At 48.0% G+C, this 144,179-nt stretch overlaps 1 protein-coding gene across 1 annotated transcript; it reads left to right on the forward strand.

Annotated features, from left to right (window-relative positions):
• The first annotated feature begins 5,252 nt into the window (after window positions 1-5,252).
• On the forward strand, window positions 5,253-103,280 carry LOC119089367 (putative G-protein coupled receptor CG31760). The gene is made up of 10 exons (XM_037212038.1): window positions 5,253-5,453; window positions 37,884-38,024; window positions 43,985-44,185; window positions 54,971-55,039; window positions 68,707-68,816; window positions 73,345-73,563; window positions 75,061-75,195; window positions 82,344-82,449; window positions 84,287-84,469; window positions 102,906-103,280. The coding sequence occupies exons 1-10, from the start codon at window positions 5,253-5,255 to the stop codon at window positions 103,245-103,247; spliced, it is 1,707 nt and encodes a 568-aa protein (XP_037067933.1). The 3' UTR covers window positions 103,248-103,280.
• Window positions 103,281-144,179: the final 40,899 nt, after the last annotated feature.

The raw sequence follows: 144,179 nt of genomic DNA on the forward strand, positions 1-144,179 counted from the left end.
TAGTTAACCAGCTTTGTTTTTTTGGTATCATGCGAGTGTGATACCACTTTATTCTTCATTCCTTTTCGATTGCCTTTAGAGGTACCATCTTGCCTAAAATGTTGACCAATTTCTCTGCAAGGTGCTCCAACTGCAAACTTCTACGTATTTCATACATAAATTGGATAAATTCATCAGTCGCCCAAACATGTTTATATGCACCCAAGAGTGAACAATTCACGGGGAATGAAAGGGACAATTTGAAGCACGGGATTATTTTTACCGCCATTTTTGCCCTGTAAAATCCTCAGTAAACCGTTCTCTTAGTTCACGGCGGAGCTCAATAATGATAAATCTAAGCCTTTCGAGTGTCTATTTCGCCAGGCTACCTGACAAGGCTATCCTAATCCCGCCATACAGAGCTTTGAGACAGACCTGACGCACCTAATACAGAAGTGTTTGATGGCGAAATTCTGCCCTCTGGAGGTGCTTATCATGCACATCTCTTACTTTCTTCGCATTTTAATCTCGTAGGTTGGTGGGCATGATTGATATATATATATATATATATATATATATATATATATATATATATTGGGGGGGGGGGGGTGAGTGGGATGATTCTGCCTGCCAGCAGACCATGCAAAAGGTACTGAATTTTTGTTTTCGGGGGGAGCAGGAAGCCAGAAGCAGTAAGCCTCCTATGGACCAGGTAATGCTTACCTTACCTGCTTTCAACACATGATTGGTAACCAGGGTTAGCCATTTTCTGATTTTATCCATCGAGTTTCGTCCTAAGACAAACTGAGATGCCACAAGGCATGCATTAGGCTTATTTTACTCTATTATTCTTGGTTATTTGCCCCAAATTTCTTGAAATGGTCCCTCATGGCTGCTTCAACCAGATGTTTCTATAGTTATCATGATTTGCTGACTGGCAAATGACTGTACTGTAAATATGCACCATATTTTTAACACGGGATACTCTAAGTTGCATGGCAATTATAATATGACTCCAATATTAGTATACAACAGATAGCCAGACCATCCCATTTAAAATGTGAAGCATCTCAAACTTTGCTATTAAATATGAATAAACAAGCCTTAATAAATGCCTTTGCTTCAGCTGAAAAGGCAAGCAGCAATACTGGCATGGTCATCTAATAATTATATTACTTTTGGAGAAGAGAGATTGTTTTGTGGAGCATACCCATTATTACCGTTGACATAGGTAAACCATGGCAATCAAAATAGGTTGTTCAAAGTGATTTGAAGTGTTTTGATTCGTGTGTTGTCAACTTTGTCTGATGTCAACAAGGATACACAAATGAACTGAATAAAAATGCAAGTTGAAACCATCCAAAAATTAGCTTTATCATGTTTTTATCACAAGTGCTGATGTCAACAGATAAGTGACTTGAGATGATTTTCAACATATGGGCTACTCTAAGTTAGGTTAAGCTGGTGAAGCGCATGGCAAGTGGCAATAGGAATTGTGCAGGAAGCAGTAACTCACAACTGCGATCGCTGGCATTTGGGCTTCGTTGTGAGCGTTTGCACACGTGAAGAGGCAAAAAAATCGTCCACATGCCCACGAGCGTGGGAAAGTCATATCAACGCTTGCCTATCATAAAACAGACTGAAACGCTCCCGTCGTTCAAAGTTCTGTTAAACACATATTTCCACATCACGCTGAGTGCGGCGAATTTACGCGCATTACAACACTGAAAGCGAAAATATGTTTTAGTGGCCTGAACCTTTTAAGCGATGACGTGTGGGGAGACAGTTTGTGGGCAATTTGTGGGCACACTTCAATGTCTCCCAACTTTTTTAACGGTCATGTTAGTTTGGTTTTTGATATGCACCTCGTCTTGACTGCGTAAATTCCTCCGCCTAAAAAAAATAACCGCTCACTGAAGGCGTGAATTCGCCATATGAACCCCATATGGCGTCATAGTATCGTCAATCTGAGTTTGTGCACCAGCTCTTTTTATGAAAGGAATAGGACAAGCAATTTAACTCATAAATACCACTTCAAACATCTTTGTTATTAACAAAAATAAGCGTGCTGCAGATATGTGGATTTAAAACTAATGAAGTCATTATCATCTTTGCACAAAAGCTATCTAGACGTTGACATATCTAGACTCTGACAATTAGGAAATGCTGCTATCATAAATCTAGAGCTGTTTCAAATCACATTGCCTTCTAATGTCTGTTTGGTGCTATGAAATGTGCATATATGAAAATTATCTTCATAAATTCCCTCACAAGTTAGTTGAGAACGCTAGTTTAGGAGTGATTTTATGCTTAGGCTTAAGTAAACGTTCTGGTATATGCCAGGGGGTCTCAATTTGGTGATAAAGCATATGTTAGAGCTTGCTAAGTAAAACAGAACCATAACTTGAGCATAGGACTAAATCCATTCAGTGCAAGATTTAGGCTGCTTTCGGGCTTACATCTTTCTTACATCTTTATAATAGCTTGCATGCTGGTTGATCGCTTCATAAGGCAATTTCCACTAGGTAGATTGAATTGGTGTCCCATGAGAAGAAAACCACCTCATGTGTGGCTGCTTGGCGTGTTGATTCATACAAGTTTAGATGACGTCATTGAACCATTTGAATCAATCAAAAGTCATTATTTGGCTGTTTTTGTACAATATGGGCAACTAGAACACTCAATATCAATCTAGTATTGGAGTATTGTGTATGTAAGGTAAGGAAGAGGCCTGCCTCACTCACTTTTTGGCATGAATGAAAGGAATCCTTTGAAACCATTCATCTTTTTGATGGGCATTATTGCAGTCTCATTCACTGAAAGGAAGGAAGTACAATCGATTCCCCGAAAAAATTATGGTGTGTAAAATGCACTTGAATATAAAATTCAACAGTCAGCATCTTTGAGACCTGCCTTTTTTCTGGCTGTAAATCATGTTAAGGAGACAGTTCAAACCATTTATTTTGTATGATACAGGTGAAGGCTTTTTTACCTCTGCGCACGTGTGTGCGTGCGTGTGTGTTGGAATAGTATAATACATGACGATATCTTTGTGTGTTTTGGCGCGCAATGATATGAACCAGAAAATACAACAGAATGTTAGTTCTAGCTTACACGTGAAAATTTTTGTTTAGCTACGGCCTGTGCTCCCGGACCAAAGACGCTTGCCCAAGGGTGGAATGTGAGGCATTTATGCCACTGTCATCAATTAGACTGCAACCAAAAGTTCATCCGTTAATCTTAATCTAAGGTCCTCATTCGCGCAGTTTCCGGCCGAAGAGCCTATTTGTACGAACAAAGACACTACCTCGCCAAACTCCCGCTGATCCCAAATGAAGACTGCTGTCATGCGTTTCCGGCGGCTTAGCGCAAGTTCTATTTTGAGCTGACTCACGTCATCGAATCGCTCTGCGTCGCATTAGCCGCAGAAAGATGGCAGCCCGGGGCGCTCTGCGTTGGCCGCCGCCAGGGTGGGAGACGCTGAGGCAAGGCGGCCATCGGGCTCAACGTTCAGCGAGCAGGCCGACCCCCGTCCATCAGCTCAAAATCTGCCCACCCTAATGCAGTTGCAGCGGGTGACAAGATCACGCGCGCCACCGCGCTGACTCAGTGCCGGTGTGGCCGGGAGAAGCGATGTTAGGTCTGGGTCCCTGAGGCGATGCCTCCTGCTTCACAAGCAGCTGTGATATGCCTCGGCCACGCTGTACAAGAGAGGCCAGCGCGGGCCTCGGGTGACGCGGCAACATTGCACGTCATTTTTGCTGGGGTGCGTGTGCGAAAGTATAGGGACTTTCGACATCTGAGGAGGCTAAGGGCACGACCATCCGCACTGGGCCGGTTCCAGGACGCGTGGCCGCTGCTTCGCCAGGCGAGCCGGCAAATGAAAAGAGCTGAGCAAGCCAGATCAGGAAATAACCGCAGAACGACAAAATGCCCAGCACGATTTTGTCTATCTGTGTTGGTCTAGGGAGCACATGCGTTGGGAAATATGCACAGGCGGAGAGTGCCCAACCATCAAAATGCTTAGTCTGCTGCATCCCTGATTCCAAACATTCCTAACCACAGAAAGTCGACAAATTGCAAGGATGTACAAGTCGGCAAGGACAACTCCGCATTCATTGCGTCTGGCGTAAGCAAATTATCGTGATGACTTCAGTCGTGTGAGCCATGGCGTTGTTAATGCGTCTACCCAACGCCTGTGGCTGTGTCTCTCTTGCTGTTCTTTGGCGACGTTTCGAACATTTCACAACACATTCGGTATGTAATTAAAGTTTACAAGCACGCATGCTATTTTCTGTACGTAAGTAGGCTGCCATGGCTAGACCAGATCTATTACCAACGATCGCTATACTTGATCTTAGGCTGGTTCTTAGGCTCGATTTTGCACTGAACCTGAGTCAAGTCATGACTGTGCGCAGACTTGCCCAAAAAGGTGATATTCCACCTCTCACAAGCAGAAAATTCCGAATTTGAATTCCGTCTTTGATCCCCAGTTTAGTTAACTCGGGTGAGAATCACGCGTCACATTTGACGGCACGTGGCGTCACTTGCTTTTTGATGCGTGTACGACGCGCTTAAAAAAAATGTTTGTTTGAGTAAACGCCCATAACACAGCGCCGAACCGCGCTACACTTCCCCCCACGAAATAGTGCGTACGTTTCTTGCATACATTCGCGCCACGTCCATCCAATGCGAGCTTAACTTGTATTTTAAGTTGGTAAACGCAACTCAATCAGCTTGTGAGTTTCCACATAGCCCAAATACTGCATGATCACACAGTGACTTTGCGGAGCTGTTGTGCAATGCACTACGTGTTTGCGACCATGAAAATTCACGGATTTCATGTAAACAGGAAAGCAAGCAAAGTGGACTCGGATTTGGCCTCGCCTGCATGACTGCGTTCGTTCGCTCCATTCAGTCATTCATTCACTACGTCTGAGCTAGCTGTGGATGCCACCAGCCCTCTTCACAAGATTTTTCGTTACTGACGCTCCCATCAAACATCAATCAGTTTGTGACCGCTGATAATTGCATAGCGTCGGCCAGCAATCTGCTGCACGCGCACTCAAATTACGTGTAAACAAACACCGACGCGCTCCGTGATAGCAGCTAAAAGCCCCGGCCCCTGTTTCCGCGCTCGACCACTGCATTATGCAACGGCATCCTCGTAACCTCATCTCAGTCTCAAGTAATTGGTTTGCGAGCAAAGTGCTGCGTCCAGCCCGTGGTGTGTAGTTATCCGTGTCATAGATCAGCCAGCGCCCACCCCGACGATGGCGCCCCTGAGACGAGCTCCGAGGAGGCACTGCTTCTCGCAGAACGGTCGTCGAGCTCTGTACGTGCTTCGCAGGGGCACGAGTGGAATCGACATTGACCTGCGGCGCGTCGACATCGACCAGTGCCCGCAGAGGCGGAACAGCACCGACGTCAATATCTTCGCCGGTTCCGACAAATGCAAGGAGAGAACGACAAAGGTGGGTGCCATCGGCATGATGTACCGCAGGCCTGACGCTGGGACGCCGACTTCCTCTCCGCGATGCGTGAGCTGGGGTGAAAGAATGGATTCGTGGTAGTTGTGCAGCGACCGCGCCGGAATCCTTGACCAGTAACGAGGCTCCGGCACACGCTGCTGCAGGGAGCGTTAGTGTGATTTTAGACGTCGTATTTGAAGTTTCTACCTTTCCTCGGTGATCTATTTGGGCGCGTCACAAAACATTACACATTATTTGGTTGCATCTGATTATCGATATATCACCATCTGCTTAGATTTCATGATTCGCCACACCTCGTCAAAATATCGACAATGCGTCGAGCATAAAGCATCTAAATCGGCACTAAAATACTGTATCAAATACTATCCAGATGAGTTGGCGTGGAAAGGTCGGCACCTCAAAATGAACATATACCGGTCATGAGGCGGGCGGGTTTCCGGGAGAGGAGCTCGCCGCCGCAGCGCGCCCCCGCATCAGACGTCGCCCCCCGAGCCATTGACTGATCAGTTCCGGTATTGTCGACGGGAACGACACAGCGCGGTCCCGGTCGCCGCCGGCGGGAGGGTGGGACGAGCTTGGATGAGTGCCAGGCGGGGCGGGCACGCCGCTGGCAACCTATCAAAGGCTTCATTCAATTTACTGCGAGACATCAATAGGTAGCCAACGTAGCTTCAATGGCTTGTGTAATGATGAGGACAACATTGCTCGTATATTGTTGTGCTGCGGGAGAGGGATTGGCAGCCTCAAACAGGCCATTAACCGAGACGAGGCTTCATTTAGCGGGCGTTGGAGGCATGTTGGACACTGATAGCTCGTTGAGGGGGGGGGGGGGGGGGGAAGCTGTGATATGCTGCGACTCGTCGTCATATGATATGCCATGGCTTGTCGCCATACGATACGCCGAGAGTTGCTGCCATGGCGATTACGAGCTTAAAGACATGCTTTTGGACGAGAACAGTTAAATGCACCGGAAGATCAGTCCCGAACCGTGCGTGCTCCACCAAAAAATGTTTTGGACGAGAACAGGTGTGTGCGCCAAAGGATCAGTCCCGGGCCGTGCGTGCCTCACCGTGCTCCGCGCTCATCCCGGCTGGTGCCCCACCGTGCTCCGCGCTCATCCCGGCTGGTGCCCCACCGTGCTCCGCGCTCGTCCCGGCTGATGCCCCACCGTGCTCCGCGCTCATCCCGGCTGGTGCCCCACCGTGCTCCGCGCTCATCCCGGCTGGTGCCCGCCGTGCTCTGCGCTCGTCCCGGCTGATCCTAGCCAACAACCTAACCATTGACGGAACACTGTTCGAACACAGTCTGTCTTGTATCCCATTACAATGGCGAGATATCGCAGTGACAAGTGCCATTTGGCACTCATTATTAATTTCGCCACTGCTCGATAAAAAGGAGAAGGAAATCGGAAAGGTCTAATCACAAATTCATAATGGACGATGATACATCATTTGAATTTTAGTCGCGCGCTGGTGCCAGTTCTCACCAGCATCGGGAGGAAGTTTTACGAGAGACAAAGATGTATTCTGGATTGAAGGACACTAATCAATGACTATACACGTTGGAGTGTACGCACCATTCAGTTCTGTACTAAACTGGTTTTGCGCGCCAATATTCCATAGCATCTCGCTATGCAACTATATTGCACAATTGCAGGCATGCGGGGTTTTCGCATATTGAATGATATACGTCTTTCGGCAGAAAATAAAAATTCGGACACTACAAAAATGGAGAGCACTCGAGGTCGTACCTAGATGTGCGTGTTTAAAGGGTGGTGCGTACCTTTCCGTCTTGCTCTACCCTGTACTGGGACTTATATCCTAATTCACAATCACATTTTAGTCGTGCCGTGTCGTCTGGCAGTGTCCTGGCATATGGTGAGGAGTGGTGCTAGTGATGTGTTTGGATGTATAGATCGGGGATGACCATATAACACGGGTGACAAAAAGTGCATTGTTCCTCTCGAAATGACAAGGGAACCATCGCCAGGGGTTTGACCAAACGCATGATTACCCGGCACATCTTGTATCTCTTGCCATAGCGGCATAGGCTCATTACTGCTCAACGCGTCGAGCCACCTTGTAGCCAAATGCCATTACGTGGGGGCAATGGCTTAAGCCTGCTCGTGGGCGTAATTGGCAATTGGTTTAGAGTCGCCGGGACCATATTTCGGGACCAAGTGAGGTCGTAAAGTGAAATGGACCTCGACGCCACCAATGCTTCAAAACGAATTACCGTTTTCCCCGGCATGCTCGTAAAAACTTACAAGCGTCACAATAACGAAGAGACGCTGGCGCCGACACGACGTCCTTCGACGTCCTTCGGCGCTCATTCAAGGAAACGGACCGGTGGCCGGCTCTTGGCACCGAGCACCGAGCCCAACCCAACGGTGTGCACGGACCGTGTCCAACGCTCCTCCCAATCCATCAGTCCTCCAGACACTTTCCGGGACGGTGGACTGGACTGTGTCCAACGCTCCTCCCCAATCCATCAGTCGCTCCAGACACTCTCCGGACGGTGCACTGGACTGTGTGCAACGCTCCTCCCAATCCATCAGTCGTTCCAGACACTCTCCGGACGGTGCACTGGACCGTGTCCAACGCCTCCCAATCCATCAGTCGCTCCAGACACTCTCCGGTTGGCCAAGACATGCTTGCTCAGAGCTGCCTGTGCCCCCAAGTCGGTCAGGTCAGGTCGAATTACATCCAGTCAGTGTGTCTCGGCGCAGCCCTGTCCGGTCTCGGAGCCGGTCCACACCTGGCCCTCGCCCAGCCCCTATTCTGGGCGTCTCTAATGCACCTCGTGGTTTAATTCCCAGCCTGATCCCTCGATGGGCCCTATCCTGATCCCCCCCCCCCCCTCCTGCCTTGACTGCAGCCCCGTCTGCCACCAGTCGCAGCAGAGAGGAGCCTCCGCTGGGGCTCAGGGCGGGAACCGCCGCCAGGCCTCCTCCGGGCTGTCAGCCGTAATCTTCGACCCTCGTCGGCCGCCTCGCAATTAGCTGGCGGGCGGCGGCCAGGGCGGGAAGACGGCCGGCCGCCTGCGGCTCTCCCCCGGCGACCATCACTCAGCCGCGCTCGGCCGGCCCCCATTGATTATGCAGATAGCCGGGAGAGTTGCCATCGCTGCCTGTCCGAACGCGGCCGACCCCCCTCCGGTAATCCCCGTTGGCGCCTGCCGGCAATAAGCCCGGCCAGGGCGGCCCGGTCGGCCGCCTCCCCCCGCCGACCGGCCGACTGGACAATATCGCCGGAGTGCCGGCCGCGCGCCGCCGCCCCACGTGCGCCACCCGCCGCTCCAGCGAGACGAGGTGGTCCCAACGGCCTGTTGTCGGGGACCGCCGGTGGGCACGAGTGCAAGCTGGGGTGTACCGGCCCGGGCCGCCGGCGGGCGTCGGTTCCGTCCGGGCTGGGCTGCAGGTGTTGCGGGATGGTCCGCAGGTTTGTATGTTCTTGGTCAGCTGTAAGGGTAGTAGTATCTACGTGGCTGAGAAGACGTTGAGTTCATGAAGACCTGTGGATAGCTTACTTGAAGATGGGATAATGGCCGGCAGTTTTATTGGCGAATGGGAAGATATGACCATTCATGTCCGACTTGCCAGGCAAATTTTGTTCCGCAAAATTCCTAGATAATAGGAGATCAGCTAATTAATGAACGCCATCATAACGTTTTAACAATTTTGAAAATATTAAATATTGTATTACGTGATGCACGTCCTGGACGTCTACATTACGTAACAATGTTAATTTGAAGAACGCTGCACAATCGGCACCATGCTCATTTATGAACGAAGAGCAGTAACAATAATTCAAAAGCAGTGCGCTCACATACCCCAACCGAGTAAAACACGAACGGGCACAACTAATGCAGAATAATTATGTCTACACAGGTGTCTGGCCTCGGGGCAAATGCACGGTCACCGTGTGATGGCCTCCTGAGCCGCACTTATCCCACGGACTTGACAGAGGGCCGGCAGCTGAGCCTTATTTTCATCGCCGGCTTCAAGTTTCTTATTTGGACTGACTTAAGTTTCTTATTTGGACTGACTCATCAATTTCGACCTTGTGACACGCCAATCAGTGCTAAGAAGCTCAACCGCAAAGCTGGTGTTTGATTCTAAATTGGGTCATCGAAATGACATTTGAAATGTTCGTCCAGCAGTACACTCAATGTTCCCAGGTCTCCCTTTGAGAGATGGGTCTCTGAGAATGGTTGAGACCCGGCAGCCCATGCTTGCCCACATATGACTACGCCCAGTGCATCACGAAGATGCAGGCGATTCTCAATGCGTCTCTCCTTGGGATCACTGGTGAAGGCTCAAAGCTATCTGCGCTCGTCTGTTTTTACATGGGTCAGTTGTTCATGGCTCGCTTGTTCTCTTTTTCGGCTTATTTGTGAAAACTTCGGCAGTTGGTTATGGTCATTTTTGCAATGCGATATGAATTCTGACTGCAATTTCCCAAATCGTGAGTAATTCGTACAAATTGTCAATGTCAAGGCATGACGAACTTTCTCTCATGCAACCAAAGGCCTCACTCACATCGGAACCGCCGACTTCTTTGTTGACTGTAGAGACATAACGTTCTTTTTTCTTCCATTATGAGCGGGCGGTATCTGGTAATGAAAAAGATCGGTGAATATAGCTTTGAGAATGCCTGGAAGTATTCAAGTTACCAATGGCTTTTCATTGGGAACCCAGATACAACTGTTGTAAGACATGGCGAGACCCATTTGAAATATAAAAGGACATCCCCTCTAGTGGAAAACCTTCGTGCTGACCGTGAAGAAATGATGGATCACACCGTCATGAATTTAGCCTTGAAAACACATACCAGCATTTACGTTTTCACTTCACAACTGTGTCACGTAGGCTATAGAGTTATGTAAGCATATCAAGAAAGTGTTTTGTATCGACGCAGAGAATGCCGTTTCACACACGAAAAGTTAAAAGTTGCACGCTCATCACAAAAAGGGGCGGCCCGCCCTCAACGCACGCCCACGAGTGAACACGCAGCTCCTTCGGTATCCCGTGGGATCTATCTCGCGAAACGACAGGTCGACCTAATGGAATCAATATAGGCGTCGTAGTGCAATATATATATATATATATATATATATATATATATATCTAACAGATAAAAAAGCGTCGTGACGCTCCTAGAAAAGAACTGGAGTTTGCGCCCACATGGAGAACTATGCCAAGCCCACGTGGGGCATGGAAGGTGAGTTTAAGAAAGGCAGCGCTTGGCTCCTAAGGAATGCTACACATTTAAGAGAAGAAGGTAAGCTCTCCTCCATTACCCGGCTAACGTGCCCGAACCTGGCTCAGCCGCTGTCTACAGCAGCCACGTCTACGCTGGGTGTGAATCTAACGATATCTGAGACATACCACGGCTGTATTTCCCACGGGAGTGGCTCCCAACCGCCAGACATACCCAGGAACGACGAAAATAATTTTGAAATTGTAAAACATGACACTCTGGTTCAGATCAAACGACGCAGACTCAAAGAGCTAGATCGAAGAGCCTCCGAACACGGTATCCAGTCAGGGCATACCCTGGACTCTTTGAAAAAGACGTGAACACCATGATGACCCCAGTCGGAAAGACGGGACATGTTTGTTCTGATAGACAAGACCTGAACAGGTGCAAAAGCCAAACAGCATCAGGAAGATTTGAGGAAAGGTAATCAAAAAGCATAAAAAGGGCCAATTGGAGAAAAACAAGTGCTCAGGGGACGTTTGAAGAACAAACAGCGGAGTATTGTCCGTGGACTGCTACAGGACACCCAAACTACCGACGGTTCGGGAGACTCTTGGAGCGAAGTTTTGTCCGTGGACTGCCACAGCATACCTAAACGACCGGCAGTTCGGGAGACTCTTGGAGCGGAGTATTGTCCGTGGACTGTCACAGCATACCTAAACGACCGGCAGTTCGGGAGACTCTTGGAGCGAAGTTTTGTCCGTGGACTGCCACAGCATACCTAAACGACCGGCAGTTCGGGAGACTCTTAGAGCGGAGTTTTGTCCGTGGACTTCCACAGCATACCTAAACGACCGGCAGTTCGGGAGACTCTTGGAGCGGAGTATTGTCCGTGGACTGTCACAGCACACCCAAACGACTGACAGTTCGGGAGGCTCTTGGAGTCTCCTGCAGTGATTACCAAGCGGGGACATAATTGGCAGACATCTGGTTTTCGCAAAACATCTTAACCGAACTCCTGGCATTTGTACCCGCGCACCTCACTGATTCTGACGACTTTGTCTTGCGTGACAGACAACCTTCATGTTAAGCTTCCCCAGGCAGCATTTTCCCTTTTTGCGCGAGCGGTTTTTTATGGAAGCATCTCGGGCAACTTAACGTTTCTACATACGAAAAAAAGCTGTCTCTTGCGACTGGTGAATGACGTCCTCAGCAGTTTGGCCGGCCTTCCAGCCACCTCTGTCATAGGGCGAGTCCGCGGGGGATTCTTCCGAGCTCTTAGGTCTCTGAGGCTCATCTGCGCACGTCTGCCATGGTAAACGATATGGTAGCTAGCCTTGTTAACAGGATCGTCGGGGGTATGAAGAGCCTGATTCACGCAGCGCGGACGAGTGTGCCTACCTTGCCAAGCTGGTAAGGTCATGAAGAGGCTGATTCACGTAGCGTGGACGAGTGTGCCTGCCCTGCCAAGCTGGTAAGGTCATGAAGAGCTTGATTCACGTGGCGTGGACGAGTGTGCCTACCCTGCCAAGCTGGTAAGGTCATGATGAGCCTGATCATTCGTCATGAGGTCATGGTGTCGTGAGGTCATTCGTGTCACACCTGCTGTTGCGGCTTTCGTGACAATGCATGACGAGAAAAGTTATTGACAGTCACCTGCACTTTGTGCCAGGCACAAGGACATTCTCAGTTCTGCATGGGCAAGGGTAAGAGTCCAATTCACTACGGGCTTAATAGGCATCTCGGAGACGCTGGCTCCCGAAGACTCCACACGTCGCACGGTGGATTCGTTCTCAAACAGCAGTTCGACGTTCTTAGTGTAAAATTAAACACCGACGTCCTTCTCTAGCTTCTAAGCATGTCGTATGGATTTCGCGCAGGCCAAACGGATGGGTCAATCTAGATGACAAGTTTAAGATCAGTATCGGTTTTTGCTTTTTTAGTTACGGGACCATTTTGATATTCGTGGGACAACCTTGGCTCGGGTCTGACTCGGTGACGCTGCATTGCCCACATGTATTGTGTGTTTGTGTTTGGTAATATTGAGCTCAATGTCCCCAAAACGCTAAAGCGTGTTGATTGTGTAGAGTTAAAAGTTTTTTTTTTCATATCAAGTTTTGCAAAAATAGGATTGTTTGTTCGGAGTTCCGCAACAACGCAAAACTAGGATTGCTTGTGCAGATTAATGGTTATTGTTTGCAGCGTAACTTTTGGTAGCTCGCGACTAGATACCATTGTGGTAGCTCTCACGTTTTTGACTCGCTACGTTCGCACGTGGGACTATGTGAGTCGTTTCTGTTTGTGTTAATGTGTACGAGAGAAAGAAGATGCGATGTCATCTAGGGATCGACGGAGGAGATTACCGGGTCATGGCTTCCACCCCTAAGCAATGAGAAAACGTTGATATCTTTATGCTTAATATTCGGGCGTTTGTCAGACACTGGGTACGATAATTTTAATTTGCCGCCCCCCCACTCCTGTATGGTCCATGCTTGGTCCCCTGATGTTTCGCACATTCTCGTGAACAAATACAATGCGAACAAATATTGATGGTTTCGTAGGAGCTTCTAATCGAGGGTAGTTTTATTCACTGTATAAAACTTACTTCCAGCCCTTTTTCCATAAAATAAAACACTCATCTGACCAGGAAATGTCGATGCATTAGTCAACGCACCTTTATCATATTTAGTACGGCTCTGCTTAGGCTGCCATTGCATATATTTATAATTCCCGTTTGCTGTTGCCGCGGTGAGTTGCTGGTTGCCAACCAGATGTGATCTCCACTCCACCCCTACAGGCACACCACACACACACACGCATGCGTGAGCCCAGCAAGCGCGCTCAACACTGCATCTAGGGAAAACGGTTTTTCCTTCCATATGGTGATTTTACGCTTCTGAGCAGTCTGTTTGGTGTTTGCAAGAGTTGGTAATTTGCATTGCTGGCGATTTTCACCAGCCTTTCCCGGACCGGGAGCCGGTTCCTGCAGTCAGACTACTCAGGCTGGGGTGCTGCACCATCCAAGAGCCAAATTTATGGGCGATTGCTGCGCACTGCGACTTGCGCTTGCCGTCCGTAGAAAAGCGCACAACGTGCCCCCTCGTCGCACTGTTTGGGATATGCACAATGACTCCCCGTCTCCCAATTCAGTTGTTTTACGTTGGCATCTCGAGTAGCTCGCTCGTTTTTCAAAACAAATGAAACAAGCATACATTTGCATGCATTTTGAAGTCAGACAGGGCAGGGAGCAGAAAAACATTGTAAACAATGTCTGGATTCCCAGCGGCTGCGGAGCTATGGCAGTCTCCTGCTGGGAGAAGAAGTGACGCGTGTTAGATACATCTGGTGGGCCAGGGCGAACTGCTAACGTCTGGTGGGCCAGGGCGAACTGCCGACGTCTGGTGGGCCAAGGCGAACTGCTGACGTCTGGTGGGCCAAGGCGAACTGCTAACGTCTGGTGGGCCAAGGCGAACTCCCAACCGCATGCAGTCATCACAACTCACAAAATACGCCTCCATTCCGCTCAGTGGCTTCGTTCCCAAATGGCCTGCAAGTTGATGTCCTGTTATAAACGTCCACTGGCTCAACCTTACCATGGATTTTCTGGGCTTAATTAGGACTGAAAAGAAACGTTTCATAGGCACCCACGCAGTGGGAGGATCAAACATCCTACAGTTTCAGCAAGGTATACAACATGGAAATCCGAACTCCTCCGAAATTTTGTGCGTGCTTCACAACGCTGCCAGAAGGAGCTCTATCTCTTGTCTCTGATATGAACCAGCCTTTTATAATGGGTCGACATATGTTCGATAATGCACCGTGACCAGTCGCCTAATCCGTTTTGATGGCTCAGCGCCGGTTTCATCAAGACGCTGCCATGACGTACATAGAATAAATGTGCACCTTTCCAAGTAAAGATCACCCTTTCTTAACGGCCACTAAACAAATGTTATAACCAAAGAACTCTTTTTACGGAAAATAGTCTTCACTCACAGAAAGCATTCGTTTGGTTCACTTTGGTCCCGTAGCAGTAAGTACTCGCTGTGAGCCCTATTACACAGCTTGCATTACACTACGTGCATTGAAATTCTGCTTTCAAATCCTGCTGGTGGGGGCCGACCTTGAATTGACGTAAGATTCGCCCCATGCGTAGCGTCGAAGCCGTGCCTCCTCACAGGGCTGATGGAGCTTATCTCGGGCGTTGGTGCCTCGTTTAGCACTGTTACACTGCCTGCTACGCTGTAAATGTATACTTCTAGCGAAGTATAATACGTAAATTGTCATGCAGAGATGAGCGAGGAACTTTGATTAGGCATACTTAATTTGATATATGCTATGGCTGTCATAGGACCCATGAAGAGTTGCTTTTTTATTCATCATTGCGGTTTTTGAGAATGGTGAGCAAAAAGCCCGATGACAAATTCCGGCAAGTTGACATTTTAATCGTAACTCTTAGTTGTTCAAGATGGATTTGACAACTGTCGTCCCAGTCAGGATCGGACATGTCTAATCGAATTGCGTGCATTCACGGATAAACGTTGAGCCTAAAAGGTGTGACCATCCTTTTAATAGCTTTTTGTTGTTGTTGCAAATTTTGCCATACCAGCAAGCCGTTGGGTCTTAGCTTGTCATGCCAGTATCTATCGTAAGGTAAGAGGTGATGTATAGGATATCGATAACCAAATCCTGGCAGGTATTTCCGACAACGCGACATCATCCCGACTTAAACTAATTGTGTCTCTGCACATTTGCGCTAGTTCCTCCACGCACGTGTTCGATAATCTGTGACAAGGTCATTTTGATACCTGTATGCTCCCCGCAATACGACGCCATTTTGTGAGCGCCCGTTTTCTATTGTGAGACGGCCGGACACTGCCCAGCCCTCGCCTGCGGCCAGCCCGCTCAAGATGCTGTCGCCGCCCACCGGGGCCGCCTGTCGCGACGGCACCTGTCACAGCCACCTGTCACAGCCGGCCCGTCACACCGCCGCCGGCCCGGCGCAAACATGTTGACGCCCTGTCGGCGCGCACGGAGCGCATCCGTGGACGGCTTGTCCGTCTGAGTCGCTAGGCCGACCGTGCCGACGCTGGCTGCGAGCAGTCCGCCCGTACCGGGGGTGGCCGACGTGGTCCGCCCGCCCGGTGGGCCGGCTCGATCCGTTATTGACGGCTCTGTTGTGGCGACGTCCCCCGGGGAGCCCGGAGAAACGGCTGTGGGAGCACCGGACGGCACTGCCAGCGCCGCCACCGTGCAGGTGCTCGTCATTGTGGCAGTAGATTGAAGGCTAGCTTTATTTTTTGCGACGCATATGCAGGATGCTTCATGCCAAATGCATAGGTCTCCACAAACGTCGTGGCAGATGCTGTGGTATACCCATAATGTGTGCCCATGTGATGCTGTGTGCCCAATGCACCGGCGTGTATTGCGTTGACTGTCTAAAACCGTGTGTGGTACCCCACATGATATAGTGTTATCCATTCAGGATGCATTCTTTTGATTTTCGGTGTCCTTTAGAACTAAAAAACGAGAAATACACGCAAAAGTTCACATCAGCAGAACAATAGGACGATTGTTTGGCGTCGCCCCCGCTCCGAACCCCGCTCACACAAAAGTTCTCATCACTAAGGCAACTGTACGATTTTCTTGGCATCGTCACTGTTCCTACCCCCGCCCACAAAAAAGTTCGGATCAGCAAGGCGATATGATGATTTTCTTGGCGTCGCCACCGTCCCGACCCCCGCCCAAGCAATGTCCAACTGCGCCCATCGGAGTGATGGCCATTGGTAGACGTACGGCATGCGGCACGGATGGTACCACGTTTAGAGGCTAACTAAAGGTGGTGATGCTTCTTGGGATCGATATTTCCTGAGAGGCTGTGTGGTCCTGACAGGGCTCGCCGACGCTGGCCGGGGACCTGCTCTGAACGCGAACAGGCCCCGATCTCACCGACACTGACGGGGGACCTGCTCTGAACGCGAACAGGTCCCGATCTCACCGACGCTGGTGGGGACCTGTTCTGAACGCGAACAGGCTCCGATCTCACCGACGCTGGCGGGGGACCTGCTCTGAACGTGAACAGGCTCCGACAGAGGGGGTTTATGCTCTGCGAACGGCAGGGGATGACGCGTCCCTGCCTTTTTTCGTGAAGGTCGATTGAAGCAGGGCATGGCGTAAGGCAGCAGCATCTGATTTTGTTGCAACCGATGCATTTCTTTTGAAACCTATCGTGAAACACGCCTAGTACTTACATTGCATCAGATGCAGTACAAACTTTTCAACATTCCTTATGCATTTGTTTCGGCCTTTTGGCTGTCAGACAAATAAAAGGCCCGCGCACATCACAACCTGCGTAATTAAAAACATCTTGACCAATAATTAAATACGGCGGTTTCCATGTGCATTTATCAGACGGCATGATTTTTTTCCCAGTTCTGTTTGGCATGCGCCATGAATAGCCGCAATGCATCCGACCATCAGGGTTATGCATGGCGAAAGACCCGTCCCACTACGCTCTGAAAATTGTCTTATTTTGTTTTGGCCTGTATAACTATCCGGGACAATTTCATGTGCTGGCAGCGCCGTTTACACTCAATTCATTTTGATAGTATCTGCGAGTTCATTAAAAAATAGAAACCTAATTACTTCTTCAGTACATTGCATGCCATGATACCTTCATCAAACATGCACTGTGTAAACAATAAACGTTGCGCGACTGTAGCATCGTTAACACGCGCTCGGGTGGAGGGTCAAAGTGACTCCCCGAAATGGTTTCCGATCGGTACGGCGTAGCCGCGCCAAATTTTGCATAGCCATAGACATTTGAATAGCGGATGGCTTGGTATCAAAAATTTAGATCTACCTTGTAAGGTCGCTGAACCATGACAGGGCAAAATTATGCCATGGTTTCAGCGAAGGCAACTTCTAGAGAATCGTTAAATCTGATGCAACAACGGAGTGTTGGGCAAATCCATACGTCTGTAAGATGTTTTCTTAGGCGACACAAATATTGAATGAGCAAATTATGTTGACTTAAGGTCAGGCATGAAGGTCAGACCAAGGTCAAAACCAACCTGTTTTACTGCTCTAGGGTTTGTTGTATGGAACAGTTTCTGGTGCTCATTTCGAATTTATTGGTAGCAGGAATCGCATTATAATCTTCCATGGACTTATTCAAGGTCAGAATAGGCCATTGGCCTAAAGCGACCCACGTCAACATTATGTTTTTAGAGACATACTGCAAAGCGTAAACTTTTCGCTTATTCAAATGTAAAACTTAGGGCAGTCTTGTGTAATTTTGGTCACTTTTCCCTTCAAAAGGCCAAAAAAGGTCCCCTGACCTTAGATGAGCATATGACCTTTTGCCCAGAAACCGTTATCCAGGTTGTGGGGACTCTTAAGAGACCAATGTGAAATTTGACCTTGTTTGACATTATTTGACTCGAAGTCATAACCTAGGAACCTCAGATTTTGGTCTAAGTGAGTTCACGTACAGGTCAACACACCCTGTAAATTTGGTGTATCTAGCTTTCTTAGCTCCCGAGATATCAGTGGGGTCAAATTACCCCTTCCCCCACCTGAGCGAAGGGTATTTAGTCGGTCACCCGGGCGTGTGTTAATATACATTGCGTGCTCGCTTGCACGTGTAGAAGAGAAGCATTTAATTCGAGACAAGCTGAATGCGCAATGTTTGTGGCATTCCGGGAAGTGGCGGTGCACAGCAGAAATATCTCAGAAGTCGTAATATTCTAAGTCGCATACCTCAGGCGGAGACAAGACAAAAAACGGAGGCTCGGAAGCGACGGATGGCATTGTTTGAGTGTGGTTTAGTTACGGCTCTAACTTGGATGAATTACAAGGTGGGAACTGCAGGATTTTTAAAGTAGAGCGCGAACCCTGGGAAGCTGAGATCCATTCTACTTCCAAGCGACTTACAAGGGACTTCCACGTACATGCATCTTAGATGCGGCGACGCCTCTGCTCTAGGCAGCTCGGCGCGTTACGCGCTGTTTTGGGATCCCTTGCGCCGTAAATCTGATAAACTCTTCGGACTAACGCGCTAGATCTGGATTAACTTTAAGTGGCAGTCCGAGGGGGCTTATTGCTGAAATGGAGCGGTGGTGTATTTTCATTTAAAGGGAAAAGTGAGAAGTTGGGGTGAACTTGCGGCTCGAAATATATCTGTATCTTGTCAAATTATTCTAAAACATGACTAGCATAGTTCAAGCATTATACTTCAATAAGGATTACCTTGTAAGGGAATGCTTGAGGTTGCTGGAGTGCGTCGACGTAAATAATCTAACTAGACCTATCACACTGCCACTCATTCTGAACAAGCTTTGCTAAACAACGACGGAGAAAGAAAATGTGTGATCAACACGCGCTTCACTTCTAAAGCTTCAGATTCCGGCTGTAGGCGCGTGCAGTTAAATGCACTGAGGAATCACTTCGCATCAGAGACACTGCGTGTCACCTGCAATATGATTTTACTAGACAATCATAGACAGTTTGTATCCTTTCGAGGCCTTTATCTCATCCATGCATACGTATTAGAACACTTATCCGGTAAAACGCGCAGAAGGCGCGATAAGAGAGTACCGATCTCTCTTTTTCTGTTTGCTTTTTGTGAATATCTTTGGAGTAGATGGGCAGATGCGCGCATTTTCCCACCAACCGCGACCAAAACACTGGCGTGTCATTTAGTATAAGGAAAAGGGCATCAACCAAACTAAGGTGAAACTGCAGAACGCGAAAGTCAACAATGTGGTCCAAGGAACTGACTGTTAATTCTGTCGTTCGTTTCGTGTAATGTGTTATGCCGTTTCCTATCACGTTAATGCTAGGTCACCGAGGTGAATGCGCGTTAATGTCATAATATGCAATGCTAAGACCAGTAGTCAGCTCCTGCTCGCAGCATTTTTGAAGACGCTTGCGGTTTTCTGGTCGGAAAGCGTGCTGCATGCATAATAAAGGAATCGTTACACTTAATTGAGGTATATTTTGAATCCCTTGGAAACCAATCGTGACGTCAGGAAATGGCTACTCTGGAAGAAAGAATAACAAAAGGTGTTGGTAAAATAGTTGTTTACTCCTTTCAAAACTCGTGGATGGAAACTACCCTGCACCCACAAAGTTACGTGTAGCCTCGTGGCCGTGACTGAGGACTGCACCAGACATCTGGACGTGTGACTGAGGACTGAACCAGACATCTGGACGTGTGACTGAGGACTGCACCAGACATCTGGTCGTGTGACTGAGGACTGAACCAGACATATGGACGTGTGATTGAGGACTGAACCAGACATCTGGACGTTTGATTGAGGACTGAACCAGACATCTGAACGTATGACTGAGGACTGAACCAGACATCTGGACGTGTGACTGAGGACCGAACCAGACATCTGGACGTACCGTACTCTGAGAACTGCTCAGCACAGTCATACCACGCCTTTTTGTGCGATCTTTGGCATACCACGCCTTTTTGTGCGATCTTTGACATACCACGCCTTTTTGTGCGATCTTTGACATACCACGCCTTTTTGTGGGATCTTTTACATACCACGCCTTTCTGTGCGATCTTTTACATACCACGCCTTTCTGTGCGATCTTTTACAATTTACTGGCGATGTTTTTGCATGTGGTAAGCGCATTTTTCCTGCGGTCGTGCGAAATGAAGAGAGGACAGGGAAGATAAGGACTGATTAGTAAATTTTTTCATAATACGCAAAGCAGAAGTATCTAGTCAAGTTCGAATGAATGCGTTGATCATGAGTTCCGGAGACGTGAGAATGGGATAAAGCGTGACTTAAATTGAATGCGTGACGCCATAACTGAAGGCGTTGGGATAATGCGGGTGTTCTCCACTGACCTGTACCAAGGCCAAGGTCAATCAAGGGGCTTGATTCATGTCGCTTTGCGCATTTATCGTACGTATATTAGGATCTAGGCTGTGTTTGACCAATTGTGACCTTACCATGACATTGTTACGGAAAAAGCTATAGACTGATCAGTAGTTTTGAGATCAGGAGCCATAAGTCATATTGGAACCGCATTGGTCCGACTACTGGTTCCCGCGGTATCGGAAGGAGAGATAAGTGGGTCAGGTTGGACCTGTTTCAACTGTTCTGTGACGTCGCATGCGACCAAATTAGGATCAGTCGGGTTGTTTTGAGGTGGGACGAGCCAGGACCTTCCAACGGTGACCTTAGAACGGAACGACATTTCCTATCTGATCATTGATTCCGGGGGCAATACGCAAGCGACCTGCCTAGTGAAATCTCTCCCGCTATTGACAATGACCTCTCTCCTCTCACGACATTGGCATTTTTGATGGAGTGTACGTACCGAAATGGATTTAGTTTTAAATGACAGCATTCATAGCTAGATAAGACGTTGCCACTGTCTATTCAGCGCAGGGATGAGAAAAATGGGTCTTGAAGTCAACACAATAAATAGAAGGTGATCCTGCACAGCATGTCTTGCGGCTGAGATTTAGTTCCTGTAAAACGTGGCGCGAAGTGCATTGCATGTATAAAGAATAGCCCGTCAATGGATTGCGAATTTCCTGGCCTCCAGGTGCAGACGCGGCTTTGTGGAGCCATCTGCGCGATAATGGCAATCGTCTGAAAGAAGTGGTTAAAGCTGCCATGCGATGCTTGTGTGTCTTATTTGTGCAGCATTCAAAAAGCCATTATCAAGGAATCACAAAATATCATTTGGCATTTCTCGGGCAGTCGCTGGAAAACTATACGGTAGTTTATATGAAGATGGTTTAAAGGCCAAGTGACTGCCCTACTATCTCTTACCGGTGACTGGCGTCTTGTTGGTCGAGTAAGAAACGTGTTGATCACAATACGCAAAAATGAAAAATGTTTCAAAAGCTAACTTTAAATCTCGGTCTTTTTCGCGATGTCATGTGCATAACGTTACCAACACGCGCCTTAATTTACATACCAATGCTCAGCTGTATACATACCTTCTTCAATATAGTAGGTCGAATGAGACGAAGGGAGGGGACCACAAATGTTTTGCATTCGATAAAATGGGTTGGTAGGATAACGAGGGAAGAAAGAGTCTCGAAATGAAGGTGCACCGACAATTGAGGAACGTTGTTTCATCACTGTGACCTTCGGCTCATTGCTGAAAAAAAAACAGCTTGAACTCAGAACATCAGATTACTCCGTAAGCTCAAAATATACTGACTCGTTCCTCGTATGAAAACGCACTTCTGTCTTCCAGAAAGTCCTGTCAGCCCTGTCCCGAGGTATGCTCTATGCATAGGCTTCAGTCCTTCCTCTCACCGCAATTCCTTGTTCTACCTGCGGTCGTGCCATATTCTCCTCATCCTTATACTACTAGCTAGATAAATCTACTTTACTGCTTTGCACCACCAGCCACGACTTATCTATTACAAGGCATGAGTTGATGTGATTGCGCGCAAACATGTCACGCAGTGCAAACTCCGATGTAACGGCTTTGTTGAGTGCCATACGCCGGACAGGGGTTCGCAGGTTGATGGGATGCGGAAGTCTTTCTGCAGCCATAAGCCATCAGAAAACCTTACTTTCCTTGTGGTTTGAGAGCTTCTCGACTCAGAAAGCTGCAGGCAATATCTCGTATCCATGCATCTTTCTGACGGATTATTAAAACTCGAAACAATGCGTGAAGGTATGGTTTTGTAAACCGTTCCTCAGGCACACGCCGGACAGCAATGGAAGCCTATTAAGCTCCCGCAGAGGGATATATCGAACAGATCTTCACCCCGCCCTCTGCCGATCGCGCGCTTCCCTGGAATGCATGGTGGTGCTCTTGCGCCGTCCAAGAGCATGCACAGACGCCTCCTACAATGCAGCACGCGAGACAAGAGACTGGCAAGAAGGAATGTGTTAATTTGGGGTCAGAATTTTCGTTGCTACTTGAGGACGACTGAAATCTGTCAGTTTCCAAGGAATTACCACAGTTACGCAGGCCCTGGTATTCAACACGATGAAATTCCTACGAAGCTGGTCCCAAAATAGAACGTTGCAATGTTTTACTCGGCGCTGGCGAAATACTTCACTCAAATCTTCATGATGAAATGGCGTAAAGGCTCTTGCAGTGTACTAATGAGTGCAAGCAGCCGCGCCACTCATCAATCGTTTGGTATTTGTTATGGAAAGGCCATGCATTCAATTGCTAATGATTTCCCTACTTTAATTTATGCGATTTGGCAATACCTATGTCGGTCCCGCGCCTGTTTGCATCAGGCAAACATCAGTTTTGCATAATTTTAATGCTCAAGTACTGGTTGCCACTTGTGTATCTGACTCCCCTCCCCTTCAGCTCCATTTAGTGTTAGCCGATGGCTGTGCATGGAAAGAAAGGAAGCAAAGTCATGCTTGCCACCCCACCTGACCCCACCCCCACCCCCATCGCTTCCTCCATCTCCACAAGAGTCACATTACAGTGCACTCGCTTATATTGTAGTGTACTCACGGACGTCTTTTACGCACATTAGGCACGCAGACGCCCAGGCAATACGCACGTTAGACACGCAGATGCCCAGACAATATACAGACGCAAACAGACGCATAGGCAATACGCACGTTAGACGCGCAGACGCCCAGTTAATACGCACTTTAGACACGCAGACGCTCAAGCGACACGCGTGTTAGACGCGCAGACGCTCAGGCGACACGCACGTTAGACGCGCAATGCCCAGGCAATGCGCACGTTAGATACAAAGACGCCCAGGCATTACGCACGTTAGACACGCAGACGTCCAGGCAATAATCCCAGGATGCGGACACCCAGGCTACAGACGGCGCATCTGCCGCGTTATATTCTCCTGATTGACGCATACTTTTCGACATCCATCGCCGCTGCGCACGTTGCTTCCTCGTGTGATGCCACATCTGGGCATGCTGGGTATTCTGTTAAGGAGCTAGGAGTGCAACGAGTTTGGGTTGCATCCTTGAATTCCTAGCACATTGCTTATTATATTTGTAGACGGTGAGCAGTGGTTTTTCGGTTGCAGCTTTCTGACATGCCTCGACGATTCAGATTATATAGGGGATTGTTTGGGCCTTAGGCATAACGTATGTTGTAATGCGCAAGCTGTCTTAAATCCCCGTTTGAGATCCCCCGGATGTATTACGCGTCATACTTTTCTCTTAACGTCACCTGCATGTGACATGCGTCCGACGCACGGAACATGCCGTATGAGCAGACAATTGCATGTCATGTACGTACAACATATAAATACCTTCAGTTTGTCGTGAGAGTTATTGGCCTATGTGTCGTATAGGGTAGTAAGTATCTCTAATAAGAATCCTTATAATCACTCATAGCACTGAAGGGGCTCGTAGTCGAGCAACTTTCACCTAGTGCAGCATACATGTGAAGAACCATCAAGAATACCGTTAACAATGCCGTATGCCATCATCCAATGGGTTCTCTGAGAACCCCATCGTTGGAATTCTTTCAGATTTCAGGGTCACGTTTCGGTGACTTTAAAGGCACGTATGCAAGTCGTTTTTAGAGTGAGAATGGATGCAGAACCACGAAATGGCCAGCAAATAGAACTATATTTCATGTCGTGCGGAACCTTATATCGGAAAACTTATCTTCTCCATATTTCTTACACCAACGTGACTGATTCTGGTTCATCACAACCTCCATACGTCCCATACCTCCGTCTAAAGCACGAAATCCAATCTGCAATATGCCTGGCACACAATCATCCACCCATGGCATACCTGATGGGGTGACGACATCAGCTTTGAGTATTGCTGCATCTGTGAGATCTGTGACAGTTGTTAATCCGTGAATACCTCCAGCTGTGGCGGCCGTCCGCCATCAACGTCAGTCGTGACGGTCCGTCCGCCATCAACGTCAGTCGTGACGGTCCGTGCCGCCATTATCTGACCGCGCTAGCACAAGCTGCGGTGGCCGGTGTGTTTGTGATGGCTGGTGACTGATTTCCTCCTCGTGCTAAAGGGAGTTGGTCATCTCAGTTTTCCGAATTAATGCAGACGTACGTATTTTGAAATGGAAACGTCAAACATGACATTGGTGTGGACGGAAAAGGCGGTACTCGCGGAGAAATGAACAACTCAAAATTAGTCCAAAGTTATCCTTGCGTGGAAAAGAAATACCTAAAATAGTACAACTGTACATGAGGAGATATGACGTCAAGTTTGGAAGCAAAATGTGGTAGCTAACTTTTGATGCAGTATTGACGGCTTTATGACATGTAATGCGTAAAATTCTCAAGGATAAAGACGAAACACCCGACAACACGGCCTTCGCAGGCTAATGTGGCTTTTGACTGTACCATTACAGACATTACCTGCATTAAACTTAGTGAAGATGTTCGTTGGCACCCAATGGTGACAATTAACAACTATTAACTGTTGTGTTCTCTTGGGATCCATTTCTGTCGTATGTATAAACTGAAGTTCACTGGTTTCTCGTCTTGACGTTTTTCTGTTTATGTGAAACATCTACTTATGGAATACACTGTTTTCATCAGCAATGCATGTTCGTAAAAACTCGTCATTTTTGGATTATAGGAATGGTAATGTAGAGTAAACACCTGCGGAGTTCTGTACACTTGCCGCGGGATATCACTCGAGAATACCGGATATGAAGCATCTGTTAGGAATCAAACGCGATAGCTGTTACAGAGTGCGTCAGCTACTCGACCATGCTGCTGGAATTAGAGATAGCTGGGTCTTGCCTAGAGCCTATCTATTTTGCATATGCGCACATTCTGGCCCTGAATCAAAGCCTCGATGCTTGTCTAGGGTTGTGTACTGTATTGCCAGGTTCCTAGTTCATCGTGCTACTGGCATGCCAGCTGACCGCCTGAAGCAGGTGGGTGGTGCAGGTGGTAAACACCTCAGAGCTGCTTGCGAAGTCGGCAACACATGAATCGAGTGCGATATTGTCTTGAAAAAGGAACAATGCATTGCCGCTCCCTGGTGATTGATGAATCTCTCTGCTTATCTGCATATCGATTCATTTTTTGTTGATGGATGCCCGTTTTGATTATTTACCTACTTACCTGCTTATTTGGCTGCACACTTAATGCTGTCTTAATTGGGGGTTAATGTTTTTCGTCCAGGCTAGGAATCTGAAGCCAAAGTAGCGTGTACTTGCAGTTTCACATGTGCGTGTACATGAATACTGAGTCCTAAGTTTAAAACCTCCTTTATCGAAACTTTTGACTGGAATAACTTTATGCCAAGTGTAAATCAAACAGATCAAATGAACTGACGTTGGCAACGTGTCCCCCCCCCCCCTTCCTTCCCATCATGCTTCATAAACCAGTGCGTAGCTTTACATTCGTCTGTGCCGCAGTGAGTAAGGGAAATACTTTCAGTGCTCGAAGGGAACGCTTTCTTACATGTGTATAGTAAACAAGCGGCATCCACATGCACCATGGCTAGTTACCCACACCGGGTATGTGGATTGCTGTGGGATCTGTGCCGCTCTAACACATTGTCCTGGGATATTATCACAAGCAGAGTACAAATTTTGTGCTCGGCAACGCAAAGAAGCCTGCCTCTAACCACTGCACATTCCTGCTCACGATGCTGGCTTCTTAATGGGCCTTTGCGACCATGCCCGGAAGGAAGTCGTCCGTCTCACAGGTGCTGTTGGAAGTGGGAGCGTGAGGCGTGCCACTCAGCATGCTCTTAGCCGCCGCTAGGGGAGCCAACACTTCACTCTGGCCAGGGCTGAGTACTTGGAGCGTTTGGCGTCGCTGTCAGCAGCTTCTGCTAAAATGGCTGTGTTCACCCAAGCTGCAGTTCTGAAGGACATGTATCGATGATATATCATTGCTAGAGAATGCTTGCGTTGGCGAGGGGGTACGCCTGATATAAACCGGTAACTCTCAAGCAACGTTAGCATATGCATATGTCGGGGTGTGTTGACACGACATTGAAGCCCGCATTTTATCCATTGCAGTTAAGCGGACCTATTAAGCTACTTATATGTGCACACACACACACACACACACACACACACACACACACACACACCACACACACACACACACACCACACACACACACACACACACACACACACACACACACACACACACACCACACACACACACACACACACACACACACACACACACACACACACACACACACACACACACACACACACACACACACACACACACACACACACACACACACACACACACACACACACACACACACACACACACCACACACACACACACACACACACACACACACACACACACACCACACACACACCACACACACACACACACACACATATATATATATATATATATATATATATATATATATATATATATATATATATATATATATATATATATGAGCATATGGCAACAGTTAACCTCTGCCTTGTGTACTTTTAAGCCAAATTCATTCAACAGTGTTAATTTCTCTCAAAAGTTTATGTTGAATGACTTGGGGGCATACATGTCATTATCAGTGTTTTGGGTTCATAAATTAAGACAGGTCTGCAGGATCTGCATAACATCCGAGTGCTGCTATTTTATCAATTTTGTTATGTGTGTCCACTTTTGTTTTTAAAGTTCTCAGTTTATGACACCAGTACAAAACCACCAGTCAATCCCGAGCCCTCTCCTTTCCGAAATTTGATGTCGTGTCAGTTTGCCCTGTCCCATCCCCATCTAGCGTCAGATACATTAGGAATGACCCCTTAGCTCCTGGCCCTGAACTAGTGATTGCTGTTTTACTGACAATATAAATCGCAGACATCAGTCTGGCAAAGACTATTGTTTTCCTATCGTGATATGATAATGCCAAGAATTGTCTTCAAAACCTGCGATTGTGCACCACAAAACCATTTCTGAACAGCTAAAGCATGCGATGGTTGATCAGAACCACAGTGGTAAGAACAGTGGCCTGTGACATGTCGGAAGGTGGGTAGATGAGTCGAGAGGATATGCATATTATGCCATCTTTTCCTTGCATACCCTTATGCATATGTGTTCTTCAACTGAATAAGGCGCTGGCAAAATTGGCCCTCCTTGAACAAAATTGAGGGGCAGATGTTTCATCTGTTTATGCTGGTCAGGAGCCATAAATATCTTAAAAACTGAGCTGGGAGTTTAAAAAAACACATGCAACTCGATAGCCTTTCTAACATTACGTTCACACAAGTTTCGAGAGAGAGGAAAAAAGAAGTGTGGAGTTTTACCATTTTTTCGGAATTTCACCAGCCTCTAATAAAATCACCACGCGTTGTCACCAACTTATTTGTATGTTACTTACTTATTTTTGATCTGGTTCTGTACTTGGTAAAAAAACATCGTCCAATATGCCCAAAGGCACTTATAAACTCAAACCAACCCGCTGGCGGATACTTCCATCCTCTAGTTTGCAGACCACAACAAACCCGTCAAGAAGTCAGTCTGAAAACCGAGGCAAACATGCTAAGCAGATATTTCAGGCGGACAAAATCCTGCCCAAAACATGACAGTAGACTGTCTGATTTGGGGTAGATTTCGTTGACTCTGGTTGCCCCCAAAATATTTACAACCAAGTTCGGTCATTTTCTGTGATCTTACCATCTTTGGGCATTATAGAACGTATTTTGATGCCCTCGATAGTCCATTTCAATTACTTGTGCCTCAATATTTTGATAAGTTCCCCAATTTTGAAGCCGTGTTTCACCAATGCTCCAACAAGCTCTCGTTAAAATCTGTCATGGTTTACGGGCCGTCCGGGCCCGTGCAACATTTACGGGCACAACATTGATTGCGAGTCAATCAACTGTTACTGTATCTGGAAATCGCGCTCACGAACGGCAGATATGAATGCATCGACAGCTATATTTTTATTTGCCTTGATGACGGCATCAAGATGTTTGGCACTGAGAGAATCCTGCCTGAAATAAGATAGTAAGCCTTCCCATTTGGGTAAGATTTTGCCAATATTACTTCTCCCAAACAAAACAAAAAACTCTGATCAGCTAATTATCATGATCACTCTTCATCACTTAAAAAACGTACTTACCTGAAGACTGACGCGACTCAGATTTAACTGGCAATCCTCACCAACGACTGCAGGAAAGCCCTTTCTTAGCACCTCGGCATTATGGCCCTGGGCACCATCACTTCAATCTGCTGAAAATCAAACAATTTTCAGGAGCGCAACAGGCGAGGGGCTGGGTGGACCGGACCTTCTCCTTAGACCCAAAATATCTCAGTATCACAGTAGGTGGCCCTCGAGTTAGAGATGAAGACCTGCCTGATACCTTTATCATCAAGCTCCATGCCCCTCTCTGAAGCAAATGCCGGCTGCACCGCTGCCCACTCCCACGGGACTCAGTACAGCAGCCGAGGCGCCTGGTTGGTCTCCTGTCCACTCATTTGACACAGCTTTGTCGTCAGCAGCAATGACGTCATACCACTAGCCAATCACGGCGCGAATTTGTACCCAACTATTATCTTAAGAAGCTACTAAATTGAATCGTCGAGTTTTATTTCCGTGTTAATAATACTGAGCCCAAAGAGGTATTTCTTTCACCGTACTTAATATTTCAACCTTGACTTCAATCCAGCGAGCTCAGTTCAATTCCCATTGTAAAAGTGAACAACTCTCGCAAAGGAAATGTTCACATTTGCATTGGGATTTGAACTGAAATAGCCATGTTAAAGAGTATTCGGTGCAGTTCACAGCCTTGCCCTCCTCAAGACGTAAGACCCTCTATTTTCTGAGCTACATGCCCGTGAAGATGCGCAGACTATTTCGTAAAGACCATTCAGGTATGCATGACGCCATTGAAACGTTGTTCAAGTCCTGTCACCTCATAAGCCATGCGGCGTTCAAGGCCAAGAATAACATAGTTGTCGAGTCGTTCACACCTGGCTTCGTGAGCACGATTTCCAGATATAGCGTACGTCAGCTGGCCTTCAGTCAATGTTGTACAGGTTGTGCCAGACTCAAACCCGAGTTACGTGCTGTGCTAAATAATACAACGAATTGGCCATGGCTGCTGGTTTTACAGGAACAACAATTGTAGCCGAGTAACTTAAGAATAGTGCCATGTCCAAGCATTATTGTAGCTTTAGAGCAGTACCATAACCAGATAAATGTGCAATAACACCATCTCAAGGCGCCAAAACACGACTACATGGTAATATTTGGTTCAACAAACACATTCAGCACCACCATGGAGCCATGGCTACCTCTCGGGAGATTAGAGTACTACAAGTAAGTGCTAGGGTGACATTTTCATGTAGCTAGTTTGGTAGCACCTTCGTTTGGTAGCTAGAACGTTATGCAAACGTTCCATGGCGCAACCAAACAATGACATATTGGGGAGCATCTTTACTAAATATAGAAACATTATTGCCTAGAGCAGTCTTTTCATTTAAAAGTGTACCAACAGTTATGGGTGAGCTTCCTTCATCAGATTTGATGTTTGTTTCAATATCTCCTATAAATGCGGAGCATTTACTCTGAAGGGAATGTTCCATATTTGAAAACATTAAAGCCAGTATGAGATGTGATCAAATAAACCACTTATAACTATTGTTATATCTCTAAGTGGAAAAGACTGCTCGTGACTACACAATTTACTGTTGAGTAAACAGACTGCTTAAAAGTGTCATTGTTTGATTACATTATCGTAACTTGCACAACATTGATTGCGAGCCAATCAACTGTCACTGTACCTGGAAACCGCACTCACGAACGGCAGATATGAATGCATCGACAGCTATATTTTTCTTAACCTTGATCGCTGCGTGACTTATAGAATAGCCGGATTAAAATGAAGTTATTATGGGGTCATGGATGCCTAGGTGCCCTTCAAATAGTCTCCCAGAAATAGCCTCAACACCTTCGCGGGTGTATAGCTAAAAAACTAGAGCGGTTTAGATATTCAGAACTGCAGGGCCGTGAACTGCGTGGAATGATGTTCAAGACGGCTATCCCAGTTCAAAGCTCCATACAAATGAGGAACACTCTCTTTAAAAGGCGCTGAGCGAGCCGCTCTGCCGCGCACTATGATCCAGTTGGTACGGTATACTGCACCGCGATACGTTAAGGGCTGCGGCGCAGCCTCCGTATCCGGGCGTCTGCCATAGTGACGATCACAAATGGGCTCGGGCATACCGCGATCGCTTTTCCACAGCGTGTGTGTTGTCTTGCAAACGCAAGAATTCTGGAGATTACCAGTGAGTGTTGTTAACGATGGCACTGCAGGGCCCCTCAAGGTCATCTTGAAAGCAAAGAAGAGTAACACCTTTGCTGTCATCAGCGCCCCAGCTCAGAGGTTCGAGACGCGATGTCCATACACCGCGCTTGATGTTGAAATAGCATGATGCAGGGAGGCAGTGCACCGTGCAGATCTGTCAGTGATTGCCGGTGGCATGTATGCTGATGACCTTATCGAAGTCAACAAGGAGCTGCGGCTATGGCATTGTGGCCAATTACCTGAGACATGCTCTGAGGATTAACGGCTACAGCATTGTGACCACTTGCCTAAGACGTGTTCTGAGGATTAACGGCTATAGCATTGTGACCACTTACCTAAGACATGTTCTGAGGATTAACAGCTATGGCATTGTGGCCACTTACCTAAGACGTGTTCTGAGGATTAACGGCTATAACATTGTGACCACTTACCTGAGACGTGCTCTGAGGATTAACGGCTATAACATTGTGACCACTTACCTGAGACGAGTTCTGAGGATTAACGGCTATAGCATTATGGCCACTTACCTAAGACGTGTTCTGAGGATTAACGGCTATAGCATTGTGGCCACTTACATGAGACGTGTTCTGAGAATTAACGGCCATAGCATTGTGGCCACTTACCTAAGACGTGTTCTGAGGATTAACGGCTATGGCACTGTGGCCACTTACCTGAGACGTGTTCTGAGGATTAACGGCTATGGCATTGTGACCACTTACCTAAGACGTGTTCTGAGGATTAACGGCTATAACATTGTGACCACTTACCTGAGACGTGTTCTGAGGATTAACGGCTATGGCATTGTGGCCACTTACCTGAGACGTGTTCTGAGGATTAACGGCTGTAGCATTGTGGCCACTTACCTGAGACGAGTTCTGAGGATTAACGGCTATAGCATTGTGACCACTTACCTAAGACGTGTTCTGAGGATTAACGGCTATAGCACTGTGGCCGCTTACCTGAGACGTGTTCTGAGGATTAACGGCTATGGCACTGTGGCCATTTACCTGAGACGTGTTCTGAGGATTAACGGCTATGGCATTGTGGCCACTTACCTGAGACGAGTCCTGAGGATTAACGGCTATAGCATTGTGACCACTTACCTAAGACGTGTTCTGCCTGAACTGTCTCACTTTCGTTGACTTAGCGCATGATTTAGTGTCATTTATTGCACCATCCATCCTCTTGGGAATTTGTCTCGAAACGTGAAGCGAGGAGGCCATACGGTTGACCAACGAATGCATGACACATGGCGCGGGGCATGTAGTGGGGGTAAGATAACTTGGCATGTATTCGGCTGGTTTGAATGAAATGAAGGGGCACCTTGAGTGTTGCCTTTGTGAACCAAGCTGGTTTTTTTTAGTGGTGACCATAGTTCAAATGTTGGGAAAGTGGACCCCTTCCCATGATTTGTTGGTGAAGGTACCTACTTTCTGACAGAGTTCAGAATGCGACCATTATGCTCGGCTGCAGCTTTGCAGTGATTAAAACCTTTTCTGGAAACATGAAAATGTGTCGCATGCAGCTAATACGCTGCGCTATTTCTAGCTACCATGCCTTCCACCCGTTTTTGTTCATTGGAGAGCCGCTCGCACTGGTAATCTTACCGCATAGACGCTGAGGCATGAGCAGCCACAAGTCATATATGATCTGGTAAGCCAACATGATCTGGCCAGCAGCTGATCAAACATACGCCGGGCTGAAACAGCGCTCTGCATCGGTCAGTCTACGTGCCGTTCATGTGCAGTGCACTAGATCGGTCACTGTACGTGCCGTTCATGTGCAGTGCACTAGATCGGTCTCTGCACGTGCCGTTCATGTGCAGCGCACTAGATCGGTCTCTGCACGTGCCGTTCATGTGCAGCGCACTAGGTCGGTCACTGCACGTGCCGTTCATGTGCAGCGCACTAGATCGGTCACTGCACGTGCCGTTCATGTACAGTGCACTAGATCGGGCACTGTGCGTGCCGTTCATGTGACACGCACTAGATCGGTCACTGCACGTGCCGTTCATGTGTAGTGCACTAGATCGGTCATTCTACGTGCCGTTCATGTGCAGTGCACTAGATTGGTCACTCTGCGTGCCGTTCATGTGCAATCAAAAGTTACTCGATGACGGAAGGAAAAACGCACGAGCCCCTCCCTCTCTCTCTCCAAGTTTGGGAGTTCATTAAAATGCATGTGAAAAAATGTAAACCAAGGAAAATTACGATAGTTGTGCACAAATCAGTGAAATGAGAACGTGCTAATTTGTACTTACTTGTTTAAACGTGCTTGTTTTCGCTGACGCATGTGACCTGTCAAGATCGTTGTTTGTGCCAATTTTGAGCTGTGCTCCCTCCTCCTTACGTGAAATTATACGTACGCGCCTAAGGACAGAGAGTTTTGCTTTTCCCACATTCGTACTGTACAGCTGTGCAACAGCCCGAATGCTTTAACGCATTTTTACATTCGTACAAAAAACAACATGAAATTCGTGCTGAACCGTAGCGTAATAAATAGCGTCTTTCGATGCGATGAGCGATGTCAGGACCGGTTTTATCGCACTCTGGTTGAGCGTCATAAACTACCCTTCGAGAGCAGCTTGGAGCACCCCGAGCAGCCTACAGAATGAACATGATCAGTCAACGATATTGTCGGCCACGGCCTGCGTTGGTGCCCATTAGCGACCTCGGCGACTCAAAGGTATTGGGTTGCGCCGAGGGGTTTCCCTCTTGCTGAGCGCAGGCGCCCTCCAGTTGGCTGTTCTCCCACGCAAGTATTATGCTGCTCAGCGGACTAAGTCCTCATCGAACGACCGCTCTCTGCGGCGTGAGACGAGGCAGCTTGTAACGCGACTGGTGGCCAAGCTCTTCGCGAGATGATGCAATTATTAGTGGATACCGCTGCAAGTTGGAGTAAATTGAGCTCGGCAAACGGCATGGCAATAACTTCAGGACAAGCTGGCCCACCCAACCAAGGCAGTAGTGTTTGGTGTTAATTCACATCCATCGCATAGACTGTATACGATGTCCGGTGCTTCATCCTCCTCCCAGGAGATGTCGCACTCCTCCAGGAATCAGAAACTAAGCGCCCATTAACCAGATAACTTGTGCAATGGCCTGGGATTCTTCGGCACCTCAGATGAGCATGAATAATGTATTCATCTGCCGCTCGGTTTTTGTCCTTGGGATCAAAGGTTAACTTGGAAACGGGGACGGGGAGGGGGATGGGAATTATCGACGCCATCAGCACTGAGCGTTACCGTTCTAATGAATCTCGAATTCACGATCTAGCCGTTGTATCTATTTCCTCGAATGCAACTGTCAGGGCTGTCATCCGTTCCGTGATTACAGTTGTCATCAGTGCTTCGTTGCTTTCGGGAATATGTGCGCGATATCTGGAGAAATATACTTTTTCCTCGGCAGCAAGGGCATTATTTTTATTAGCAGCGAGGAAAGTCCTGCGATCATGTCCGCTAAAGACCTCCCCTGCCTTCGGCAGCACAAGAAGCGAAGGGGACATTAATGTGGTCTATTTTTCCAAAATTAACACATTGTGTGGCGATGAAGCGTCAAAGAAAACTTTCTGGATCTTTTAGGGCGTGTTACTGTCTGCCAGTGTGGCATAATTCACTGTTACGTTAACTTTTGCAGTGGACCCAACGTGGTGCCAGCTGTTAATACTGTAATCTGTCGGACAGCGAATCTCATTTCCTTGCACACATCCGGTGATATACGCCAGTGCATGCTGCTTTCACGTTTGAAGGAAGGAGTGGTGCTTTCTCTGCCCTGCCCCGCTTGCGCATAAGCATTTATTCACGTTGCATTGCCTTTTTACTACATGCCCATTTTTCAGAAGCTATTAAATCATCTGAGCATGGTCTCATAATATGCCCCATATTACAGACTATTTACCGTCCGCTACCACGACTTTACGTATAGGCTGAAACACCTATAATATCATACGAGGCATGCTTCTTATTGTGACTTATGACCGAAGGCACCGGACTAGACAATGTGCAAAAATCCAACAAGACACCGACACCTATCGCTTGCGGAGATAGCGATGCAGCACAATATACTATCTTTCAGCGCTCGGTATCTACTGTCAGAAGGAGCCGCGTCCAGCGTGACGACTTTATCACCGTGTACATTATATCGTAGGCAATATTGCCAGAAGCAGCAGTAATAAACAACAAGGCTTTGCCTTCACTACACGGGCATGCTTTGACCAGTGATTCTCTTCTAGCATGAGAGGAGAGACCGAGGCTTGAGTGCCACTGGAATGTTGCAGGTATCGTGAGCACTGGGACTTTAACTGCCCTATAAGTGCCGTCTAAGGCACAGGAGGGAATCCGAGCCTCAAGGTCGTGACATGTAGGTGGTGTGGCGGGATGCTTGCTCTAATGAAAACCGAAGGGAGATTCCTGATCCACGCATCTCCACGATGTTCGTTAAAAATTTATCGAACGGCTCGCCTGCTCCAATATAAAGTCCCGGCCCTCTGGATAAAGCGCGCAGTCAATCCTGCCTGCGATGTTCTCTGTGTAGCACTTACTGTGAAGCCCAGCATGGCGTGTGGTGCAGCGTCTACCTTCACCTGGACAGCAAGCTTCCGACAATGAACATCGACGCCAGCGTCCACCACCCTGGAAGTTGTCTTCTCCAAAACAACTACACGAAAACATGCCATCATGTAATTACAACAAGGTTTAGCCAGTAAAAAAGCGTGCATATCTCCGCGGGCGTGTGGCTCAGAAGCTACAGGGTTTTGGTTCTGAAAAGGACAGGGCTGTTTAATGCATCGAATGAGATTCAAAATGAGTATTTCAATTCAAATCCACGTACAAATGTAGAACAGTCCTTTCAATAGTGCAATTATGTAGTCTAGGGCAGTCCTTTGCACCAAAAAGTATACTTATAGTCACAAGCTAGCTTATTTCGTCATATCTAATGAATGTCTCGATACATTTAACTGTGGAACACCCCTCTTTCACCTTTGTGGTAGGTACTTACCGATTTGACTGCAAAGGGAAGTGTTCCACATTGGAAGTTATTGACGCAGGTGGCATCATGCAAAATCGCGTTGTTGAAGAGAAAGTTTCGCATTTCAAGACATCAAATAGAGTGTTCCACATTTATGTGAGGTTTTAAACTGCAACTGCCATCTTGAAGACCGTTTGGTGTTTTTCACAATCATGTCCTTCTTAAGACCAAAGTCCCTGTAGATTTCAGCTAGGCGCCCTCCGAAATGGGGAAAGGTTTATCGGGGAGAGTATTTCAAAGTCACCTTGACATCCATGACGTCATAATAACGTCATTTAAATCATGCCATTCTATAAGCCATACGGCGGTCAGCGCCAAGAAAAATACAACTGTCGAAACGTTCATATCTAGCGCACGTCAGAGCCATTTTCAGATATAACGGCCGTTAATTGGCTCTCAATATATGTGGTGCAAGGTAAGATGACATAAGCAAACTATGGCGCCTTGAGAGCCATTTTTACTCAACAGATAATTGTGTTGTCTAGGACAGTCTCTTCCACCTTAAAAGTATGCCAATGGCTAGAAGTGAGCTTGTTTCATCATATCTCATGCTTGTTTCAATATCTTCAAATGCGAAGCATCCCCTTTACAGGAAACATCAGATATGATGAAACAAGCTCACTTAGAACTATTGATGTACTTTTAGGTGGAAAAAGGCTCTAGACAATGCAATTTCTTTGTTTAGGAAATATGCTTTTCGACATGGCATTGTTTGATTACGTCGTCGCACCTTGCACAACATTTTTTGAGAACCCATTGACGGCTGTTTTGTTCGGAAACTCAGCTCACAAATGCCGGATATGAGCGAATCTACCATTATATTTTTATTATCCTTGATCGCCGCGTGGCTTATGAAATGACAGGATTTGAATGCCCTTATTATAAAGTCATGAATCCCAAGGTGACCTTGAAATGTTCTCCCCGAAATAGTCTCACCATGTTCGTGGGCCTGTAACTCGGAAACTAGCCGAGTTAAAGTTTAAAATGAGCAGGCCTGTGAATCAAATGATCTTCAAAATGGCTATTTTAGTTTAAATCCCATGTAAATGTGAAACACTCCCGTTAAGGCTTCACTTGAGCCATCCATTGGTGAGAAAAAAAGTTTCCAAGCAGTCCTGACGGCCTCCGGTCATCGCACATGGAACTAGCTCTACCCCTTTGTCAAGCTGGTATCGTTGGTTTACAGGGGGATTGCCATGTGTCCTTCACACCGCAGGGTGATATGAGGTTTCACCGCCTCCGTGTGACGTCAACACCTGTCCCAAAGCCAACGTGACTCTTCGTGTGACGTCACGCGAAGATTCCGCAAACAGTGCCGGCGCCGTGTCGGACCACACCGACATGTCGCGATGCCACAGCGTGATCACACGTCGGCGTCGCGTGATCGCATCGTCATCGCCCCCCCCCCCCGCCATGGCCATCTCGTCATCGCGTCACCACGTCATCGGACCATCCATCACGTCACCGTGCCATGACGTCATCGCGTCATCGTCATTGCGTCATTGTCATGTCAAAGTGCCATCGTTCCATCGAGTCATTACGCCATAGCGTTATCGCCGCCGCGCCATCGTAATTATGCCCACCAGCCGAGTTGTTTGCATTGACCTCACTCAGGAGCCGTCCGTACATGATGTCACAGCTGTTTCCTGCAGTGACGTCACAATGCTCCCAACGGTGACGCCACTGCTGTGCTCGGCAGGGTGTGCCAGGCCTGTGTATATGGTGGTCATACACAAGACACATTGTGTCTTCGCATCATCATGGCGTCGTTTGCCGCCGCCTGGATCAGGCGCGGGCACGGCCCGTGTGTGACGTTGCAGCTGCGCTCGGCGCGGTGATGTGTGTGTGTGTGTGTGTGTGTGTGTGTGTGTGTGTGTGTGTGTGTGTGTGTGTGTGTGTGTGTGTGTGTGTGTGTGTGTGTGTGTGTTTGTGCGTGTGTGACGTCACTCTCGCTTCCTGCAGTGCGTGTCGGTGCCTGGCCTGGGTTTCCGGCGCGGCAGCTACAAGTGCGCGTGTCTGGACGGCTTCTACTTCCCGGAGCCGGGCCCGCTGCGTTTCTACAACGGCTCCGTCATCGAGGACGAGTACGAAAAGAAGCTGCAGGTGGGCATGACGTCACCGGACCTGAGCTACTGTCTGACGCGGAGGGCTCGTTAGCTCGGGCGTCTCCAGCCAGCGCCAGCTCACGGCATGCGTAAATGATCGGGTTCATGCGCGGATAATCCAGCATATTTGGTGCAAGATGCAGTACTATCTATGACAATAAATATGGTTTCTTATTAATTATGTCGCTCCTCATGTACCGAGGCTGTTCTACGTCAAACTAATGGATCCCATGGCGCTGTGCCACATTGTCTCATCAACAACATGACTAACGCGATTTGTCAGAGCTTCTCTCAAGTTCTAAATCACTTTGGTCTTCCGAAAAACTGCGTTAAATCCTTAAAACGGTCCACTTTCTCCTGCCATTGAACCCTATGGGAGGATGATGATTACTGGAATGTAGCACGGCATATGCTGACCACCTAAAACATGGCAGCACTCTCGGCCAGGAGGCTATGGTGAGGTCAGCTGAAAGAAAGCAAAATTGGTCATGTTCTTGTTGTTTCAGGTATGCTCGAGATGATAATTCTAGGGAACTTATCGTGAAGGAACATTGTTGGCAAGGTCCAATATTGATAATGTGTGTAACACTCTGGGCCAGTGCCCTGACTAGCTAGGGACTGAGCTGTATTGCGCACACGTATAAATGGTGCCGATTCCGCTGCTACACACGCGCTTTATTTTTCATCGACAACAGTTATAAATGCTTGATGGGACAGTGACAAATGACACCATTCATGAACAAACCAATGGCAAAGGTAGGAAAGCTGTCTACTGGATGGTTTTAATGTTTTTTGTGTTGTTTTTTATTCCCCGTTCTCCTTTGTTTCTTATTACTCTTATGTTGGGGGATCATCCACTTATATGGACTATCAAATCTTTATTTAAACGGGATCTGACTCTCACGAACATGGTCCGCAACAGCCGCCAGCGCAAAACTAAACAATGCACATAGCTGAGCAACAGGGTCACGGCTTAAGCTATACTCGGGAATGCAAATGGTGGAAAAGGAGTCCTTTGCAAGCATACGAATAAAGGGGTAGGTATTTTATTACCAGGGGTATACACCAGCAGCAACATGAAACAGTAGCGCATGGTGTTCATCGTTTGTTTTCCCTTACGAGGCTTGCGTTCATGTAGGTAGTAAGCATGCGGCTGGCAAGGTAGTCAAAATCAGCAATTGAAAATCAATGAAATAAGACCAAATTAATTGATATTAAAACAGCTATTGCCAATTAGCCATTCACTGCAAAAACGTCAGGCTTTAGAGGGATTTTTCACGTTTGAAGATGTTGAAGTATATTAGATATGATTAGATAAGGTCACTGATAATCATTGGTATGCTTTTGAGTGGGAAAGACTGCTCTAAACAACACAATGTCTCTGTTCAATAAGTATCTCCTCAATTTGTCATCATTTGATTACGTCATCGTACCTTGCACGACAGTGATGAAGAGCCAATTGACGGCTGTTTTATCTGGAAATCGTGCTCACGAACGCCAGATATGAACGACTACACATTATAGGTGTATTTGTTTTGACCACTGCTTGCCTTATGTAATGGTAGAATTTGAAAGAGGTTATCATGGCGTCATGGATGCCTAAGTAAAGTTGAAAAAGTCTACCCGAAATGGGCCCCACATTTTCGCGGGTGTGTGGCTCAAACATTATAGCGGCTTAGGTCTTACGAAGGTCAGGACTGTGAACTAAACTTTATGATCTTCAAGACGGCTATTTCAGTTCGAAACCCCAAACAGATGTGAAATACTCACTCTAACGCGCGTTCGGGTGGGGAGGGGAGGGGTCAAATTGACCTCTCGAAGGGTTTTCCGGAATGGTTTCCGAACGGCGCGGCGTACCCGCGCCAAATTTTGCATAGCTGTAGGCAATTGAACAACGGATCGTCCGGCATGAAAAATTTGGATGCGCTTTGTAAGGTCTCTGACTTAAGGCAGGTTAAAACCAGGCCAATGGTTTCAGGGAAGGCAATTTCTAGGCAATTGTTCAATGTGATCCAACAATGGAGTGTTAAACGAAGCCATACATGTCTGAGATACGTTCGTGGGCAACACAGCAATTGAACAAACAAATTACATTGACCTAAGGTCAGGTATAAAGGTCAGACCAAGGTTAAAACCAACCTGTTTTATTACTTTAGTGCTTGCTGTATGGGGTAGCTCCTGGTGCTCATTTCGAATATATTGATAACAGGGACCACATTATACACCTTCCATAGAGTTCTTAAAGGTCACAACAGGTCATTGATCTAGAATGACCCAGGTCAACATTTTGTTTTTAGGAACAGATTGCCTAGCGTAATCTTTGTCGCTTATCCAAATGCAAAACTCAAAGCGATCTTGCATAATTCTGGTCACCATGACCTTCAAAAGGTCAAGCAAGGCCACTGACTTTCGATGAGCGTGTGATGTTTTGCTGAGAACAGTTATTTAGGTGCTAGGAGCCTTTTGGAGACCAACCTGGAATTTGGCTTTGACCTTATTTGACCCAAAGGTCATCATGACCTATGAATCTCAAACTTTGCCCTAAGTGATTTCACCCACAGGTCAACATACTCTCTGAATTTGATGTTTCTAGCTCTCTTAGTTCCTGAGATCTCAGGGGGGTCAAATTGAGTCCCCCACCCGAGCGGCGGGTACCCAACCGGCCACCCGTTCGCGTGTTAACGCTCGCTCTGATACTGGAAGTGTCGATTAACGCTCGACAACGCGTCGTGTTAACGCTCGCTCTGGAAGTGTCGATGCGACCCTTCCTTGTAGTTTTCTCAGGATGCCTGTCCTGAAAGTCGTGCAATCACGTCCAACTTTCATTAGATTACGGACCATTTAGTACACGTGCTTTGACACCAAAAGCGTGTCCCTAGCATTTCTCGTCTCGGAGCAGAGTTGGTATTTGGAGAACACTGCACGGCGATGTACGGCCCGAGCGGGCGGCGGACGACAACCGATGACTCCGTGGACCTCCCGCGGCGGGTCAGCATTGTTACATTAACGAAGTCATACACCATACAGATATACTAAAAACACATAATTAATTGCAATCAAACAAAAAAACACCTCTAGGTGTTGTGTCCCCACGAAACATTATCTGGCTTGTATTAGCATGTGAAGGTGAGAGCAAACATTTTGTGGATGTATGACACTTTATCCGGCATGATGGGGTCAATGATTGACAGAGCAGCACGAAACTAACGTTTTCAAGTTGTGAGATCTCGTTGATACCAAACCACTGGTGTTTTCGGCTAGGCTCTGTCCTTCTTAGTTTGGAACGGCAGCGGGTGGTTCGTATCGACCTCACCTATCAGACCGAGTTATGAAAAATAGCGAATCAGGGCAAGGGTTACTTAAGCTGTGAGTTGGCGACCAACAAATATCGCTACAAATGGTTGCACACAGAGCTCTGGTACGCAACTTTGTTTGCTTGAGCGCTTTTGTTTAAGGTTGAAGTGGAAAAAACGCCATCTCCTTACGAAAACTTCGAACCCCTGTGCACAGCGCCAGTGAATGGTTATGCGCTCGGCAAACGTATTTACGAGTTGCTGATGAAAGTAAAAAGTTCATTTGCATTTCATAAAAGCTGCGCGAACGGACATTTCTCCTGGGGTTTATTGGCAATAGAGAGATTAATGAAGCTGAGCGCGACTTCCTCAGGCATTGGACGCTGTTCGAAGCTGTGAATGTTTTAGACGGTAACGCGCGGAAGTGTCTTTGGTAGTTTGTGGTCATTGGTACAGCGTAATTACTTCGTTAACTATTTAAGACAAGCAGTCAGTTCCAGTGGGGAACGTCAGTTGGTTATCTGTTGGTCTCGCAAGCAAATTAACTGTCAGCACAAATGAATGGGCGAACCCTGGGTGGGCTTCCGCGATGTTGTACACACAGAAGACTTTTCAGTAATTCGTAGGCTATAATCTAGACATGTACTAAAATTGATGAGAGAGTAAAATACAAGACATTGGACGGAGTCTGACTGAATCCGTTTGTTAAAAAGTAGTCCATTATTTCGCGCGTACTTTTGTACTGCGCGGCTCTGTTGTGCATCAAATATTCTCGTCCATTGGTCTCTAATATACTTCCAGTCCAGATGTTTTAAGGGAGTGCCCCGCCTTTGGGGCATGTTTCCAAAACCAAGCTCAGCTGAAGCGTCAGGTATAGCTAGGTACACTAATAGCACTAAGTAGTGCCACGACAGCTTGATTCAGATGCAATTAAGACATATTAATTTTAGATATTCGATTAGGCATTCCACATATCTATTTTTAATACGCTTTGGGCCGCCGTCAGCTGTTACGGTCTGAGGTACCACTTTTAAGTTGCTTAAACCCTTGCATTTTGGGCCTACAGGCTTAAAAGGGGTATCTCTACTGGTATGTATGACGTCAGCATATACGCATGTTTATGACTGGCACAGCCGGCAGCAAAGGCCGTTTATCGAAAGGGGCATTGTAAAAGTTTGAAACAGTGCGTCGTTATAGGACCGTGTGATACGTCTACTTCCCAAGTCGAATTCCGCTGCGAAAAGAATCGCTATGCTAAGACACATAACTTAGAAATCAAAGCTATATTATGACGTTTCGTTGGACTCGCTTGAAAATGACCTCATATTTGGGTATCTTTTTTCCTACATAGAATGTTTCTTGCTTCCGTTGCATATATTGCAAATGACCTTTGATCATGTAGGGCTTTGTAAGCATTGCAGAGCACACGCGTGTGTGAAAAACACATCAGATATACAGAATCACTTTCGTAATTGATGAGCAGGGTATCCAGCGAGATTAAACCGTTAGACAGCCTTGTATTGAACCAACCGTAGCGGCTGCTCCATATTAAAATTCCGAGCTATTCAGAAGGATTCCAAGAAAATGGCATTACTGATCAAATGGGGCGCGGCTGATCCAACAGTAACCGAAAAGTACAAAAAGGCGGCCTACTCCCTTTAATACGCCAATAACAGGGCTTTCACTCAGCATCGGCCGCCTGGCGGACGGTGCCAGTGCTCCTGTTATCTCGGGATCTACGGGATGGAAACATTGAACAGATAGTCGGTTGCCCTGATCGCTATCATTCTTGAACATTAATTTGTCTTTCGTCATGCTGCTGATAACCTCAAATGTTCCCAAAAAATAAATCATACACCCTCGAGATCATTTGACATCTCCGAAATCCAGGGTCATTGCAAATTGTCGTATGCATATAAAACTAGCACAAAAACGGCCATTTTCTTTAGCGTCGGAGACATGTTATAGCACAAACAGAGGTCGGGTTTAAATAATGCGAGATTATTGGTGTGCTCTTTTTGTTACGGGTTGTTTTATCCGTCGTGAACTGGTCGCTGCTTATTTTGGGGGGAAATGTGTTAGGTGTGCTGACCCAGTCAGAGATCGAGACAAAAAAGCGGGTTGTCGTTATAAGTTGACATGCCTGATGCATGTGGGTCTGCTGACCCAGTCAGAGTGAGCAGAAAAAAAATTATTTCGGGTTTCCGTTATGAGTTGACCTGCCTGGTGTATGATGAGATCAGATAGTAATTTACAACGCGTGTTTTTGTTGTTCATTGGTGTTTTCGGGCGCGTCGACTGCAATGGTCATTTGCGCCCATTACAACGTGTGTTTGCTGGTTATTGGTACGAAGTTGAACAAAGTGCTGCATTACGTCAAAATTGTCCAACTTAAGGAAGGTGGTTTAAGACTACTGCCTCTAGAAGCTGCAACAGATATACACAGGCGTGCAGACAGTTCACAACGATGTCTTATCTCCACGACCTGACCTAGCATTACATTTTGACACAGTGTGTCAACTCATCACTCGGCACATAGTGACACTGCGCCATCCACCACAGCTTCCTGATGTAGCGGTGTCACTACAGGCCTCAGTGGCCGAGTCTTGCCACGGCGGCAAAGCTGACCTGCTGACCTGAGCTGACCTTCGACTGGTGCCTCTAGGGCCTGCCCTCGCGGTACGATGAGCTCGACATGTTCGAGTGCCTGCCGTGCGCCGAGGGGTGCGCCACATGCGAGGACGGCCGGCCCTGCCTGCTCACGCTCAACTGGGCCATGCGCACCAGCATCCTCAGTCTAGCGGCCGTCATCATCGGCATCCTGCCGTTCTTCGTCTTCTTCACCGTCAAGTACGGCGAGATCAAGGTGAGGTCTGGGGTCATGGTGCCCTGCGGTAGGTGAGTCCGATCACGACGGGACCCCAGCCAGCGCTGAAGGCTCGTCAGTACCGCGTTGTCGTGAGCTTTTTGTCCAGGCGGGGTAGGCGTGCTGCACGCACGCCTAGACACGCGGGTGGTAATTCCGAATGTTCCCACGATCCTGTTTTGTACAGACATCTTTTACTGCAGAGAGCTGGTTGGCTGCCCCCCCCCCCCCCCTCCCTACCAGCGTTTCCACTTGGGTGTTGCAACAAGCGGATGTCCGTTCGTCTATAGACCTCGTGGTGCTACCGGGATGAAAACACGAATTAAACTCAATGCTTTCCACTTCTTGAGCTCGACAGTAATCAAACCGGCCGTGACATTCTGAAGAACTATGAAAAGGGTTGTGCATAGGATCTGTATATTCTGTATTCCAAACCTACAAGATTGTCGAATGCGATCTCGGCTTTTTGGATTTGTGAGCTTTCTGCCAAGATTGCTCGCGAATATTTCACGAGTATTGCACGAGCCCCTCGCCACTGCATCGCAACGTGGGTACGCTCTTCCTAGCCTAGATGGGACCCGGCTTCGTTGCACTCATCCCACGAATCCGCGTTCCTTTCGGCCTCCAGCGCGGCCGATAAGGAGCGGGGGGGAGGGGAGGAGGCGCAAGGGCGCGCGCGCTGACGTGGCCGACGACGGACCAATCAGCGGCCATCAGGCTGCGTCGCGGCCGTGCGCCGAAGCATGTATCGCGCAACCTCCAATGTCCCCAATCAATAATGTATCATCACTGTGGGCTCACAGCGAGACCACGGCCGGAGGGTCAAACTGTGTGTGTCAGATAGCACCCGAGGTTGGCACGCAAGTCGTGTGGGACTCTTGCCACAGTCGCCAAAGGGACACACCCGCCGTGCGGGACAATATGCACCAGACACACTCGCCGTGCGAGACAATATGCGCCAGACACATCCTCATTGCGGGACAATATGCGCCAGACACACCCGCCGTGCGGGACAATATGCGCCAGACACATCCGCCGTGCGGGACAATATGCACCAGACACACTCGTCGTGCGGGACAATATGCGCCAGACACATCCGCCGTGCGGGACAATATGCACCAGACACATCCGCATTGCGGGACAATATGCGTGTAAACCTCAAGATCTGACATCTACACACAGCTTGAACGCGTTATCATGATCAGGTCCACAGATGCAAAGCTGTTTTATCACCTCATTTTAGCTATATTTGACCTGACTGGGAATTTCCTATGTTTGGAGTTAAAAGTTTTCGGCCGTGGTTACCGGTCAGGTAATTTTGCATAGCTCATTCCCCAGCGAGAAGCATGCCTCTATCTGCCTGTTGATTTTTTCATAGAATTACATGTGATATATAGTTATACATATACTACATACATATAAATATACATACATATCAATATATATATATATATATATATATATATATATAGAAATGATCCCAAAAAATAAATAAGTAAAGAATGCTCATAGAAAGAAATATGCCTTGCCATATACCCAAAAGAAACAAAAACCCATTTGATCGGTCCATGAGACACTAACGAAATATGTCATATGATCAGTGCATAGAAAAGCATAGAAATATTCCTTGCGATCGGTTCATGGACTAAAAGTACAAAGCTTCCGACAAGTAAACGTGTTAAACTGGCAACCTTTTTGGCAACTGATAACTGGCAAAGTCGTAAAAACCACTTAATTTGAACTCACTAGTTATTTCGTCGGTCACCAAAACGTGCACATTCGGGTTCTTCAACTTTATGACAATCGATTGTACAGAGAGAAGAGGAGAGATAGGGAGAGTTAGATAGAGAGAGAGAGAGGAGAGAGAGAGAGAGAGAGAGAGAGAGAGAGGAGAGAAGAGAGGGAGAGAGAGAGAGGATAAGAGAGAGAGAGAGAGAGAGAGAAGAGAGAGAAAGAGAGGAGAGAGAGAGACGAGAGAAGAGAGAGAGAGGAGAGAGAGAGAGAGAGAGAGAGAGAGAGAGAGAGATCTAACTTAAGAAATCTAATTTTTGGTTGATGAGTCTCGGGGCTAGGGAGGACAACACGGCCTCTTTCCCATTACCCTGTCGGTGGCTGAAGGCCTACTTTCAAGTCAATGTGTGCGTTTGAAAAACTGTATTTGTCAAGAGCATTCTTACATGTCATGTGAAGCATTCACATTAAGTGACATACAAAGCTAGAACAGCTTCAATTCAGCACAGCTTTAATTCAGCACGGCTTTTTCAGCGCAGCTTAAATTCAGCACAGCTCTTATTCAGCACAGCTTTGATTCGGCACAGTTTTAATCCAGCACAGCTTTCATTCCGTACAGTTTTAACTCAGCGCAGCTCTGATTCAGCAACATTCAGCACCACTTCAACAATGAGCGTTAACGGCAGTGTTTCAGCTGCCAGCAGTGATTCAGTGCACTGTGCGAAGTGTATCACGACCGCACAGCAGGCGGAAATCGCGGGTGAAGGGCGTGCGCCGAGAAATGAATCGCTATTCAACAGCACCCCGGCAGAGCCTAACAGGAAATATCCGACCGAAGGGTGGTTGGCCCGGCAGGTGCCTCACGTGTTATATCATTGTGTAACGAACACCTTGTACAAATAAGCTTAACATTTTAAGTATAGAAACTCATGATGTAGCCAAACCAGGAGCTTAACGTCCTTGTTACTTAAATATCAGCCCTCTATATATGACAGCTTTTTATTACATTGCAATACAACCACAGATTAAACGCAGAAGTGGCCATTGATAGCGCCTATTTTGTGTTCACTCATGCCAACACAGCAGCCGCAACGCACTGCGGGTCCTCCCACCGCGTGCTCGAACAGTGACACATTTCTTATCTCGCTTTGCCTGGCTTTGATCCGCGCTTATCGCCTGCTGCAGAGCAATGATTCGCTTCACATGAAATCCTGCCTCACTTCGCTACCTCCTTGGCTAGCTCGAACTTGAACGAGTGGCGTGAAGAGCTGGCGGCTCGAGGAAGTGGGACGGGTGCACCCGGGAAACCCATGTGGGGGAAAGTACCACCTGTAGCGGTGTCGACAGGCTAAGCACGATCCTGAAGTCTCAGTGCATCGGTGGGCCGAATGGCGACGCGTATTTTGCAGCCATTTTCAATGCGACACACCCAAGAAGGAATGCTTGATTGACTATGTAAACCAAAATCTACCAGAGACCAGTTTCTCAAGCGAATATATACATTTGCGCCAAGCAGTAAGATGTGTGTTTATCGTCAGTAAACCACGTTTTACGCCATTTTCACGACACCACCGTCTCCCGTAGTAGACCGCAGGTTTTCGTGGGTATGCACACCTTTGTGATTTCATTCGGCATGGCAGTGCCCACAGAACCGTCCGCAGTGCTCAATACCACAAACATGTGTCTAAGATCCATGACATATTACCAGCAGTTGCCCTGCAAACATGCCGTAATGATTGCTATGTTTTTCGTCTGGTTTAAAACAGGGGCAGCTGCAGTAAACCACGTGTGAAAGGGCATGCGCTACAAATACAGCAATGCCACTTTGACATTTAACATGTAATGCAGATTTGAATATATAAACACTGGAGAGTATGGTCGTCTATGTTCATGAAAACGTGAAGCGGTGGATGTTACACCATCACCATCATTATTTAACAATTAGCATGCTCATCGAATCAAGTCAAGCCTACAATTTAGCACCTCCCCTACCAAGAATGGCGTTTTGAAGTTGGGTGCTCTCAGTGCCGCGCGCATTCGTTCTCAGCAACAAGCGCAGCCTAATGCCCTTTTCGCGCGCAAGACACTGAGGTCTTATTTTGTGAGGAAATCTGGGAGAGCGTGCTGCCAGTACGTCAGAGCTGTCAGCGATGAATTCATCTTGAGCATTGCGCTGGAGACAAGGGATCTTCATCCTCAAAACCCTTAAAGCAATATCCAACGTCCCTCCCGCACCGCCTGAAGTATTCGCCACCCACGACCACCTCAGGTGGCGTTTATTGTAATTAGTAGTTAAATTAATGCCCTGGTATTTCAGAATCCCATATGTCAATTAAAAACACCCATGCAGCAATTGCTAGCCATGTTTCATCTCACTCAGCAATCGTTGGCTTACCTTTTCCACCTGGTCAAGGACGCCAGTGATAACGAGAGGACTTCAGACCATTAAAACATTCAAACAAACGTAGGCCCTCTAGTAGAAGATGCACACCTTGTTGACTGGCACCGAATGCAAGGGCATATTTTTTCATTTCGGAATCTTACTAGTGCCAACAAGATCGGAGGTCAAAGATCTGACAGGTCAGGTCAGGTCGAGTGACGAAATCGGATATTGTGTCTTCTCTTCCAGCTAGCATGATATAAAGAAGAAAACAGTTTGGGACATTGTGAGTCATACTCCCTCATGTATCACAAATGGCTTAAAAATCAGCTGGGTCCAACGCCCACAAACTGACCTCAAGTAAACTCTGATGGCGGCTTTGTTGTGACCTCGTATAGCGCGACTGACCCTGACCGGCAGTGTCGGCCTTATCATCAATGACCTGAAAGCAGTCCAAACAAGAACGGAAACTACAGGCTACTTTATAAGGAGAAAGACCACACGGCTTCTATTCATTGATGGCGTTATGCCTCAGTAACTTGACCTCACTGCGACAAACACCTTCAGATTGAACCAGATTGGTTCCCTCTCAGGTGATGAAAATGAGATTCGCCTACCTAGCACTATTCGGAAGTAATTCCCGCATTCCTTAGTTGTAACGCTCAGGTATTCACGTGTTAAACACGGGTTGCCCCCCCCCCCCCCCCACACACACACATCAGGAAATTAAGCACAATCGCTAGTTCAACCATGTGCAGCATATTGTAGGGGCTGTGCATGTATAGCGGGCTTCTACAGGCATGTCTTTCATTTGGCCCAGTTGCTGCTTATTGTGTATTTTTATAGCGTTGACAAATCACTCATATGAGAAGAAAAGATGCCATATGAACAAGGAGAGAACCTTGCAACTTTCTACATTCCTTGTCTGCTAAAAAATAGTGAATTGGATGTTTTATTCACTTGACGCGTTTTGTTGCCCGCATGCATAGATATCATCAGTACCAAATCTGTTCGAAGATTGAGTTGGAATCATTGAAGACACGGATATGTGGCGTATCAAATGAATGTTGACCACCGTTCATTGGTTGTCATGCCATTTATATTACTTGTAAGTCATCACTCCCCGTCAAGGGTCTCCACAGCCCAAGCAGAGCAGCGAAATGGCCCGAACATGAGTCACGACCCACAGGTTGTATAACATCTGTGGCACGACAGGCGTGAAAACAAGAAGTCGTCGTGGAAGCATGGCCAGCGACTGGCAAGACCGGTGGCATCACAAAAACGCCACTGCCTAGGCATATTGTGGAAGTTAGTGGCCTGCCTGATGGCTCATACCCGTGAGTGACGCCTCGTCGCTTTTAATCATATGCCTATTGATATGCGGAGGTGGATGTGACTGGGTAGTCGCGCGACTCAGATTCAGTATCAATATCAGCATATCAGAAACGGTCCACATAGTGGTCACTGGATTTCAGGTCACACAGGTGCAGTGTAAAAAGGCACACACAAAAGCTATACAAAATTGATAAGAACAATTGTTACATAGCAAAAACAGACCTATCAACACACTATGGGCTGGGTCAGATCAGTGGCCAGTGGTTACAGCGCTAAAACAGACCTATCAACACACTATGGGCTGGGTCAGATCAGTGGCCAGTGACTACAGAGCTAAAACAGACCTATCAACACACTATGGGCTGGGTCAAATCAGTGGCTAGTGGTTAGAGAGCTAAAACAGACCTATCAACACACTATGGGCTGGGTCACATCAGTGGCCACTGGTTAAATCACATGGCGCATAGCGGTCTTCGACGCGCTCAGTGCTGTGGCATGGTGAACGCACGATGGCAGGCAGTTCCAGGCTGCTGCGGCTCGTTGCCAAAGCGCCCGCCAAGGGTCGCCACAGCGGCGCGTGGGCCGAAAAGCGCGTGGGCCTTGTGAGGCACACCTACCTCCTTCAGCGCCGTGAAGAGACAGTACTTCGCGGTATGCCACCATGACACTGATCCTCGGCCATCCAAGGGAAGATACAGCCGGATTTATATAATGGTGTTTTTTGGAGCTAGCAATTACTCTTGCAGTAAAGTCGACTGTTTTTTATTTTATTTTATGTCGTTGGCTCTCGTTCACCCCACCCCACATGCGCAGGCAGTACGTTACATGAAGGAACACGTGCGCCTGGATGATGCTTTTGAAAAGATCTGAAGTAGAGATACACTAGAATTTGTGCGGAGAAATGAGGATGTCATTGCATTTTTTCACGATGCTTGAAACATGGGCAACCCATGACATAGCAAAGTGAACTATGGCGCCGAGAATTTCAGTGGTACTTGAGGCATGCGCAGTGCAACCGTTCGCTTTAAGCTGGTGGCCAGCTGACTTCCTTAAATTTGGTTTTGACCCAAACGAGCATAAAAGCAGTTTTGTTTCTTTCGTTTGAAGAAAATTGGACACTGAGCCAGTTCTGAAGCTGACGCATGGTAAGTCCCACTCTGGTTTTGGGACCGACGAGACCCGGTCCGTCGGGGGACGCGCAGTCCACGTGCATGGTGTCGTCAGCGTAGGAGAAGGCGGCCATGAGTCAGATATTCATTAAGATCGTCCGTAACAAAATGAACGAAATTGGACCGATGATCGAGACTTGGGTACACCGCATGACATGGGGAGAGTGCGCCGTCCTCCACGCATTACCTGCCCTCGACCACTCAAATAGCTCCTAAACCACTCTACATCGGTAACACCGTGCCAAGACAGTTCGGTGAGGAGGACGTCGTGGTCAACGTTATCGACCGCCTTTGGCAAATCGGTCGACGTTACTGACGATAAAAGACCGACGCCGGTGTTATGAACCAGGCTGCAGCGAGCACGTCATCCCTGGTCGAGTGATGCGGCCTATAGGCGTATTGGGATGAGTGCAGCAGTGCTGTTGATTTCAAATATTCCGTTAGTTGTGTGCAAGCTACCGGCTCCAAGATCTTAGAGATCGCACTAAGTAGAGGTATGTGTATATCGTTGAACGGTGCAGTCGGATCACCTGACTTCCGAACTGGTATAATACATGCCATTTTCCAGCTGTCTGAGTAAATTTTGGTCACGAAAGACAAGTTGATGAGTTGATGAGTTGAGACCGACCCCTGAAAGGCATTCCCGCACAGCCTGGGGTGGGATCTCATGCAGGTCCACGGCCTGCGACGTACTCATATGCTGGACACACTGTGACAGCTCTGGTGGCGTCGCAGGTCGGAACAAGAACCCAGCGAGGCAGACATTGAGCATCTGGAGTTCTTGGAGCCGGCGTTCACCGCGCTTGGCAGGTTGAATGAAGTGGGACATTGATGAAATGGGATATCCAATTTCTGTCGAAATGAGAAGGAACTGACTTCAGCGAATGTCCTTTCCGAGTGAACAATGCAAATGTCGTTGAACCGCCGACTGAAAAATGGTGTTTTTCTCCTGCTGGCTGTAGTTCATAAACAGATGATTCGGTGTCAGGAAAAAAGCCTAATGCAGAATAAAAGTTGGTTTAACAGGTAGAAAGTTGCTACAGCTGCGACGTGCTGCCCTAATTCATAATTCATCTGTCCTGTCGCTAGGAACTGTGTAAGACTATGATAATTCTGTCACTTTTTCTGTCACACAAGACCAGTGAGAGGCGTGTTCCATACGGTGTTATGTTCGTTACGGCTTTGCTTAGTCCATAACCTTAGGACCGCAGGACCAAAAGACCCAGGACGAGGTGTAAAAATTGGAAATGCTTCTGGCGTTTGGTATTTAAGTACTCAAGCGCTGCTGTGTGCTCAACCTCTCCGCCTGCTCCAGGTAAAAAAAGCAAGCGACTACTTTCGTATGGTCATTCACTTGAAAACTGTTGTTTAATGCGTTTGTTGAACATCTGAATTGACTGAATATCAGAGAGCCTACTAAACAATGTTTATTCTATAAAACCTGATCCCATCATCGGATCACAGAATTCCAAACCAGTGGCGGACTTTGGTGGCAAAGTGTAATGCACCACAATGCTCGACACGGCCCGCTCCGCTATATGATCTCATCCGATCTCGAACGGCCGCTGCCACCGACCGCAGTACTTCCCAGCCAGGGGCAAATTGCAGCAGCTGCTCAAACGTCTTGAGCCCACCGACCTCGCCACAGTTTAGTTGGAAGGCAGGCGCGTTAACCGGTTGAGCTGCGGGATGGACAAAAACCGGCAGCGGATACCGATAAAATACCCTCCCTCTGTTATATACATAGAAGGCTGTGTCATCTCGGACCTCTTGCGACTTTTCTCGCTGCGTGCAGTCATTTACGCTGTAACAATCACGTGACAAATTGAGCTTCAGCCCGGTGCCTTATTGGGAGGACCGTGGTACTTTGAAGAATAGCAGCACTCTAGTGTTATTGTCGAACGTCAGGGGATCTTTAGTCCTGTCGTTAGAGCGACGTCAGCTGAACAGAACATTACAAAACTGGTAATGTTTCATCCGTTCTGTGTAGGCGTACATTTCGATGTTTTCCATTTCACGCGCCATCCTCCAAGATTGATGGAGCTTCCCGACGGGGCGTGGGATAGCGAGCGAGCCGGCGGTGGCCAAGAACTCAACCCCTCCGCGGGACTAAGCATGACCATTAGGCCGAGCGGGACCTAAATAGTGAATGCAGATCCGACAGATGCTCCAGCGGATCGGCCCGCGACAACAAAGCGGAGCCCGTTGTTGACGGAATCTGCAGGAGAACACGGTGTGCGTCGCCCGGCCACATGGGATAGGTGACCGTCTGCCCTCCTTCCTTCCCCCTAAGATCGACCATGACGGTAGCCCCGTATTCCGAGAGGGGCGACCACGTTAAAAGGAAGCGCCTGCCGTCAGCCGGACGGACAAGACCGGCGCGCGCGGGGGTGGCCGGTGGAATACCGTTCGCACGGGTGGGGGGCAATTTGATCTCACTGAGATCTCAAAAACTAAGACAGCTAGCGATACCAAATTTACAGGGTGGGTTTTTCTGTATGTAAACTCACTGGTGCAAACATCGGATGCTGCTAAGTCATGATCTTGGGTTTAAATAGGGTCAAACAATGTCCAATTCCAGAGTTGTGTCTTAAGTGCCCCAGATCTCATATGCCACCACCGTGAAGCTAGATACCTGTTCTAGGCAAAAGGTCAGTGTTGTTTAAATAAGATCAGTGACCTTGTTTGACTCTTTTTAAGGTCAAAGCAACCAGAGGACCCGCTAGAATGCTTCTATTTGTCATTTAGGTTAATGTCAGGGACTACGCTAAGCTGTATGTTCCCAAAAGAAAATGTTGACTGGGTCATTTTGGGCAAGTGACCCGCTCTGACCTTTAATAAGTTCATGAAACATGTTTGTTGCTTTCCCTATCAGTAATGAGTTCGAAATGACCACGGTAAACCACATCATAAACCAAGTTCTTGATTAAAGGAGCAAGTTACTTTTGACCTCGGGCTGACCTTTATATCTGACCCTGGGTTCATGCAATTTGTTGTTATTATCAATTAAAGTGGTGTATTGCACTAAGAAACTATTTCAGACACGCATGGCTTCGTCTAACACTCCGATGTCGCATCACAATGAACGATTTCCGAGAAATACCCCTTCGGTTACAGCCATGGTCTCACTTTGACCTGTCATAGGTCAGCGACCCTACGAGATACGTCCAGTTTTTTTTTTATTTCATGAGATCCGCTATTCAATTTCTACAGCTTTGCAAAGTTTGACGCAGCAACGCCGCGCTGTTCGGGCCCATTTTGGCGTACCGTAGGTTTCGTGACGAGGAATTTTATCAATGCATCTGGTCCCGTTTTTGTCCCGTTGAAATATGATCATCAGATAAACGGTAGAGGTAGATACCATGGTAAAGGGCGCGCAATCATGTGCGACGAGAAAATCATTCATGATGGCTGACCGGACCTACCATCCCGCTTATACGCCCGTCATCCGCTTCATCCTAGCTCTGTGGCTCATATGTGTGTGTTAATGTCGGGTGTATCGGAGTCTAAATGTGCGGAGTTGTGCGCTAAGATCATCTGGTTCGTATGCTGACCAATGGGCTCCTCAGTATAAATTCACTCTTGTGGGGAGGCGTGACAGCGGCAGTCGGCGGCGCACATCCAGTGGCAGCCAGGCAGCAGCGCAGCGCGCGCACCTCACCACAGGCAGGACCCCCCCCCCCCCTCATCTGCATCTATTGTGGTTGAAGGAAGCTTTCGTATGATAAGTTTTCTTTTGGTGACAACATAAACTGTTAGTCGTTGTGACAGGCTTAATCTGTTTCTTTAAACTCATCAACTCGCGTAATGTAATGGTGATGAATGTCAAAATATATTTTGTAACAGACAGAATGTCTGGTGTTCGTGTTTTGTTGTATGCACTGACGACTTTCCGAGTGAGCCGCACGGAATAAATGCGGTTATAAATTATATATAATATAAATAATTATATAGCATAAATTATATTATATAATTTATAATATAAATATAAATTATATAATATAAATGCGGAATAAATTAGTATTTAAAGAGCAAGTTTGCTTCAAATCTACAATGTAATGCCAAGGTTTGATTTGTACGGCATCCTGGCACTTGTTGGACGTTGAACGCTGTTGGTTTGAGCCCTGGGCACGCCGTCACGTGCCCTGACGCATAGTACACCTCCGGCAGGTGGTTCGCGCAGCCAGTCCCACGCTTCTACGCATCATCATCCTGGGTGCGTTCTTCATCTATTCCACGGTAAGCTGACCATCCTTCTTGTGCCGTCTCATCAAGCGAATATGTTTTTTGTCTGAATAGGATAGAGATGGGCAGGCAATAACCAAAGCAGAAATCAGTGTTATCTTTTCGTCGCATTATAGTTACAGGTGCGTGTGTGGTTTGCAACACACATGTACATTTTGATGCGAACATGAAATACAGGAATCCTTATATAAAACACTAATGGTCTGCATCAATCCAACCAGAAGATATAAGCATTGCCTTTTAGACATTTTATTACATGGGAATTCTTTGAAGGCCGTTTGAATGCTGGCTGCTCTAAACCCGCGTCCTCCAGGTGAGGGGGAGGGGAATAACTGCCCCTTCCGGTTTTCTTAAGTAGGTTTGCGAGCGCGCCAACCAGATCTGCCGATTTCTTTGCAAGTAGCAGGTGATCACCTTGTTAAGAAGCATGGTGTACTTACTTTTCAATGTTGAATCGGGCCGCTTACTGGCCACGTCTGCAGTGAGAGATGACGCGCCGATGTATGCCACTACGGTTAGTATTTCGTAGTTCCTGCTACGGTTAGGTTTCCGCTACGGTGAGCAACACGCTCACGCAGTTTCCGCTGCGGTTAGTAACTCGCAGTTTTCGCTATTGTGTGGAATTCATTTTATTAACTGATTCAGCTGGGGTGGCTGCCTGTCAACCGACGCCTTCCGCACAATGTCAAGACGCACCAGATCACGATCAGAGGCCATGTGGTCCAACTCGAACCAAAATGATTTGGCACGGCCGTTTGTCCGGTGAGGTAGCCTGGTCTTGGTCTGATTTGGCACGGCCGTTCGTCCGGTGAGGTAGCCTGGTCTTGGTCTGATTTGGCACGGCCGTTTGTCCGGTGAGGTAGCCTGGTCTTGGTCTGATCAGATCTGACCTTGATCTCATCTTGATCTGATCTGCTTTTACCTGATCTTGATCAGAACTGACCGTGCTTAGACCTGATCTGACCTAGCCTAACCGCTGACCTTTGTTACTGTCACTGTACCCACAATATGCGTTATGGTTGTGGGGCAGGATGCGTGAGAACGCGCTGTTTGGGTTGGTATCGGGTTCAGGGCTGCCATTGGCACCGCTGCGGGCGCTTGAGGGATACGAAATAGTTTCATGGTTTTACTGATTTAAAGGCATTTTGCGAGACGCGTTATACCGTACCTCACGTAACAGTGGTGAACTGCACGATTTTTGGGCGCGACCGACCGCCGCCTGTCGGAGCACTCATTGTCACTTTAATGTTTTCCAACCCTGCTATTAGATACCAATATACCAGGGGGCTGCTTTACCCTCCTCCCCCCCCCCCCCCCCCCCCCCCCCCACCTCAACTCCACGCGGTCGGAGGTGGCAGGATATCCCAGGCTGAGCCGGTTCAAGGTTATGGCAACGTCTTTTCCTCAATGGGAAAACGTCCTGTGCTGCGGTGCTGTAAAGCCATTGCCCTCTTTTCACAGGCCAGTATACAATGCATTTGTTACTACTGAAAGCCGTGCGTGTCGGCGGTAATGAGTTTTATGGTGCCTTGACGCTGTGGCTTTTAGCTCAAAATTATAAGCATTTCGTCGGCTTCATAACTCGTGCCTTATAGCGCCGCACCATATGGTGTAACAATCACGACGCCTCACAGCGCCCTAAAGACTTGGTTGCTGGCGTCGATGTAGCTAAAACAAACTTTTTGCACCCATACGAGGGCCGTGCTCAGATCCTGGGTACAACATATTTTCTAAGCGGCATGGCCGTTGAGCAGTCACCAGCCCTCTATAAAAAGGTACGCGGCGTGTGGCGCGTTCCTTTACCTAAATACGGTCTCTATAGCTTCTGAGGAAAAGGAACAACTTCAGAGCCTGACGCAAAAACCATTTGCAATGTGTGCAGACCTAGCTACCACGATCGCTCCGATGCTGGGAGCGCGCACATTTTGCCTGGAGGGTACAATAAACAATTCACTGTCATAAAATTCGAACATGAAAAGAGGCACAAAGTGGACAAAGGTCTCTCATTTTATGTATGGTGCAACCATATTTGGCTTGGCTTCTTTCAGCATGCCACTAAACCGATAGAACATGTATAGGATTAAATTACATGTAATGATATAGGACTACCAGATTATATGTGCCTATATCACATAGACTTATGTAGGATATATAGGATAGCTTTGAAGGACCAAACTAATCGGCGGAGAGGCCTTCGGCGAGCTTTGTCGCGGCTGTCGGGAACTCGATCTGTATCGCGGATATACATGCATATATCCCTATGTATCCTGCTTCACCAACAGGTGTCGCATTTTTGAGTAAACGACAGACAGGCTGGTCAGAACAGTCTGCTCTCTCCTGCAGTATTTTGAGTCCATGAAGAGGACACGTCTTTATATCGCGCACTTCCTGAGTTTAGTTTTGTCATCTGAGGCATCTCTGCTTTTGCATAAATGTGTTTGCAACAACCCACGTGGCTATGTGGTAAATTATATTGTGATATTTCTTAAAAATCTGTTTTTAGGGCAGAATTAAATTTATTGTGGGACATTTGCAAGGTCCCCAGGTGTATCAAAACCCGATTTTTGGGAATGCTGTATACTTTGCAGGCAAAGTAGCCCTCGTCATTCGTAACGACTCGGCGCGCGTCGGCTGATGTAGGTTGATGCACCACTCTGCTTATTCTCTTCATTGGGGCTTCTCTGGCTTGTTGTCAGTTCTGAGATGACCTTTTCCCGTTGTGTCCCACTTTTCCTCTTATTTTCCTGATAATCTTTTCACACAGGCCTAGGAAATTTCCCATTTTTCGATCAGTTGCTTATATCAAAACACGGTCTTTGTTCTTGTTCTGCTGTATGACGCGTTTGTGTAAATTGCTAGGCATTTCTTTTACATTTTTACTAAGCTTTCGACCAACAAACCTAACCTTTTTTGAGTGACATACCGCCGCCCATCCCAAAGTTCCGCAGTGAGTTATCGGCTATCTCGCGAGCCACGTCCACGGTGATAGATGGCCTCACAGTTCACAATTTTCCAACATCACGTGAATGTTAGTAATTCGTTTGCCATCTGCTCCAGCAGAATATGCTTGTTCCGGGCAATCCGTCACACTCAAGTTTGCAAGGGTGTACTCGGTTACTTACAAGCTGTTCATACCGTGACGGTTATTTGCATGTGCGTTGATTTTATGGATGTGTTAATTCTATGATTTGTTTAATATGATGACATAGTATTTGCATGTGCGTGAATTCTGAGATCAATCCGTGGACCAACCGTTCCTCCACATCTGCACCAACTTTGATTGCCAATCCGTTTAGCAAATTATTTTAAACTTTGACAACGATGAAACTCTCCGCCGCCAAGTCATTTAATGAAAATAAGTTGGCAAATTGTCCCATATTTCATTTATAGAAATTCAGTTAAAACATTGTACAATATTCATCTGTGTGCATGTCATCATCACCCTGTATCTCTCTCAATTCAGTGCACGTCATGTGAACCCATAATCAAATGACAGGAAATCGACCTGGCTGATTTGCGTCATCATTGTTCTTCGTCATCGATAATTTATGCACCAATGGTAGTTTGCATCATTACAAGCTTGCATTACGATGCTACGATGCTACAAAACGTAATTCCACGTTAAAACGGCTAAAATGACAGATGTTAATCCTTCTTAAAATAAAAAATGATATCACCGCGCATCACAACGGCCTGCTAAGGCAGCGGCCAAGATGAAAGCGTTCATCCCACGCATGCAAGTTTCCTAAAAGGAATGTCGATACAAAAACGTTCACAAGTATTTATGGTTTAGTAGCTCCTGTGGAATGGCGAGAAATCCTACACAGAATTTCTACAAGCAAGGATAATCTGGGCCTTTCGACTTAGCCTTTCGTGTTTTGAACATGCCTGCGCTGAGCAGTACCGTTGTCTCGTACAAATGTCATAAGAGTGACATAAAATAGTCGTATCTCCTCGTCACTTCCACAAGCTCGCCGTCGATTCAGCAACCAGCGAAAATGCTGGGACCTGTGCAAAGTCCACGTGACCTTATACACACAACGCTCAACGTCTAAACCATACAACGTCTCCCGGCTGGGAACTATCACCCAACAGAACTGCACCTTCCTCAGCTCCAACGACACAGCCCCTGCACGAGTCAGTGCAGATCTCTGGCAGCTGCACCGGCCGCCGCCGCCCGTGACGTCCATCCGGGGCGGGATGTAGCCCTCGAGTGAGGTCCGTGCGCCAGGCGAAGCGATCGGTGCTGGGCCCGCCTTCACGCCAGATCGTCCTGCACTGGCTCTAAACTAGGCTTAAAAATGGCAAGAAACAGCGCAGTTTCCCTTCGCCCCTTTGCTCTGGACCTCGATAACTTTACTCCGATGGTGCTGAAAAACGACACTTTTGAGTTCGGGACTTAGGAAGAAGTCCTAATTGAATGGCGGCGCGAGCAAATCTGTGCATCTCTAATACGTTTTCAGGTAGGTTCAAACCGTTCGGCTGGCACGTACAATCCAGAACCTGATTTGCATGGCGCTGAACAACTATTGCACTCCGGTGCGACCTAAATCAAAGTGAACTGCTTACACAACCGCTCGTACAAGTTTATATAATCACAAGCTTATAGAACCGCTCCGTCGCGCTCTGCTTCCCATGTTGAATATTCAACGCACGATCCAAGAGCTAGCTTGGAGAAGTCGCTCCAAAGTGCTGCAGTTCTTCATCTTCATTATGCGGTCTTCGCCACTGTCATTTTCGGCACACAGGGCTGTTGCTTGACGAAATTCTCCTCTTCTTCTGCTTTGCATTCATCTGGTATGGACCAGTGCTTGAGTTACATGGTCAGTCTGCTGCCCCTCGGTCCGGTAGGGCTCGGCCGCTGGTATGGACCAGTGCTGGAGTTACATGGCTAGTCTGCTTTCCCTCGGTCCGGCAGGGCTCGGCCGCTGGTATGGACCAGTGCTGGAGTTACATGGTAAGTCTGCTTCCCCTCGGTCCGGCAGGGCTCGGCCGCTGGTATGGACCAGTGCTGGAGTTACATGGTCAGTCTGCTGCCCTCGGTCCGGCAGGGCTCGGCCGCTGGTATGGACCAGTGCTGGAGTTACATGGTCAGTCTGCTGCCCTCGGTCCGGCAGGGCTCGGCCGCTGGTATGGACCAGCGCTGGAGTTACATGGTCAGTCTGCTGCCCCTCGGTCCGGCAGGGCTCGGCCGCTGGTATGGACCAGTGCTGGAGTTACATGGTCAGTCTGCTGCCCTCGGTCCGGCAGGGCTCGGCCGTGAGTCAGGTCTCGGTCCCGGCGAAAGTGAGCACTACCAGTGCCACAGGACGCAATATTGGCAGCATTTGCATGTCCCGGGCAGTCGTTCGTCTTCTTGCGGTGTGCGACTTACACTGAGGGCCGTTCTTTCCCCCGTGTTCCTCACAGGCAGTGGAATTCAGCGCGGCAAGAGGTGAGGGCGCTCATCCACCTGGCACCCAACTATCCATAAGCAAATGGACTGCTCGTCCATTTGGTAATGTTTATTTTGGCCTCGTCACGCACTTAGTGCGTTCGAGACATAAATGAGCGAACCTCTTCGTTTGGCCACACGATGGATTCCAGGTCGTCGCAAGAGATATTCCTCTCCAGCGCGCCAACCAAGCGCGCGGCCGTGTTCTCAGAATCGCGGATGTTTGTCAGTAGCCATTAAAGATCGCCAGTAGTCACTAAAGATCGCCCGCGTCATCTGGCATGCCGCAGAGTGTCGTATATGGATCGTGTGTAACCACTGCCCGGGACTGTTTCTCCGCACCTCCAAAGAAATCCTATCACATCTCCGTTTTGGGGATGGAAATACCGCAGCAGGCGTGCCTTCTCTGCATCTCCGGTGAGCACCACTGGTTTGGGGCGGAAGCGGGCCCGCACACCCGCCGAGTGAGCCTGGTTGTCGGGGCTATTGGCGCCAAAATTTTTTCATAGTTATCCCCGAAGTTAAGTTTAAATCCGCTGATATCCGCTCACCATCTCCCTCAGATAGTCAGCCAGTTGCTCAGGCCATACGCTCAAGAACTGCTGCCTCGTAAGCAGTTCGGTAAGCCCACCACGGGGGTGGTTCGTTCCTGATAAGTGTCCATCGGCTTACGCAGCCGACAGCCTCTTTAAAGGGGTAAAACATGGATTGCATCGCCATCGTATGAACTCCCATGGAGTCTTTGCGGGCGTCGGCGATGAGACCGATGCATTCCAGGAGTGCTTTTTCCCAGCGGTCATAGTCGGTTATTTCGTCATCCTCGCACTGTGAATTTACGCCTTAGGCTTGTCAGGTGAGCAGTACGCTTAGAGCGACTGTCCATTTGTCATTGGCTCAGCCGCTGACTGACTACGTGCTTCTTGTTTGCATCGGTTTCAATTGCATCGGAGGGCATGCTTGGCATCTGCCAATGATGGTGGTCGGGCACGCTTGGCATCTGCCAATGATGGTGGTCGGGCACGCTTGGCATCTGCCAATGATGGTGGTCGGGCACGCTTGGCATCTGCCAATGATGGTGGTCGGGCACGCTTGGCATCTGCCTGATGGTGGTTGGGCAAGCTTGGCATCTGCCAATGATGGTGGTCGGGCAAGCTTGGCATCTGCCAATGATGGTGGTCGGACACGCTTGGCATCTGCCAATGATGGTGGTCGGGCACGCTTGGTCACTGCCCGATAAGCCTCGTTGGTTCTCCTTTGACTTGCGTTGTCTGACTCTTTTCCAAAAAGCTCGAACTCGGCCTCACGATATTGTTTTTGATTAATTTCCTTCTCTTGATAGTGTCTTTCCCAGTCTTGTTGCTCATTCTCGCTGTCCTTGCTTTTTCTTACCGCCGTTGTTCTTCTGCCACCCTGTTTGCCCTGACGCTAACCTGAGCGCGCTTGAGCTCTGAAGACTGTGACGCGCTGTCAGTCTCAGACATAACAAGCGTCATACTGCAGATGCTATAGGAGTCCTACTAGATTCTCCACGCGTCAAAAGCAGCTTAATGTGTGTGCCGCGTACGTCATCATCGCTCACCTCCGCGGGCTCGTTATTAAACGAGCAGGAACAGAAAATGCCGAGGCCTCGTGCAAAGTTCACGCAACATTAAATACAGACGGCTGACTCCACAACTGCTCACAACACATCCCACGAAAGACGTGGGAGCTTGAAGTGAAATGATATTGCTTTCGTCTTAGTGGCAGAGTCGGTACAGATTGAACATTTCCTAACTTTCACGGGTGTAAGAATCTTAGACAAGACAGTAGTAATAGCGTTTTTCCTCGGAGAAAAACCAGGGGAATGGAGATATAGTTGGCTTGATATTTTGGCCACATGTCTTTATCGAAACGATAGCAGAAGTGAATTATGACGTGAAAACTGGTCTTAGAATCTTAATTAGAGTCGTGATTTTTTGCTTAGCTTTCGTCTTGCGTTACTGATATGCTTTCCGCTTACTTAGATCGGCCTGTTTCCACAAAGGGTCGATAGGCCGAATTGGTGTCTCGGTGGCAATTATTATACTTCCCGCGTCGGTAGGAGATCCTTTTGGATTAGTAAGAGCTCTTGCATCGCTTCGGTGCCAGATGTCTCGACCAAAGGGCCAGTCGCATCAGGAAGGGGACGACTGTATGATGCATACCTCTGAGGGCCTCCGTATCGAGCAAGGGGAACCTGTCCCCGTATCGCCAGAATGTCACCCGCTTGGGACCCAGGGCCGGGGCTGAACGCCCTTCACCTCCTGACCAGAGAGCTGGGTCTGTGGGATTTCGTATTTGACTCTGAATGGAATTAGCAGTTACAGCAACACGAACAATGGGGGTTCGCCAATGCGTCATCCGAGTTCGCCATCCCATACGTGCTGATCCGCCCTTAGTATCCATTTGAATATTGCACAGGTCAAACCTACGGTCTGGGATACTTTCCACATCCATGCAAATTGATGTGATACAGTTTATCAAAAGCACCGTTTTCCGATACGAGGTCATTTTCACCCGACCGTTAACTGCCGCCGGGTGTTAGCTGCCGGGCCGCCGTTTTGACGCTGCCCACGGAGACTACGACACGTGCGTCGGTGCTTTTCCTCCTTAACGGCAAGTGCACGTCCTTAAAATTAGTTTGCAATATTTTGTCAATGATTCACTGTAAAGATAGGATCAACTTCTTCTCGTTTGACCCTGGGATGGGCGTATCAATGCAAATTTTTATACTGTGTTCGGACGTCCGATTCACGCTGGCGTTTATTTCATGGACCGCTCAACATATTTGTAAAACCCTGAGAAAATCCGGCCACACCACTGATTGTTATCGTTTTGTACAAAAGTCCAAATGAACCTCTGTAGGGGAAACGTGCCCATAGTGCCCGCGCTTTTTCGAAGTAATACATCAATGCCGTCTTACTTTCATTTTATTTATTTCTTAACGCGGTCTGATTTGTGTTTTCAAATAGGCCCAGGTTTCCTTCCATCCAAATAAGTTCAAAATAAAACAAAATGGAAGAAATTTGACCCCAGAAATAAAGTGGGCCAAATCTGGTCAACCATTTCGGTGAAAATGTACTTAACAGATGAAAAAATATGAAATTGGAGTCGCGGAATCTGGGAGCTTTTGTGAGGGGGTAGGGGCACCGACATCCAGGGTGTCCCGAATTGAATCGTGGCCTCTCCCTGGACGAAATATCCTGGCAATTGGCCAGACAATGTTCAGAACATCTGTCATTTGAGGACAGCTGAGTAAACACCCTGTTCATGTATCTGACCCGGTCAGATATGCGACAGATGCAATACCTATCCACAGAGCCTTCGTCTTCTATTGGTTAAGGAGAGTGTCTCACCTTTGGAGCATATTAAAAACATGCTCGAGCGACTCCTCAGGACAGGCTGCGTCAGATTAGAGTGCAGGGTAGGGCAGCCACTGCGGCACCGTCAAGACACGTTACGGATATTAATTTTCATAACGCCGACGTGACGTTAACGTGATAACGTTAAGTTTATTATTTTCGAGTCCAAAGTGTGCTGTCAGCGCTTTGTGACAGCACTACACTTTATCCCTGCAATCGCGACCACCGTCGTCATCGCAACGACTGTGTGCGCCTCTGGTACGAATACAAGAACGTGTGTGATTGGCCCAGCGGACAAGGACTTGTTACCGAGAACTTTGTTAGTTAAAGTTTTAATCAGCACGTCACACTGATGACATAATAATTCCATTCCCAAAGCCAAAGCGTGCCTCGAAAATAGCCACTGTGATAAGCGTCATTGTGCTGCAAACATTACAGAATACACACGTTAGACGACCAGGCAAATGAAATGTAAACACGTTCATAGTGGTGACCAGGAATCAAATGAGATTTGTCCCGCAGGGTCACCTACTTTAAATAGAAATTCTGAGTTATTCAGAAGGATTTTGAGAAAAATTGTATTGCTGATCAATTTGTATCCGTCTGATGTAACAATAGGTGAAAAGTTCGAAAAAGGTGGGATACTACCTTCTGACTCTCCGTCACTTTAGCTTAATCGGTCAGAAAGACTCCAACCAAACCTGTCCATGGATCGGTGGGTGTGTTCCTGGCGTCTTCGGTACCCCTCTTTTTACCATCACTGGGATGGCCAGCAGCCGGGTGCAGCGGCCGCTTACTGGTCGGGTGGGTCTGAAGGTAGGGCGAGCCATGCAGAGCACTGTGGCACGCTAAGCTTTCGCCGCAGAAGTAACTTTTCTCAGTTGTCGCCGTGAGCAAAGCGGGAAGAACTAAGTGCTTGAAAAATACATATCGATGATTGCCAGACATCTGTATTTATCCACTAACTCGTGGCCTGCTGAAAATCCGTTATTTTCAACTTCCTCTGGCATTCAATTTTCAAAGAGCTTGCCCGCTCACTTCTTCGCGTGTTGAGCTTATGCCCTTCTTTCACGCTGTGTTCGATATGCCAGACACGTTTCGGCAGTGGACGTATCGCAATTCAGTCAATCCCCTAAATCCGGCACCGCCCTACGGCGGGTGTTTATTGTCAGGTCCGCTGCGGATAACGAACGGGCAGCCGTATTTCGAAACCTTTTTAGTTGGACTGCCCGTAGCTGACTCGTGCGTGTTTTAAACGGTTTTCCCAGCAGATTTAAATAGCACTCACAACACAGCGTGTAGCGCAAACACTGGACTACACAAATAGAAATAATAGTAAAAACACTGCAACGTAGCAATATAAACATATAATGACGTGTGATGCGACCGCCCCTGCCGCTGGCTCAGCCCCGCACGTAACAGCAGTGGCACTGCAGTTTGGTCCGTCGCGGCTATTCCTGCCGTGTTTTTGTCACTGATGCATCACGCAGCACCTGGTGGCAATGGCCGATGTCCAGGCATTTGAAACGCGTTGCTCACTTAACGACGTGCCGTGTCCCGCGGCCAAGGTCGCGGTGTGGATCAAAGACACGCAAGCCGGCGCCACGAGAGCGCCGCCAGCATGAAGGCTTTATCTACAAGCAAACGGTCGATGCTGTCCTACGTATATACCCGACTGGTGACTGATCTGAATTATTACTTAAGAAATATTACCAGCTGGTAATAGCTATGTACACGCGTTCGGGCGCGATGGTCAGTTCGGCCCACCCTAAGGTTTTGCCAAAATATGTTCCGAAGGGTGCGACGTAGTACTGTCCAGCTTTGCAGTGTTGTAGACAATTGAATAGCCAATTTGGTGATGTAAAGAAAAAAGATACCGGGTCAGTCATGAGGCGGTTTAACGTTACGCGATGTCTGCCAGCAGAGGTAGTTCTTAGGGCAGCTTTAGATCTAGTCCGATAACAAAGTTTTAAATGCGGTCATAGAACAGTTTGGTGGTTTCCCACACCATTGGACAGTTAAAGCAGGGACTGCAAATGCGTGATTGACCTTTGACATTGCCCTTTGAGCAGTTGTAGAAGTTAGACCAAGGTCAAGACGGAAACGTTTTTGAGAAAAAAAACTCGCTCTGTGGATTAGTTCGCCGCACTCACTTTGCACCTAATTGTCACACAGATCTTAAACGATTGTTGTGTTAGCTTTATAAATATCGGCGTAAGGCATCGGTCTTAAATGACCTTGATCAACTTTGGGTTAGAAGAAGGTCGCCAAGTGATAGTTCATCGGGTAATTTTGATCATTTGAATCTTCCAGAGGTCGGATACGCACTAACTGAAATCCCCTTAACTGATCTTTTGATTAGTGAAGGTATCTAGGTCAAAGTTCGTCGCGTGAGAGTGTCTGAGGACACTCCCGAACTGATGCCGAGTTTGACCTTGTTCGACCCTGGCTTACGCAAAACTTGCGGCCAAGAGATGTACAGATTTCGCTCAACCGGGTTTACATGTAGTTCTGCGTATTTTGTAAACTTGGTGACTGTAGTTCTCTTCTTTTTTGATATCTGAAGTGAACCAAGTTGGCCCCGCTCCCACCAGAGTGGGTCACAGGCAACGGTTCACCCGGACGCGCATATAATAGAAGCGATATTCCAATTTTCACCTAAGTTACATTGCTGACCACAATGCGTATTCAAAAATTCTTGACGGCTGCCTTTTTTGTTTCACGCCAAGGCATGAAAAGCTTAACTTTGTGTAATGTCTTAGATGTCTTCTTGACACCAGGAACACTCAAGTCATAGTCAAAGGGGCTTCCTCCGCACCTCTTGCCCTCGTACTCCTGGTTAGCAGTAAGACACGCTTGGGGTCAAAATGTCTCCAGGGGTCACAAGCACGTGGACGTTATGACGCTCCCCAAGAACGCTCAAGGCAAAGGCTCACGATTTTGCCATCATCCGAACGACAGCCCGTCTGCAAAAGGCCTCAAGTGCAAAACAGCGGACTGATGAAACGTTTGAAAGACGAGAGATCTCAGCGGGTACTCTTGCAAGAGACGCTTCTCAGGACGGGACCCTCTTCCCGACCACAGCACTGCCGCCAGGATAAGACCTACATCCCTCCATCAATAAAACCAGACACGTCTGCGTCGGCGTGTCCCCGATGTCCACGCCGGGTCAGCAATCGGGAGAGCCACCCACCCAAACCATTGAAAACGGCCTGAGTGCGTCACACGCGTGAGAAACGCCGGCTACCGGCGGCCAAATCTGCTTTTTGGTCACGATGCTGCAGTGCACTGACACACGTCTCCGAGGCCGGGCGCAGCACACATGAGGCCAAACAGAACAAAGGTGGTAAGGTGATCTTTGAATGTATGCCACCTAAAGCGGGTCTAGCAGAATCTGCAGTTATATCCAGGCTGAGCTCGTCGAAATATGCGGGGTGTTTCAGACAGTAAGAAGCCCGTCACCAGCCTCACAACTCGACGTCGAGGAGTTTTGCCTACGTACCCACCTTCGGCCAGGCTTGTAACGCCTGAGCCAGATCAAGGTCCAGATCTGAACCAGATCCAGGGATGGGCGACGGCTGTCGGACGGCGGCGGCCCACTCCCCGCCCTGGACGCCGTGTTGGGTGGCGACATGGAATATTTCCGGCGGGCAGCATCCCCCCCCCCCACCGCCCGAGCACCGGCGCGGCTGCCCTGGCTGGCGGCTCGATGGCAGTCGCGAAACTGGTCGTGACCTAGCTCCTGCCGCCGCACTGGCCGTGACCTGGCTCCTGCCGCCGCACTGGCCGTGACCTGACTCCTGCCGCCGCACTGGCTGTGACCTGGCTCCTGCCGCCGCACTGGCCGTGACCTGACTCCTGCCGCCGCACTGGCCGTGACCTGACTCCTGCCGCCGCACTGGCCGTGACCTGGCTCCTGCCGCCGCACTGGCCGTGATCTGGCTCCTGCCGCCGCACTGGCCGTGACCTGACTCCTGCCGCCGCACTGGCCGTGACCTGGCTCCTGCCGCCGCACTGGCCGTGACCTGGCTCCTGCCGCCGCACTGGCCGTGACCTGGCTCCTGCCGCAGCCCTCTGCTGGAGTGGGCAACAGACGCAGCTGCGCCGCCCAGCGTGCCGCCTGCCTGTCTCCCCTCCCTCCCTGGCGTCCATGCTGCTCCGCGGGCGGCAGCCGCCGCAGCTCGGGCGTGCGTCACGCGTATCTCTTCTCTGCTGTTGCATCATTGGCTTATGAACCCTGACTTCGTTTTCTCTGTGGATGAAGTATGTGTCAAGTTTACCAAATGAGACATATTCTTTTGAGCACCGTCGAATTGGTGTGGCGTTATTTGTATCACACTGTTATTTGTATCACACTGTTGCTATGTGACCCGCATCGAATTTTCTCCTCCATTGTTGCTGGGGAAGTATTGACTCTTGCCTTCAGTGCGTCACGCGACAAATATTGCACAATTATGATGTTCTTTTTGCCGGTTTCTTGGAGTGGATAATGAATATCGGCGTCTTTAAAGGAAAAAGAAAACTGCACTAGGCTTGTGCTGGTCCTGTACCGCGCCGGTTGGTTGTTGCTAAAGCCAATGAAACGCTCCAGGGGGAACGGTTCATGTCTTATAGAAACAGACATGGGTGCAGATGAAACCTGTCTGTCTCTGTCTCTCATCTTTCGGTGACGCATAGGTAAAAACGGGTGTTCCGTGGCAGTGTCTCCACAACTAACTAATTACTCCTTCCTGGGCCGTTTTGCGAGTTACTGCTTTACCAGGTCTCCGTAAACTATTCAAAGGTAGTGTTTTCCTCGTACTGCCAAGAGCTGACCCGAGCTGACCTGAGCGGTGCATGCTCCGCAGACGATCGTCACGTACCCGGAACCCAACGTGGCGACGTGCACCATTCGCTGCTGGCTGCGAGAGATCGGCTTCTCGCTCTCCTACGGCGCCCTCATGCTGAAGACGTGGAGGTACGCGTGGCGGCTCGGCCCGACCGTGGCTTTGCAGGCGGGTCTGCGTCGAGGTCCGGCCGGCACCAGCAGTGCATCAGGCTTGCATCGGCTCTGGCTCTGGGCTCGTCTGGGTCCGACCGGCGCCAGCAGTGCATCAGGCTTGCATCGGCTCTGACTCTGGGCTCGTCTGGGTTCCTTCCAGGTCAAGTGTCGAACGTGGCGTGGCGGGGCTCCGACTCTGGGCTCGTCTGGGCTCTTCTAGGTCAAGTGTCTAGCGTGGTGCGGCGGCAGTCAAAAGCCAAGCGTAGAATCAGATTTTCGTTGAAATGGGCTGAGAATCGATTTAAGTTTGCTTTCTGCCTATCTGGAAGACGCCAACCACAGTACTTCCGAGGTGTTGGCAGCGCCAGATAAATATTGCAGGTCCTGGCCCAAATACAGCTGTATGCTATGGCTGATTTTTATATTGTCTCGACAGAATATGTACAACTGAAAGGGCATCAAAATAAGCATGAAATATATTTAAGAGTACTAAGAATCAAACAGTAAGCTCTGAGTAGCATGTTCACCGTTCACTGTGTTCCGCCAAAAGCGATTGCAAATATGGCAGCAAACCACCGTCATATCCGCGTATTGGGAGCTACGTATCCCCTTGCTATTCAACTTTTGTGCACGCCTTCTCAAAACACAGCACCTGGTTAGAATGTGCCAAGTGGATTATCCACGGGAGGGGGGGGGGGGGAGGGTCGGAACCTAGTCGGAACTAGATCTGGTATTTCCCTGGTAACGTCACCATGGGATTGCCCCGGGTCATTTACGTGTCGAAAGGCGTCGCAATACGTGTTTTTTTTTAAGAATCGTTTTCTGATAGTTCTAAGCCGTTGTCCCGCATTAAAAGAAGTCTCAAGACGTTTTCCAGTATGCCTCCTAGCCATATAGCCATAGCCTAGCCTCCTAGCCATAGCCTCCTAGTTTTAACCCGGGGTTAAAACAGCTGTGGCTGGTAAAATATTCCAATACCAGTCCGTATCCCCATACCATGTTTTGCACCCAATAAAGGCGACTTTTACCAAAGTAAGAGATGATTATCATCCTTACTGTCACGGAACGTTTCTAACTGCGATCCAGATGCGGGTAACTTCAAACCAGTACTAGGCATAAACGGGCAGTCACCTTAATGGAAGGGAACATTTGAGTGTGCAACCGCTGAGAAGGCGGCAACGGTTACATTTAATGTTAACACGCGCCCGGGTGGCCGGTTGGATACCCTTCGCTCGGGGATCAATCTGACCCCCTGAGATCTCAGGAACTAAGAGAGCTAGAGACATTAAATTCACAGGGTGTATTGACCTGTACGAGATCGCATCTAAGTCAAAGTTTGAGGTTCTTTGCCAACGATCCGCCATTCAGTTGTCTACAGCTATGCAAAATTTGGTGCAGGTACGCCGCATTGTTCGGCAAACATTCCAAAAAATATTTGGGGGTCATTTTGACTCCCCACCCCAGCGCGTGTTAAGTGAGGCACTAGGGGTGTTGCTGAGCAGAAGGGCCAGAAAGGCAGATTCAATCTGATTTCGATGATGTCGGCGATAGCAATGCACAAATCCCTTTCTAGCACAGGCATTAGCTCGGAACTGAAACTTTCCCTAAAAAAGTAAGAGTGTATATGCCATTTTTGACCTTCTCCTTCTATGCACTGTTGTAGCCATACCTCACCTTAACTTGTTTGCAATTTTGGGCCGGTGCAGTTATGGTCCCAAATGCGTAATGTTGAGGTTACACCCGTGCAGATTTAAATGCAGGTAAAAAACGACACCCGGGCTTCCGCAAGTCATTGTAGGAAGAAATTGGCGTGCTACATGCTTACATTGCGAGCAGGGACAACATGTATTCTCCAATAAAGTTTTGATGATTCATGCCCGGTCAACGTCCATAGAGAAAACATAACATTTTCAGAGAGGTTGAAGACCAGCCCATCCTGTAACCTTCTTACCCCCCCCCCCCCCCTCCCACGCCCCTGACCTTTAAAAGCCAAGAAATAATACAAATTGGGCCTGAATATATTGCAAACTTGTAGGTCACTTGTGACGTAGATGATCCTGGCACAGTGAGGCCAAACAAAGTTGGTTTGATGTGTCAAACATGGTTAGTTGCACATTTAGAGGCAAAACCTCAAGCGTCGAACTGAAGCATTTTGTGCAATTTCTTCGGTATCTGCTGGCAGGCCGAGACAGACATGAGATTTGAGTGTGCAAGGCCGGATATCATCATTCAAGGTATAAACATGAGAAAGAACTTACGGTTCTAGTGGGCATGCCATGCCAACTGGCTCCACAGAACGTAGCAGGATTTCGGGACAGGGTAATCTATCCAGGCATCATGAAGTGCTAATAGCTGCAGCTAGTTATTGTTCAACAGCACAACGGGTTGCCTGTGTAAAAGACAACCTGTGCCAACCTTCGCCTGTGCCCCAAATGGCATGAGTTAGACATATTTCTGTAATTGTACCAGTGCTAGAAGCATAAGAGCATCTTCATCATGCGTGTGCTGGGTCACACTTGACATTAGTAATTATAAAGACATGCCTAACACTGACTGGCATTTGGCAGGAGTACAGTTTCCTTTTCAGTCAGGGGCTCCAGTCCCCCAAAATATTTGGCCTAAAGCCTGACTTTCAGAAAAAGTGAGCCAAATCTGGGAAGAAACAACCCTATTCGTTGCTGTTCTTTGAGGGGTGGGTTACATCATTTCCATACTGCTCAGTTCGCTGGCGCTGAGTGGAGTAAGTTGAGGTGAGCACGAACTGAAGGCCCCAACTCATTTGGCATTCTTGACCACTTACCACTGATGCAGCATTCAAAATGATATGTTAACATTACTATCATTGTCATAAAAAGTAGGAAACATTACAATTGACTGCATGCCAATGATTGTATTTTAAACATCAAAACATGGTAGGTGATAACCTGAAGACAGCCAGTGCATGGCTTGATGCTGGAAGCTCATGGTACGTTTCACCTCATTATGCTTGAAATTCTATTATCGGCATGAAATTGCACATATGCGTTCCGATTACAATGTCTATAAACAGATATACCTGAATGGAAACACACATGGACCTTCCATGACAAATTTGAATGTAACACCGGTGCAGGGTCCAAAAATTAGAGGTTTCGTTTATTTGTAGGCTACTTCAGGACGCAATTTAGGGAAGATGATGACATAAACGTGAGGATAGTGTCATTGTAGTTACTCTTACGAAAATATTCACCAGGATTGCCGGGCAATGAACGGCGGAAAATGTCTGTGCTGCCCTGCATGTTGCCAGCAGAAGCAGTGCAGTTTTGAAATGTCGCCGGAACACCATAATTGTAACCTTGCCAGATTTAGGCAAAATTTTAAGCTATCGCCGACGATTATCTACATATTTCCTGCAACAGATTATAATTCCTAGCCAGATATTATGTGTTTACCACCTTTTATTTATGTGGAAATATTGCAAAAATCATGGATAAAAAGCAGCATATGAGATCGCCGCACCGTTACCAATTTGAAATATAGTATATTCTGGTATTACTCTGCCGCCCAGCCTGTTGTTATAGGGCCTTGGGATTATCCAGAAAACTATATTCAGGGCACGCTCATGTAGGTACAGTTTCAGGTCAAGCTGATTCCCAAAAGTAGACAGGGTGTATCTTTTATAATCTTCTCTCTCTCTCTCTCTCTCTCTCTCTCTCTCTCTCTCTCTCTCTCTCTCTCTCTCTCTCTCTCTCTCTCTCTCTCTCTCTCTCTCTCTCTCTCTCTCTCTCTCTCTCTCTCTCTCTCTCTCTCTCTCTCTCTCTCTCTCTCTCTCTCTCTCTATCTCTCTCTCTCTCTCTCTCTCTCTCTCTCTCTCTCTCTCTCTCTCTCTCTCTCTCTCTCTCTCTCTCTCTCTCTCTTCTCTCTCTCTCTCTCTCCTCTCTCTCTCTCTCTCTCTCTCTCTCTCTCTCCTTCATCTAATAATGAAACGTTTAGATAGAAATTTGTGCTGCAAAATGTTTAAGTTAAAGGCAAGGCAAATGCTACATTTAATGGCCTAACAGCCCGGTAATTAAAATAAATGGTGTGTGCACACTATTTTCCGTCGATCTCTGCACGCTCATCGCTCATAGGCGGAGAGCTGGAGATCTAACCTAACCTCTCTGCAGATCTAACGTGTTCTCTCGCCGCCAATGCAGATCATGCAGCAAACAAAATGCCGTCCCATCCAAGTAAACACCAGTAAACGACCATGAAGACACAGTTGGAAACTTACGTGTTGACAGATTGCCTAGGTGTCTCACCCAAGTGGTATCAGCCAAGGGAATACATGTCTCACGGCGTTTCCGATCTGGCTCGGGACATTACCTTTTTTAATCAAGCGTTCAGGTGCTCATTTGCCTGTCATGACATCATCGGGAATCCACAGGTACCTGTCGACACTGGCCACATGTCTGAGAATTTCGGGGAGGGCAGTGACAATGGGCCTGCGCAATGTCGCTCAGGATGACCGAAATCTCGTCGGCAGGATTTCGGTCATCTTCCGCGTGCGCTCGGCCAAAGCGGTGAAGATCACCGACCTGGACCTGCTGAAGCGGCTGGGCGTGCTGGTGGCAGGCTTCACGGCCCTGCTGGGCGTGCGCTCGCTGGTGGCGCCGCCGTCGGTGGTGATGGCGCTCAGCGCCGACGGCCTGAAGACACGACTCTGCCACACCGACTGGTGGGACCACGCCTTCTCCGCCAGTAAGTGTACCTCATCGACTGGTGGGACCACGCCTTCTCCACCAGAAAGCGTACCATACCGACTGGTGGGACCTGGCCACTTGGAGAGTGACTCGATTTGCTTGCATGCTGGCTCGTGGCAGTGAGGAGTGTCCACAGTGGCACCCAACGGTGCTGGGAAGGTTCCAAATTGTTATGCGCAGGTCCCTTTGCTATTTCCACGGAATGTTTCAAACATTCCAATAAGCCGGCGCGCTGTAGCTGTAAGGCCCGAAAACCCCTTTGTGCGAACGCCTTGGATGGTAATTGTGTGGAGGCTCTTGTACCGCCTGTGATTTTTATGACGAATAAGGTGGACTGTGGGCGCTGTCCGAGAGCTCTTTCGAAGGCAAGGCTGGGCTCGTAAAGCCCTTGTCTGTGGATTAGTTTACGCCCATATACGCAGAAGCACTTATCTTTTCCGGGAATGAAAGCGGACTACCCAGAGACATCGTCGCTGGCTAGTGTTTAGAGTTCAGTTAGACTTAGTTCTAGGTCTGGGACATAGACCAATCATTTAACTGTTGAATGTCAGGTGATGTCAGAGGGCAGGGCGGACCGTGCCGAGCATTACGACGTTCAGGTTTTTGCCGCAAAGTTCTGTTGTTGACCGCAAATTTCACGACGGGACGCTGTAGTCTGGGTCCAAGCAACAAGCACCGCCTAGCGTGAACGCTGATCCCAGAATTCACCCAATCAAAACGTTGAGACATCTTGATTTTCCAAGTGGGTGACGGTCTCCCTTAGAATGCTGCGTCGTGAGAGTGGTCAATACTTCGATGTTGATCGACCTGGTCAGCAAATCTGAAGCGCTGTAATTTGGTGGGAGAGTCGGGTCATTGATAACGAAAGCAAACGTCAGAAGCAGTACCAAACTACCCTCTTTAGTGCCCTTGACTCGCCACAGGCCATTGGGCACCGGCCATTCCTGCAGCACACTCAAGAGAAGCTCTTTGCTCTTTTTCACGTGGCAGCCCGTCCGGTGCATTCAGGGCTAGCGTCGCCAGGCTGGTGCTCTTTAGACAATGTCTGCGGGTGGCGAGTCGCAGGATCGCCTTGGAGCTGGAGGCCGTTCCCAGGGTCTGACACATGGCGACGAACGGTGGGCGAACAGTTCGTCAGCTTCGCCTCTGTTTTCTAGTCAAGTCGAGGTCGCTAACCGGTTTGTGACGCGCTGAGTTCCCACCTAATTCCCAATGAGCTGAACTCAGAGCGTCAAAGTCTTAGCAATGAGACTTGTCGGTCGTCAAAATAAGGTCGACTAAATCATTTGAAAACACCTTTTGGAAGCTCAACCTGTCGGAACTTCGGCTCCGTCTCGCACTTATTCACAGCATTCAACACCTCTGGTTCCATCCAGGCTATTTTCAATCATTCGTCTGTCTCTCTCTGTGAATTGCCGAAGGATGTTTTCGCCAGTTGATCCGTGTTACCTGCTGCTGATAGGCTACCGTCATCAGCTGATGTCATTGTTCCAGCCGAGCTTCTGTTCCTTCGTCTGGGGAATACGACTCTGCATCGTGGTCAGGAAAGCACCGTCGGAGTTCAACGAAAGCAAGTTCATATCTCTCACCATTTACAACGAGTTCTTACTCACCATCCTGCTCAACATTTCCACGTAAGTGTTGTTCCGTCATGATGGCGTACAGGCTCTTGCAGAAGGGGAAATGCAGCTACACTTCCCAATCGCCTAACTGGTGGCTTTGTCACTTGCGTGTGCCGTGGTCTTGTGGGGCCATCGCAGGCTTAACCGTGGTAGGTCAGCTTTTCGTTGGATGGGTGTGCCGTCAGTGTCTCCATTGGATGAGTGTGCCGTCAGTGTTTCCATTGGATGAGTGTGCCGTCAGTATTTTCATTGGATGAGTGTGCCATCAGATGAGTGTGATGCAGGCAAGAGCGATCCTTTGAATCCCAGCAACCGCAAAATGCTTGAAGGGGACGCACATGGATGGATCTGAGTTACCCTTAAGCTTAGAAACGACGTTTCCAGTTAATAAATGTTGTGTCTCGTTGGTGCCGAAACATAGCAAAAAGAGATGATTTTTCCAGCCTTCGCAGGTCTAGATATCTGGAAGCTTAGTGCAGAAATTTAGAAGCGACAGTCGTGTTTCAGCCACCTACATTTCAGGTCCAGGATTCCCAAGAGCCGAGTGTTTTGTAAGTCAAGCTGCTGCTTCTGCGCCGACTCGTACCATCATCATACTGTCGCACCGTTCCACGTACCGCCATCCTCGCTATGTCCTAAGGATTTTGCGTCGCATGGGGGTAAATATGACCAACGGGCTCGTTGTGTAGGTCACTAAGGCCCTTGTCTAGTTCGGGAGCCCTTTAATGCTTGAGAGCAGAGTTGGGATGTCTCAAGGCCCTCCTTTTTAGTGCGGTTTTGGCAGCGTGGGCGTCACAGCAATTGGACCTAACTGACTTTACCCTTATCCAAAAATACTCATGGTGTCTATTCCATGACGTAGACAGCAAAGGTCTTGGGTGGGGGAGGGGGCGGCTGCAGAGTCCTGGTCCTATATGTATGTTTGCCACCCCATGGCTCGCGTTCAAAGTCAGGCAGTACATGCGTACCAAAATATAATACACCCTAAGGGTGTATTAATATAAATATAATACACCCTAAGGGTGTATTATGTCTGTGGGAGCCGATGGCGAGAAGGGGTCGTTTGGGCTGGGCACGACAGACATGTTCACGACAGGTGGGTTGCGTTTGCGGATGTCCCAACATCCAAAAAGATTTAGATAAAAAATATTAACTTTCACAGCTGTCAAGACGTATTGATTGAGAAAACAAGTGCATATTGTACGATCCACTAAACAAGGGCTGCCTGTCTAAAAGCTGCTGCCAGCTGCGTAGTCTCAGGGCCGCAAATAAACAGGCAGGCATAGAAAGAAATGTCACACTGCCCACTATTACAGTAAAGAAGCTGACGGCGTCAAACCAGTCTTTTTCTCCTCCTTTCTTCTTTTTTTTAAGGGCGCAAGTTTGGCTCACTGTGCACTGGGACACGGAACACTTCACAAGTTCGTGGCCTGAGGGGAAATGTCAAATTTAAGACACATCGTAGTGATTTGCATCGATGCTTTTTAACAGCAATGAACAAATATCTTGCGATAAACATACATTTTTGGAAAACAATACCCTAAGGTACTACTTCCTACCTGAGTTACAATGGCCCCTCAGCCGGGACTGCATTTTGGAGCGGGCCTGCACATATTTGCAAATATTAAATCCAAAAATCAGCACAGAATGTTGAAGTACTGCATTCTGATATTGTCATGGGCTGTACAAGTGCCAAATTACTTATATGTGATATACGTGAGTGGCTCAGGCGCTTCAAACAAGTGAAATGTATTACTGCGTGCCAATGGCTTTACATGCCATCTCGGTGTGATGGAGGGATTTGCTGGTCTGATTAATATATGTGTGCAGTTAGTGTTTGTGTCGGCAGGATATGTTTGCAAAGCGTATCTGGCTGTTTTCTCACTAGCCAATTTTTGTTTTAAAAATTAAATCGTCACTGACGACAATGTCACTTGCTCACACTTCCTTCATCTAAATATTCCTCCATGCAGCTGTGGCCATATATGTGTGTCCCCTTGCAATGTCAGTGATTTGCAAACCTTTTCACTGCTCGGTATACAATAGTTCCTGGTAATTTTACACTGCGAGAAACATTTTTGGACGAGGTAGCTTTGATCTTGCAGACAACGCAATTTACTTCATTTTGCTGACTTATGAAGCGCTGCATGCATCGGCGTAAATAATGGTGACTTTAACCAATTTTGTAAACTGGGAATACTCTGAACAGCATGATCACTTTCAACAATGCACAACATTTTGGCAAAGGTAAGTGCATTTTCCAACAAAAAAATTAAGCGATTGAGATGAGACCATTGAAGAGCAAGGGAAAATTACAAATGCTATAAACTAAAGTGCTTCGAATCCCACAGCATTGGGACCACTGCTGCCAATATCTAGCTTGTTCCCAGTGCTTGATTAGGCATTGAACATAGGAAAAAACAACGTTTTTACGAGCAGCGACAAGAAAGAATTCAGCAAACCATCAAGCAAAATGTCTGCCCAAATTGCTGTTAATCAAGTGCATGGGCTTCATCGGATGAAAAATCAAAACGGTGGTCTAGCCGGCTAACGGCCTAATTCTGTCCGATGTCCGATCAATCTCACTAATTCATCGCAAATGTCACGTGACTGATAACGCTACAGGTCACGCGAAACACCTTGGAAATCCTCGTAATGCCGCAGAACACAACATGGAAGGCATTCGAGACCTTTAAGCACCCGCAACAACGGCCACAAACATGTGTGGCCAGCACCAAGTACAAATGGATGCTCAAAATCATATCATGACGTAAACAAAGGTCAAGGGTCAGGGTCAGGTCAGACTCATCTCAGGTCAGTCATTTTACCTAATTGGATATAATATTTGTGTTTTCATGTTCTCATGACGAACAGGAGTCATTGGTTTCAAGATGCGTCTGTTATACCAAAGTATGTATTAATGATGCGTCTGTGGTACCTCGACAGTTATGAATGCACCTCACATGACTTTTGCTGGTGACCTAGTGTGATCTGGTAGTGTGTGACCTAATATTGTGTGACCTGGTGTAGTGTGAATGACCATGACTGGTGGGAAGTGAAACGATTTGATGGATGACGTAAAGTAAATCCAAAACAGAAAAAAGCGAATTATTGCATAATGAGACCAAAATTGCTGAACAACCCGTTACCAATGACGCCACGGTTCAGTGATCTGTCCTGGCATCGACGTTTGTTGCCATTTGTCGACAACATTGACAGTTGTTGCCAATTTTCGACATCATCGACATTTGTTGACAATTGTCGACAACTGACAGCCTTCAGAATGCGTCAAATTGGTCATCTGCCAGCTACTACAATATGATGACTCGACCTTGCTCTCCTCCAGAGTTATTCTCAACACACGGAGGGCGGGCCACTTTTAACCCCCCCCCCCCCCCCCCAACACCTCTCCCCAAGCGAGTCTCGGGTTAGCCTTTCTTTAGAATCATTTACCTCCATTTAGAACCGTTTACCTCCATTCATTCACATCATTATTTGGTCACTAGCTGTAACGTTAGCCACCTTTCATTAGAACCATGTACCTCCATTCATTCACATCATTATTTGATCACTAGCTGTAACGTTACCACCTTTCACTGGCAGTGAATATAATTAGAAACCAATTAATCCAGATCAACTGTGAGTGACTAAGCCCGATGATGACAGCTGAAATTACGCACTTAAGCTTTGAACCTTTTGATCAACAACCAGCCGGCACGAGGGCAGCGGGCGAGTTACTGCTCATAGCTATGACTACGTGGCTGCATGCCGCCACCTCTCCGCGGGAAAGGACCATCGACAAAGCTATTTCTGGCCACTAGAGAGGCAGACATTACGTCATGCATAGCAAGCAAGGTGAAGATAATAGATGCGCTTACCAACGGAGCCGGGCGAGTGCTCGGAACGCGGCGGGTCACGCGAAACCGCGAGAAAGGTGTAACCTTTGTCTGCCAGGCAAACCCAGCTGTTGACCACCGGTCGGGAATGTCAGGTTCTTGGAGGCCACCAGGCCAGAAAAAGGAGCTGATTAAGCCTCCTTTCGCCTCGCAGCCAGGATATAAAATCTGACTGGCCGGCGCCAAGATGAACAGCGTTCTGCTGGAGATTCATATGGATGGTCAGGAGACAGTTAAAGCTGTCAGTCACTGCTGATAAGCGGGTGCATGCAGCAGCTTTCGCCTTGTTCGTCCCCAGACATTTGTCGGCCTCGATCTTTGGCATGATGATCTGAGAGCTACATCTGCCGAGGTTGGCAGACAGCTACGACCGGAGTGCGTCCTCTCGCCCTTCCACCCAACGGAGCAGATCAGCCATGGTCTGGAGATCGCGCAGATCACTCCAGAGTCTACAGCTGGCGGAGAACGCTGGTCGTTCAGGAGACCGCGTCTCCGTGGTCTGGAGACCATCCTCCTCCGACCCGTATCGCTGCGTTGGTCAAAATTATCATTTGGAGGCTGCGCTTCCATGGTCTGGAGACCACCTTCTGCAGCCCGCATTACTTCATAGATCACAGTGATCGCTCAGACCACACCTTCCGTAATCATGAGGTCGTGGTGAAGATTCATAGCACCTCCCGAGGTCATCCGAGGAGATGCTGAGGCCATCAGACTGTGACCACGACTGCGCTGTCAGGGCGCGCTATCTCTAACCACGGGTCGAAAGTGACGACGGACGCCTCCACCCATGCAGACACCGCGGCGACGCGCGACCCATCCCGGCGCCGACCCGCCAAAGGCGACCATTCATCTCGACCTGCTCAAAGTGCCGCCGCAGAGGGCGACGGTGACGTTGAAGAGCGATGACGCGGCTGCCGCGTCCCGGCACGGACAAATGGCGTCAACTTGTCACAGGGCGGGCGGACGGCGGCAGAGTACCTGCCGGCGGCGGCCATAACGGCAGAGTACGTGCCGGCGGCGGCCATAATGGCAGAGTACCTGCCGGCGGCGGCCGTAACGGCGCGCGGCGTCGCCTTAATGGAGCCTTCCCGCGGCAGCCGGACGCATGATGCGTGGAGGCTTTGGGACTCGCGAGGAGAATAGTGAACTTGCTGGTCGCTTGTTTGGTGTTTTTGTTTTGCCAGGCTCAGGGTGTGCAGTTTACGATAACGTGCTGAAGCGGATAACCGAGATGGGAGGCTGGGACCCACCAGCTGTTCATTAAATGCTTATCAAATTTAGCCGCAGGGTGAGGCGTATGAAAAAATTGGCCTTAAAAGCTGCCTGGCTCCACGCTGCGTGTGAAGCGTTAAATAAAGGAACGAAAGGTATGTTAGGAGCATGTCTGGAGTTATGAAGACCCTCCTGGGACTGAATGATGGGAGAAATGAAAACGGCATTAAAAATTAGTTCTCCCTCGCTCGTCTCGTTCACAAACGCCCGTCGATAATCGATCTAATCGACATGCGGCCCGTGACCTCATTCCTGATGTCGCCCGGATTGTCTTAAATGGGATAAAATATGTTTCGTCGGTCGTATTAAAGCTTTTGCATAACAACTGCTTGAGGATACAAACTGAAACTATGGGTCCGTGTTTGCCTGCCTCTGTGGTGTCAAACAGGATGACTTTACCTCTTCAGTTGTGGTCCCTTGTGACTCCCAATGCCTGCGTTGGTTGCATACTTCTTACTTAGAAAGCGTGTGTCTAGGAAGGCGCGGATCGGTGATTACGACTGACATGTCGAAGACCAATGATAAAGGCAGCTTCAAAGCGAGAAAAAAAGTTTTTTTGTTACTTGGCTATCATCAACACCCATGCGAATGCCTGCTTTCAAAGCGTTACGGAAGTGGACTGGACTAGCGATGTCGGCTGTGGCACACTGAGCTGTAGACGCCGCACCGTGCAATTATCCGTTGTGGTCCAGCGCCGATGGTCTCCAAGTGGTCCCGTGCCGCGCGTGCGGCGGCTCAGGGGCTGCACCAATCGATACTGGCTCATCTTGACAACATGCGTTCTCGGGAGGCGTTCAGTGAACTCAACAAGTGCTGAAGGCTAACGACATTGGAGAGTGACGCACCTGGACGGACGGTGACTCTGCCGCCTCCCGCGACTGGTGCGGCCCGCCATCGGCGTGCCCGGCCAACAACCAACTCCCAGATCCCAGGAAAACATTCTTGGGGGACGGAAACTGAAGGTAAACAGCGCCTTCATCTCATCCACAGCCGTGTACCGTCCCAGAACCAATCAGACCCGCGACTTCCGCCCACGTGACCGTGAGCATCGATGGGCCGCACCTCCGGCGGCGCCGGCGGCGACGTGGGTGTCGCTCTGCGCTGGCGCGAGCGGCGAGAGGTTCCACCTGAGATCGAAGTCCTGGCCGGCGGTCATCAGCCGGCGCCGGGTCTCACGGCTGTCACGCCGCCCGCTCCCGTCAGGTGGAACGGGCGAGACGTCCAGAGACGGGCGAGCCGAGCGGGCCCTGCTGGCAGACGGGCGCCGTCGCCGGCGAAATGGCCCCTCCACCGGCCCCGAATGATCTCGCCGTCGCGTCGCCTGGCGGCGCCCGGCTGCTCCTATTTCACGGCCGGTCGCACCGCCGGCCGTGGCGGTGGCGGCGCCGTGCTACTATCGCTGACACGGCCGTGCAGCGGCGGCCGGCGGCGCTCCGGGCGGTGCGTCTTGATGACGGCTCAGGCTGACGTTAGCGACTTCCCGGCAGTCAGCAGCTGACATTTCGCGCCGCCCTCGGCAAGGGTGTCCCGACAGCGGCTGCCTCAGTCACGCCTCACACTGCCATCATGACTGATGCTCGGTCTGCAGCATGATGTTATAGATAGAGCAAATATGTGGATTATGTGATGGATTTACGTCACCGTCTTCTTTTTGCTCAAAGATCACATTTCAGAGATGATTGCACATCAGTACACCCGCTGATGTGCGAATAGATTTTCAAGGGCGTGCTGCATGACAGGGGATGCGTCCGGCCCGAGCGGTTGTTCGCGCTACCTCGCTATCGACCAGTGACAGAGAAAGCTACTGAGCGCGTAAAAAAACAGGGGAGGGAAAGTGAGGACTGTTCTAGCACTCTCCAGCACCTGCCTGCAAACTTAAGGTTGCTACCTATGGTGTTTCTGTTGTTCTCGCTGCTTTGCGTTTACGTTCGCTGATGCGTTCGTCTGTCTCCGCCCGTCGCAGCCCGTGTCTGACTGACGCTGCCGTTTCAGGTTGTTTCTTAAGTCGCCAGCTAATCCGGACCTGCTGTACATCATCTTCTTCCTGCACAATCAGCTGACAATCACTGTGCTACTCGTGCTCATCTTTGGAAGCAAGGTGAGCGCCCAACGAGCCTGCAGACAGACCGGCAACAGAAGTCCTCCTCTCCCGTATTCCCTTCATCCGTTATCCCAGCCCTGTGTTCTACTTGCAGGTCGTGATCGCGACCGCAGCAATTACAGAACTGGCGGCTGTCCTACCGGTCCGATAGCATGGTGCAGTTCGACATAGATTAGAATGGGTGGTCGCTTCGCACATTTTTTTGTGGTGAGTATGCTCTCGTTTTGGGAGCTATAGCAGCATGCGCACTGTCTGTCATTTGTTTAATTTTCCAGGGCATCAATGAGTCCACTTCCAGGCATTCAGAATGATTAAATGGGCAACTGTATGTTCCATAGGGGAACTAGGCATTAGCTAAACGCATATTCGAATCCCATTTACTCGTGAACAATGGAAGAGCGAGGCAGGACCAGGCGCCAAGAGAGACAACTGCGTTCATTTTAAGGGCATCCACGATTTTCTTCCGAGTAATGGGCTTCACTCGCCTGGAGTGCGACAAGGTGTTACATCATGTCATGCTACGCGCACCACTTCCGTAGTTTGTTAATGACTTTCCCGTCACGCATAGCTACACCAGATTATAGGAATAAGAAAGCAGTACAGGGGCGAGAGACACGTTGCGGACAGACCTGATATGCATACTTCACGACTTGGTGAGGCCCTAGGCAGTGCACCTGTAAAAGATGAGATTATTGTTCGCATGCACACACGGCTATGCGAGTGTAGTCCTGTATGGACCTTAGGTCTGCACCATAAATCCTGTTACGAGCATTAGCTTCGATCAATAGGCTGATTCAGGCAGGATCATCGTACCATTGTGCCACTTTATATGATGCAATCACTCATGAAGCTGTCAATGCAAGCATTCATGGAACATCCGGTGTTCGGCTATTTGGAGTGTCTTTGGTTCATTGCGACGTCGTGGTCCTCTTTGCAGTTCTGACATATATTTGGCATGCGCATCATGGGGTTTGCGTAGCGTGTTGTATATTAATGATATGTATGCTGAGTGTATTAAGGTCTCCAGTTGGAAATGCGATCATGCTGCTGACGTGAGTGCCTGTCAGGCGTAGGTGTGTGAGCACGCTCTACATTGCGGACCAGAGGGCGTGAAGGCAATCACCATAAATATTCGAGATGGCAATAACATGTTTTTTGTTGATTGTCATCGCTCTCAGAAGGCCACAGGAGTTGGAAAGCGCTGAGCACTGGCTACGGTGGGGGGACGGGGACGGGGGGCCATTTGGAGGCATTCAAGGTAACAGTTTCACGAATCTGCAGAGAATGCATGATGCTTTGCACCGAAGTTTAGAACGAGTGTATGTATACCACGTATGATGCGGAAATGTTGCAAGCGGTCTTAGTGCATAGCCACCGGCGCAGTGCCAGGTACACATCAGGCTTGAACAATGATTTGAGCGAGGAGTCCAGGGAAATTGTGGTCTGCCGTTAGGAAAACATGACATTCTGAAGTCCGCAGGTGTGTTTACTTCTGTTCCCTGAATATCAATGATATGTACCGGCAGATAGAAGAAATATACCAAACGCATCACGAAAAATGTTACCATGGGGCCCAAAACGCTTCAGACATCTCACCCATGAAGACGGCCAGCGATGATGCCGCTGAGAAAACAGTGAAATTTACTTCCTGCTTTTGGCCCTAACTCACAATACAAAATGATATTTTGAATATCGTCCTCCTGTTTATCACGAACTCGACCCTCCGTGACCCTGTCGATTAGTTGAAATCATGTACTTTGTGACCGTTTTCTTCTCTGGGTGACACTACTAAGTATTAGGAATGGTGTCAGCTAGCTTTATCCCCTTGCAACAGGTGTACATGGTGATGAAGGGCCAGGGCAGGTCGGAGGGCGCCACCAACTCCACCCTGAAAGCGTCTTCGGCAAAGTTTCTGAGCAGCAAAAACTCCGAGCAACTGGGTTCGAATCCGACACCCACAGTTGCCGGCACCGCTGGAACGATTGATTTCTTCAAATTGACTGACGGCAACGTGCAGGTAATGTGTCACTGCACCGCAACGTGCAGGTAATGTGTCACTGCACCGCAACGTGCAGGTAGTGTGTCACTGCACCGCAACATGCAGGTGATGTGTCACTGCACCGCAACGTGCAGGTAATGTGTCACTGCACCGCAACGTGCAGGTAATGTGTCACTGCACCGCAACGTGCAGGTAACGTGTCACTGCACCGCAAGGTGTCGGTCTTGTACTCTTGAGTCCATCCCACGTTTCATGCTGAGGTGGGCTAGCTAAGGATGCAGTCCAGAATTGAGTCGTTGTGATGTTTGTAATTGATCGTTGTAGTGTTTGTAATTGATCGTTGCGGTGTTTGCAATTGATCGTTGTGGTGTTTGCAATTGATCGGTGTGGTGTTTGTAATTCCTGGTACAAAACGTTTGTAACTAATATTTTTTTGTAATATTTACATGTGAGGTTAGACGTGTATAACTGCTTATACCGATGGGCTGCAAACACTGATTTTTTTAACTTGTGACAGGCTGGGAGAACCGCCCGCTTGACTCCCTGCCAGCTCCATTGCTGCGTCATTACACTGGCGGTAGTCTGTGTACGTACCCACGTTATCCAGCTGCAATGCCCCATTGCTGCGTCATTACACTGGTGGTAGTCTGTGCGCGTACCCACGTTATCCAGCTGCAATGCCCCATTGCTGCGTCATTACACTGGTGGTAGTCTGTGCGCGTACCCACGTTATCCAGCTGCAATGCCCCATTGCTGCGTCATTACACTGGTGGTAGTCTGTGTACGTACCCACGTTATCCAGCTGCAATGCCCCATTGCTGCGTCATTACACTGGTGATAGTCTGTGTACGTACCCACGTTATCCAGCTGCAATGCCCCATTGCTGCGTCATTACACTGGTGGTAGTCTGTGTACGTACCCACATTATCCAGCTGCAATGCCCCATTGCTGCGTCATTACACTGGTGGTAGTCTGTGTACGTACCCACGTTATCCAGCTGCAATGCCCCATTCCTGCGTCCCTTACACTGGTGGTAGTCTGTGTACGTACCCACGTTATCCAGCTGCAATGCCCCATTGCTGCGTCCTTACACTGGTGGTAGTCTGTGCGCGTACCCACGTTATCCAGCCTGCAATGCCTCATTACTGCGTCATTACACTGGTGGTAGTCTGTGCGCGTACCCACGTTATATAGCTGCAATGCCTCATTCCTGCGTCACTACACTGGTGGTAGCCTGTGTACGTACCGACGTTATCCAGCTGCAATCTCTACATTCAGTAATAATCTCTGCAGCTCGATAAATATGCTGCAGGTCGATATCTATTGACCTTTGTCGTCATTCTGTTTTCTTAAGTTGGGTTGACTTGGGCTGAGCGGGAGGGAGAGAAAGCGCTGAGAGGTGCGAGATTTACCGGATATATTGATGTCCATCAGGTACGGGAGGAGGAGAACGAGGAAGAGGGACAGAGGGAGGGATGGAGGGAGAGAGGGAGGGAAAAGAGGTTGGGGCTGAAATGACGAACGGAGACTGGGCAAAGAAAAACAGGATCTTATTACGTCTACAGGCCGATCAACATCCACGGAAACAACAAGAACTAGGAGGAAAACATATGCGTTCAATTGCGCAGCAGCAAAGACTTTTAGTTTCCAAGCAACTCGTAACTTACTTATGCTGTGCCGCTCGGGTTCAACGACAAGGGCAAATTCGTTTTCGGTTTCCTTATTGCATTGCAGAGCTGGAAATGTTGGCTCATTCTGCGTAACATTTATCATCAAACATTTGAAGCAAGCTACGTCCGCATAACATGGCGTATACACTTCGCATGCATATACGAAGAATGAAGCTGGTCTGGAACAGGTGCCGTCCAGAGCATCACAGCTGGCTGATTTTCCATGGCAAAGTTGTCTGACGTTGGGTGCACAAATTAAAATCTACCTCCGCTGGAGGTACTAGCAATAATTTTCACGAGATCATGATGCATTATTTTCGTATGGTGTTGGAAAATTATCAGCCAAGTACGTCCTTAACAGATCAATATTCATGGGCAGGGCGTTGCACAGTAAATGTATGACATTGACTGTTGATGAGCAAAGCGGCAAGATCAGAAAATTGCATATTCCTGCACATTGAAACCCGAGAAGTCGAAACCCGAAAAACATCGAAACTCAAAACATCAAAACCTGAAAGGTCCAATCATGAAACTCCGAACCCGCGCAGCACTGTCATCTAGGTGGTGCTAAAAAATAGGGGGCGAAATTAAGGTTGAAGTTTATTTAAATCCACTGCACTGGCGCACAACGTAGGAATCGTACTGTAATGACATGCATGTGGTGGTTATCTGTAGTGAAATGTATAGCATTCTCATCGATGGTCAGTTTCTGCTTGCTGTCTTCGAAGCCGCAACAACTGCTTCGCGGTAACCGAAAAACATGGTGACGCAGCGTGCTTGGCCGACGTCACACCTCGCTGTTGCAGCAGAAAATAAAGAGTAATATCCTCCCCGAGCACTGCTACTACGATTGACATATTTCGCTGCGCGGAGTTAAAATTACCCAAGCTTCAGCCTCACTAGCTCGTTTTACGCTAGCATTTATTTGGCTTCCATCTACTTCGGTACCACTGCATTGCACAGGCACGTAAGTTTGCAATGCAAAGAAAACGAAATAGACAGGAGCAACACTGGTTATTTTTCTTCACGCCTACAAATCACAATTACCGATAAGTTTTACTCTGAAGCTCATTTGTTTTGTGGCCATGTCCTCAATTCGTCATTTTACGTTTGTGTATTTGGTCGCATAGGACCAAATCGTATAGTTCCGCAAATATGAAATGGCGTATAGGTACATGGTGGTGAAACTCTCCATGGTAAAATGCTGAGCAATCGATGTAATCGGCTATTTCAATGTAAAATGCGATATTTTGTTAGCCCTGACGACTCACCATAGTCCGCTCCTGCTCATCCGATTCTAGTTGAGCATTTCGAGTTTGGAACCAACGTAATTACCTCTCTAATAATGCTCGCCTGAAAGGGCGACTATCTGCTTTTGGAGCAAGGTCTGTTTGACTATAGCAGAATTACCCAAATATCATGAGCAGTGAAAAGCGATGAAAAGTCCAAAACTCCCCTACAATGGACGGTTGTAACAAACTTCTTATGGGAGCTAATGCAAGGATTTGTTCATGTTTGATAGGCCAGTCCTCATGCCGACGATCTCCAGGAACCCAAAACATACCCTAAACCCAGTAAAACGAGCAAGTTTTCAAGCATAAATCATGGAAGTCTTGGAATCCTGATAAGAGACAAAGAACAATATCACAACTATAGGGTAGCTTCGCACCGCAATTTTGGCTTTCGCAAGTTGGCACCTTAGGCGTTATGCTTGGACTTACCCAAGTGTTTCTATCACCCACCCCCATTTGTTGATCGGCTCCAAAAATGTTTCCATTGGCATTTATTGAAATGCTTGCAAACCCACTTACGGTCGCACTTTCAACAGGAAGGCACAGTGGAACATGGCAAATATAACTTGGTATACGATGAGATGCACGTTTTCTAGAGCTTTTCGAGGTCAAAGCGTTCGAACTCTGGGAAAGGATTCGCGTACTATCTGATATTTTGACTGGGATAGCTTCGGGAAGGGGCAAATGTGGGATTTTTGCGTGTTTTTGTTGAATAGCTTTCGTTATTATGTCTCTGATGTTTGCAGAATTTTATGCTACGACCTCAAGTATAGCTATTTCCTTTATGATGGTGAATTTCAGTAAAGTTGCTTCCTTTCTAATAAAGATCACGTCGTGTGAGGTACCAAGAGAAGGAATGAAGGTGGACTTAACTGAAAATAAGTGCTATGCTTTCTGTCCCTTCGTTTTCGTTTTTTCCGAAATTACAAACTACAGAGACCAAATGTTTTACCAAGTTTTGGGCATCAATTTGCCTTGGCTCATGCGTGTGCTATAACCGAACATTTCGCCTCACTGCTTTTTATCACGAAAAATAGGTTTGACCGCTCGCCAAAACGAAGCACCAATTTACGCGCAAACCCTTATTCGGTCAGAGACACGATGCAATTTGTAGAGCTGCTTCATGCTAGCTGTGGAGCTTTGTAACCTTTCTGAGTAGCGCACCGTGATAATTGAGGTTTTAGGAAAAAATGGTGTGTCTTCCGAAAACTTTCGATGGTGATGACCACTATGGTTATCTATGGCAACTCATAACCACGGCTAGACTGAATAAAGCGTTTACTTAATAGTTTTTATAGTCTTCTTGTCCGATGTCATCACCTAGGTTTGGTGGCAAGAATGGCATGAGCTTTTTCTCCGTTGTACACCAATTTGCATACTACACTTACGTCCATTACACTACATCCATTGGCATACTACACTTAGTACACTCGGACCGAAATAATTTTTCAGGCCCTTGGTAGCTGGGAATGTCCGGCCTTCGCCCTATTTTTGTGTGAATTGGTCTGGTCTGAGATGGTCTGGTCTGAGTCTGGATGGTCTGGTATGGTCTGGGAAAGAGATTGTCATATTGGCCACAGCCCCGGAAAATTATGTTACCGGCTTTGTGTGGTTGTGTGGTTCAATTGGTAAAAAGTTATCTTTCCTGATGGCACACTTCATCTAACACCAACGCCGTCTACCACTCTGTGGGTTTTGCCACACGAAGCATCAATGTCAAAGTACGTCAATGCCGAGATATGTCACCCGAAAAACTGTTCGTGCACACTTTTGGATACACTTGCTGCAACACGTTTTCGCAATAGAAAATGTTGATATGCCTTAACAAATATTAGATTCGTGTGCCCCAGGTGAGCAATATCTTTGTTACCTGGGGCGGAGCATTACTTGCTGAGCCTTAATTCGAACCTGGAGCGGAAGATTGCACACCGAGTCTCGGCGGCGAACAATTCCCAGTATTCAGCCTTTGGCTTCTTTCAACAAAACATGAGATGTCTCGGCCTGTCGGGCAATCTTATACCGCTTTTCGGTAGAAATATTGACCAGGCAATACGAAATGTGAACCGACTGAAATGCCGCTGAGTTCAGCGTTTGTATTTACTTTTTGTCGGTCCTGGCAAAGTAGATAGACTGCAATTGCGCGAAGCACTTATTGAAGGGTTTGGATTCAGTTCAGTCTTGAACAAGAACACGCAAACATTTATTTGCCTTCAAAGTCTCGCTGTTATATATATATATATATATATATATATATATATATATATATCATCTCTTTTGGTATAGGTTTACCGTGCAACCAGTAATTGTTTGCATGTGGTACTCACATGTCTAATGTAGTGTGAAAGCAAAGGAGATTAAACTAGAGAAATTTGGTATCTGCCTCCAATTCATCGTCTTTGGTTTTGCGCCCTATTTGCATGAGTTTTGTAACGGAAGAGAATCTGGAAATTACTGCTTGTGCATACAACGACGATGTCAAATGCGAGGAATTGCTTCTTCCGAGGTCATTATATCCCCGTGCAGGTGTGCATTGCATTCTTACCGCATATTTCTGTAAGATTTGGGAGTTTCTGGCCTTGTATGCAAATGTTTGCAAATGCCATGATAAAAATGAAGTTCTGCGTCTACTAGTACCTTATATCTCGTCTTTGGTGTGCTATATACCTGCCTTCAATATATATTCATCGCTGAAATGTGCAGCACTTCAGGGAAAAAATTAATTTTGAACGAGGACGAGATTTAGATGTTTCATATTTAATGTCAGTTTATTCTCTGTACTGCTGAAGTTTTCCCACCGTAACAATATTGTCCCGCCGCGCACGTTCCGCGGCGTCACCGCTTGCCGTCCCTCCCCCCCCCCCCTTATCCCCCTGTCTCCAGTCTGCCGGCCGCATATCGCCGAGCAGCGTTCCTCAAAAGCCGACCCTGCTCCGAAACAAATAACGCTAAGAACGCCTTTTTGGCGTTAAACACGCGCGATAGATTCCCCATAGGCCACCGAGAATTGGGAGCGATTGCGCGACATTCCAGAAAGGTATCTTCAAGAAATCGTAGGGGTCGTACTGATCCTTTATCAGGACGAGGGGTGTGGCACCAGGGAAACCAACATTTTGGCACGCCCCTGTCCCACTTCACACTTTCAGAGGCATCCTTATGGGTATGTTTACCTTACTAACATGATAAATGACCATGTTAAAATTACCTGCTTTTTACCAAATCAGACCAAGAGATCACTTACCAGAATGATCTTTCTTTCCATGGCAAAGGAAACTCAGCTCCTTAAAAATATACTAGCTGGACGTGATTCTGGTTACACCTGTTTTCTACAGGGCATTGGATGCACCTATCAGTTCCTAAAATAAATAGAAATTTGAGGTTGCGTAGATGGATTATCACTTAAGATTGCCTGGGCATGAGTAGGTAAAAAATTTATTTATGCTTTATGAAGGATAACCCTTCCCACTTACCCTAATAGTGGGTACCATGGTCAAACGGGCAAGTAACATCTCAGAGCCCCATAAACGTGATAGATCATTCAAAAGCCTACCCCTTGATCCAGAGTATGTGGCAGAGTCATGTGAATATTGAGAAAAGTAAGCATAATATGCCTCATTGTCATGCTTTAAGAAAACGCCAAGATATATTTAATGTGTCTTCATTGGAATTTCAGTTAGTTATAATGAGCCGACCTGACAATAAAATAACCAATATGTGTCCTGCTGACCTTTTCAAGCTGGTCACTATTGGTCTTTGGAGGAATCAGATTTCAGTTAGGATGGATATACACCCAGAGTGAAGCATTCCAGTTAAATGTTATACTGTTTGCAAATCAAACGAAATGCATACATCTGTATCACATCTGTAGCAATGCCACTGAAATTGGGAATAAACAAAGCCTGGGTGGCAACTAAATTATAGATGGAACAAGTTTGCATGAGAACAATGTATTGAAGGGAGAACATGACGAGGATGCATCCATGGGTAACCTGGTGCAGACAAAACGACAGGTGCAATTTGGAGGTCTCCATTCCGTTCCACCAGAAGTTACACAAAAGGCAACAGAAATCTTATTCCAACAAAGTCACCGTCATAGTGAGACTGACCCAGCCCATCTGACAAACCAAACTGAACATTTAAAGCGCAGATCGAGGAGAGCTCCCTCAATATTGGTGTCAAAGTTGCATGTTCATTTATCTTCTAATAATACAAACAGTTTGTTGTTACTATTAAATGACGGTTAACGTCTATCTGACTATATCGTTAGTCGTTATTAGTGAACATTTCAGCAATCTGGCTGTAATAAAAATGCAAGTGCCCCATTCACATTCCCCGCAAATACGCTAATACGCTATTTACGCCAAGTATCGCTGGGAAAAAAACGTCAAAAATGCGCCAGCTTCAAGGTATTGTCAAATTTTCCCAAAGATATCACCTGTTTTGATATTTTTGCAAAGCCATTAGTCAGATCCTCTTGAGTCCAGAGAAAATTGCGGGCCTCTAGCCGCACCTGGCCTAGGCTGCCTGGGGCAGGTAGGACCAGCCGCCGATTTTCGCCGCATCCGCTCAACGTTAGCGTGACGTCACCGGACCTTTCAACAGGCGCTGCGGGGCCACGCATGTTGCGTAATATTCCGACGGAACAGCTGCTGTCCTGTTGGTTTTAGTTATCTCAGCTATGACATGGAAACTTTGGAATGAATAGCTATACTTTCTTTGATTTATGCCGATGATGTTGACAGATGCAATCTTATCAAAAAGTGACCTCAGTGGGGCTTCGGAAAAACTGGACCCATACTGCAACCACATCGTCCACACTAAAAGGGATGCATCAGGGAATGTGCTAATATAGCAAGCCGCTGTCACGCTGTCACGCTGTCAGGCTAACTGTTCTCGCCTTTATCGTCGCCAGTTTCTGTGTCAACCATCCGCACGTGCTAACGGCCCTTCGAGCCAGGCCAGCTTGGAAGTCAAACAGTCATTCTGAACGTCCCGGCTGAGCTTGTCCGGACATCTTGTGATGCATGAGTTGCGCACCGCGGGGTTGGTGTGATGTTTTCAAAGCGTGTCTCAGGTGCACAGTGGGGAGACGACTCCCGCTGTGACCTCAGCAGCCCGCGTACGGGGCCCGGACCACACGTCCCAAGGCGGACGCTGTCAGTTCATCTCTTCGCTTCAAAGTGGTATAGGTCAAACACACAGTCCGGTCCACGCGCCTCAGAAAGACGGTGCTAACCCAACGAGTTCCATACACGTGGGTCGGTTTCTGCATCATAAGGCGGCCGTTGGCTGGCTCCTCTGCTAATGCTCTTAAACAGTAAAGGCATAGCATAAGCAGCCGCGTCTCGGTCCTCCTCAATCCCAGACTCCCAACACAATTTTGTTCTCAAAAAACTCCATACGCCAACGTTGGAGCACCCCAGGGGACGAGACTGGCGCCATGCCCAGCACAGCTACATACGAAATGCGAAACAGCTCGTGCCGCACTACGAGGTACCCACGCCTCCTCACTCCTGTCACAAGAGGACTGTGTGTAGGCTCTCTGGCATTTCAAACTCGCCACAGTACGAGAAGACAACAAACGGCACGTACCGATCAATACAGGTAATATTGGTGATTCATGAATAAGTTCTACCTTCGGCTTTCCATTTGACCTTGACTCTGATCACATGCAAAAAATCGCATGCAGAAATATGTTCCCTGCCATCAAAAATACATAAAAAACGGTATCACCCGACCGTCCAAGTCGTCGAGATAAAATCTTGAAACTTGATCAACTTTTAAGATGGCGATGGCCGCCATCTTGATTTCTGAGAAATGCGTTAAGCTGCGCAAGTAGCAACCAAGCTAGTATGGCTCTCCTTTCCAATTTGGCTCCTTCATTAGTTACATGGAAGACTTCTATAAAAAGGTCCGCGGTAGATGTCATTGCAGGGTTTGATATATCAGGCATAAGGATCACAGCTCGACCACATGAATCTAACCAAGGGCAAAAACGCCTTCTATAATTTATGCATTATATATTGACCACATGTTTATAAATTATGGCATAAAGAAGATACAGCTGCTATGAGTGGTACCCTTGCAATTACCATGAGAAGATAACGACCGGCATAGCTCGATCAATAGAGGTGATGTTCGTATTCATAATCAAGTTTTGCCTTTGATCGTCTATTTGACCTTGGGTTTAATCCCATGTGTGAAAAATGGACGCAGGAAAGAAGAATATTTGCTTTCTACCTGTCATAGAAAACTCCTAAAAAAACGATGGCACACGATCCTCCTAATTGTCGATAAAAGACAACTTCGAAACTGGGACAACATTCAAGATGGCGGCGGCCACCACCTTGAATTCTGAGAAATCCTACAATTTTGCACGAGTAGCGAACTGGTGAGCTGTGTGGCATTGGGTGATGAAGTAATCTAATCTCCTAGCTACAAAGATAAGATTTCCCTAAAAAAGCAGCTCTCAGTAGTCGACATTACAGGACCACATATAGCAAATACATGGATGGCAACCCGGCTACACTGCATTCGACTAGAAACAGCAGCTTTCTTGAGGTAATGGCACACATTTCTCTCTTCGTATGTGAACACCTGTCTGTTTGGCGACTTCAACAGATTGGTACAATCAAATGTATATAAATATCAACCCATAACCACGTCAGTGCGCCGAGATTGCGCTCTTCGCATCAAGCGCTGCTTGACAAACACTAACCCCAAAAGCCAGCTGGATTGCAGCGGCGTTGCAGCTCATTTGCCCACGGCTCTGCCTCTGCCCACAGGTCACACTGCATCAGCCGGTTGATGTACAATTGCATGACATGCAGTCGCACTGCGTTCACTGGTCCATCTCGTATACAGTACATGTTGTCATTGACCGTTCCTGCCCATTTCGTAAGATCCCCATCAACCTGCGGTAGCTCAGTTGGTTAGCGCCGGCCTTCCGATCCAGCCGCCCGTGGCGGAGTGAGTTCGAGTCGCTGCAGGCTCTCGCACTGGCCCTTGATAGACTCGGTACTATGGCAGCGTCCGAGCCACCAAATTATGCTGTTGACCTGGAACTACAATCGGATGGCAGGGGTCAGGTCTCACACATGCACACAGGACTCACAGCACTGCTCAGCGCGAGCTGTAATCCAAGAAATTCACTCATTCAAAAGGTTTGGATTAATCTGTGTTTTTAAACTCCAACGACGCGCAAAAATACCGCATTTTCAAACAACGCACGCAGCGTTTTACTTGTCCAAAACTTTTAACTCGTGGACGTAGCAACAGGACCACGCTGCCTGCAGCTCAAACCAACAAGGCAGGCATTGGCTATGTGTTCCAACACGAGCCGAAGCCCTGCAGCTCAAACCAGCAAGGCAGGTATTGGCTACGTGTTCCAACACGAGCCGAAGTTCTGCAGCTCAAACCAGCAAGGCAGGTATTGGCCACGTGCACCAACACGTACCAAACCCTGACCCTCAGCCGCGGGCAGCCTCAGTGCTCGTGACGACCATGTGGGGAGAGGGGGGGAGGGGTCAGACACAGTCGATGACCGCCGTACGGCGATGGCAGCTGGGCGGGGCGGCCCGTTCCGGCAATCAGCGGTGACCCCCATCCCCCTTCCCATAAACAGTTCCGGCAGACGCTGGTGACGTCATCATCTGTCGGTAGGATGACAGACCCGTCATCGCCCAGGCCGGACTTGATGACGGCGCTGATACCACCGTGCGAAATGGCACTGATATAGTGCTCGATATTCTCCTCGGATCTTATGGTGTCATTTTTCAGCCGATCGCTCTTCTGTTGTTGTCTAAATTTGGTCCCTGGTTATGCTATAACAGGCCAGCACGTCCCAGAGTTACTATCATTATGGTGGGGCTGTAATAGACAGCATTCAGGTGTCATCATCAGGATCAAAAGTGTAGTAGGCTTACGCCCACAATGTTTGCACTTATTTAAGGTGCAGTACTTCCTCGTTTGTTTGTTTTTGTTTTTGGAAATTGAGTTAAAGTGCACGGGTGACAGCATACATAGATAAGAAAGTACTAATAGAATGGAGACATATTTTTGTATGTCTCCATTCTCCCGGTTTTTTTCTCCGAGGAACGAGGCTATTAATAAAGTCTTATCTATGTGAATGATGTTCCTCGCGAATGCACATAACAACTTACGTAATGGTGACGCTACACCTGTTGGTCTGCGTTTATTAATGTCAGAAACTGTTTTATGAAAAACAGTAATGCCGTGTTTAAGAACGTTTTTGTTGAGCAGCGTCATAGCTACTGGCGAGGTCGCTATCCGAGCTACACACTCATAATGAGGTTGATCAGCAGACAATTTCGACTAGAGCATCCAAACTTCGTCTCAGTGTAACGCTTTCTACGTGGAAATCATGCTATTGTATTTGGTCATGTACTTGCTTGAAATAGTTGGCACTTTTTGTTAGTTTTTCGAAGCTGATAACAGTATAAAGTACAGCACGAGGCCTTTAATATTACCAGGAAGTCATCCGCCATTGTCACTACGGCGCATGCGCGGCCTGGTAACGCCATTGAAGCTACAAATCGTGACCAGTTATGTCGGGATAAAATCTGCGCACATAGTAAGTCTACTCAAAAGCCACTGTTCGGCAACGCGCTCCCATGACTGTTCCATGTAGCGTCAATGACGTGATATTGTGCCCTTCTTGCGCAAACAAAGAACACACGCACTTAAAGCGACGCCTCAGGCCTGGTGCGGCGCACCGCGAACACTTAGCAACGCAAAGTACTACCAGAAGCGTAGCAATGTGAACCATTTTGAGCAGGAAATCGAGCATCGTGTAACCAGCAAGCATGTAATTTGGAGTAGGAGTTTGGTGCAAGCGATTAGTTTCCAACTGCGTTCTTTTGCGGCAGAAAAATGTTGCACTGAACGACACCAGCTGAACCGCGTCTAGTTAGAGCAAAACACTTCAAGCGACATCAATCATTAATAAAACTCCTCTCAGAGTCCTTCTCCCAAATCTGGGTCTTACTTTATAGTCGGGGTGTTAGCAGCAACTTTGCGGTCATGAAACTTTAACATGTGGGGTACATGCAGTGATATTCGTATTACAGTAGGTCAGCAATGTAGTGTGACATTTCTTATTTGGCTTGGGTTGGTATATACAGCACGATAACGATGGATGAGATAATGTTTTACAACGATGGCTGCATGTGTTGTATGGCCGATTGGCTATTTCCCTCGTTCATTGTTTTTATTGCCGGCCGGGCAACCAATATCCAAATGTGATTTATTTGGAATGTTCTCCTTTCCTATGAATAAGTTCAATACCACTTACCAGGTCGTGAGCCCAGCCACCGAGGCGGAGGGAGCGGGGAGGGGGGGGGGGGCGTCTTGGGAGTTGGTGCGCCTTGCCGGGCGGGCGCAGGCAATCTGGGCAGCATGAGGCCCGTTTACTGCTCAATACCTGACGTAACGTTCGACGCGACCGGGCCCCCGGGAGATGGCGAAGGCCATAAAGTGTCGAAGCTCGCCCTGGTGGCAAGCTCTGCTGGCTGTGTTGGGCAGCTCTGTTGGCATTCTGCTAGCCGTGATGGTCAGTTGTACTGACTGCGTTGGGTAGTACAGGTCTTCCCGGGCTGTGTGAATCCATGGGTACCCTAGAGATTGGATAAGGACCGGTTCCCACCAATTTTTTTTCAGTTCTGAAAACCGCGAAGCTTGGTCTGGAAGGGCGACCCTTAATGTCTCTGGCGGTGTGAGTCCGGGGAAACTGACCGCCGCTGGCCGGCCGGCTGGCATCCTCCCCCCCCCCCCCCCCCTGGCGGCGTGAGCCCGAGGAAACTGGCCGCCGCTGGCCGGCTGGCGTCCCCCCCCTCCCCCCTCACCCCTCCCACCGGCCGCCAGGGGTCTGACCGGAGAGGTTCAAATGAGTTGGATTTTGACCCGGCCAGGCGCTGGGAAAGGGCCCGGAAAGGGACAAGCATCCATGTAGGAGCGCTTGTTTCCCTTGGGCGTGAGACCAACGGAGACGGGCACCAATGGTGATTATTTAGGCTTTTGTGAGACAAGTGTGCACAAAAGAAGGCAGGCTTACAGGTTATTATTTGTTATCCTCTAATATTGTTATTACAAGGCAACTTTTTTCGTCCCGGTCCATCCACCCGGTTTTCCGGGCCGCAAAAATGTGTGGCAACCGGCCTTAACGTGTTGGGTCAAGTACATATTTGGAAAAATTACGCTGACAGGTACAGGTATGGATAGGAAGTTTGTGAAATATGGCGAGAATACTTCAAGGCATACACAATGTTGCTACTTGCCTTTCTTTTAGTCGCAATTACTTCTATTCACTTTACTTGTGCGACAATTAACGTAAAACCAAGTGTGGGAGTAACCATTCCCACGCTTTTCATTAAATTAGAACAAAATGCTGGACAATGGCAAACGATGTATAACGAGCGGGTGCAAATGATAAGGAATGGGAGGTGGGTGGATATGGGTACAGCCCTATGGGCATCGGGCGTGGAATGTAAAGAGAATTACATATTCACAGCGTTCGGTGCGCGTCTGCCAGGTATTGTGAAAATAATCGGAACTAATTATGCGATGCATTGGTGTGAAGAGGCGGTTTAGACCGCGTAAATGGAATACACGTCATGCAAGAGTATATTATAGTGAGTAACGGTCTTGCTGTGGTAGACATAAGTTAATTTATAAAAAGCAAGAAATAACTGAGGTTCTAAAGCTGGATGCAATCTTGGCAACCCTGGTCAATTCTGATGAGGAAAAACAACGACGATTTAAAAGCTGCTACAAGCAGCACTTTAAACAAGGATACCTTGCAAAAAGGTAATATAAAGTACGCTCGTTTTTGTTATGTCGTGGTTCATCGTAATTGTGACATGATACATGTATGCCCATTTGTAATCAGCCCGTGCTTGTTTTGCAACCACCGTCACCTCAGGTTAGGTTTCCGTTGCTCCATTACGAATCGTATGCATGTGTCGTGTAAATGTGGACTTTTTGTCTGGACGACCCAGGTCATGGTAATCATTTGCGGTAATCATCGACAGTGAATTAGTCAATGACACCACTGAAGAACATCAGTTCGCACAGCTGATACAATATATACCGCCCAACACCTTGTGAAGGCTCGCAACCCCGGCTTCCTTGGCTTGTCGACGCCAAATGTTTTGCGGCATGTGCAGCGCTGCACTTTCCCGCCACTCAGTATAGCATTCCCATTAGCCTGCTTATGCCGTGAAACTGTTAGCAAGGATGATCACCGACTGCTGCAGTTTTCAGCAACATACAAAAACCCTATTTGTCGCGCTCGCCACCAGACGCGTGCGCGCATGCGGCCGGCAGTACAGTGAAAGACAGAGGGATGCTGCTGGGCGGGAGCTGGATGACTCAAGACTACCATCCAATGCAAAGATTTGGGCCAAATTGCTCTGAAAGTACTTGGACATGATACAACTTACCCCACTCACCCTTATCCCTCGGAGCTCGGAAAGGGAGGGGGCCTTAATGATGTTATGGTAGTGAAGTCAAGCCAGCTAACGCTCACCATGTGCGGAATGTTCCTGCTGATGGCTTGGCTGGTCAGAGCGTCTGCCTTCCGTTCCACCCACCCGCGGCTGGGTGGGTTCGGGGCGGTTCAGACGCTAGGAATGTCCCTGCTGATGGCTTGGCTGGTTAGAGCGTCTGCCTTCCGCTCCACCCACCCGCGGCTGGGTGAGTTCGGGGCGGTTCAGACGCTAGTGTTTCGTCCTTAATACGTATGGCCTGCGGCCGGTGGCAGCAACCGCGCTGAAGGTCAGCTGACGTCAGAGGGCAGGACGGACGTGCCTGAGCCGTTGACCTGGAATGGAATGACAGGGTCACCTCATACACCAAGCACCGCTCAGCGTGAGATTTGGCCCCAGAAATCCATCCATTCAAAAGTTTTGGATTGAATTTTAATGTATGCTTGCGCCGCCCCGCGCACACTAGCTCAGTCTGGATCGAAGTGTTGCATAATCCTTCCTCTCGTCACGGCTGATTCAGAAAATAATAAAATGCTCGGTAGTCTTGCATCAAAGGCTCCCGAGCTATTAGCAGCCAACCGATGGAGCCATCCTTCACTGCATTTCATTAAATGAAAGATTCTTCCTTAGAACTACACTCAAGGCTAGCGCCAATCAAGATGCATTTTGATGCATTCACAACGCTTTTCAGCTACCACTCGTTCAAAGGAAGCTTCCCTTGAGAGGTCAGTAATCCTGATATCCAATAATACCTTACAAAATAATTTTGATAAAAAGTACGCCTCTCCCTTGAGCCGCGCATCGACAGAGGAAAGGTAACGTATGCGAAATATTCCCGGAGAAATTTGTTCAATGCTGTGCGTAGACGTTTGCAAAAGCATCTCGATTCGGGGTGTAGTTTGGGAAAATGGTTTGAAGGAGGAAGGGGAAATTAGTGAAAGTTGAGAAAACCTGTCTCCATATGCGTCAACTGACGGTTCATCTCCTGATTTGACTTATGTTCTCAAAGTGTGGGGGAGCCTCACATTCATTTGGGGTGCTGGAGCCCCAAATGAAAACAAAACTACACCCCTGTTGGAAGTCTTCTCCTGCGACGTAAGAAATGGAAAGGCATGACAGGTATGCTTTCAGACCTTCACATTGCCAGCCGTATGCTGCATACGCCTCATACGGCTCTACTGTGCTGGCCAGTAGATCAGTACTGCTGGCAACCATAGGCAGCTCTGCTGGTTCTTCTCGCAGCTGGTTTCTATTGGCGAGCTCTGCTGACTATATTTGAGGATTTTTGCTGCTTGTATGCGACCGGTCTACTGGCTGTGTTGGCGAGCTACATTGGCTGAATGAGATTGGCCTGCTGGCTGTGTTGGCGAGCTACATTGGCTGAGTGGGACAGGCCTGCTGGCTGTGTTGGCGAGCTTCATTGGCTGAGTGAGATTGGCCTATTGGCTGCGTCGGCCAGCTATATTGGCTGCGCCCGAGGCAGTTCTGTTCGCCGAGTTGGCAGCTTTTCACAGCCATGTTGGAGGTACCAGCCCGCATTCGTCGACTTCTTTGGACGCCGTGCGCAGTGCCGCTCTGCCTTCTACCCACGGCACGGTCGCCTCAGACGACGCCGTCCGATGGCGTCGTGAATGTCAACCGGTCTCTCGTCCTATGGTACCGGACGGCCGGCCCCCACATTCGGCTGTTTGCTAGCCATTCATTGCTGTGGTGCTGTGGAGCGGTCCCGGGTTCAGCGGGCGTGAGGGCAATCAGTTCCTCGGAATGTGTTCCAGATGCCGTCAAAGTCGGGCGGTGCGATGGGGCTCCTGTTTGGAGTGTTGTTTCGTAGAAAGAGGGAGTCAGGCGGAAACGGAGCCAGCCGGGATGCCTTAAGGTAGCACATTTCATGAGTGGCACATGCTGTGCGCCGTTCCCTGGTCGGCTGTCACATGGGCATGAACGGTCTACCTCCTTGCATTTGCTGTGGAATTTCAATGCTTGTATCTTAAAATAGATCCATCTAAGTATTTGCATGCACGATGAGAGAGTAAAATTTTATGCCAGATATCTGGTGTTTTCAGACGGTGTTCCTCTGACAAAGAAAGCTTAGCTTAATTTAACGCGCAGATATTTGAAATCATCCAATCCAGTGGTTATGCAAATATTCGTCGCTAATTCCTGCTGTCGTTAGCTTTCCTGAAGACTTTCGTCTCTGACGGCTCGTCTGCAATGAGCCCGCCGCCTTTTCCCGGAAGATCAATTTGTAGGTTAAACAACGTGTTCTACCAGGTACGAGGAACGCTTAATTCACATCATGTTCCTTTTGCAATGCAATATATTTTTTAGCTCTGTCTGAAACATTTGGAATGCGGCCTAGGAGAAAACAAAAAGAGTAAAATGATATGCAATTTTTCATTAATTTTGTGCTGCTGTGGCGATGGAGGACATTAGTCTGGCACTGGCATTGGTGTTATCGCGCACGCCGTTTATTCATACGGTGCAGCCGCACCACATCTTGTTAACTTGCGCGTTTCAGAATAAGGCCGGACGAGGCAATGTGCGATATGTAGTCCTGTGAGGGCTAGCAATGGTAACACACGTGTTCTACAGATGACACGAAGGCATGGCCCTCCCAAACAAAGCCGCCACTGGGCAAGGGCAGCCTGTGATCATGGGATGGGGATGAAATGGGTGGCTTTTTTAAATGATTAAATAAGCAAAGAACAGCCGTGACAATCTTGGAGATCCATCATTGATGTATGACCCAGCAAAGTTGCGCATCTACGGAATACAGAACATACAAAAGTTACCGATTTTTCACTGCTGAGTGAAGACAAACATTGGGTGACACGAAACAGCACAACATCTGCGATGCAGCTCTTGAGCGCTAGCGTTCCCGCCGGCTTAGCTAATAGCGTAAAGAAAGTGGTTTTCACCGGCCAGGGACAGGGACATATTATCTCCTCAGGAAGTGGGTGGGCCACTATGCTGTTTTAGCTTTTTTCACGTGCATTATGATGCGGCTAATTGAAGAAATCTCCAAACGGTAAGCTTGCCACGCCCCTCTCCTGTTCTGACGCCCACTGAAGAGGTGGCCGTCAGCCTGCTAAGCATTTGTGTCGATGGCCCTAGAACCTCAGGGAACTCCCACGTGGCAGCCCCCCAGCAGTCACTTGAAACAGCCCAGCGTCCTCCTGTCTCGTTTGGGAACCACTGCCGACCCCTCAGAGCACACAGTGGGGCGCAAGAGAGAGAGCCAAACTGTCAGTCATGCCGGATGACTGTCTTGGTTCCTTTCGCAAGTGAGTGCAGACCTGTACGGCGCTACCGTGTACGGCGACAGCCAAAATTGTTCATGTCGCGGACACGCGGGCGCGCGCGACTGCACGCCGCGGTGACTCCGCTCAGTGATGTCTGTTGACAGTCCAGGAGACATCTAATGGACTGTAATGTACTTATGGTGATCAGCATCGCTTTTACAAACAGCTGCAACAAATTAGAGCGGACTAATGCACACCACATAGCATGGGTCCACGTGGCGTCTTGCACGGGGGAGCTCCGCCCAGCCGGTCCTCATGTAGCGGATTGCTGGCGCCTGCGGCCATCCCGGACCTGTCGCCGGCGGCGGTCACGTGACCCGGACGCGACTCGAGCCCGGGGCTGTACGTAAGCGGGCCGAGTCTGACGTGCACAGACCCGGTGTGCGATTGCAAGGGCGACCCGATGGAAATGCAGCAGATGTTTGGACCGTAAAGCGGCTGGGACACCGCAGCCGCGCTCCACGTGGATCTGGGAGTGACAAAAAGAATAGCGGCGGTGGGATGTGGGCATGTGTCGTTGCAGGGATAACTGTCTAGCCTGTGTGGTATCCACGAAATCTTCCTTCGACCCTTAACTCCCTCTATCCCCAGCACGACTACATTCCACTCCCTTGAACGTCCGTGGCACTAAGCCGACCGCGGTCCGCTGACACCAATTCCGCTGACACTCCCCCTCCCCTTTCTGGCAGAATGAGATGGACAAACTCACGCGCTACCTGGAGTACCTGGTGACGCGCGGGCGGCCGCTGGGCGACCCCGCTGCCGTGGCACAGCTGGAGGCGATGCTGGCCGCCGGGCGCGGTCACGCCGCCCATGTCGACCGCGCGCTGCAGGACGGTCTGGGCATGGTGGCGCCGCCCAGCGTGGACAGCATGCTGACTCGCGTGACTGGCTGCCTGGTGACGGCCGTGGTGGGCGAGTGCGCCGAGCCGGCCGGCGTTCGCGAGGCCCAGGTGCAGACATGCGCCGTCGGCCGACGCTGTAAGCGGCACTCGGCCACCCAGACAGTGCGCACCATGGCCTGCGCCTGAGCCGAGCAGCCCTAGCCCTAGCGCCAGCTCCGACACAGACTCAGAAGCCAGCACCAGCGCCGGCGCGCACCAGCCGGCGGCGCGGGACTCGGCCGGCGGGTGTGAGTGTAGCCAGCGGGCGGCGACGGCGGGCTGGCCGGCCGGCGCGGTGCGAGCCGGTCACCGCCGCCGCCGCCTCCGCCGCCGCCGCCGACTGCGCACCTTGAGGGCCATACGTCTCAGTGATTGCGCGCGCTTCACCGAGGCCGTCACTGTGTGAACGGAGCAACGGGCGGAGAGGGAGGAGGAGCTGCGGGGGAAGCAGACTGCTGTGGGAGGGTGGGACGCGTTGGTAGCCTGGGAGAGTCTCTGAGTGTCGGTTCTGGGGCTGGCACACTTTTCGAGAAATTGGAACGTCCAGGACTGAGTTGCGCTCCAGGAAGAGCAACTCGATTTGACTGTGAGAGTGCGATGATGCGATTTTGGCTGGGAGTGGTGCGGTGGTATGGTTTGGGAATGGTATTTATCCGAAGGGTACTGCAGGAATGACATGATACAGGAGCTTTGTTCTGGTGTTAAGACGACAGCAGCAATTTAGTGAGAGTGCGGCAATGGTGCAAGAATAATGTGTTGGTGACAACAGCGTGAGAAGATATTGGGATCACGTTATAAAAATGTTGTGGGATGCTTGCCGGTGATATTGCTTTCTTTGGGCCTCTGTGTTTTAACTTCATCTGACAACAGTCCTTTCCAGGCATCAGGCCTGACACGACTAAGTCATCCATCGGTTTTTTTTTGTCGGGGACCACTTCTTACGATGTGTTTTACATTGTTCTGAGATCGACAATATTTCTACTATTTCGCATGTCCATGTTGATGAAGTATTACATCACAACGTTTTGAGAGTTGAAGGGAAGTTCAAAAGCCAAAAGCAGTAACAATCAGTGAGTTGGCGTGTTCGTTTATGTCGCGTTAATAGCGATTCGTTAGCTCACATAAAATTATTGTCACGCTACGGTGTTTGAGCTGTGTTGGTGGGCGTTAGCATGGCGACTATCAGAATATCAGCCTCACGAGGAAAAACTGTCGCCAGAGACGGTGCGGGGCTCCTCACTGTGACAGCTCTGAGCTCTGAGCGCGATGCTCAGGCGGTGACAGCTCTGTAACAGTGCGTTCAAGTCTTTGGTGATGGTGCTGAGGCGGCGCCCCAGCTCGCGGATGCTTACGGCACACGCGACTGGGCCGCTGCTCGATTGATGCCAAATCAGTGTCGCGGTGCCACATAACGCCGTTTTTTCGATGGAAAGCGTCAATAAATGTGTCATGATCACTACGTTGTTACGCTTGATCTGTCAGTGGAATATTCCGAATGCGGACAACCGTTTATCGAGACAAAAATGGCAGTAAATTTGCGTATGACGTAGCCTGGCTTCGCAATTCATCTCGACACTGTGCGGCGAATCCATATTTATCGCACCCATATGACTGAGAAAAGTAGTGCTGGCCCAAAAATCGAGCCGATGAGACGCCGCATTTCGTAAAACAAATACAATTCCCTGAGCTTACGTAACCAGTTATTAGTTCGATCCGACCTATGAAGCGAGCAACGAGTGTTTCTGTATGAATCCTGTGTCACCAGACCAGAGCGAATAATTGTTTGGGCTCTGTTGGCATTTTTAGTGACTGACCTGTACTGCGGAATTTCAGGTTTATTTTGCTGTCCGTCGTGCCCGGTGTTTTGCATTGCCCTGCTAAATTTCCGCCCAGCGGAGAGTTATTTGTGGCCTTTGCTGCTTATGTTAATGCATCATCTGCACAATGCTTTCAGAACTTCTAATTTATGGACACTTATGCTTTGTTTTCAAAGATATTTGCATGTGCGAACTGCAGCAAAATATCTGAGACACTTGGCTGCCTTCCCGTAAGTTCAGTTTGATTTACTGGCTCTCTATAATTTTCATTTCAACTATCTGAGTTTTTAATGAAAGGCCATCTATTTTTTCATTTCTTCTACGCAATCAACATTATCCATTCTGAGCTCTTTATTGAAAATGAACGTTATTTATGGTAAGTGCCTAGTTGATACGTTTGGTATGCTCTGAATGTCTCTGTGTGGTCATCAAGACGTAGCATACGATCGTGGTTATCTGTCCCTGACGGAATGACTTCTGCATAATTAATCGACCCCAGCTCAATTAAAAACGAGCGTAATTATTTCGCTCACAAATTCAGGGTCATTTCAAATCGCAACAACATTACTTCTGTTTAATGAATTGATCTATGTTTCACACTGAATGCTACCAATTATTCTAGAAAATCCAGCGTCATTTGATAAACAACACTATGACCAACTCTGCAAAAAGGTGTTGGATCCTATGAGGGAAATTGTAATATCACGAGATGGTACGTAAATCGGCCCAAGGCTGTAATCAATCTTGCGACCACGCAATTGTGTAAAGCAAAAATGTACCAGGAATTTATCTCCAGTAAATTCGTGATACACTAGGCACCCGAAGATACCACTATTGGTTTCATGCCGATTGTGTACCACATAGTATTTTGAGCGTATCTTGTACCTTTGACATTTCATCTCTGTTATATGTTTCCCGTCTGTAAGTCTGCAAATTCTGCATATATCGGCAGGTTTTTCATAACATTCCAACTGGATCCGGACCAACAAATTGGACTGCAGTGTGCGGTAGCTTTTAAGTGCGTGTTGGCTGTTCTTAAGCATTAAGGTGTAAGGATTTATGAGAGCTGGGTAATTACTTACACCAACGTCATACTTTGAGAGCATTGCATGAACATTGCGAGGATTCCAGTAATTTAGGGTTGCAGTTTCTGTCAACGAGTGTGTGCTACTATGATAAGGGCTGCCTGAAACACACCCGGATAAACAGAGAGCTCTCGACGACACGTACCGAGCAAAGCATATAACGAGACTTGCCAGCGGATCCCAGTGTTCGGCACGACTATAAAACTCTTCCCAAACGTCTATCACTAAACGACGTGGTTCAGAAAGCATGTTAAATTGTTCAAAAGGTCAATTTGCACCAGTCCACGCTACCCTAAGGCTGTGTGAGCCGCTCAATGGTGCTGGCACGATCGTACGATTGTGCATTGTTTGCACAGGCTGCAATCGACGAACGGGAGTTTCAGAAACAGAGAGCTTGTTTGTTTCACCTGTGTACGACATCATCACGAACTGGGCGTTTTGTTGTGCAGAGGCGTACACAGCGGTGTAGTTTCCTCATCAGTTGGGGTTGCAGCCCCCTTCCCCTGTTCCTCCCCCTCCCCTACCCACCCAGCTTGGATCGGAAAGTGAGGCAAATCCCGGGATTAACACGTTTCTTGGCTATTTTGGAGGTGGGTTATGTTACCTTTCATTGAGCATACCCACAAATCATTTTGCGAAACTACACCCCTGGGCGTACGCGTTATTTCACGGTTGAGGGAGGGGCATAGCTAAAAAACGGGTTAAGCACGCCACAGGCGTCCGCTATGTCCTGTGTGTCGCAATACAGCATGGCATGTGCTCGATCTTATGATCTAGAGGAAAATGAAACTCCAGGTCCAGAGCTTTTAGTTGTCAACATTTATTCGCGCGTACATTAATGCAATATAATATAATGCAATAAGGGAGCGGGGGCTTGCTTAGTGCGTACCCACCTGCTTTTAAACCGAAAACGTGCTGTACAAGAGCCGAACCTTACTCGGTGCTACAGGCATCCGCTCTTGTGAAAAAGAAGGATAATTTAGCACGACTAAGATCACATGACTGGGGATCAGAAGATGTGCGCCCCTATTTCTGTATTTATGGTATAATGATCGCTTTCTTAGCAGCCATGGATGTGTGCTGAATTTTCATCCAGCACGATGGCGGCTATGGCTTTAACACGCGCCCGGTTGGCCGGTTAAATGCGATGCCTCTCGGGTGGGGGTCAATTTAACCCCGCTGATATTTCAAAAACAAAAAGAGTTGGAGGCACTGTGTTCGCAAAACGGAAAGGCCAGTACATGAAGTCACTTGTGCCAAATTTTGAGATCCTTAGATCATGGCCTCGGGTCAAATAGCGTCAAAAAAGTTAAAACTTCAGATCGGTGTGCGAAGTCCCCTCATACCTCATAATCCAATTACTCCGCTGACATGGATGCCTGTACTAAGTGAGAGTTCACTGATGTTCGTTCCATGTCAGTGACCTTATTTGAACAAGCCAAAGTCTTTATTTCAATGGCAGCATTGACCTACACCTGACCTTGATACCTGCCCGACGGTCAATGTGATAAGTCGTGATCCTAAAATCACTTGTCAAATTGCCTCAGAAACCGTCTCCAAGATAGGTGGCTTCATGTAACACTTCATTGTCGCATCAGATTGAACGATTCCCTACGAATCGCCTTCGCTGACGACCATGATGTGAATTTTGGCCTACCATAGGTCAGCGACCTTATTAGGTTAATTTGTTCCTTTAATGCAGAAATACTGGTTATTTAATTGACTAAACATATTTGAATTTTGGCGTGGCTACACCCAGTCGTTTGGAAGCTTTTTAGAACAATCCTTCGGGTTAAAATTTACCCCTAGTCAAATTTACCCCCACCCGAGCGCGTGATATATGAAGCATAGTTCGGGGGTATACCCTGCATTTAGTTGCATCACAAAGGGGGTGTCTTGCAAGGGAATCGACACATTTTGCGCGGTGTGTTCCAGAGTGAAAGACATGTTGGTGTGGTGCTTAATGATTTGTGCAAAGAAACCTGATCATGGTCACAGTCTTGAAACATCAACTTTTCTTTTCATAACTGTTGTTTACTTTATAATGTAATTCTGTGTCACGTCTCGCCAGTTATGTGCGCGACACGAAACAGCACAGTGCACCCGTAGGCAATCTAGCAGTATAAATATATAGCGTTTAGATTCAGGCAGCGTGGGAAGCCTCATCGAACGGATATCGGACTGATGCCACACACGCTAACCACTAGGCCAATTTTCGAAGCCTTGATCACGTGCTATTCATAAACAAAATTGTCCAGTCATTTACGGATCTCGCTATGAGCTGGGTCAGTCATTTACAGATATCGCTATGAGCTGGGTCATCTCCAAGTGCGCAACCAGGGTTTTTTTAGAGAGAGGAGGAGGAGGAGCTTGGCGAGAAAGGCGTCTCGTCAATTCTTTTTTATTTTTTTCATGGGTCATCTGAGGTGAGAAAGAGGAATGCGGGCGTGAAGGGGGGGGGGGGGGGGCGTGCCGCTTCCCTTGGCTGTGTCCATGGTCGTCTTAAACTTGTAAAATAGGCGTCAGAAGATGATGGTGGAGGGAGAAACTCTCCACGGAAACCAGTACCCTCTCGTGATACAGACGGATCTTTTTTCGGCTCCACCCCGTCTTGTCATGTTTATAGCCGATTTGCTGCGCATTCTTCAGGGCCTGCCTTCTGAATGCCGATGACGCCTGATGTCTGTCGGACATCATATCCAATGTCTTCTGTGTGATGGGATGATATGATGGTTCATGCTCTGCTGATAAATCCTGACGATCAAAACTTCCTTAAATTGCTCTAAATAGCTGAAACCATGTTAGTAAGTGCGATTTCAGCGCCGGTGATGATTATGTGAAGACCGTGAAGGTTACCAACGATTCCAGCTGGTTGCACGATGACGTCACAAAATCAAAAGTGATGCTGTTCTAGGTGCTTGTAGAACCATGCTATCGGTAAATGTAGGGCTACAGGGATGCAGTGTTGCAAAATACGTAGAGTCGAGGGATGGAGGGGAAGGGGCAAGAAAAATGGCTGAGCCTGCCTACGAAGTGCATTTAAGGCAGTTTTCCTCTTCATATTTCATGCACTTTCTTTTCATAGTTCGGACTAGGAGTGCTGCTTCTCGAAGTTAGTTGGAGGGACTGAACCCTAAAAATGATGATTAATTGAGAAGTAAAGGCGTTAAGATATCCGGCGAACAAAGAGCCACAAGGGCCCATCGAGGCTGGCCTACCTCAGGTTCCGTACATATCTTTAAATCTAATCACCTGACCTACATAAATTTAGCTATAAATAATATCTTTAGTCCAATGGAACTTGTGCAAACGGTTTTTCGATGTTGCTAGAGAGAGATTTCCTACAACTTCGTCTGTCAGCTCATTCCAATGGTTCGCTACTCTTTGACTAAATGCATTTGCCTCTTCACAGTTCTACTACTACTTTTCGCTGAATGAAACTGGTTTTCTCTACGTCTCGGCCCAAGTTCCAGTGATCCTTGTAGACCTACCTTGGCTATCCCTTCATGATTTTGTACACCTTCATCAGATCCCCCTCAAGTGTGTGACATTTAACAGAATACAAATCTTAGCCTATTCTTGCGGCCTAAGGCGCCAGCCAGTTCCATTTGTTGTCCTAGTTGCTTTTCGCTACACTTTTTCCAGCCTATCTGTATGTTGTTGAAAGCTGGGGGCCAAGCCTGTATACAATACTTTTGGTGTGGTCTATTATAACGTAAGTACAACTTTTTAACAACATTCCTACTCTTATGATGGACATTCCTGTTTATAAGTCCCAGCATCCAAAGTGCATTTTTCCTAGCAGCCCCACATTGTTCTTTCCGCTTTAAATCCCTAGACCTTACGACCCCTAACCCCTAAGTCCTTTTCCTCCTTGATCTGGTCTAACTCCTGCCTCCCATTTTATAGCTGATGCCCTCACTGCTGAAACTACCCAAACACACTTACCTTACACGCACCATTGTGGAATGACATCTGCCACAGAGAAGCCCAGTTCACTAGTTCGTTCAAGTCAAGTTGAATTTGGCTCATTTGATTAGCATTTTTCGACAGCCCTTCTAATTCGATGTCGTCAGCAAATTTTAGTGCCTTACTTCCTAATCTTACCACAAAATTATTCCATAAAATAATAAAGAGCGAAGGACACAACACCGACCCCTGTAGAAACCCACTCTATACTAATTGCCACTGAGATGCTGTATCCCAAAGCACTACTCTTTGTTTCCTATCTAGTAGCCAAGAACTTATCCAGCCAAGAAATCTTCCCGCAACCCTATGCAATTTTAATTGATATAGCAGGCGCTGCTGTGGCACCTTATCAAATGTCTTACTAAAATCCCGATAGACCACATCTAAACTATTGACTTCCCTGCCTGACTAGTAGCATGCTCCATGACCTCCAGAAGATTTGTCAAAGGATCTACCAGAAAGAAAACCATGCTGACTCTCATTTATCAACTGATGCTTTTCTAAGCATGATTGAATATTAACCTTACTGAATTTGTTTAAGATTTCACAAACTAGTGAGGTTAGACTCACAGACACGTCAGTCGTGCACTCTTTTTCGCCCTCTTCTTAAAAATCGCTACTTCATTGGCACTGCGCCAGCCTTCGGATACTTCTGAGAAACTCAATGATTTATCGAATATTAACATAATAGGATAAGCTAAAGCAATGAGGTATTCATTCAACATTTTGCCATACACCTAATCAGGTCTGGCCGCCTTATTAGCGTCGATTTCCTCAAGCTGTCCCCTACCGTCCATACCATCCATACCATACCAAGAAGTCCCCTACCCTCGGTCACCGTCCAATCCACAAGACTGTCTCCAGTCAGATTTTGCCTATTTTTGGGGCAAAACACACATAGTCTCCTTTGCAAAAACTGAAGAAAACTACTTACTAAGAGCATCTACAATGCCCTTATCCTCCACTCAAGGCCTTTCGCCTTCCTCGAGAGGGCAGACTGAGGCTCCCTTAGATTTGAATTTGTAGTAACCGAAAACCCTCTTAACGCGGTCAGAGGAAATGTCTGCTAGCCGTAGTTCTGATAACCTTTTGGCTGCCCCGATTTCCTGCTTGGGCTTTTTTGTTGCAGTCCTATACACCGTCTTGTTACTTTTTGTGCCCTGCACTCTTTGCCCATCTCATGCCTCCTCCTTCACCGCCATCAAGTTGCACAGTTAACGCACTATCTGTGTTAGCCATGGGGGCTTCCTAGAACTATTTTCTCGCATTTTCTTAAAGCGAATGCGCCTTCTCTGCCTTTCTTCAAAACTATCCTTGAACATTTCCCACATCTGATGTGCAGTGAAACCAGTTAGAACATCCTCCCACTGGATGCTAGAAAAAGGCTGGAAGTGCTTAAAATATACCCGCATCAAAATTCGGAATAAGAGTATGATTAGCGTTATCTGAGTAACCTACACACATAAAAACGTTACAGCGTTTTGGTCACTATTTCCCAGCCTCTCACCTACTGTCAAAGCCTCTACCAATCCCTCCTCATTAGTTACTACTGATAGTCAGTCAGTTTCGTTAATGAAAAACAATGCTTAGAAAAGGATGAAAAGAGGACGGCAATTACATCCATGGTTAGGAGGCAGACTCCCCTCCTCCTCTTGCTCCATCCCCCCCTCACACAACTGAGTGGGAAACTATACGCTTCCAGGCTGGTTAGTTAAGCATCACTTTATCTGACAATTTTCTTTGGTTAAAATCTCAATCATCATTCAGCGTTTGATGGCCGGCAAATGATACTAAAGTGCAAATGAAGTCGCGAAACGAAGATGTTTGATGATTATGCCGTGTTGCTTTATTATCTGGTTGCGGCTTACTGTATTTAGATGTATATTGCAATGGTTTTGAAAGATTGGCTCCAGGTGACAGTTAAGACGGTCCCAAATTTCGTCGGTGACAGAAAAGGCACTTGTTTCATCCCTGAAGTCGACTTGCCGTGAGGTCACGGGCCTAACCAGGGAGAAGTAAGGGCTCTGATGACCGTTTTACCTGTTTTGCGCGATCTCTGCTGTTATGCATAGAGAACTATTTTGAGCGCTTTGACGTTTTAATACCACGAGCGAAGTTGTTAGATGCGCGTCGTAAAATTAAGATGGAAACGGGCTACTGACATGTCGTAAAACAAAAACTCGTATAACCGTCCGGCTGTTAAGTGTCCGTCTCATCGTGGTGGCAAAGTGCAATATGGTATGGAAGAAGGCGGTGGTGCATCGGACCTGATGCTCAAGAATCAATGACATTATAAGCTACACCATAAGCATTACCACTTCCATAGTTCGCTGCTGCCAAGCACACATTAAATTTTACAGTGATGTTACGAGCTAGGGCTGAGTACCCCTATAGGCTAGCATGCGATGGTATATACAAAGGCCAATCCCGATCCCGATCCCCAAAATCAACTCGAAAATCCGAGTGTAATTTCAGCATCGAAGAAACGAGATCTGTTCCGGCAGCAGCTGCTTCCGTCTGACCGCGTCGCCTTTCCAGCCCTTCTCAACTGGCGATGACTCCTGGCCCAGCGATGACCTCTAGTGACCCCCCCCCCCCCCCTCTGGCGAGAGAGAGCACTCCAGTTCGCAGTCTCTCGCGGCTGCGTGCGACACCTGGCCGTCGTTGTTGACGATGGCGATGCATCATCGCCAGGAGCCGGAGCCAATATAGGGACGGCCCGGTTGTGCTGGAGTGCGCCTCGCCGCCACCTGCGGTGGACGCAATCGTCTCAGAACGAGGCCGTTTGTCAGCGCGGCCTGATCGCCGCCGGCTGCAGAAACGTGGCGTCGCTCGGCTCCCGACGGCATCGCCCGCTGGGTCACGGACCTTTAGAGCGGGGGGGGGAGGCAGGTCAAGTCGGCAGGGAAGAGCCGAAGCCGAGGTCTCGTAGCTCTTGTTGGGAGTAGTTGTGTGTTATTCCGGTGTTAGTTGGACTGAAATAACCTCATCCCTGTACAGCTCAGCGCATGTCGGTCGATAGACGCTGCGACGAGTCGCTTAACTGAGCACGCCAGGGGCTTTGATTGCGTTTTGCAGCGTTGCATCACTGTCGAAACGCCCTGCTGTTCCCTTCCCACGCGGAACAGAGCTCAGCGTCGCGTGCGCTCACGTCACGTCCACACACGTCACGTCCTCACACGTTATGTCCACACACGCTATGTCCACTCACCTTATGCTTGTGTCCACTCACGTTGTGCCCACTCACGTTGTGTCCATTCACGTTACGTCCACTCACGTCACGTCCACTCACGTCACGTCCACACACGTCATGTCCACACACGTTATGTCCACTCACTTTGTGCTTGTGTCCACTCACGTTGTGTCCACTCACGTCATGTCCACTCACGTCACGTCCAGCACCTTATATTTCACCAGGGCACCGGAAGCTTAACAAGAAAATGAGACATACGACTCTTCAAGTGGACTCCAAATACTCCATATACAGCGAATCGGTGCAACTTGGGCTCCCTGGTTATGCTGGATGTGCCCAAATGTTTCATAGATCACTCCGAACTGAATTTCCTGGAAGGTGAGGGTCGTCTAACTGAGTGCTGTCTGCTGCGCATGTCGATCTTGTACAACGGAATACTGCATGGAATTATTTGGCTTAGCTCCATGTTCAGCCACGCGATGGCCTTTCGTGTCTTCGGTGTGATGCAGTCATGAAATATAATTCAAAGTTCCCAGACAATCTAAACCATAGACTTAATGAAGGCACTAATCTAATAAAGACACATCCCGTATGTGTTTTGAATAAATGCATCGAAGTCTTGAAATATCTACTCGAACAATACAGCAACACCTAGGATAACATACAAGACGACGCCTTGAAGTAGCGGAAGCCACCATCTTCGGGAAAACGTTCACATGGACTCAACACCAGAGCATGCAACTCAAAATTGGTTTTTGAACTGGGAGCATTAAATCTCTTTACAGATGACGTCATCGCCGGCCGGAGGCAGGCGGTCCGTGGAAAGCTCGGCGCTAAAAGGAAAGGCTCCCTAGGCGGCCGCCAGTTGGCACCTGGACAGGTGGGGACAACACGTTCTGCGCAACTTGTCCTCCTTAGTGGCACAGAGGCGTGAAAACAGGCGGAACGGTGAGGGCGAGGGCTTCGCACTTCGCATTTCAGCACGCTGAATAGTCGCCCCTTTCTTCCACCAAGTCATCAATCCGTGGCCGGCCCAGAGACCCTCGAGTCGGTGTTATAAATTGGTGGCGTGTAGTTCCGGAGACAAGTATGGCTGCAAAATTTATAACCTTTTGTGTCCTCCGCACCTGGGACTTGGTCGCGCCCTCCATACGAAGTCAGCATGAAATATGTGAGAAAAGCGTAAGTTTAACCCATAATTTCGAGAACATCAGGGATAAGGTAATGTCTGAGGCAGTGCAACGAAATGGATTCCGTTTCATTTGTTGCAGGACTCTGGCGACAAGCTTTCCTACGAAAGCGTTGTGTTTGCGATCTTAGCGTTGAATCTGCCGTGTCCTGCAGGTGCGGCAGCCTCCGCCAATATACTGAGGCGGAAATGATAAATTTTGTTTGATTTGTGCTTAAATCCTGGGAAAACACGCGCGGTTTTGTCTTTAATCATTTTGTGTGAGTTTGTGCGGAGCCAAATCTGAAGATTGCAAAGTGGCATTAACCAGAAAATCCGTTTGTGAAGAGAAAAAGAGCGGGCCGAGTATGGATCTCTACGGAACCAAATGGGTTACCGCATATGCACATTATGCTGTCCATACATCGCAAGCAGTTGTTTGTAACCACAGCAAATAGTCTTCTCTGCGTTTTTTTGCTGCCGCTAACGGAGTAACAGCGCAATGCATTACTGTGCATTTACAATGCATTACTGTGCATGTACAGTGCATTACTGTGTTCGAAGCGTTTTTAAGGGAGCGCGGCGCAGTCCGTCGCGCACCCCTTGAGCAACTGCCAGCGTCTGCAGTAGCCATAGGAGCGCTCGCGCAATTATTTTTCCAGCAGTGGAAAGCTATGAGAGCCCGCAGACTGACCGTGGGGCTCAACCATTGACGTCATCAACGCTTGGACGAGTCAATTTTAAGAACCTATCCCGGTGGCCGCGCAGATGGAGGCAGCCTGGAGGGCAGGTGCGTGGTTCTTTTAGATAGGATGGAGGTGGCTACACGGCATGAAATCAAGGAGATTCGCTTTCGTTCTGCTGTGGGCACTCTGGTAATTTATGCAATGTTCTCGGGATAAGCTTCGCTGTAAGTACACGGCCAGAGCCACGCATGGAACGTCAGCTTTGCCCACCCTCATCAGAATGCAGTGCCGCTTTTTCTCCCCACGACGCCTTTGAATATGTTTCGGGCTAATGTGCTAGCCTGGTGTATTAATATTCACACAAAGTTTCTGGTTGTTAACTGTCATACTGCCGTCAGGTGTTATAGAGTCTTGATAAGGAGTGGATGATGTTTGGCTTTAAGCTGCCTATGCGTTAAAACCGAATCATTCCCTTGTCATTGTTGATATTCCAGCCAGCGCCCTTTTTATACGGTCCAGTGCTCTACCAACTGGGCTAGGCGGAACGAACTCTCCACGCTCTCGTTTCCAGGTTAGCTAAGTTTGTAGCGTACTGGACTCTCGATCAGAAAACCCTGGTTGGAATCCCAACAATTCCAAAGACGGAGTTTGTGCTGAAATGCAAAAAGTCTGCTGGGGACGTGGCTGGAAGCCAAATGTCGCTCTCAGCACCGCATAACACCTGACGATGGTCGGAAAATTAACTCGCCGAAACGTACGTAAATACAAACACACCAGGCGAAAACGATAGGCTGCACATATACTCACTCCGCGGCTCATTGTGATTGAGGCAGGGATCCTAACCTTCCCTGTCGAAAACCCTAGTAGCCCCCCCCCCCCTTAAATCCTAGCTGCGCCCCTGACGTGAATGGATTTAAGATGCGTCCGATTTCGTCCCCCCCTCCCCTCAAATCCTGGCTGCGCCCCTGGTGTAAATGGATTTAAGACGCCTCCGATTTCTGCATCGTAGTCATTTCTTCGCAATTCGCGTTTGCAATCTGGTTGCAGTGGCGAGCGGTCGGCGATGGGTTTGTGAGTGGCGAGATGTGTGTGGCTGATCCCCACAACGAAAGTGTTGCATACAAGGCATTGCAGACGGAGTTCCATGTTTGTGAGTGGCGAGATGTGTGTGGCTGATCCCCACAACGAAAGCGTTACATACAAGGCATTGCAAACGGAGTTCCATACATGTAAAAATCCCACCAAAAGCATGGACTCGTGCTTGGATTTATGAACTAGACCGAGCCGTTCAAAGTGAGTTAGATGCAATCCCCATCGGCATGAACATGAAACGCCTTAAATTGATGGTGCTTGGAAAACTCTCTCCAGCTTTCATTGCATCTATTTCAAAACTACAGCTCGGGCAGTGTCAGGTCGCCAACCACACAGTTATGGACCCGTGTATTATCTATTTTATCCGAAATGTCGACTTCTCTTACTGTTCTCTTACTCTTACCGTTCGGTCTGTTATAAGAGAAAACATTTTGCCAAAATATACGAATACATGGGAAGAGATAAAGGGGAGAGAGAGAGAGGGAGGGGAGGGAGGGAGGGAGGGAGGGAGGGAGGGGGAAAGAGAGGGGATATATATATACACACACATATATACATATATATATATATATATATATATATATATATATATATATATATATATTGCTGCTCCTGATTGATGGCGAGCCATACTTGCTCAGTCTCTGTGTGAGGTGTGTGTCTCGCAGCGAGTGAGTCTCCCTGAGACACGTCGGCAGCCACGCAACGAGTCTCCCCGAGACACGTCGGCAGTCGCGCGGCGGGTCTCCCTGAGACACGTCGGCAGTCGCGCGGCGGGTCTCCCTGAGACACGTGGACAGTCACGCAGCGAGTCTCCCCGAGACACGTCGGCAGTCGCGCAGCGAGTCTCCCTGAGACACGTCGGCAGTCACGCAGCGGGTCTCCTGAGACACGTCGTCAGTCACACAGCGAGTCTGCCAGACGTCAGAGATCTTCAGTCGCTGCGCCACACTGAGAGGTCTGGCTGAGTGTCGGGAGAGGACCCGGTCCCATTCTGAGGGCGCCGCCGCGCCTCGCTAACGAGGCGGGCCCTGGGCGAGCGCAGCATCTACAGCGCCCACCGACGCGTGCGGCGACGCCTGGTCCCATAATCCGTGAAGAAGTACGTGGCACGCTGGCGCAGATGGGGTAGTTGTCACAAAGGTTATATTGTGGCGGGTTCTAGTAGTTAAAAAAGTGGAAAGCCTGAGTCAGTTTACATGCATGCATGCTTTTGCTTTCATTAGTGCGTTATGTTAGTTTCGTGTCGGCGCACTGGAACCTGGCGTCACGGAGCCGGTTGTAACGCGCTGGAATAAATTTCACCGATGTTTCACTTGCGATGTTTTCGTTAGCTCGTCTACTTCTGCCACGGAAAGAATTCCATTAAGTCATTTAAGACTCTGCTACTTCCGTTCGTTATTTCTAAAGCAACTGAATTGCCTGAACAGATGCGATGGAGAATACTTGTTCCATGGATGTGAGCGGTAGGATCGGAACTAGTAATGTGCTGTAGCACTAAGCAGGTCGTCGGGTAAGTTCAGTGCTTAGTGCTTACCGAGGGCGAGGAAATACGTTGGCTTAGTGGTCAAGCGTTCATTTGAAGCGCACCAAGAATATATTTTCTTCTTGACATCGCGTAGGACCTTCGTCGGGTATTTTCGTCGTGAGACACGTTTTCTATTTATACTTTGGTGTTATTAGTGAAATGATTCCTAATATGTCATGTTATCATGTTTGGCCGCACGCACTGCGCGACGCCCTAGCCATGGAAATTGCGTGTAGCGAATCACGCAATGCACCGTTGCACCATTTCGTCTCACTCAACAAAGTAACGGAACAAGATTCTGCGCCTCCAACAAAGATTCCGCGTGACGTAACGTAAAAACCATGGAGTTCACGGCATGGTAATAGATACCGGGTGGAAAGAAGTTAGTACAACAGGTTGCAGAAGACACTAAAAAGATAATAGACGAGTAACGAAGGCGTAATTCATGGTTTATATTTTACATTTGGCAGCTGGTGACTGAAGGTTGCGTGACGCAGGTGGTTTAATAGTAAATGTGTTTTAAAATTCATTGAAAGTTTGCCAACGCTTGACGCTAAATTACATTGCCAGCATGTATTAGTTGACAGCAAACAATTTAGCATATTTCAAAGGGAACCGGTAGAAGAGTTCGATGACGCCCTGGCTACGAACGTACAGCCATACGGGTAAGAATCAACTTGGTCTCTTTACATCAAAAAATTGTCAATGGATCAGTTCAAAAAAATTGAAACATATATATACATTCAGAATTGACACGAATCAGACAGAGCTTGGTGGACAACGGTTTTCAAATTCTGACATTGAAAAAGAGACACAACGACATATGACAAGACACTTTGAAAGCAAACCAAGGCAAGACATCCAACCGACCGTCAAACTGTACTATCAAAATCAAATGACATTTGCTCACAAACAGGACGAAAAAGCTTTACGGCAAATTATCTCTCAACATGTTAAAGGCAAAAACGACCACAAAATAGACATTGTCATTTATTATTGTAATAAGAAAATATCGAACTTCCTTATGAGAAACAGCCCAGACAAACCCGACAAACTAAAATGCACCAATGTAGTGTATCAATTCCAATGCAACATCGAAGGCTGCAAACTTCGTCCCATACACTACATTGGTGTGACCACAACGACACTCTCACGACGTCTGACAATATATATATATATATATATATATATATATATATATACATATATCTGGTTGGTGCCAAGCTCACCGAAATTGGTGTGCTAAGATTTGGTTCACAGCTCTGTGAAGAACAGGCCTTTAACGCATGAACCCTTTAGGTCAGTAGGAAAAATGCGCCGTAGGGTGGTTGTGCTACCATCGCGTACTTCGTTGGTGGCTCAGTTCAGTGGTCTCATACACCGAAAAAACACAGAATTTGAGCATGTGTTATAAATGACGTCGATTACACAGAGTCGTAAAGCTTTTAGGTGATAGAAGTTACTCGGGGAGAGTAAAAGTGGTTTTGACAGTTTCAATGATAGTTTCTGCGATAGCTCAAGTAGAAGATTAGTTTGGTCTGCGGCGAGTGCCTTAAGTCCATTCGGCAGCTAAGTAAAAAATAAAGTTGAGGCAGAAGTGTTGTGCGCATGCAACAATAGGTCTTAACCTGATCTATCGAGCCCGCTTGTTAAGCCCGAGGATTTAAAGCGACGGGTGCCTACCAAGAAGGAAATGTGGAGTTATATTGTTTTTCATTACATGGTTGGATTATTGTGTGTAAATGTAAATGAAGGGGAATTTAGCGAGTGTAGCTGATTGAAGGAGATTGAAGTTGAGGCACCAGGTATAGACCTTAAAGCAATCCTCGAAAACGACTTTATTGAAAAAGCCCTCGCTTTGCCGGCTGTAGAAACCATATGGAGGTTGGACTTTTCGTCGTCGATTAAGATAACACATTTTGCGACTCTTTGTAATGTTAAGTTGAAATACTGTTTTGCTGAACCCATGAGTTCTCATTGGATTGGACTCAGTGGTCTCACCATAGTCAGTGGCTGGTCTGAAGCGAAATTAATATCTGGACTCACCTGAAGCCATCCTCCGGTCTAAACTAAAATCGCGCCTACCTTGGTACCAACCGAAAGATTCAAAACATGTAGTCAGTCTTAACATGGCAAATGTGCCTGGAGATGATCCTCTGATCTAGGTCAGAAAATACAACAAATCTCCCTGTTAGAGTTGTTTCTACGAACACAGCCCGTCTCGATTCTTATCTCTGGTTAATTTCAGCGCATAACATTTCCTACCACAACGCGTTTCATTTTGCGTTGCAGAGTCGCAGTAAAACAAGCATTACGCGTATCAATTAAAGTGAACGACCAAACATAACGCCCGGACAGTTCGAAAGTGGCCACTCCTGGCTCCTCCACGCTTGATCCTGGAGGAGCCAGGACGGCCCCCTAAGTGGCCGGTGAACTCATTGGTGGACGGTGGACGGCCCCCTAAGTACATGTAGCCCTGCCCCACCGCTATCCATTCTCCTTCATCCTATGAGCCTGAAGTTATCGTTTCTGGTCGAAAAGGATGTAATCGATAAGACGGCGGAGTTAGGTGTAAAGTAACAAAGTAGTAGTGAAGGGAAAGAGCGCATTCTCTAAGAGGGCATATAGATAGAACGAAGAAGGTTGGACTGCAGCTTGAAGGAAGAACTGCCCTAACTGTAGCAAGAGATGCTGAAGGGTCGAGTCGCTGGTGCAGTCTGGTGACGCATGACAGGTGTGCCAGGGCTGACTTCCCGACATTCTCGCAATTAAGCCGCGGCACTGAGGATGGGCTCAAAGCGCCGAGCGTTGGCGGCTATTCAAGCGCTGCTAACCGAGCAGAATGGAAGCCCGCTGTTCCAGTCAAGGATTCCGTGCTGTCAAAGAAAACGTCTACAGCAGAGCGGAGTCATCCCAGCTTTTTTAAAACGGAGCGGATGAAAGCGGGGACAGTTGTTTTAATTTCGTACACTTTTTTGAGGAAAAAAACGCAGCAAAGCAAGACCATACACCATAGAGCGCAGTTACCTACCCCTTGACCTCATAAGGTCAAAGTGCTCGTATTGGGTTCATCGCCGTAGAAATTTCCAGTGCTCTTCTTGGGCTCGTTCAAAGGCCTTTTCTTGGGCGCTCACGCGGAGGGCTCAAGAAGAGCCTTTCAGTCAAACACGAAGTTTGCTTCTAATCATTTTGAGAAGCTGGTTAAATGCATAGAAGACAAAATCGCAACAGCGATGTTTATCATCAAAAAAGAAAGGAACATCGCCAGAAAGCTGCCATCCGCCCTCCAAGAGACTCATCGCCGTAGAACTTTTGGTCTAATGAAAAGGAAAACCTGAGCCAGATTTGAGCGATTGAATAGAGTTTGTTGAACAAAAGGTCAAGGTCGTTGCAGAACACGGATTTGGAGCAGCAAAAATGGCTGCCGCTTATCCGTGTGGATCCAACGCCCCATCTGCCAGCAGCGTGGGGGAAGCTGTGAAAGGAAACAAACCGAAATTTACGCCACAAGGACTACAACAAAAGGACCGTATATAGGCCATTCAGCATAAGTGGCTGTACGTTAGCTGTTTCGGACATGACCATCCACGAACATCGACGTTGTAATCGCGGCATACACATTAGCGTTTACCAAAACTTGCGCTCACGAAAATCCACTGATCTGATTGCAACGAAAGTGAAGCCACTGAAACGAACACAATCAGATCAGCCATCAATTCTCCCAGAACCAGATCAGATCAATTCTGAGATCAACCACATTTGAATCAGCTCAGCCCTCGGATCAGCTAGGATCAGATCAGGTCACAATCTGCAGCCGAGTGTTCGACGTGAATGGGAACGATGCTGTGAAACTGCCACACACGTCCAGCAGCAGAATGTTGGGCTCAGGGGGTCATATTCCAGACAATCTCATAATCCAGAACAGAATGTTTCCAATTCACGAAGAATGCCCCCTAATCTAGTCGGGGGGCTTCGTGATCGCAAAGCATGGCATCCTGATTCGGAACCACAGCCATCTGATGAATAAAAGGGCCTCTTATTCCAGAAATTGGGGCATCCTGAACATAGAGCGTGCCTCCTAACCCAAAACAGGACCTCCTAGTTTGTAGTGGGGGCCTCCCGAGCCAGGAAAGGAGCATACTTAAGATAACATTGGGCCTTCTAATCTTTAGCATAGGTTACCTTATTCATAAACCTGGCCCCATGATCCAGAAAACAGGCGTCTTGATGTAGAGAAGGGTGTTCTGGGCCCGATTTACATCTCTCTAGCTCAGTTATGGGGCCTCTTTGATCTCAATTTTCGTAACTTACGGGTAGTTGCAGTGCCCTTAGCTTAGGAAAGGTAAAATAAGGGAAAATATAAAGTATATGCTAAAAAATCAATAAAACATTAAGTACAACAAAAAACATCAAGTATGGGAAAAGGGAAAGTATTTTTTTCCAAAACATATTTGGTTGGAGCAAAATGGAGGGGGAGAGTACCCCCTCTACCCCCTTCTGCGTCACCACTGGGTGTAGCTACCATCAGGATATGAGGCAGCGGAAAGCAGTGTCCTGTGAGAATGGCGTAGCATGTGGCCTCAAGACCTGGCTCGAATGGGCCACCGCTGGACCACGAAAACCAGGCATGTGCAAACCCAGCTGTGGAACATCAAGGCTGCACAGCTGTGTTTGATGCTAACTGAGGCGTACAACAGCGACGTACATCGGGCTTAAGAACATATAGCGAAGATGCTGCCTGAGATATATAACATCGACACCACTAAAAGGCTTGTCAGCGGATCAAGCCCGCCCGTGGAAGAAAACCGTGGAAGTGCGGAAATAAATATATGAAATAGCACTACTGCTTAAAGGAAGAACAGTGCACAGCCCTGCCCTTCTTGAGACATAAACCCCGCTTGTTTCCGAGCTAAACGCCCGCAAAGATGTGCGGACTATTTCAAGGTTGCCCAGGCATCCATGACGCCATAATGACGTCATTCAAGCTCTGCCCTCACACTGGCCATGCGACGACCAAGTTCAAGAAAAATGCGATTGTCGAGTCGTTCATATCTGGTGTTCGTGTGCACGATTTCCACACACAACGGTCGTCAATTGGCTCTCAAGAAATGCTGTGGCATGCACGATGACGTCATCAAACAATGACATATATAGATATGACATATCAAATAATGACATGGTGAGTAGGATATTTACTCAACAGAGAGATTGTGTTGTCTAGAGCGGCATTTTCCAATTAAAAGTAAACCAATGGTTACAACTGACCTTTTCTATCTGACGATGAAGCAAGCGGATACTTGCTTAAATGACTGCAGATGTGGACATTCCCTTTAAGAGAAGCGTCATAACCAAGTATGTGACTTCAAATATACATCTAAAGCCCTGGGGAAAATGTGGAGGAAGACCACGGAAAAGGCCCGAAACATGAGCACATAAAGATGTTTGGCTCAGCGAACACTTGTAACGTGTGCTGCCATCTCAGAGAGGTATTAGAGCTGCGAGTGCTGCGAGTGCAGCTGCACGCCAGGAGCTTGAAATGCTGCAAGCCAGGAGCTCGGAGTGCTGCAGGCCAGGAGCTCGTCGGAATCATAGCTGACATGTACATGCATTTCGTGACCCAGCTTCCAGAGCACAACGTTGACTTGGTATTTTTTTATCTGACACAACGACGACATACCTCACGAGCTGCAACGCTGCATGATAAGCGTCCACCATAAAAGGCCCATCTCTTCTTCGGCCTGCGCCAGTTACGACCTTAAGAAGAGAGAAAAAGACAACTGAATGAGCTTCGGGGAGGAATTAAATGATCAAATTGACATCATTATGTGTGGATGACGGTCTGAAGTGAGTTAAGTACGTACATGGCTATTACACCGCCTTAAGACCTCCCCTCAGCCTGCTGCAGCGTAAGATTTCGCGTTATACTTCAGTTCCAACGGAGGAGCAGTAATAAAGTCCCAGAAGAACATAGAGTTCATTAAGGCGAGACACGTTCTAGACAATCAGCTCAATTTTCGGTTCCTAGAGCTTGTGCGGCTTGTTCTGATGCCGCCCAAAATTCAATTGTCATGAGGTGTTCAAATGCCACAAATTATCTACGAGCACACGAGTTCAAAACAGTGGAAACGTGTTGACGGTGTCAGGGGTGAAAAAATGTTTTTTTTTGGGGGGGGGGGCACCGACAAAGTTTTTAGTCGTCTAAATTGTCACCTGGAGCCAAATCTTTCAGAAACCGTTAAAATGCAGCTCTAAAAGGATAGACCACAAAAAAGACAACTTATATTAACTGCAGCATAGCCACCAAAGATTTCCATTCCGCGAGTACATTTGCACTAAAGTATTATTCACTGGCCACCAATCACTAATAATACCATCAGAAAAAGGCATATGTAAGCTAATAATATCATCAGACAAAGGCATATATTAAACTAATGATATCATCAGACAAAGACATACTTAACATAACCAGCCTAGAGGCTTTTACTTCCCTTTTCAGTTGAAGGGAGGGGGATTGTGCTTCTTAAACGACGATGGAGTTTTCTTTTTTGTTATAATTTTTATCCCTTATTTTTCATTATTCATAATTTCTAGGGTTCAGCTCCTCAAAACTAATTTTGTAAAACTGCACCACTTCTCTCAGCTGTCAAAAAGTGCGTGAAATCTGGAGAGAAAAGTGATCAAAAAGTGCAATTTCGGAGGCAGGCTCAGTCATTTTTTCTTCTACACCCTCCTCCCCTTCCCTCTTTCACCCTTACGCATTTTTGAAAATCTGCATCCCTATAGCCCTACACTTACCAATAAAATGGTTCTACAAACAGCTGGACACAATATCACTCTTGGCTTTGTGACGTCATTGTACAATCAGCTGGAAGCGTTGGATACTTTCACTATCTTTGCATAATCGCTACCGGTGCAGAACTCGCTCTTCCTAACATGGTTCAATCTATATGGAGTAAATCCTATGCAATACTGACATTAACAGATGCAGACAACATTTTTGAACACCCAGCACCTTCATTTAGCTTTGTATGAAATATGATGAGAATTAAAAACGTTTCATCTTACGCCTGTCTGCCGATCAGTACGCTAACTCCGAGGTGCAGCGGGCAATGTGAGAGGCCTAACCAGCGATGCTCGGCTTCTTACCTTGAAGCCACTGTTCCCCTCAGGAGCAGGAAGCTCCGGATGAATCCTTGACATGTGCTACTCTAATATCAACCGTGTACCTGTGCAGCTACAGTTCAGATAGTCACCAAACTATAATCCTCCTAGATCAGCAGGGTTTTTCACGCTATAGCCTTAAAACTGACGACTAGCCACTTTCTTCTAGCCGGTCAGTTTCTCACCGCATGAACGCAGGCAACAGCAGCCCACAGCCCTGCACTGATACCAACGTGTTTCCGAGCGGCGAGTTCCCGCGCCCACGTGTCTCAAACGGCACGACGCTTTAAAACGCTGTGCAGCGAACTGATCACATTCGTCGCAAGGCGCCGCGGCCAGCTGCGATTCTTACGGCTAGTAATAGGCCTAGTTGTTTGGTGTTCTATACTGTTCAGTATATGAAGTGAAGTTGGACCGAAAATCTGTGAAAAGCACTGATCTGAGAGGCATTGGAAGAGCACGATGTCACCGCTGATCTGGGATGTAAGCACTGATATAGTATAATTTGTGGTAAATTTCTGTGACCTGCTGAAAAATAACCCGGATAAAGCTTCCATGTTCGGCAGCATCTTATGGCTCAGGTGGCTCATATAACGAAACGTCAACGTTCCGACATGTGATCTACACATGCTCATGCTGCAAGCGTTGGCAAGCACATACTTATACTAGGCTTTGAGTTTCATCTAGTTGAGATGGTGTGTTGTAAATGTTCTGGTCTGTTGAAATTCGTTTTCATATTCAAAACTTCGTCACCAACTGGCTCGCAAAAGTCTCAGTTTTTGTCACTTATTGCATCCGGTGAATCGGAAATCAAGGCGCCGCATACTGAGAGCAAATTATGGAATGATTTAGCTACGCATTGCATTTTTTGGATTCTTGACGGTGGATGTAAATGCGGGAAGTATACCAACCACCACTGACAGCTATGGGAGGCCATCTCCACCCAGGCATGGGAAGTACACCAACCACCACTGAAAGGTATGGGAGGCCATCTCCACCCAGGCATGGGAAGTACACCAACCACCACTGAAAGGTGTGGGATGCCATCTCCACCCAGGCATGGCTTGCAGGGTGGATGGGGAGTCTGAACGGCGACGCAAGACAGGCGTCTGTCGGGTAATGTGTGTCCAGACGTGTTCTAGAATGTCCGGCTAGTCGCGGGAATACGGTATGATGTTCCGCTGCTCCCGCACAGTACGCGGATTGCAAAACAGAGCACGGCTGGAGCGGTGCAATCCTCGGATTGGTTCCCACTAGATTGCAGGGATGCAAAGCTGGGTGTCAATCCTTTCTTAAGAATCCTTTCTTGAGGGTTGCACCAATATTTTCAATCACGTTTTAGCAGAGGTTTCTGTTGCAAATTATTGCATTTTTGGTAATCTGTTCCGGATTGCAATTTCTTATGTGTCAATACAATTTTTCGTATATTTCAGCACATTAATATCGAAAGGCTTAACATAGTGGCACAGGTTGGAACTATGTAATCATGATGGCCCCATCACCGTAAAAACTTTCAATCCACAAGATAGGCTCGAGACTGTATGATAGACTTAGAGTATTCTTATCACTGTTTCCATTTAAAGGGATTGTCCCTCCTGGGAATACTTCAAAAACATACTCTTTGGACTCGTTACGTTTAACATCACTGAGTGGTGCCATTGCTGCAACGTCAAGTCACAATAAAGATATTAGTTTTCATTTTTTAGTCCACATTGCCCTGTCAACTCTGCAACAACACTAGCTAGTGCTACTACGCCTCTTCGCTGCAGTCGCGACACTGTCGCCATGACAACGACCGTACTTACCTCTACTGGTGCGAACAAAGGAGCATTTGTGATTGTCCCAGCGGGCGATATGGCCTATGGATCATGTAATTCTCCGTTTCATTTTCATAGTGGCGAGTGGGAAGTCGAATAGTATTTCTCCCGCAAGATCGGCTACTTCAAGTCGAAATGCCGAGCTGTCAGCATGATCTCAAGAAAACTGGTATTGCTGATCAAATCGTAAGCGTCTGATGCAATAATAAGTGAAAAGCACCGAAAAGATGGGACACTCCTTTTAATCGTACTCTGCTCCTGCTAATCAGAAACCTGTCCTGGCTGGTGGAAATAAATTGTTGGGAACTGGGAAGTCCGTATTACAGTAGCGTTCGTGTCATGTGTTTTACCAAAGCAGTAAATGCACGTAAATCAATCAGTCGGACCGCGCATCATCAAATCGGATTATTGAATACCACAAATGCAAGTCTAGCCGTGGCTACTTCTCCAATGAGCTATGCTTCGTTAGGTTAGAGAAGAGCTCTAACAATAATTCACTGGGGATCGAAAACCATCCCCGAGAAGAGGTAGAAATTGCATTAGCACCCTATTCACCAGAGTATGGATACGCATCTTTTAAAAAACGAATTTACCCAGCTCTAAATATATGGGAAATGTACCTGGGTCTAGCCAGCCACCGGCTGACTAGCCAGCCCACTGCCGTCCGCACTCCACTTTAATGTCCATGTTTATTGGCCCGCGGCCCTCCTTTGATGCCTTTTCGTCCCTCCCTGCTCGGATTCTGAAAGCTTGATGTTCCGGCTCTCTCGTCCGGCCGGCACACCAGCTTCAGCTTACAGTACAGCTTCAGCGGCCATCGACTGCCGGTGGACGGCAGCTGTCAGCTGAGAGTGTGCATGTGCCCGGCACTGTGGAGCAGACCGGGCCGTTGGCATCTCAAATCGCTGATTCCTGAGCATGGAGCGGGACTCGTGTTATGGGCGAGGGCCGTTGGCATCTCAAATCGCTGATTCCTGAGCATGGAGCGGGACTCGTGTTATGGGCGAGCGAGACAAATGTAATGTTCCTTCGCTGCTACCGCACTGATCAGCCTGATATTTATTCAGCAGGCCTGCATGCAACTGTGCGATGGTGTGTCTCAGGGATACGGCCAATACGGCTCCAAATGCAAAAAACCGCAAGGAATCGTGAAGAGTCGGAACAAAAAACAAAAAACAAAAACGCATGAGTCTGTGTGTACTGTTGTGAAAAAGACGCAGCGGGTTTTGAATACTAGGAGTTGAATTATTTCATACTAGGACATTTGGCATGGGGATATTAAAAGTCGGCGACACAGCAATAACGGTATGTCCGAAGACGCACTATCCCCATACCCCTCGCGCAGTCACAGCGTGTGAAAGGGATGCTAATGTCATCACCGCAGCAGCAGCAGTAAAACGTAACAACTGTAGAATTCACCAGAGGCTCAGGAATGAAAATGTTAAGCTTTAACAGCCCACTTCCATACATGGAGCTCTGGAATCCAAGAAGAACGAAGCTGTCTACTGAGAGGGACAAGCCTCAGAGTAGCTCAAGTAGCCGCATTTTCTCAGGATTTTCCACTTTTCTCGACTCACAACCGAAGAAGTCAGTAGCATTTAGAAAGCCAAACACATGTGCCTGATGCAGGTAGTGACCTGATGTGCAGGCGGCGTGCGGCTCGAGCGGCTCGGCAAGCCGACGGAAACGCGAGGGGGGGGGGGGGTCATCGCGTGCCGAACCGTGCAGCGGGGCGACGATGCACCAGGACCAGAGAAGGGGCGTCGGCCGGCGCGCCGGCGCGCAGGCTCCAAACTATGCTTTTGGAACGTTCAGCAGGTAATCGGCAGCAGCAGCGACACTCGAGTTACACATATGGTCGGAGCTGATGAACGCAGGCAGCAGCAGCGGCCACTCGAGGCACACGTAACTAGTGAGCTGTATGAATGTTTCGTCGGGGAAGGACGCGTGTTGCGCAGGTAGCAGACTATAACAGGGGGGGGGGGGGGGGAGGGGACAGTGCCCGATGGTTTAATTTGCCAGCTGCCTGTATTTGATTTTGTGATTTTATGCCCTCAACTTTTTCCCATGTAACACTGAAGCATGCAATCAGGGGCACGCGCAACACGCCAGCCCGTGCTGCTGATTACCTGCGCGCATGCGACTTCGATCGATTATTTTTGTGCGACGTGTAACGCAGGACCTGCGCTATTTTGCCTTCAATATGGTCAAAATCTACAGGAGCTGGCGCCGCCTGGCGACCGGTATGAGATCAAACGTGCCGATCAACACGCTGTGCTTTTGATCCACCTTTGATCCACCTGAGCCTGAGGGCTGAACGATCGGCTGGACAGATGAAGTAAAGTGGCGACAATCCGTCACGTGCCACGATCATTACGCCTTCGCCACGTTCCCTCGCTCTGTCACACGCGGAGGATGTCAGAAAACAGTGCATCGTCATGGTGTTGATTGGTGTCGATGGTTGACGCCACGTCCTGCCAGTTGACATAACGCCGATGTCAGGTGGCTGCAGCTTTTGTTGAACTCATTTTCACTCAGCTTGGAGATACTCCTCTCAGTTTCCGGATAGTTCTGTCAGTTGCGGGGGCAAGCCGCGCATGTTGATGTGCCCAACATTTGAGCTGCTCTGAAAGCCCTTTTGGTCGCGAGTCACAACGCTTACTGCAGAGCGAAGCGCGGCACTCACATCAGGCATATTCGACGCGACTGGTGCTGCTCCCCTGGTCGTCGTTGTCCGACAATTACCGCCGTCCAATTCGTCGGCTGGTATCTATCGTCAGTTTTTCGCATATGTTTCAGTGAATATTGTGTAGAAAGGACACTGCGATCCTCTTGCTCATAGTATGACGTTTGTCCCGGTGCCCCGGCTGGTTAGAGCGCCCGCATTCCGATCCCCCGCATTCCGATCCGGTGCCGGGGTGGGTTCGAGTCGCTTTAAGCGCTCGCTACTTGCCCTTGACAGGTGTGGCCTGCGGCTGCTGGCAGGGGTCGCGCTAAGGCCAGCTGAATTCAGAGGGCAGAGCGGACCGAGCCGAACATTGAGGCACGTTATACTTTCGCCACTAAATTCTGCCGTTGTCTGGAATTGCGCGATCGGATGGTGGGAGTCAGGGCTCACACAACAAGCACCGCTTAGCGTGAGTGCTGATCCCAGAAATCCATCCATTCAAAGGGTTCGGATCAAATTTATAAAAAAAGATATGCGACTGAAAAGTAAACGATAAAAAGAAGAACGAATCGTAGTTACATTTTGAACTAGGTTCTTCTTTAGTATGAACTAAGGCCCCGTGTACCAGATATGGTGATCAGGCGATTGGACCGCTAAGTCACGTGGTCCCGACATGTCATCGGTTGCCCGTAAGAACAGGCCTGTGTGAAAGAGGAACAAGAACGTGCATCCACACTTGCAAATCAAACACTTTGCAACGCTATAGGCACACATGCGATATGATGGCATATCACAATACTTTTATTGCTTAAAAAGTCCATGGCGCGTGAGGAGAAGGACAATAGAGCGTTTGTATATTCGGGAGGGGGGGGGGGCAGCACTGGTTTCAGATTTGGATTAATTCTTAGTCGGAAAATATGCTTCGTCTATAGATACGCGGGGTAAAAGATTTTGAATCGCCCAGTGATGTTTTCGGTGGGATGTGAGCAGGGGCGTGTTCAAGGTAAGAGCACCCCCCCTCCCCTCCCTTCTCCCGCGTAGATATCAAATTTGACACCGCCGGGTGGTCTCACTTGCTGGAAAACCCGGCCGACCTCAGGCTGCGCGGTGTCAAAGAAAAACCCACTGAACACCTCAGGAAGGGTAAACATAAATCGAAAAAATCCCTTAGGAGGTGATATCTCACATACATCCGCCTACAAAATCACTTCAGTTATTGAAATATCTATAGCTTGTGCATGTAGCGGCGCAGCATATTCAAGATTTTGTGGAATCAGTCGAAGTTCGGATCCATCGTCCCTCCCTGAACGCCCAAGCAGACAGCAGCCTCGCGCGTAACCATAACCAGACGTTTGCCAGTAACCAGGCAGCCGCCTCTCCGACAGAGCTCGGGCAAGCGGGCCGCTCTGCCGCGGGAGCGGCCGATGCCGTCCAGACGGCGGCGGGGCCACCAGGACAACAGCGCAGGACCGACGACAAGGACGTGACGACACAGCAACGACCGATTTGGTATTCGAGGCGTGGAGCGAAGTCACGCTCTGTAACGAAACGACCGTAGAGGACTGGGTTACGTGCAGTGAGGAATAAATTGTGTCTGGCGCCACTCATATACGGATGGAATACCACGCGAATTTGCTGGCATCTAGTTTACTGTTATTGCAGTTGTATCGTTTGTTCATATTACATGGATCTCAGCAATGAAACGGATCACGTCCCTTGCAATGATATTCAAATCATGGACGTGGCTCTGCGGGCTGCCCCACATCTGGAACCTCACGATTCAAGTCGAGTCAGGGATTCGGCCCAGCATGTGTAGTCACGCATGCTGCGTCCCAACCAGCATTTAGGCATAATGCATTGGAATACATTGCAGGTTGTGTCACAAAATAAAGATCGAGACAGTCGAGAGAAAAATTATTGTCTTGTACTTTTAGCGGGGTTATCTACTGCCGCATAGCCCCATCAGCATTCTCAGTTAATGGCTAGTGGCCAGGGAGCCATCATCGCAGCTTGAGAAATTGGTCGGGCTGGCGCCTGGTTAACGTTAGGCGGTGACGTCACAAAGTCGCAATGGCTCGCGTTGCGGCGTTGCATGGCAGCGTCGACTGCGTCGCGTGGAAAGCAGTCGTCACGCAGAAATGCTGTGGTTGGTATTGTCTTTTATCGTCAAGGCCATGTAACACCAATGTAATGTATCAAATGTGACATCGTGATTATCGTGCAGTGTGGCATCAAGTTTGTTTTGCCGTGTGGTCTCAGTGCGCGCTGTTATGTCGCGGACGGGAGAATTTTGAAGCCATGTGTGAGCGTGGGGCAAAAGTGAGCATCAAAGGCAGTTTTTTGGCAGCAAGATCCCATCCTGTGAAGTGGTCTCTTGCAAGAATTTGAGACGGCACAATAAAGACATTGTTTTCACTTTTCCAAAAAACGATCCAACTGTCCTGAAAACACGAGTGCACCGTTGCTCTTGGACTAACACTATAAATGCGAAGAATGCGGTAATCCGATCTGATCATTTTCAAGATTATGGCTATGATCCTGGCCATATGGTTAAGGCCAGCCTCATACCTAATGTTAAACTATGCCTTCGACCAAGTGCAGTTCCTTCTATGAGACTGGATCTCGCCGGCACGCCGAAGTGAGTATGCGTGTGTTTGAAAGGAAAATTCCCGTCTGTTTTATGCAGAAATCTCTGAACCCGAATCAGTCACAAATGCATGCTTAATCCATGCCGCTCTATGCAGTTTGTAGACTACAATACGAGATTCGAGCGAGATTTTCCGACCATAATCTTGCTTACAAAGTGGGGCCTGACTACCACACAAGTGGCACAGTCACCCATGCTACACGGGCAAAGGGGGTGAGGGTAAGGAACGTAGCCGGGGTTTGCGACGGGGGGAGGGAGGGTAAGTTTGCACGAGCGAGTCAGTCCCATTGACAGTACATCTACGCACTGTGAACTGACCAACAAATCCCACAACGGTTAATAGGTACAGTACCTAGCGCGCCAATGAGCTTCTAATATTGGTTTATCCTGGCGACTTAAACAGTTCTTTCACCTGCGTACCGTGCATGTTCACTCGGCTTTTTGCGAGTCTTGTTACTTATGAACCACTTTTGGGCTCTTCGTGTCACTGTTACTGGTAGTGTCTGAGATTTCAAATAAAGGCTATTTGCCAAGCCACCAAAGTCCGGGATTACATACAGTAATATCGTGGTAAAAACCGCTGCTGTGCCTAAGCCATAGGCCTTGAACCTCAAGGGCAGAGATGAATGGAGGCGGCGGGGGGGGGGGGGGGGGGTTGGAGCCTCGGAGGGCCGTGCTGTTCTCGTGTATTTTTTCGTCGAAAAACAGTAATGGCGGCGCCACCCCCCTGGGGCAGCCGACGCAATGAAATGGAACCATGAAACAGGTCCATTCAGACAGATGCCTGGTTATGGCCGGGAGCGAGAGGTATCAGAGTGGTACAAGCAGTGCAGTACTCGTCGGCCTTTGACCGTCCCCCTCACCCGCTCGAATTATGTCACGCTGGGCCACAAGAAGGTGGTTGTGTATAAAAACAAGCATGCGGTAACGAAGGAATGGTCATGTCCGGGTCCAAGACGCTTTGTTGTAATGAAAAACAAAACTAGTGATTTGTAAAAAGGTCTGATTAATGCGCCTGATAGGTGCGCGGAAATGAATGTTTCGTTGTGTCGCAGATCCAAGATCCAGCTGTGGGGGAAGCGGCAACGCATACGGACGACGTGGAGGCCGCCTACCAGCAAGCAGTCGCGATGCCTCCAATGCCCGTCCTGAACAAAGTAGACGAGAACGGCGGGTTCAACGAGTCGTGAAAAGGCAAGCTCCATGGCGGTGACGGCGAGAGGACTGAAAATGGCCCCCGCTGTGGCGACGAGATGGACAAGGACACACACATCGAGCACGAGGCGCTTGCCTCCGTTGTGGGCTTCGTGGCGGCCAAGTGCAAACACCTTGATACAGGTATGGGACTGTCGACCCGAGAGGCACCATCCAGCTGTGTGCCAGACAGCTGGATACATACGATTAGACAGGGTGGTCTGATGGTGCCTTTGCCGGCCTGGACGAGCGTTGTCGAGGCTTTCGGGATCGTGTTCCACCTAGTGATGGACCGAAGCATGGACCAAGACATTGGCATCATGGACCGCCCCACAAAGTTCCTGGTGCGAAAGCTCTGCGCTGGACAAGCGGATTGCTCGGAAGCTGGTGAGGACGCGCATCCATCTGCACCTCAGATGGCTTAATCAGGCTGGGACTGAGCGGGCTGCTGCCAGGCGCGCAGCTAAACAGGTGCGACATCAGGTGGACAGCGCGAAGTGAATATGGCTGTGCTTATGTGAACATAAGAAAGTGAGCTTAAATAAGCATCGCTATGCTTTTTTTGTCTTGCATGCTTGTGTGTCTGTCTGAGGCATAGACGGTGCCTTCGTACATAAACATTTGGGTTGTTTCACACTGGTCATCATATCGCATAATTCTGGATTTACGCTGAAAAATCTATAGCTGTGTTCTCCGTTCCTCCTGTTTATTTTGGATCCTCGCCAAGTGTGCACAATGAAGTGTATGCTGGGTGCAAGAATCATTTTAGTAAAATACGGCGAATTATGAGTCATGCGTGCGTTCGATAAATTGGCTGCGTGGCGTGATGGATATCATCTTGATTAACGCCATGCGCCACGACCTTCAGAGACTTCGTGGCATGGTTGACGCAATATGCAATGTCCACAATGTCCGATGTTCTACCAGGCAGCATACTGTTTCCGTCGGCTCAAACTGCCTCAACCGCACACCAGTGCAACCCAGCGCGTTATTATGCATACTGCTGAGGTTCAACGCGACAGGTCGGATGATGATCCTGGTGCCGCTCAGTTCTCGCTTTGGCAGTAGCTGGACCTTGGGCAGGTTCGCTAACCTGCATTTAAGCAGCTGTAGGCTGGCCGACTTCAATGCATCGCCATAGACTCAATGGTTGGCATTCTCAGCAAATGGGAGTGTCATGGCACATGGGTTCCTGGTTCCTAGGCCTATGTTAGCTGTTTTACAACAGGCGTGACAAAAATACCCTTTTATATTTCGTCATAGGACTTTTTGAAGTGCCCTGTGGCGATCACGAGATGCATTTGTTAGAAGGTGCACCGGTGTAGCAGAAACGAAGGTAATGCAGGCGGCGCAGTGATGCCAGGCTGTGATTTTGTGACGTCACTGTCATGGTGAAGGAAAAGTGCCGGAAAAATCCCTGGATGATCATACTTTATTATATGGCCTTGCTAGTGACCAAGGCTGCCGCCAGTGTGACACTTTGGTTTTTGTTAATAAGTGGTTTTCCTCAGCAAACACGTGATCAAATGGCACACATTGCCTTCGCTTGGACCGCACAAATTACAGGGAACCACAGACGATGAATGATAATAGCTGCTTACGGATAAAAGCTACATTTTTCTTCGGCATGAAATATTTCTTCTTAGTAATGATTTCAGTTCGCGTATGTGGATTGATTCACAAATTTTGCGATGGGGTGGTCTTTATTTTTTTGCAAAATTGTAATAGTCAAGGGATTTTCAATACACCGAAACCCATGATTTTGGCGTGCTGAAAAGAAATGATCACTAGAGAGAGTCTCAGGAGCTTTGTTTTATTCGTCTATGACGTACTTGTTAAACTGCAGCCCAATGGGTCTTTTCGATTCGCCAACATGCGACACACTTTCACCCCTACCCTCACACATCAAACACGCTATTAGTACACAACACCGCACGTCAGACCTTTACCTTTTTAACAACTTAGACTTCTTGACAATTGAGTTTCTCCTCACATACAAGGCTTCATCCACATACGGTAACGTAACACAGCCGTCCAGGTCTTGATCTTGTTGGTGTTTATGGTGTTTCTGCTTATGTTGATGTTGATGTTCTTATTGATGTTGATAATGACACTGCCACTGCCGTTGCTTTTTTCAGCGTTGTTTACCCAGTCGATGTTTTTGTGTGACTTCTGAATGAAGGCGGTGTAAGATTTGCTTGGAGTAGCTAGCTTCTTCGAACGTGTTCCGTATTTTTGACACGCACGGTCACTTGCAGCGGTATTTGAAGATATTTTCTTGGTACATAGAAATCCTGAATGGGTTATCACTTTTTGTCGGTGTAGGATGGCCTGCTGTGTTTGAACGACGCCCCCAGAATGGCTAAGTTTGCGGAACAGTTCTGTCGAGCATTTCAAGTTTGAATCCACCGTCTCGAATGTATGCAGGAACGCGAGCTGTCCGGACGTACATGTGATTTATAAGGCAAACTTGATGCTATGAATATAATTAAGGTATCTGGTGAAATCCAGCAACTCATAGTGAGAGTGAACCCATACCCCTATGAAATCGTCGATGTATCTGGCGTAAAAATCCTGTTTTATGCTCACATTGCTTATGACAGTTTGCTCAAATTTGAGCATGAATATTCAAAGTTGTGCAATGTGAGTTGTTACCTTGTTGCCCATGCCAATGCCGGATGCTGTTTGAAGTGGTCGTTGTCAAATCTGAATGTGCTGTTATGGACACGGCGCGAGGGCATCCTGTGATGTCCGCGTGTGTGACACCATAAATATTAATATCGTTCTGGGTGTTGGCAAGTAAAGTCGGTGACCGCCGATACAGCCTCCACCAGCGAGGTGCTGCCATATAGGCTGACAACATCGATGCTGAAAACGGTGGCGTCCCGTGGATGTTAGTGGCCAGAGAACTGCTCTTTCGGTATTGTCAGGCATTTTTCTGTGTTTCTGAGATCAGCCGAGATGAGGGTAAGATTTGACTTGAGATCCTATCTGGAGCAAAGATGAATTTTCAGTAGGGCCACTACAAGAAGACACAATGGGCCGGAGGGGTACCCCTGTTTTACGGTCCCTGTGTAACCCATAGAAAATTGGTGTACTGGAGTTGATGTGTACAAGGCCGCTCACAAATAGATCAGGAAGCTTATTTTTTGCGGCATGTTAAAAATATGCCAAGTTCTTTCTTGCATCTTTGATGTTAGGTTGTTGGTTGTTTTTTGTGGCCTATATTGTCCTAAAGTACATCTTTAAGTTTGAAAGCTTGCTTTGCTTCAGCCAAAATTAGCAGCCCCTTACATGCATCGCCTGGTTTCGCAAATCTGGTCTCGTTCATTTGCAGCAGCTTCGAAGCTTTTCCTTCCTCTTCCGTAGTGTTCAGAAGATTTTTATGTACATTAAGCACTCGTATTTTCCGTGACCTACGCTGTTATTCACTTTGGCCTGGAGTCGGTGAAGATTGTTTTTGCACTGAGTCTGGAAAGTTCCGCTGAAATCTACTCTAATTAATCTTCGCTCTTCGGTGTTGCGAGGAATGCCGGTTCGTAGTGAGGCGAGGCAAAAATGTGCGTTCTGATGAACTGGCAAACATAAGTCTGGAGTCACAGCAGGATCATTGCCATTTTGCCTTTCCATTTTTTTCTGTGAGACTGGTTTCAGTGACTGGAAGCGATCCACCTTTCATATTACCGTATAACTGTCACGTGGAAGAAGTGCGAGTAAGATTATTTCGGGGTGAGGTGGTATGATCCGACTGGTGTTCGCCTAAAAAGTATTGGGTCTTAAAAAATCTTAAATCAACTTCTCTCCTACATTCCAACTCACCTCAGAAGTACAAAAGATTACCTGGCAAGACCCAAAGATCAGTTCCCTGGCCACCAACTTCCAAGGAAGACTTCAGCATCGATGCCAGCCCATATGACAGCACTTCGCTGATGGAGGCCGCATTGGCGGTCGCCTACCTTATTTGTCAACACCAGAACGACATTGATCTTTGTGGTCTCACACCTCCGGATACCAAAGGACTTCTTGTACGCCGTCTCCAAACAATCACACATTCAGATTTGACAATGACCACTACAAGCAGCACCTTGGCATCGCTATTGGCAGCAAGATGGCACCTCCCGCTGCAACAATCTTGCATAAATTTGAGCAAGCTGCCATTGACAACGCGAGCCTGATTTTTACTCGAGATAGATCGACGATTCCATAGAGATCTGGACTCACTCTCACGATGACTTGCTGGACTTTATCAGATACCTTAATTCCACTCATAATAGCATCAAGTTTACCTTAGAAGACACACATGCGTCCGGACAGCATGCATTCTTGAATACACCTGTGACGGCGGATCCAAACTCGCAATTTTCAACAGAGCTCTTCATCAGGCCTAACTATTCCGAGATCATCATCCCTAGCACATCACCCATGCTATGTCAACAACAAAAAACCGTCATCCGCTCGGAATTTTGCCTTGCCATGAAAATGTCTGCAAATGTCCCTGCAAATGACAGTTCATCTCAAGAAATCCAAAACTTTTCGAACAAAATGGCTAATCAAAGCACCTTACACGTTGCCTTCATCGAAGCGGTTCACAACAACACTGACTGGATAAACAACGCCGATAAAAACAACAGCAGCGGAATAACCATAATCGACATCAAGAACGGCATCAACATCAACATCAGCAGTATCACCATCAATACCAACAAGATCAAGACCTGGGTGGCCATCTTACGTTACCGGGTGTGATGGAGCTTTGCGTTAAGATGTAATCAGTGTTAAAAAGCCCCATCTTAATGCTTGTAAAGCATGGCAAAGCCAAAATACTTCGAAACGCATTCTAGTTCGGTCGGCGTTCTGATAGCCTGTACAGTTTCGCCCCATCCCGTAAGAGAATTTATAAAACATGCATGTCGGGCTTGAAACGTAAATGCCTGAAGTTTGGTGCTGTGTATTTTTATGGAGGCTGCAGATATTTACGTGTTTGATATGTGCGGGTAGGAGTGAAGGTGTACTGTATGTTGGCAAATCACAAATACCCATTCGCTTACGGTTCAATGAACACTATCTAGACGCAAAAAAAGACTCCTGAGACCCAATCGGCGATCATTTTATTTTTCCACTCTAGCACTGTCAGATTCGGCGTATTGACAACTATGCCGTGAACATTTTGAGAAAAAAAAATTCAGGCAACACAACTGAATGACCAAATTTCATCGACCTAGAGGCAGGAATGAGGGCCAAGCCAAGGTCAAAACCAAACTATTTTGTTACCCTGAGGTTTGCGGTATGGGGTAGTTTCTGGTACTCATTCTGAATTCATTGATTACAGGAACTGCATTATACATCTTCCATGGATTTCTTAACACGCGCCCGGGTGGCCGGCTAGATATCCTTCGCTCGGGTGTGAAGGGAGTCAATTTGACTCCCCCCCCCCCGAGATCTCGGGAACAAAGAAAGCTAGCGACATCAAATTAAAGGGTGTGTTGACCTGTACGTGAACTCACTTAGGTTAGAGTTTCAGGTTCCTAGGTCATGACCTTCAGGTCAAAAAAGGTCAAACAAGGTTAAGTTCCAGGTTGGTCTTAAAAGTGCCACCAGAACCAAGACAACCGTTGATAGACAAAAGATCATACTCTCATTCAAGATCAGTGACCTCGTTTGACCTTATGAAGGTCAAGGTGACCAAAATCATGTAAGATTGCTTTGAGTTTTGCATTTGACTAAGCGACAAAGATTACGCCGGACAGTATGCTTCTAAAACAAAATATTGACCTGGTTCATTTTAGGTTATTAACCTGTTCTAGCCTCTAAGAAGTCCATGGAAGATGTGTAATGCGGTTCATGCTATTAATAAACTAAAAATGAGCACCAAAACCTATCCCATACAGCAAGCGCTAGAGTAATAAAACAGGTTGGCTTTGACCTTGGTGTGACCTTTGTACCCGACCTTAGGTCAATGTAATTTGCTCATTAAACTGTTATGTTGCCTAAGAAAGCATCTCAGAGATGTATGGCTTTACCTAACACTCCGTTGTTGAATCAGATTGCGGGATTCCCTAAAAATTGACTTTGCTGAAACCATGGTCTCACTTTGACCTGCCATAGATCAGCGATCTTACAAAGCACATCTAAATGTTTGATGCCAAACGATCTGCTATCCAATTGTCTACAGCTATGCAAAATTTGGCGTGGCTACGCCGCGCCGTTCGGAAACTATTGCGGAGAAACCTTCGGAGGGGTCAATTTGACCTCCACCCGAGCGCGTGTTAAGGATCATAATAGGTCTCTGACCTGAAATGGCCCAAGTCAGCCTTTGGTTTTTAGGAACAAACTGCCGACATAAAACCTTCGTTCAAGAATTAAATGCCAGAGTGTACCTGGGTAACCGAGAGTAGGCCGGCAGGATAGGACATGGGGACCCCGGCAATGGCGCTAAGAGCCCCTCTGACGAATGGGAAAGGTTCGTAGAGGCCCCTGATCGATCAAGAGTGTCCTGGCAGGTTAGGGTAAAAGACCTCAACACAGGAGCGCAGCCAGGACATGAGCAATGGGGAGGGGGCGGGGGGCAGAGGGTTCAAAAAGAACCCATTGGTAATGAAATGCCATCCGCACCCAAAAATCGCCCCACATTGACCACTTAATGTTTAGCGAGTATGATTTCCCCTTACATTTTATTTCCACCGTCATAACCCAGAACGGAAGCCAGAAAATATTGGAAGGCATTGTTATGTTTGTATTTTGCGGTAAACATACATAGATGCAAAAAATACGCCGCCGAAGTCGCTCGTCTTAAAATGGTTCAGTGGACTATTTCTTGGCCGACAGAACTCTGCCAGAGACACAGCCGGACTTTTTGGGGGTTCTTCATTTGGAGCCCGTGAAGGGAGACTGTGTCGAAATGGGTTCAGCACTTTGCATAAACATGACCATCTTATATTCGTCTGGAAATGCCTCAATAAACACTGGTTAGAAAGGAATATGAACAATCGGTTTTCCTAGGAGCAAACTCCTGACACCCGGCATTGAGTTTCTGTGGGCCGCGCGGCATCGGTTCCTGGGATAATATTATTCAACGGTCCACGGGTGTGAGAATATAAAACACAAATGCATTTGAAAGGAGTACTTTTCAGCGCTTTAAGAAATCAATTTCCACGTCTAAAAGACAGTCTGGGATGCACCTCACGTGCACAATTTTCAGATTGATAAAGGAACAGATCAGCATTCACAGTACGGCAAACTGGTGCTGGAATCTGGTGTTGGAGGTGGACGAGCAAGGAGAGAATCTCTTCATTTCATGTTGCTCTCACTCTTAATCCTTTGACACTCAAAATTATAAAAGTGAAGTCTGTGTCCCCATCTAATCTTTGAACGGCGTGATTGACTTTGAAAGGCTTTCAGAAGCATTATGTCACGATAATTGTTCTCGAGTGCCTTGTTTCACTATATCACAATATCGGTTGACTTCTTTATTTTCGATCCTATTTCGATACACTCCATAAGACGCTATTGAGACTACTTGCCTTTGTCCGGGCAAGAGAACGCCACGGGGCACGTTATCTGACTAGAAGGGGTGCTAGGAGGTGCCAGGTGCTAAGTGCCAGGAGTGCCGCATCTGAGTAGAAGGGCGTTCGGGGTGCGTAGAACACTAGGGGGCAAGTCATCGTTCTCAGCCACGGCCTGAAGTATCCTTATGTCCAAGCGTGGGGTGCCTACCGGCTACCGCTCTGGTCACCCAGGGGTGGGATCACATAGTCGATCCGGAGGCCCATTGAGACATGCATCATACATTGGTCCTCACACTAACGCAGGAAGCCCTCTGGCCCGGGCAGTTGGCCCCAGTCAACGCAGGAGCATTCTTTGATACAATAAGATTCCTTATCGTTGCAGATGGTCCAACAACTGGCACAGATGCACCAGTTAAATTGAACAGGCGTTTGGTTGAAATCGGGGGGGGGGGGGGCTGAAGTTCGACACGAAGGACCCTGTCCGCCACAGGGTCCTTCCACTGTCTCATTGTGGACTCTCACCAAGTTTGCATTTCTTATCTCATTGGTAGAGGGTCCCAATCAATGCAAAAGACCTTCTGGCATTTGGGGTTCCGTCCCTGTACCTGTTCAGCAAATGCTCCCCTGGTTGACTCGGGGCCCTTGCCGACACACAGCCCCCTGTTAGCCTTTGTGGGCCCTAGACCAACACAGAGGCCCCTTATTGTTGTGAGGGCCCCGACCAATTCACATCACGGGCCCCAGCCCCGTCCCCGGCTGGGAAGTGGGCTCCCAGGTCTCAGATCGACATGGAGCCACCAGCTCGGTGTTGGTGGTCTATGACCGAAATAGCAGCCCGCATTGTCCCAGGGGTCCGGAATCGGTGTAAGAGACACTCATGCTTACACTTCAGGTGACGCCCCCACGGGCGGGTCCTCAATGTGGCCTAAAGAGAGCCCTTCGAGCCGTTTCGCCCTCCAACCTCCTAGTTAGGTCCTTGATCTTTGGTCCCGAGGGCCATTGGAGACGTCTCGAATACGGCCCCTGACCGACGCAGCAGCCCCTCATATTTTTTCAGGCACTTGACCAAGACCAATCACGGGCTCCTGTCTTCTCCTTGGGAAATGAGCCTCCAGGGCTGAGATGGACACGGTGGCAACGGTGGGGTGGCGGTGGTCTCAGGCCGAACTTGATAATATGGGGATTTGAAGCCCAGCACTATGAAAAGGCTGTGTCCCGCCCATGCTTCTGAAGTGCCGTCTATCATTGGTGTGCAATATGCCGGAATAGTGATCTGGGCATTTGACGCTAAGAAATCCGTTGGGGACTGACGCGCTGGCCCGACTCATCGGAGAAATTCACTTGTCTGAATTATGTTAAACGTGTTTGAGCAGTAAACTATTCGTAGATGTGTTTATATTTTAACCTTTTTTTTCGTTTGAGCTGTTTAACAACCTACTCCGTCGCATAGAAGTCCTGCTAGCCTCGCTTTTCTTCCGAAATATTCTGCATTCACCAACAATCATAAGAGAATTCAACGAAAAAAGTGGTGTTCGTTTTGCCTCTCATGTTGGCAGCAAGCGACAAATGTGGCGCCTGTGCTGCGTTCGTATTGTAGCCATATTGCGCAATTATTACGTTACGGTCTACGATGAAGATTCGAAGGTGTACTGACAGAATATCGGCGCTGATAGGTAAGAACTGTATTTCCAGTATTTCATTGCATTTGTTGTGAATCACTGCGACCGTTACTTTAATACGCGCCCGGGTGGCCGGCTGGATACCCTTTGCTCGGGTGGGGGGGGGGGGTAATTTGACCCCCTGAGATCTCAGGAACTAAGAAAGCTAGAAACACCAAATTCACAGAGTGTGTTAACCTGTACGTCACCTTACTTAGGTCAAAGTTCCAGGCTCCTATGTCATGACCTTCTGGTCAAATAAGGCCAAACAAGGTCAAATTGCAGGTTGGTCTCCAAAGTTCCACCAGAACCTAGATAGCCGTTTCTAAGCAAAATCTCACATGCCCACTTAAGTTAAGTGACCTTGTTTGACCTTTTGAAGATCATGGTGACCAAAATCATACAAGACTGCTCTGAGTTTTGCATTTGAATAACCGACAAAGATTACGCTAGACGGTATGTTCCTAAGAAACAAACAAAAAATGTTTACCCTGGTCATTTCAGGTAAATGACCTATTCTGACCTCTAGGAAGCTCATGAAAGATGTAGAATGCGGTTCCTGCTATCAATAAATTTGAAATGAGCACCAGAAACCATCTCCTACAACAAGCCCTACGGTAATAAAACAGGTTGGTTTTGACCTTGGTCCGACCTTTATACCTGACTTTAGATCAATGTAATTTGCTCATTCAACTGTTTTGTTGCCTAAGAAAGCATCGCAGAGACGTACGGCTTCGTCTAACACTCCGTTGTTGCATCAAATTGAACGATTTCCTCGAAAATGACTTCGCTGAAACCATGACCTGACTTTGACCTGCCATAGGTCAGCGACCTTATAAGGTACATCTAAACTATTGGCACCAAACGATCCGCCATTAAATTGTCTACAGCTACGCAAAATGTGGCGCGGCTGCGTCGCGCCGTTCGGAAACCATTGTGGAAAAATCTTCGGGGAGTCAATTTGGCCCCCACCCCAACCGAGCGCATGTTAATTTTTTACTGAAAACTGACAGTGGGAAACCATAAGCACCCCTTGATCCGGCGCATTTTTTTCAGCATTATTTGATGTCAAAATTTGGCACAGAACGTGGTGAACACCGATTCCATTATTTCACGATTCACTGCGTGGCGACCCGTGGCGAGCCAGGTAGGCTTTTCACCCATTCCCCAGCTGTTCCAAATCAAGGGATTGGCTATGGTGAGATGATGTTAGTGATGTCGAATTCCAATTCTCCAAAGTGCCGACCTCTCCAGATCAGTAAACTTATAGTCATGCACTACAGAGCCAAACGTTTGAAAGAACACATCATAGTTGTCTTATAGTGACTATTGTAAAATTAAAGGGAGTGTGTCTAGTCAAATTAGGATTTTTGACTGCGCACACACGATGCAAGGGAATTTCGATTTACAGATTTTGGTCTCTACCAAGTCGTCTCCTCTGACGAGATATTGCCACAGTCTGCAAACTTTTTTTAGTTGTATGAAAGAATGAGAGTGTCGGGAAGCCCCCAAGCAATATTCACAACTAACACATCGACATCATTGAGAAGGTATCGTTAGATCCAGCCAATGGCTTTTCGAGGATGTCGCTTGTCCCCGCTGACAGCAGCTTGCGAACGCGGCGATGGCGGCAGGCGTTATGCTGATGCTTTTGTTTTTTTTTACATCCAGCCGAGAGCTGAGAGCGTACGGGTTTAGACGTGGTGTAAAGCTGGTCAGATGATACGCACCAATTCATGTCGGCTTACTTTATACTGAAATGAGGAACGAGTATTGCGTCGTGTCAATCGGCTGCGCCAGACTCTAGGAAAACGTGATCTTTCTACGTTACCTAGCAACCAAAATGATGGCCATGTCTCTAGCACGCAGCTACTCGCCGCATATGAGCCAG

Source organism: Pollicipes pollicipes, unplaced genomic scaffold (genome assembly GCF_011947565.3).
Source record: "Pollicipes pollicipes isolate AB1234 unplaced genomic scaffold, Ppol_2.1 Scaffold_3087;HRSCAF=3621_pilon_pilon_pilon, whole genome shotgun sequence".
In the NCBI taxonomy this organism is placed as follows: domain Eukaryota; kingdom Metazoa; phylum Arthropoda; class Thecostraca; order Pollicipedomorpha; family Pollicipedidae; genus Pollicipes; species Pollicipes pollicipes.

Excerpts from the sequence above, each read along its gene's own strand:
- LOC119089367 (XM_037212038.1), top strand. The coding sequence starts at position 5,253 with ATGGCGCCCCTGAGACGAGCTCCGAGGAGGCACTGCTTCTCGCAGAAC. Across the intron at positions 73,564-75,060 it reads CACGCCTTCTCCGCCAGTAA|CTTCTGTTCCTTCGTCTGGG; the intron begins GTGTACCTCATC and ends GTTCCAGCCGAG. Across the intron at positions 75,196-82,343 it reads ATCCTGCTCAACATTTCCAC|GTTGTTTCTTAAGTCGCCAG; the intron begins GTAAGTGTTGTT and ends CTGCCGTTTCAG.